The sequence below is a fragment of the Saccostrea echinata genome, unplaced genomic scaffold (assembly GCF_033153115.1).
Source record: "Saccostrea echinata isolate AGI-Se365-2 ecotype Australia unplaced genomic scaffold, CSIRO_AGI_Sech_v1 ptg000009l, whole genome shotgun sequence".
Classification (NCBI taxonomy): Eukaryota; Metazoa; Mollusca; class Bivalvia; order Ostreida; family Ostreidae; genus Saccostrea; species Saccostrea echinata.
In genome coordinates, this window is record NW_026889758.1 from 49,208,820 (window position 1) to 49,337,500 (window position 128,681).

The 128,681-nt window shown below is 33.9% G+C and overlaps 5 protein-coding genes across 10 annotated transcripts in view; 1 reads left to right on the forward strand and 4 right to left on the reverse strand.

Annotated features, from left to right (window-relative positions):
• Positions 1–1,380: 1,380 nt before the first annotated feature.
• LOC133182995 (DDB1- and CUL4-associated factor 15-like) lies at positions 1,381–15,840 on the reverse strand. Its single transcript, XM_061317903.1, has 13 exons — positions 15,725–15,840; positions 13,236–13,354; positions 11,183–11,333; positions 9,172–9,278; positions 8,847–8,947; positions 6,470–7,573; positions 6,121–6,218; positions 5,565–5,690; positions 5,013–5,104; positions 4,641–4,699; positions 2,839–2,914; positions 2,476–2,588; positions 1,381–1,595 (listed from the first exon to the last, which is right to left on the reverse strand). The coding sequence occupies exons 1-13, from the start codon at positions 15,764–15,766 to the stop codon at positions 1,540–1,542; spliced, it is 2,244 nt and encodes a 747-aa protein (XP_061173887.1). The 5' UTR covers positions 15,767–15,840; the 3' UTR covers positions 1,381–1,539.
• Positions 15,841–15,940: 100 nt separating this feature from the next.
• LOC133183880 (uncharacterized) lies at positions 15,941–21,559 on the forward strand. Its single transcript, XM_061318773.1, has 5 exons — positions 15,941–16,048; positions 18,458–18,647; positions 18,958–19,024; positions 20,177–20,277; positions 20,567–21,559. Exons 1-5 carry the CDS (start codon positions 15,993–15,995, stop codon positions 21,164–21,166), a joined length of 1,014 nt encoding a protein of 337 aa, XP_061174757.1. The 5' UTR covers positions 15,941–15,992; the 3' UTR covers positions 21,167–21,559.
• A 3,065-nt stretch (positions 21,560–24,624) lies between these two features.
• LOC133182999 (papilin-like) lies at positions 24,625–96,103 on the reverse strand. 5 transcript variants are annotated; one of them, XM_061317910.1, is made up of 35 exons: positions 95,893–96,103; positions 95,303–95,443; positions 92,852–94,055; positions 90,056–92,689; positions 62,753–62,926; positions 51,771–51,902; positions 50,248–50,445; positions 49,612–49,866; positions 48,360–48,530; positions 44,562–44,656; positions 43,964–44,168; positions 43,277–43,371; positions 42,863–42,908; positions 42,553–42,681; positions 42,214–42,414; positions 40,400–40,591; positions 39,506–39,691; positions 38,885–39,058; positions 38,456–38,680; positions 38,053–38,223; positions 36,562–36,729; positions 36,195–36,314; positions 35,260–35,376; positions 34,156–34,272; positions 33,613–33,723; positions 33,044–33,238; positions 32,142–32,498; positions 31,624–31,818; positions 31,148–31,270; positions 30,042–30,174; positions 29,273–29,427; positions 28,543–28,557; positions 27,038–27,310; positions 26,295–26,567; positions 24,625–25,687 (listed from the first exon to the last, which is right to left on the reverse strand). In XM_061317910.1, the coding sequence occupies exons 1-35, from the start codon at positions 95,905–95,907 to the stop codon at positions 25,524–25,526; spliced, it is 9,159 nt and encodes a 3,052-aa protein (XP_061173894.1). In that variant the 5' UTR covers positions 95,908–96,103; the 3' UTR covers positions 24,625–25,523. The 5 variants fall into 5 exon arrangements, with proteins under 5 accessions (XP_061173894.1, XP_061173890.1, XP_061173893.1 ...); XM_061317906.1 differs by lacking the exons at positions 92,852–94,055; positions 95,303–95,443; positions 95,893–96,103 and having other exon boundaries at positions 48,360–48,527; positions 90,056–92,129; XM_061317909.1 differs by lacking the exons at positions 48,360–48,530; positions 92,852–94,055; positions 95,303–95,443; positions 95,893–96,103 and having other exon boundaries at positions 90,056–92,129.
• Positions 96,104–96,410: 307 nt separating this feature from the next.
• On the reverse strand, positions 96,411–107,887 carry LOC133182826 (papilin-like). Its single transcript, XM_061317671.1, has 10 exons — positions 107,792–107,887; positions 106,280–106,383; positions 102,660–102,732; positions 102,175–102,277; positions 100,121–100,251; positions 99,089–99,212; positions 98,589–98,669; positions 98,289–98,461; positions 97,734–97,950; positions 96,411–96,559 (listed from the first exon to the last, which is right to left on the reverse strand). The coding sequence occupies exons 1-10, from the start codon at positions 107,885–107,887 to the stop codon at positions 96,411–96,413; spliced, it is 1,251 nt and encodes a 416-aa protein (XP_061173655.1).
• Positions 107,888–122,465: 14,578 nt separating this feature from the next.
• The window catches only part of LOC133183003 (cytochrome P450 4F4-like), a 15,786-nt gene continuing 9,570 nt past the window's right edge, over positions 122,466–128,681 (reverse strand). The window contains exons 7-12 of one of the 2 annotated variants that reach the window (XR_009720571.1): positions 125,628–125,760; positions 125,055–125,184; positions 124,505–124,783; positions 124,338–124,403; positions 124,004–124,183; positions 122,466–123,869 (exon numbers count right to left, since the gene is read on the reverse strand). Coding sequence is in view for 1 of the 2 variants with exons in the window: in XM_061317914.1 (XP_061173898.1) it covers positions 124,075–124,183; positions 124,338–124,403; positions 124,505–124,783; positions 125,055–125,184; positions 125,628–125,760 (717 nt within the window). In the remaining variant the exon portion in view is untranslated. Of the gene's footprint in view, positions 124,184–124,337; positions 124,404–124,504; positions 124,784–125,054; positions 125,185–125,627; positions 125,761–128,681 lie in introns of both variants that reach the window. The other variant, XM_061317914.1, reaches the window with a different exon arrangement.

Sequence of the window (128,681 nt, forward strand, 5' to 3'; positions counted from 1 at the left end):
GATCACCCTACCCCTGGAGTCATGATTTGAACAAACATGAATCTACATTACTTGAGGATGCTTCCACATAAGTTTCATTTTTCCTAGGCCAGTGGTTCTTGAGAAGAGTTTTTAAAAAGTCATAGTTTTTTGACTAATTTTAATTATCTCCCCTTGGAAGGTGTGGCCCTGCATTTGAACAAACTTCAATGCCATTTACCCAAAGATACTTTGTGGCGAGTTTAGTTGAAATTGGTTCAGTGATTCTTGAGAAGTTGAAAATGTGAAAGTATATAGACAGAAACCTAGACGGACAGACAGATTGACATCCGACAAAATGAGATCAGAAAAGCTTACTTAAGCCTTCAGTTCAGGTTAGCTAAAAAAGGTCTTAAACTTAATTGGCCTATGTGTGATATTTGAAATTATACTTTGAAAAGGTCATCCACAACAAGATTTTCTCAACTGCTGTGTAAAAATACTGACAGGGACATTAAAAATCAATTCCCAGTTACAGAAACAAGCAAGCTAAAAAGATTAATTCTTCCTGAACAAGTAGATTTGCTCACAGATGCTGTCCGTTTATAATATCATTTCGTAGACAGAAAGTTGCATCAGGTAAATTTTTCAAACAAAAAAATGTGTCTGGTAAATTACTTGGTTTAACTATACCGTACATAAATCTTTTTCTACCGGTACTTGAAAACTTGACTAAGATAAACATTAAACGATGCACATAATTGCTCAATTTTTATTATTTCTCATGTAACAATAACATGGTAGCTTCTAAATACATGAAAATGTAAAAACAATGCTTGCATTTTTATTAATGGACAAAACATATGCACATACAAAGGCTTGATTTTCTCTTGAAATTCAAACAATGATAAATACTCATCAAACTTTGACATTGAACATGCTAAAATGGATTTGAATATCAAATCTGATGTGTTGAACACTTCAACATGTAAGGTAAGTATGGCGCACTTACAAAGAGTTACAAGTAATATTATCACAATTTTATGATAAATACTTTTTATCAGCATGCATGTACACAGTTAGTTACTGTTTGAGTTCTTTAAGATGGAACTTGGTGACATGTCTTAATTTGGTCTAGAACAAGCAAAGGATAGCTATATAATCTTTTGTGTAGGATTTATATGATCAAGGTTGCTACATAAGCTTGCTTTACAAAGGATTTTGATTTAGGAGTGCTTTCTCTTCTTGCTTTATACAGAAAAGAAAAAGAATATCAACATAATCTTGCTGTACATAAGACTCAGTAGCCTTTTTCACAAAAAATCTTACGACTAAGATTAAAATTTTCCAATTCTTCTATATGTACCTAAACAGTAGTAAGTTACAAAAAATCTTATATTTCTATTACATTACAGTTGAATTATTCTTCTGAACTAATAATTTTCCTTATTAAACAAAGAAATTACAGAGTTGTCAAATTTTAATCTTACTCATAAGAATTTTTGTGAAAAAGGCTACTGATCAGCTTGCTCCACATAAAAATTCTATAAGATATCTTCCTAATTTTTCTCCATTAATTAGTTAGATCAGGAGGGCTACATAATGTTGAGGAGCTATGATGAACTTCAGAGATTCTCCTGTTAAAAAAAAGTGATTTGTATGAATTAAATGCATGTTCTACCTTGTCTGATAAATACTTCCAGTAAAACATTTTTACATGTAACCCTACAAAAAAGTTAAATTTTGTTATACATGTACTTGATCTATAGTAAGCAATTTATGTTTTTATCAATTTTAACAATTTGGTAATAAAAAGTGACTATATTCTATATTCCTGTATTTATTATCAGCATATTAATCCCAATAAAAATATTTTACAATAATAATAGTAAATTCAAATGTACTTTGTCTGCTTTGTGAATACTTTAAGGAAGCCCTGAACACTTATGAAAAATGTTTTTGGACTTGAAAATTGTATAATATAAAACAAGCTTAAAGCGTACAAGCTTGTAATGAATTGACACTTACAGCAAAGTGGTTTTAATTTCTTTTGACTTTAAATACATGTATATTTTAAACCTAACGGATATAACAAATTACACCTATAATGAAGCAAAATTGTCTATCCCTGGCACTTCCTTATAAGCGTTTAACTGTATTGAGTACTGGTATTCTACTTCATTTTCAACATAGAGTACCTGCCACATTTTCTTAAGAGAAAAGTTCAAAGACAATGTAGTTAAAGTAATGCATTAAAGTAATCACTTGTTTAAGTTTAATTACACTGGAAAAAGTACAAGCAATTAAGACATTTAATACTTAAACTGGGTCTAACATACAAGTATAGTTAAGAATATCTTTAATATACACGTATTTCATATTGTGTCATTCGTTTAATTCTCCATTTATTTTAATTTTACAACAAAAGGCAGATCACTCTATCTGCAAAAAAATTACCAAGGAATTAGGACTCTTCAATGTGCAGTATTTAGAGCTTCCTTAAGTCATATTACAAACCTTTGATGACAGATTCATTTGACAAAACATTGACGTAACGTTGTGTTGATTGGGGAATGTACATCTGTCGTCTCAGCATTGCACACTCTTTGAAGCCAGGTTTCCACTCTTTCCTGTAAATAAATTACCCCTTTATATCAATCTCTGAATTTGATTACTTAACCTGTGTATCTATAAAATTCATTCATAAAATTCATAACAAATTTAAATTGTGTAACACAAGCATCTTGGTAGGCAAATTTATCAATTCTACTTTTCCTTAAAACATAAATTGAGATTTTAAAAACTCTTGTCACAGGTATATTAACAGATATCAACACATTAAGGCTCATATAAAGAATTACTAATGATTTGACAGCATACCAAGTGCTTTCAATCCTTCTGATTTCCACTTCATCAACCTCTATCAAATCACCAATAAATTTTGTCTCATATCCTCCTTTCAAAAAAAAAAATCAGTAATAAATATAGAGATGAATATCTCCAAACATGCATAAGAAAGATACTTATTTACTGAAATTGATAGCATTTACAAATACAAACTTGAAAATTTGAAATCTTTACACCTGTCATGCAGGGACATAACCAACCCCATCCCTCCCCACCATGGGCCCACACTCAAAAATTGCAAATTTGAAAAATTGTCTTAGTCTTCATAGATGCACAAGATGAGCAAGTGTGGTTTTCATATCATTTGCAGGCAATATAAATATCCTCCATAAAAATTACAGAGATATACAATGTACACTTATTGTAGGTATGATCCAGTATCTGATTTTTGCATAAAACAAATACCCTCAGTTGCACAAAATCTTGATGGTTTTAACATTAATTTACTATTGGTGGAAGCTAGGGGAGGGTACTCTACAAAGACAATCTATAATGGAAGCCAGTGGCAGTGAATGTTTTCCAATAAATCCAAAAGAGAAATTCAAAAATATTAGTCATATATATATATAGTTATATTTTAGACAGGTATTGTTGTCCCACAAAGGTAATCTTTTTGTGCAATGATTTCTACATACTGTAAACGTTGACATTTTTTTACAGGAAAAATTTTGCGTTTTCTATGTCACAAAGCATTTGCATGGATTAATTTTGCAGAAGATAATGTGTTTACAAAATGCCCAGGTTTTTCTGTACAGTGTGGTACTTTATTTGAAGCAGTTTGCATGGTGAAAGATTTTGTGAAACTTAACTCAGGATCATTGCAAAATTCACAACAAGAGGCCCATGGGCCACAATGCTCACCTGAGTAACTTTGGCCCTGCTGTTCTTCACCTGATTTCCTACCTTGTAATACCAATTGTGGCCCCGCCCTACCCCCCTGTGGTCATGATATGAACAATTTAGAATCTACACTACTCCATGATGCTTCCACATAAGTTTCAGCTATTCTGGCCCAGTGGTTCTTGAGAAGAAGATTTTTCCTATATATTTCAATGTAAAACTTGGATTCCCTATTGTGGCCTCGCCCTACCCCCGGGGGTCATGATTTTAACAATTTAAAATCTACACTACCACAGGATGCTTCCACATAAGTTTCAGCTTTTCTGGCCCAGTGGTTCTTGAAAAGAAGATTTTTAAAGATATTTTCTACATATTTTTCGATGTAAAACTTGGATTCTCTATTGTGGCCCCACCCTAACCCCGGGGGTCATGATTTTAACAACTTAGAATCTACACTACCCCAGGATGCTTCCACATAAGTTTCAGCTTTTCTGGCCCAGTGGTTCTTGAGAAGAAGATTTTTTAAAGACCCCACCCGATTTTTATCTTTTCTTGATTATCTCCCCTTTGAAGGGGGCTTGGCCCTTCATTCAAAAATTTAAACTCCCCTTCACCCAAGGATGCTTTGTACCAAGTTTGGTTAAAATTGGCCCAGTGGTTCTTGAGAAGAAGTTGAAAATGTGAAAAGTTTACAGACGGACAGACACACGGATGGACGGACGAAGGACAACGGGTGATCAGAAAAGCTCACTTGAGCTTTCAGCTCAGGTGAGCTAAAAAAAAACTCCCCTATGCATTTACACATCTATGATATCTTTAAACAAACAAAGGAAACCCTTAACTGTGCTATTCAAGTGAACATGACTACACAAATGTATGTTTCTTAAACTCAGCACATTTAAAATTCCTTATTCATATTTAGAAAAACTTCTTACCTGTGGCAAGATTCCAGGCAAAACAAAAGCTTGTTTGATATCTTCTTATGGCATTTTTACTACAAAAAGTAAGAAAAGGATAAAATTTCCATGAAATGTAAAAACTATAAACTTTTTTTTTCTTTTGCAGGGTCATAATTTCACAGAATCACAGCATCTCTTCAGTCCATGGGTGGGATAGTACACAGATTTTTTGGATTACCAATCTTTGTCTTAAATGCACATTAAGTATACTGTGACAAATTCATGCAGAAAGTTACTGCATACATAGTGTAAATTTATCAAACATGGACAAAGAAATTTAGTTCTTCCTTCATGCAGAAGGGCAGCAAAACTCATTCAAAGAATATTATGTATTTTTATGATGCATACCTGCGTTTCATTTTTCTGCTTGCATCTAATTCCTCTTTGGCATGAATTAGTGCAAACACTTTACCTATCACTGTTGTACTCTCCGCACACACCTAAAATAAAACAACCTTGTAAGTAATACATGTACATTAAGAATATATTTGCTCTTCACTGGGATCCCTTTGTAATCTATCGCGTTTTCTTTTACATGGCTAATATGTAAAACAACTGATTTAATCAGGGATGGGGTAATTGAAATGAGTAATTGTAATTTACTGTATTTAAATACATTTTTTCTAAGTAATTGAATGTATTTGTAATTAAGTTTGCTTTCAATTACAAGTAATTGAATGTATTTAAATACATTAAATCATTTAATCATTTTTTTTTTCCATCTTTACAAAGAGGGCCCTTTGCAAACAGTTCTTCATTGAATTTACCAAGAATTTCAGATTCTATCAAATTTTTGTAAATTAATAGGGTTATTCTATCAAATTTTTGTAAAAATGTGTAAATCACAATTAAATCATACATATTACTTTCCTTAAAAATTCAGGAACCAAAATGACTCACATCTAAAATCTGCAGATCATAGTTGGTGAAAGCAATATATCTGTGACCCCAATCAGCAAAGTGACCTATGACCTCCTCTAAATAATGTTCCACATCAAATGTCATCTGAGTAACACGTACACATTCCTACAACACAAACATATCATTATTTATTTACCTTTCAGATCCATATATACATGTATGTAAGTTACCATCACTGTGGAATTTATCAATTGAAAAGCATTACTTCAGCATCAACATCAAAAACAAAACTTGGTTTAGATACTGTAGCGAGAGTAATCCATTTTTTTTTTTACAGCTTTGGTTTTGTCATTACTTTATAAAATTCCTTCTCACTTTAATTTGAGATAAATAAATAAAATAATATAAATAAATATATAAATAAATTAATTAATAAAATTAAATAAAACAAATAAATAAATGAAAAACACAAACACATTTTTTTTTTTTTACTTTCATCTTTCTACACCTAGTCTGAAATTGTAATACATGTATTGTTATTTTCAAACTGCTGTTCTATCTTATTATATACATGTGCTTTATAGATAGGAATAACCTGTAATGCCTCTCTGCAGTGGGCCGGAAAAAGTGGCTTATCTTTGTCACCATACACTTCCAGAGGTAGTATACTTCTATAAGCAAGATCAAAGTCCTCTGTAATAAAAAAAATCCACACATGATTGATAATCTAAATTTTACAGTCAAAGAGGTCTTATTGAGCTAATTTTTTTTAATCCAAAGAAGTAGACTGCAATAACCCATTTAAAGGATATTTAAATTGCAGAAGTTGTTGCATGATGAATTTATTTGTACTTTAAAAAAGCTCAATACATATAAAGCATTATCAAAGAGAGCATAAAATGATCCAAATGTATGGTTATGCTAGCTTCTACTTCCAATATTACCTTCCACGATGCCAGGAGACTGGTTTCCACTCTGTAAGGCATGTGAAAACTTGCGGACAGTGTAGGTAACCGTCCTTGTTTCATTGACTTGTAAATACACACTGTCTGCACTCTTACTAGTACTGGTGGTGCTGGTACCACTGTTGGAGGGAGAGAAGAAAGAGCGTTGAGAGGAAGCAGGGTTCTTGTTTCCAAAAAGACAGTTGTTGCAGCTGGGGTTGGGCTGAAGTGGACTACTAGCTGGGCTGTAAAGGGGCCCAGGAGACTTGGCTGGACCAGGGGAACGACAGTTGGTGGGTTGGCAGGGGGAAGGGCATCTTGCATTGTCGATGGGCTCGTTTGGTGATGTGGATTTTTGAGGCATACTTGTCAGAGGAGTGTTACATTTACTAAGTTCACTGTTATCACATTTTGAGGGTGACCTAAGGCACTTGATGGAATCCAGTGGGGAATTGTCTTTATCAATCGTATGGACCTGAGATCCACTTTCGTGAACCTCTTGCATCACAGAGTTATTTTGTGTAAGCACATCTCCAGTTTGTGAGGTATCTGTCATCAAATTAATATTATCCAACCAGTCTTGTGAGGAAGGCAATAGAGATCCCCCCTGCTTGCATAATTTTGGTCCCTCCATATGACTCGCCCTAGGAGAACGCTGACGAGCATATTCCCTCAACAAACCACCATCCATGTTCTCTTTCTGACTTTCATCCATCAAATCCACAGAATGTGGAGACGGACAAAGAGCAGGGTCTGTATGTTTAAGGCGACACTCGCACATGCTTGGTGAAACTGGTCCCCTAGAATACTGCTTAAGGCTTTCAAGCTTGGGATTTTCTAAAAGCTGATCTTTACTTTGATTGTCGATAAGAACAGAAACTTCTGTCAGTGCAATAGAGGTAGTTTCTTTTTCGTCGCAGCCATCCACATTGACTGACAATGCTACTATTGAATCCCCAGTATTTATAACAGCCACTCCATCTATTTTCAATTGAGTTCTTGGTCCAAATGGGGGAAATGGAGGTGTCAATTCAAACTTTGTATGAACAGAAAAGGCATGCTTCATACATGGAATTTTGATGGGCTTCTGCTTTTTGTCTTCATCTAAATTGCAAAAAAAAAATTCTTTTACTTTACATTGATATACATCAGTGTATAACTGTATCTTTAAAACATTTATTCCCCCTTTCCTTCCCTCTTGCCACCATTTCAAGTCCCAAAAGTATAACTTGATGTGTGAGTATATATGTTACCTAAAAGAAGTAAAATAAACCTGCTTAAAACATAAATAAGTGGTTTTATAATTCCCTTTTAATTTGGCAAATTCTAGAGAAAATAATACTGAATGAAACACACTTTTATAGCAAAGTTTAAAAACCTCACTGCAGAGGGATGCTTGCAAATTAATTTGATAATTTATATCTCAATTTTTCCTCTCTGTTGACAACCTGCCCCCATCTAATTCATTTGAAATATTGTACAATATATTTTAATCAATGGTTTGACCTCGGTATGGGTCCAAAAGGCCATGATATGAAGACAACCTGACATCCATATATTGAAGATGCCATAGATGCTGCTGTAAAATCTATTTCTGATCCAGTGATATAAAAGAAGAATATATATGTATGTAAATGGTGATATATATGTATGTAAATGGTGATAGCAAAAAAGAATATAAATGACCACTTCTTATTTCTTGATCAGCTTTTGTTCATAAAAGGGCATGCAGTTCCCTTTCCCTAAGGCTGAAATTATACGCCCCCTCCACGATACGGTATGTATCGCGATACTTGTGTCACAATTCAATTTTTTCAATATGATTCATTTTAAAAAAGAAACAAATCATAAGATTAAAGAAAACATGTATTCAGATTTCAAAAGGCAAGTAAAAGGTGGTGATACAATAAAAAGCACTACTTGTGCTTCTGTAGATTGAAAGAGCACTTTGTTCGTGTCAATACTAGCAGTGGCAGCCTGCTCTGAAACTTTCTCCGTCTCAATTTTTCTCCCTCATCTGTGTCAAACTATTAAAATGAAGTCGAACTGTATCTATTTCAAGGAGTAACCAAACCCGATTTTAAAAAAAATGTACCCAACTGAAAATCGAGATAGTGAATCTAACATTGAACCGAGCAGTAATATTGAACAATATCGATATTTCGGTGAATCGTTTCAGCCCTACCTTTCCCTATATATTGTTGAAACCAAACTGGGAAGAAACATCACACATGTACACAGACAAACTTTGAAAAGGTATCAGATCTAACAAGCCTTACACTGCTAGAATATTGGATCAGAATCAACTGTATAGTTAATGTAATAATTCTAGCTACAAAATTATTTGCCTGAAATACATTTTATTTTTAATTTATACCTGGGGAAATAATCTGACAGAATTTACAATGCTGGAGTGGAGGTACAGATGTAATGGTCATATAACATGAGGAACATCCATCTTGTGTTTGGCTCGGGAGACTGAAACAAAACAGAAATATTTAGTCACCTTTCTTTTTCAAAAACAAATAAAAGTGTAATTCACCATTCAATACATGTGCATTCATTTTCGTCTATTGTAGATTTACAAAGTTTAAAGATAATATGCATGTTTAAAAAAACCTGCCAACAAAATATTGTACATGTTAAATATAAGAAATTTGATAAAAATATACTACAAATCGTTCAAATTTGCTGATGCTAACCTGTGTCCAAATATCAGGACCTTACACTGGTCTGATGGCCACTCACAAAAAGAAATGTACAGGTCCACGGTTAATTCCTCTTCTCCAAACAACTTGATTTCTGACACCTACAAACGAAAATGGAAAATTTATGAAATGTATTTGATTATCTTCTGCTTGTACATGTAAATAATTTTGTTTGCTTGTCTCCAATTTGTATGTACAATAACCAATATTTATTCATAACATTTTTATGCCTTTTATTTACAAATTGCCGATAGAAACAAGTTCATGACTACTTATATTTATGGCAGAGTCTTCATGCTTGAGAAATGTCAATTACTTAAATAAGTCAGTTGTTGTTTTTTATTTAATTGTCTATTTCCTCTGTTCAATGGTTGGAATCACTTAAACAAGAGGCCCAAAGCCTTAACGGTCTTCATCCATAGAGTATAAAATAAACTGATAGATGAAGCTTTGTTGCTCAAAAGCAAGAGAAGTAAGAAGATCAGGATCAACAAAATAGTTAGTCTAATATACAGTAACAACTCATAAATTAAATTCTAATCTGTCCCCCACTTATCTCTAAATTCCCTATCACCATGCAGACTGTAAATTCCCTATCACCATGCAGACTGTAAACAAACTATCAGTGCTTCTGCACTACATGTATTTTAACCCCATATTGTAACCTCTCATATTGACCTCTCTTAATCTTTGAAGAACATTTAATAAGATGCATGTAAGTTATTTTTGTCCATTTTTTTAATTATCAAAGGTGAATGGAAAAGGGGAATAACTTCTCAGTAGAATACAAATTAAGAGCCCTGCCCAGGACCAAATGGTCCAGATGTTCAAAAATCTGATAAAAATACCCTAAGGGCTTGCTTATTAAAACTTTCACTCAATTTGCCTCTGATATACCCAGAAACAGGGAAGAATTTCACAGGTACAATGCATTTTCACTTCATATTCAACACAGCCCTACCCGAACACCAGAACCCATGAGCCAGGGTCAAGAAATTTACAAATTTGGAAGAGTTACCCTCATCATCATAACTATGCACTTCAAAGAATTAACACATTTCCACTATATTATCTGGTTCCAAAGACGAAGCTGAAAATGCTTAAAAGTTTATCGCCAACGAACGATGACAGATGAAAAGAGATAGCAATAGGTCACCTGAGTGACTCAGGTGACCTAAAAATTGATAGACAAACAGATGGACAAAGTGAATACTGTTGCATAGCTGCATTTGGAAGGTGCAGCTATTTGTATTTGCACACTTTTCACAGTATATTAATACAATTTATTACATTTCCAACAGTGAAATACTAAAATATATCCATTGAATAAAATTGAAGTTTTCACAATTGTGTTATTTGCACTGTTAAAATAACAAGTGCTATTTTCACAGTAAAATAACGAAGTTGCAGTAAACCTCTCCTTCCCTTCCAAAAAAGTGATAAAGAAAACATTTATTGGATATAAGAGTGAATAAACATTCTGATACTGTCTAAATCTGCCACACTATCTCTAAATTGTTTTTAAAATCACTGATAACAATTTTCAATCTTAAGATCACTAAGCTAAGTCATCTCATAACCCCTCAGGTATGACATCATAGCCTGCACAAATGCCTTGCGAAAAAGACAATGGGCGATAGGGGCAAAAAAAAAGGAAATCCAAAGAAACTGTTATAAACTAAAAATTCAATGTTTTGTATTTGGATATGAAATTTTTTTACCCATAACAACTTACTCACTTACTGCCCGTGACGCCTTTGGCATACAGGGCTACCCACAACAACAGCATTTGTTAAAATATATTTTCATTTGTGCTTTGCATTCGTGAAAATAAAAAAAAATCCTGTCCCACAGTCCACACATGAATTACATTTCAAGCCCAAATACAAAACACTGAATATCCTCTATTTTTATGCAATACATGTATATACCAATTATTTTTCCACAACATGAGTATAACACTACACAAATCTAAGAAGTTGTCCAAAGGCACATGAAATAATACCTTTTGTAATGGCTGATTGGGTACAAACCACCACCACTGCAGTCTGTATTCATATGTACACACTGGCAGCACAGATTGGTGATCAGCATCCATAGATGTTGTGTAGCTCACAACAAACTGTCCACATTTTGTGAATCCCAGAAACACATGCCTAAAAAGAAATTTGAATAAAAACTCAGTAGGACACATTTTTCCTGTATACTGTGTGTAGCATATTTTGCTGTGACTTGATCTTTCAAAGGTATGTTCAATCGATTCTGATTTTCTTGCATCAGATTAGTTTTATTATAGAATGCAATATTCAAACAGTATTATAACTAGAAACTCATTACTAGTAATGAGAAGGTCTTCCGTTATACTACTTCCTGTTTGCATAAACATGTCTTTTCCAACGTCGGTATAAGCCTAAAACTGATGTAGAAACAAAATAACTTAAAAAAATTACTTTTTTCTTCATTTCCTGTCACGACCGGAAGTAATGACGACAGACGATTTTTACATGATGCAAATGAACTGATGACTGACTATAAGTCCTGAAAGTTTTAGACTTCAGTCTTTTACTCTTACCGAGCAATTGTGAGAACACATTCTAATTTTGGGGACAGGAAAACACACGACCGGAAGTGAATTGAATAAAAATCTCTGAATTTTCTCATGACATTTGTAGTATCTACAGCATATGTATAAAAAAAACATTTCAAATACTTATCTTTAAGTGATATTTATGAGAAAGCTAAACATCGAAATAACGTAGTTTATCTCTTTGAACCGGAAGTTTACAGTTTTTGTTTCCGGTGGAATCTAACATATTTCAAAACACGAAAGAGATGCAACAAAGTGATGCAAGTTATAATTTTATAAAGAAAAGTTGAAATTTTCGATTTTTTGATCACTTCCTGTGACGACCGGAAGTGACGGCTGACGCGTCTAACCCTATGTGTTTTGCCTACTCCTCAAGGTCTATTACTCATTTAAGTTTGGTGTCTTAATCTCATGCCGTTTCCGAGATCTCGCTGAGATAACTTTTCATTTTGAGGACAGGAAAAACACGCGACCGGAAGTGAATTTTACTAAGATTTTTGACGTTACTCTAGACATTTGCAGTCTGAATAACATATCTAGAAATCTTTTCAAATACTTTATCTACAAAAGATATTTAAGGGAAAGTAAAATACTCAAATTATGTAGTTTTCCTCTTCTAACCGGAAGTTGTCGTTTTTGTTTCCGGTGGGACTGACATATTTCGAAACTACACATAAGATGCAATAATGTGATGCAAAAAAAAATTCAAAAAAGAAAAGTTGAAATTTTCGATTTCTTTGATCACTTCCTGTGACGACCGGAAGTGACGGCTGACACGCTTAACCCAAATGGGCTCGCCTACTCCTCATGATCTATTACTCGTATAAGTTTGGTGTCTTAATCTCTAACCGTTTCTGAGATCTCACTCGGAAAAAATATTTTTGAAAAAAACGGAAATCGGACATATCTGACGACCGGAAGTGAATTTTGAAAAAATGAAAAAAACGCCTCGGGGTATTTTCATTCTCTATCAACCCTGAAAATTTCAGGAAAATCCGTCCAGTCATCTCTGAGAAATCCTGCCGACAAAAAAAGGGGAAAAAAAAAAAATAATAATAATAAACAGTACAATCACTATAAGGTCTTCCGTCTGGAACGGAAGACCTTAATTATTGTTAATAGAGCATGACATCTTTGATAAAACCATATTAGATATATTTATATTAAAATTGCAATACTTTGTATTGTCTGACCCCTCATTAAATTTATCCTACCCATCTCAAAATGAATAAATGAATTATGACTGTTAATAAAGAAAAGGTTTCAGTATATACCATTACAATTTTTTTGAAAAATAAAATTTGTTCAAATGCTTCGAATACATTTTTAGTACTGTTAATACGTGTGTGCATGTTTTTATATACATTTATAAAACACTGAATCCAATCAAAAATAAATTTACTGCAAAATGTATATGAATGAAATTTTTAACTTAATGTCTTCTAGTGTACGATGATTTTTTTCCCCTTACCCCTCCTCCAGTGCCTCCTCTGACACCAAAGATGGAAGCCTAAAACACAATCTGTTTGGAATTTTATTGAAGAACTGGCACTGTCTCTGTCTCCTGTGCTGTTTTATTGTTCCCCTGGTCTGTTTTAAAAAAAATATAAAATTAACCTTTAGTATTTCAGCTGTACACAATAAATTGTGCAAATTTTTAATTTAAGAAAGCTTAATCTATGAGGTGTCGTTTTGTTATTTACTGCCATTAAGTGATATCACCTATTTAAATAGGTGATAACACCTAATCGAATAAGTGATATCACCTATTCAGATTCTGAATTGGTGATATCACTTATTCAAATAGTTGATATCGCTTATTCGAATAGGTGATATCACCTATTCTTTTTGAATTGGTGATATCACTTATTCAATTCAAATATGTGATATCACCTATTCAAATTATTTATGAAATAATAACTGCTCTGAAGACTATAGGGTTAGTCTTGTCCCATGATCCCTTGCACTTTGTTATTGACAACTACTGAACAAAAATAATTATAACAGAGAGAAACTATCAAGAAATATAGCAAAACTAGCACTGCAAGTAAAAATTTATAAAATTCATATAACTTTACAAGGATCGATAACATAAGGTATTTAAAATATCTCAGACTAAAACACAGGGTAAAACTGGGCAGCCCGAACTTGCTAGGGGCAAATGGAAATCTAGATAGCCTTGAAGAAGGGAGCATTCATTATTTAATGCTGTAAGAAATGCAAATAGGTGATATCAGCTATTCGAATTTGTGATATCACTCATTCAAATTGAATGAGTGATATTCGATATCAGCTCGAATAGGTGATATTACCTGTTCAATTTGAATGAGTGATATCACTTTTTCGAATAGGTTATATCACCTTTTCGAATAGGTGATATCACCTTTCGAATAGGTGATATTATATAAATAGTGCACGTTTTTGAGGGTAACAGTTGAAATTGACACCCCAAGGAAAACCATTGTCAACCGACGCGTCAGCGGAGGTTGACAATGGTTTTCCGAGGGGTGTCAATTTCAACTGTTACCCTCAAAAACGTGCACTATTTATTTTATTATACTGAATGTCTTATTGATTTCGGATGTCATAAAAAAAAAATCGGAGATCGTCGTTAAGTTCACGCTTAGAAAGCTTTCAAACTCCCCGCTTCTATTTTTCTCAATAAGAAAGCTTCGGAAAAGATTTACCAACCTCTCTATTGTTTGTTTGCTACTCAAAAAGTCCTTTATCATCTAAAGTTTGCACTCGCAAGGATGTTTTGTCTGTCGTTTGTTGTTTTCAAGTAAGCTACATCGGACGCAAGCTTTTATTGACGTCGTTTATTCGGCTTCTTTCAAACGCACAACCGACGTTTTGAGAATTCTACGGTGAACCGTACGCGCATGATTTGAACGCATGTGATATTTTCGTAATGTTACCCGTTGTCAAGTGTGTTGCTAACGCTGAGGGTAACATTACGGATTGTTAAATGCGTCTAAACCAATCAGATTTTAGTATTTAACATGAAAGTATAATAACACTAAATAGCAATAAACACCAAAACAGTGCCTCATATTAATCTATTTTCAACTTCCAGTCAACAAAGGACATAAGGGTCAGAATCCTGTCCAACTTAAACTTGATTTGCAACAAGGGTACCAGAAGTTAATGAATAGTATAATACATGCATGTATCTTTGTTAACTTCCAGTGCCCATGATCTGCAACTCTGTTACATGCAACCTTATGGGAGACCAATAATTTAGGATCAAAATGACTTAATATTTATGAAACAATTAATAGTGAAACAGAATTGGTTTTATCAATTAGTTTTTCTAAAAACATTGGACATACATTAATTTCTAATTCATATAACACTGGGGCTTATATAAACTGATCCAAACATTCTGTAGCTGAAATTGCAGCAACTTAAACCTTGACTGGTACAATGTAATGTACTAGAAGAATCATTCATTCATCTCTGATTAATATAGGGCATAGAAGTACTTGAAAAGAAATCTGCTCCAAAAACTTTAACCTGGGATGCCAATGCCGAAGGTTTTACCTAAATTCCCCCCAACTTCATTAAGGTGAGCAGTAGTAAACACAAGTGACAGACACTTGTACAAACAGAGACAATATCTTTAATCCCACAAATAGGAGGCAGATAATTTGGTATCTAAATGACTTATCTAATCAACCGCTGCATAGTGAGTAGTGCTTTCTCTTAATCTGTATGGAAATCCCCTTGATTTGGTATTTGAGCCGAGATGCATACATGATAATCAATTGTATCCACCAAATATTTGATTGTAGGAATATTTTACTCGTTCTTTTTCTAATTTTTTGAAAAATGATATACGATTGATTCTCTTAATGTCATGTGGCCACAATGATATTCTACAGTTATAGACTTTTATGCACCACCCACTAGATCTATTCAGAACATACACAAATTGAAAATAATTGTAAAGTAATCAACCTCTCTATTGTACAGCTTTTTTAGTATACTGCAAGACATCATTTAAGTTCTATAAATTCATTTTCAAAAAAAAATCTTTGTGTCGTCTGAGCGCTTTCGGATTGCTTCAATGTTAGTCAGACGCATCAAATAACATCAAGAAAATCATCCCTTAACTAAACGCATAACCAACACAGACTCTAAGGATTTAAATTGACGATTAGAAATCGGACCAGTTTCCGGAATCACACGTTAGTATGTCCACAAACTGAAAGGTCATTTATGAAACATGTCTCGTTCAAGGTTTGGTTTGCTATGCAGAAAAGTCCTCACAAATCACATGAGGTGGGTACATAATTTCAATATGATATGATAAAATCGAAGTTTGAGTTACACGAAGACTCATTACATAATGTAAAACAATTTTAAAAAAATCTTCCACATACTTCATTGTACTTTTAACTACTTTTAAATTTTAGTTATATAATTTCTTTTGGTAAATATTTACCAGACTCTTCTGCACCACTAGAAAAGCTACTGCTAGTTCACTAGCGAGGCAGTTTAAGCTTACAGTCTCCCACTTCGCACAGGTCCTCTCTGAGAAGGTAGTATGGAGCCTTTTCAGTAATGGCAACCTATGCCATCCATGGATGTTAAGTACGTTAATGGACACAAAGTCCTTGCCCAAGATTCTTTCTTGAAGCAGGTCTCCAAACATTAGTAGAGTCAGTAATGCTGCCACCAGTGTAATGTGAAGCGATCACCCATCCAAGGGACCAGGGCTTATTCAGGTTTGCTGCATGTAGCCTAACTGGAGAGTCTACAGTGCTGCATTACTGGAAGAGCTAGCTCACTGGCTAGGCAGTATACATTCCTATATATTGTCCGCTACACAATCATAGATATGTCCCAATTGTTCTAATGTTTAGTAATGTGGCTTGTAATGTAGACATGTCATAAGTTAATAGAATGCCACTGCTAAATCCAATCTTTGTATCGGGAAAGGGAGAAAGTGTGTAAGATCAGATCGGGATTCGAACCTGCATTCCCTGAACTCTAGACAATTGCTTTACCAACTGAGCTACTTGGCTATTCATGATCAAAACCTGCCTGAGTGACCACCACCATCCTCTCTCCCTAAATGTCTGTCCTTGAAGACACACACGCAGGGTCTTCCCCAGCAGGTCTTTTGCCTGTCACTTCCAGGGCATTGCATAGCACCAAATGTAACAGAGAAGGAGGAATAAATGAACACATAATGAAAAGTTATGGTTTTAACTAGAATTGAACCAGGGACCCCTGCATTACTATTCAGGTGCTATGCCACTTTACCATTAAGGCAAATATCCATGGTACCATAAATACTGTGGAATCATCAATGTTCATGGGGGATCAATGTTTGTGGATATCGTAGGTCACCCTTACGAATTTACATCCCCACAAATAACTATTTTGTCAATGGATATCGTGGGTCACCCTTATCCACAAATTTACATCCCCACAAATAACTATTTTGTCAATGTATTTATTCAGTGAACTTTTGTATACCGTATACAAGTTACCCATAAAATTATGTCCCCACGAACCAACAAAATTTTACTTACCCACAAACATTGACCCCCCACAAATTGAAATGATTCCACAGTATAGCCTAACTTACAACATCTGTTATACAGTACTTATAAAAGTTTAAAAATTTATATCCTTTAATTTTGTTAAAGGTGGGCTATAATGGTCAAAGCCAAAACTCGATCATTATTTATATTACAACACACCAAAGTTTATCTTCGTGTGTGTGAGGCAGGTGTGTGCAAGGCAGGTGTGTGCACTACTGGGCAAATAACACGGTTGGTAGAGCATTGTCTAGAGTTCAGTTAGCCCGGAGTTCAAATCCTGGTCTTGTTGATTGCATTTTCTCCAGTTACATGTGTGGCGGTCTTCGGGTTTAATCGGCAGTGGTCAAATAGCTTTGATATACCCGGTAGCACCTGACTGGAGATTCAGGGGGCCCGGTTTTGAATCCCGATCTGGTCTGTCACATTTTTCTCCTCTCGTGTGACATTTTATGTGCCATGCCCTGGAAGTGACAGATGAAAGACCTGTCAGTGAAGAGCCTGGGTTGGTGTCTTTGCGGTCAAAGACTTTTAAGGAGGGAGGAATTTGGTGGTCAGATGGGTTCAATCGCTGGTGGGCAGATAGCTCAGTTGGTAGAGCACCTGACTGGAGATTCAGGGGGCCCGGGATTGAATCCTGGACTGGTCCATCACATTTTTCTTCTCTCCTGTTACACATGTGGTGATGTGACCATGCCCAGGAAGTGACAGGTCTGTGAGGGATAAACCTAGATTGATATATTCAGTGAGCAAATATATGGGGGGGGGGGGGGGAATGCAGTAGGCAGGCAGGTTTGTCATTAGATGCTAAGATAGCACCTATCTAGATTTATGGTGCACATGATTAAAACGTTATGTATCTTATTTATCCATTAGTAGTCATTTAGTGGATCTTTAGGAATATGGAAATAGTAAAAGATACTTATCTATTGCATTTGATTGAAACAATTCTCATTTTATAAAGGTAACACAGTATAAATCAAATCCAAAATCTTATGCAACAATACAACAGTGTATATTGTTATATTAACTACATTGTCAAGGAATATTTTATTCTGATCAGTCTTTCAAGAGAAATATTAAGAAATCGAAGAAATTGTAACAAAATTTATTGAAGGTCTTTTTACATCTCTATTTGTAGGAGGTGTGCCCGATGGGATCAGTCAAGTGCAGCCAACGTGGCCAAAGTGACCCTGAATCAGTTAAGTGATCACCTGGAGGACCAGATCATGATTAAAACCATCAGTAAATCAAGCTTTGTTCTACACAATGACAATATCAGGATTATAGGACCCACAGTGTTCTTCCCAAGAGAGGTTCTACACTGGAATGTATGTTGCTAATTCTTGATTTTGATGTTTGATATGTAAATTTACAATGTTTATGTTAGAATTCAACAAAGAGGGTATTGTAAAGGGTGTGATCCAATCCAGCAACATGCCTGACTTTCAAAAATTCATATAAACACATATATTGATTTACTTTTCATTGTCTTTATTCTTAATTAAGATATTTTACCATTTCTGTATTGCATATATTATAAGGAAGCATTTACTAGTTTGTGGTAATCTTATATGACTGAATTAATTTTTTTTAAATATATTACAAATATAAAATATTTGTGATTTTTTTCTTTGACAGGTTAAAGGTATTGAGGATATAAATGAAGCATCCTTGTCCTTGTTTACACTTATTGATCCAAAAGTTGGTAAGTACTGATAAATAATTTATTTTTGTGGGGTCAGATTTTTGTAGTTTGAGGAAAAGATATTGATTCCTGAGGAATTGCTTTCGTGGTTGAAGAAGATACAATTTCAACATTTTATGTGGGACATGAATTCCTGGATCTCTTCATACCGTGAAAACAATGAAAATTAAACCCTCATGAAAATGAATGTTGTCATAGTACCGGTACAAGTAATTTATGTAAAAACCAGAAAATGCTATCATATTTATTAAACTTAAATCCCTTTTATTATCAGGATACATTTTTAAGTGTCAGAATTTGGGATGTGTTTGTTCATCATGTTACTTTCCGATGGATCCATGACTTAATTAACTTTAATTGTTCCTTTACATAAAAACTGTTTAATTGTTGGCCAGATTAACTATTTAAAAAAAAAAAAAAAAAAAACTCTAAGCTTTAACATATAGCATACTTGATTGTGATAGAATTCGGCCGAGCCGAACCAAGCCGGGTAAACCCTGGTACGCTCTTAGAATCAAGTGAACAGGCTCATGTAAAGTAATAGAAATATTGTATTTCTATCGTAAAACATTATCTAGCATAGAAAAGGACTACACTTTTTGAAAATATGTTCATTTCACAAGCGTACCTCGATCAAAAGCTTCACGTCTTAAAACAAACAACTTTCAACACTACTATCCCCAAGGATGCTATGTTGAAGCCGCCCGAGCCTATCAAATTTTTCCGGCTCAATCGGCTCACCCAGCTTGATGCGTGCGCAATACCGGCTCAGAATCAAGTGTGTTGCCGGTCATCGCCGGTTTACCCGGGTGCGCCGGATGGTCAGAATCAAGTATGCTAATAGGCTCTATTAATTTGTAATCATAGTTTGAATGTTGGCTGTCTGTCAATATTTTTTTTTTTTTTATTTTATTTTTCCTCTTTAGAATCATTGTCCAACTATTATTACACAGTTAACTTGGCAGCAAGCATTCCCCAGCTAGGAGGATTCAAATTTGTGTAACAAAACCCTCATAACGAGCCATACCTATTGAAATTTAGAAAAAAAAAGAACTCTTTCAAAAATCTTTATAAATTTTACAAGAAGTGTAGTAGAGATGCACCCACTTGATTAGTCGTGGACCTTTTACATATTCATTTAACCTTTTGCAGATGTCCTATTGATCGGAGTAGGAAATCGCATGGAGAGACTGAGTCAAGAAGCTTTGAAGTATCTGAGAGTCAACAAAATTAATTTTGATGTTCTACCTACAGTAAGTATTTTGAAATACATGTACCTATTTTTACTACCAGAGAGAACATAAATTTCTGTGAAATTTTAGTTCGTTGTCTAATATTAACAAAGGTCGTTAGGAAGTGGTCCAATTACATGTTTATGAAATGAATTTTTTTTTAAATGAAATAAATAGGTTGGATATTTGAAAGTTTTAATTCACTCATAACTACATGTATAGTATATAAAATTCTTTGAAGGTTTGCAATAAAGTAGACAATGATCCATACTCTATTTGTATTCATTCAATTTTTGTAAAATTTTTCCAGGAGAAAGCTTGTGCATTGTTCAATTTCCTAAATGGGGAACAGCGTCAAGTTGCTGCGGCAGTGATACCTCCCACTGTCATTGACGAGGACATGCGTATGCCAGTGGATGATGACCTGATCACCTTTGATCCCTGCGTAGATATGTTTGGTCAAGATCCCGATGTTATTATACCAGACAAAGACGAAGACTGGAGGACACCAGGAGAAAAACTCAGAGAAGCAGCCACAGGTGTGAGACTGATGATCAATAAACGAAGAAATGCTCAAAAGTTAATGGACATGCCAGCCCCAGATATTCCGGACATGCAGGATATTGTTGACCGAGTCATGGATGAAGTGGAGAAGGAGGCAGCCAAGGAACGTGCACAGAAAGAAAAAGAGAAGGCAGTACAAGAAAAGGGGACTAAGATAGAGGATGGAGAGAAGATGGGAGAAAGGGGGTTGGAGAAAGGTGATAGAGAGAAGAAGGAAGCAAAGGGGTCAGAGAGAGGTGAATGGACTGGACAGAGTAATACAAGTGAGGATAAATCTGGGGATAATTCAAAAAGTGCGAGAAACACTGACAATAGTGAAGCCAAAACAGATGACCCCAAATCCTGAGATTTACTCAGTAATTAATGTATATGAAACCTGATAATATTGGCCAAATAAACATTGCTGTGCTTGCAGAGATGTAATCTCTTTATTTTCATGTTCACAAAATGTTCCAGTAGAATAAAATTGGTTTATCTTTAAAGTGTACCTGTGGCATCTAGTACCTGCTTTTTAATAGGAATATGCATGTACATGTATGTGGAAACGAGAAAAAGGAACAGTTTGTGTTTCAACCAGTGATTTTTAGTCCACCAATACAATTTTCATGTACACTAATAATGAATTGAAACAATGAATATTTTCAAGTTATTTTATACAACAATATGTTCTTTAATACATACATATTACAAAATGCATGTATTTGCTTTATTACAGGTATTAAAGTTCTTTAAAACAATACTGCTAAGATATTCTGATTCCTATGTTGATGTTAACTTAGGGAGCAAACATATATTACAGACAGTGGAATTTTTTTTTTCTATTAGGTCACTTGAGTCACTCAGGGGTACTGTTGCTATCTGTTTTCCTCCATCGTTGTGCAGGCGGGCGTCGTGCATAAACTTTTCACATTTTCGACTTCTTCTCAAGAACCACCGGGCCAATTTCATCCAAACTTGCCACAAAGTATCCTTGGGGAAAGATGATTCAAGTTTTTTCAAATGAAGGGCTACACCTTCTTCCAAGGGGAGATAATTAAAAATGAGTGAAAAATTACTTGGCAATGCATCTTTTAAAAATCTTCTCAAGAACCACTGGACCAGGTGAGATGAAACGTATTTGGAAACATCCTCAGGTAGTGTAGACTCAAATTTATTAAAATCATAACCCCCAGGGGTAGGGTGGGGCCACAATGAACGATCAAAGTTTAACATAGGAATACATAGGAAAAAACTTTAAAAATCTTCTTCTCCAGAACCACTGGGCCAAGAAAGATGAAACTTATTTGGAAACATCTTTAGGTAATGTAGATTCAAATTTGTTATAATCATGATCCCCGGGGGTAGGATGGAGCCACAATGGACAATGAAAGTTTTATATTAGAATACATAGGAAAAATCTTGAAAAAATTCTTTTCTCAAGAACAGCAAAGTCATGATTGGTTATATATACATGGAAGCATCCTCAGGTAGTATAGATTCAAGTTTGTTCAAATCATGACCCCCTTGGGTAGGAAGGGGACACAACAGGTGATCAAAGTTAGGAATATGTAGGAACGATCATTTAAAAATCTTCTCAAGAACAACAAAGCCATGATTAGTCATTTTAATTCAGAAGCATCTTCAGGAACTGTAGATCACTAAATTTTCACTACACCTTATTTTCACAAGATAGATATTGACTCCTAATTAGCGAAATGGAATATTCACGAATTGTCACAGTGGTTATTGCTCTATATAATCTTTAGGAATACTAATACATGCATACGCAAGAATGAAATTTTTGCAAGCACACTGTCTTGCGTGATTATGCAAAAATAAAGTTCTTGCGAATAAAAAGTGATTTACAGTAGTGTAGATTCAAGATTGTTCAAATCATCACTCTGGGGGGTAGGGTGGGGCCATAATAGAAAATAAAACTTACAGGAAAAAAATCTAAATGGGGGACAGATTAGAACTTAATTTATGAGTTATTATTAAATACTAATTATTTCTTAATTTATGAGTTGTTACTGAATACTAGACTAATTATTTCTATGATCCTGATCATCCTATTTCTCTTGCTTTTGGGCAACAAAGCTGTTTCTATCAGTTTGTTTTATACTCTATGGATCCTCTATGGATTGTTGTTTTACTCAGGTGACCATTAAGGCCCTTGGGCCTCTTGTTCATTTAAAGAATGCAATGTCAAATGTTGAGATGTCTCAGCTCAATGAATATTCTTACTTGTGAATGGCTAGTTTAATTAGAAATGACAATAAACTAACAGAAGCATGCAGGTTGAAATCCATTTACCGGTATTTGGTGATGTTTGGAACAGTGCATTATGTCCTCTATAAATATCTATGAATATGACCATTTTAAAATGAGATTTGGTATCAAGTGACTGTAAATGCAAACATCTTAGAATTGCATTTCTAATCCCCCCTTTCCATATTTATTAATATTTATAAGCTCACCTAGCAGTGGTTTCCATGTTCCGGTTAAGGTTTAAGGAGCAGCTCTCATTCCCAAGTAACTGTAATCCCCATCTAGACTGAGATGTACATTACCTGTCTTGCTTTGGATGCAGGATCTGACGTACATTTCCCGGATGAGAGAGTAGGCTCTAGCTGGGACCCATAAAACTTAGAAGAGATCACTTTAGATTGTCTCACTTTAACATGAGTAATTAATGGTGGAAAGGTGAGACTTAGATAAAAAGTTAGCTCATCTAAGTTTTATGGCCCTGAAGCAGGTTAAAATTTTATGAGAAGATTTCATTCCTAAGTAACAATTAGCCTTGTGGTGACTTAACTTGCATGGATGATGGGTATAGGGATACACATTACTAGACTTGCTTCGGATGCTGGATCTGACTTATGTTTTCCAGATGAGTGAACAGGTTTAAGTTTTTGGAGCAGGTTCATTCTCAAGGAACTGTTAGCCCTTCCTCAACCAAATTTGAAAGGATGATGCATCTTGAAATTGATGAAAACATCCAGATTGGCCGTGGATGCTGGACCGGACCTACATTTTCTGGATGAGTGACCAGGTTAAATTTTTTGGAGCAGGGTCATCCCTAAGTAAATATAATAATCCCTATGTTGACCAAACTTGCATTGAAGCAGGTTCATTCCCAAACAACTGTTAGCCTTAACTAGACCAAAGTTGCATGGATGATGCATCTAGAGATGCATACCACTAGATTTGCTTTGGATGCTGCATCTGACCACATTTACTTGAAGCAGGTTCATTCCCAAGTAACTTTCTATCCTATGAAACTGCACTGATGGTGCATCTAGGGATGCACACTTGCTTTGGATGCTGAATCTGATCTATATTTTCCAGACAAATGAACAAGTTAATATTTTAGAGCAGGTCCATTCCCAAGTATCTATAATCCCAATGGTGACTGAACTTGCATTGATGATACATGTTACAAGGTATGCACAGTACCAGAACCTTTGTGACATGGCAAACATGGCTTTTGTCAACAGGCTTTTTATACCTGCACATCAAAGTTGCATGGGGATTATGTGCATAACGAATAATTTACTGGACATATTCATATGTGGAGAACTACTTGACCTTCATTCTCAATTTGCATTAAAACTAGTAGTGACCAAAGGTACAGCCAATTCATTTGAAGATTAAAAGATCTTTATTGTACACAAGTCATGTAAAACGATTAGAAGTATACGTATCCATTTATTGAGTTGAGTTTTCAGTTGTGAAGGTTACTTTGTCTTTAAAATGTTGCATACATATTTGAACTTTCAGTCTTACTTGCTTGTGTTTTCCAAGAAATGTGCCAAAGACAACATAGAAATTTTACAACATTTATTAAAAATCCAGATTTTTGTAAACAATATAAAATGACACTGCTTTTTTGTATAAGGTGTAGACTTAATAAGAAAAGCAATACTAAATGAGCACCATTGCATAGTAACACAGAAAGAGGTATCTAATGGTTTTTCTTGAACTGCGATCAAAAAATTTTAATAGCTAGCTAAAATACATCATTTAACACAAAAATTCCAAACATATTCATGTTTTCTGATGAATATTATCCCAGCATTACATGTCTCATTTTACTCTCCTTAATTACATTCCTATAATCTGGACATTAATTAATCACTTGACATATTTCACCTAAATAAAGGCAATATCAAAATACATGAATTATTCACTATATAAACATTCTCTATACAGTGTGATAATAAAAAGGTGGAAAATGGCTACATAATATTATTAAGCTTATTATAATTTACATACTTTGGTATCGATCTGATATTTTTTCTTGAGAGAATGATTACACGCATATAATTAAAATAATACTCAATATAGATCCAATAAATCACTTGGAATGTTAACTGGCCTCAGTGCCACAGTCAGCCCTGGCTAGCACATAATAGGACGAGGTGAATACACATTTATCCTGCATTAAAATGATTCTGTACAGGGAAAAGCAAGGATTTCTCATGTGATCTAGAATTAGTACAAAGCACTAACAGATCGGACACACAAATCAACAGCATACACAATCTTATTTTTTATAAAAATACAAAAAAGGTAACCTTAAACATTTATATCTAAATGCTTAATCTAAGAGTTTTAATGAATTATTATAAAGAAGAGCATGGGGGTACTAGTTTACATACAAGTGTTGTTACATTAGGGCGTGACACGGAGAGTGGCTGAGTATTTAAGGTGGCAGTGCCTTCTTATTTCCTGCGTTTTCCCGGCTGTCGCATTAATTTCTCTCGCGCCCTTTGGCAGCTCTCACAGCAAGGCTTTGAGTATCGGGTGTGGCCACAAAGGCGTGCACTAACAATCAGGGAACACTTGATTCTATTGGCTGTGTCTACACAACTTGATGGCACCAAATCTACAATGAAATTGATAGAAATCCTGATTTGATATATGTTTAGTTAAATCTTTGTATTTTGAACATAAATAGTTTATAAATATTTTAGATAGCTGAGATTTCAAAATATATAGGTTGAATAATATTCATATTAATACGGTATTCGGGAGGAGCACATTACCACTACATTGCAAGAAATTACAACTCATTATGGCTACTTTTCACCTAGATTTCAGGTGTGCATTTTGTGCATTACTGCTATATTTTATCAATAAGAAGATTGGCAATTTCAACTCATTACCAATATGCCTGTACATGCATAAGAATGGAAGAGGCATTGTAATGGTAATGTATTTATACCTATAAATGTAGCGGTAATGTATACTATTTTGTAGCGGTAATGACAATTATGAAAATATAGTGGTAATGTACTGCATCCAAATATTCATAGCTCACTAATATAAAATGTATTCTTTAAAAATTGGTAAACATCTTTTTCTTTTGTGAAGATATGATAAAATATGATGAAATAAATGTACATGAAGACAAGAGATAATTTTGAACCCTTCATCAATGCTGCATTAACTGACACAGGTCAATATCCTTGGGAGAAAAAAAAAACACTTACCAAAGGGAACAACTTGAATTGACACAGTGTCCTCAACTGTCTCCTCATCATTCCTCACCACACAGGTGTAAGTGCCTGTGTCCTCAAGGGCCAAGTTTATAATCCTCAAATTGCCCCCCTGGATTTTTATTCTCTGATCAGCTGTTAATGGTAAGCCATTTTTCCTCCAGGAAATGGAAGGAGTGGGGTACCCAAAACCAGAACAGGTTAAGTAAAGGGCCTCACCCTCTCGTTTTGTCTCCTCTGAACGGTCGATTCTTGCCCTCAAAGACTCTACAAAAAATAACTCATATCACTACAAAACTTGTATCACACAAAGGAATTTTATCAACGGAACCAAAGTGTGTATCTTTTAGTATATACACCAAGTTTTTTGAAATCATACTTAAACTATAGAAGGAGCATTCTGAAAGAAGTTTACAGAAATTCCAATTTTTTGTAACCATTCAAGACTAATTTAGACGTTCATTGAAATCAATTACCAACACAAAGAATTATGTATTTTGAAGTTATTCTACCAAGTTTTTCCGGAAACTGCATCAAAAATGAAGGAGGACTGGCATTTTGAAAAAAAATAAAAATTTACAAACAGAAAGATAAACTGGCAGATGAAGGGCACCCTGCCAATCTTTTGGTCTTTGACCAGATGTATACAAAACATGGTCAATCATCAAGTTGACTCCTGACCTAAGAGAAAGCAAATAATGGTAATTGAACAATATATCCCTATGAATACACTTTACCTCTAAGCTGTAGCTTGACAATCCTCTGCTCCGGTGTGGACACCCCATTGCTGGCCACACAGAGGTAACTGCCCATGTCTTGTTCCACAGTTCTCTGTATGATCAGGGTACCATTGCGGTACACAGTAAAGCGAGGGTCTCTGGACACGTCATATCCATCTCGAGACCAGGTGACCCGGGGGTGGGGGTTACCATAGGCCTGACAGTGGAGGAAGGCATCTGCTCCTGGCTGAACCACAATCATGGCTGGTGTTGGGAAAATTGTGATAGGAGCTATGTAAAAAGAATGAATGACCATAACTATCTGCTGTAAAGTCATTACATAAATTCATTGAAGAATTCATAAAGTATCCATTCAAATTCTATCTCAATGAAGTTATTAAATCAATTTATGACAAAGTAAGTCTTGTTTTTAAATTTCTAAGAACAATTATTTTGGTATGTTTCTGTAATTTATTCTAATCTGAATGATGTTTAAAGAAAAACAATTTGAATTCCTATATGCAATGTAAATGTAAAATGCATGCAGTCAGTATAAGTACATTTTGTTACATGTATACACAAAAAGTTTATCTTGTTATTGGCGAAATCTTGAAAATCATACTGTAAAATAAGCCTATATACATGTAGGGTTTCATTTTTTGAAAACAAAACCCCTTGTCTGCTTCAAAATATTTCCTTAAAATTATGTTCATGTCCCAGAATGAAGTTCTGTAAAAACTATACACTTGATATTCTTTTTTAACATTGACATTTCCTTGCTTTAATATAATGTATGGACATTTTTTTTTTTTACATGTTCTAAATTATGCAACTCATATTGGTAAATGAGTGTAACAGAATTTGTTTACAGAGTATTTTAAGTTTAAATGTGGAATAACCTTGAATTCAGTAATACAAGAAGGCTATATAGATAAAAACTGTTAAATTTTGTCCACTCTTGGACTATAGAGTAAATCAATGACATGCTGATGTTGAACTACAATGTACTGTAGTGTTGATACTGAAGAGAATAGAATGGATTGACCAGAGTCATCATCCACATAAAAATAAAATACACATAGATCACTATAATATGAAGAACGTCAGCGAAATTCTTTCAATGTAATTAATAAAAAATAAAAATAAAAAAAGTTAACACTGTTCATGCAAATGGACTACACTTAAAATATACATATTATTTTGGACAACATTCATAGTCTATGGTGTTAACTAAATAAAACAAGTTTGTGAAAATACTGTATACTGTCAATTTTCATCTTTTTTTAGTGCAGTATTTATAAAAGGTACATAGTAAGTTTAAAGGAAGAATGTAGGGAAAAAAATTTCTTTGCATTAATTAAGAGCAAAAAAAACAAAATCAACAAAAACAAAAAAGAAAACAAAATGCATAGGAGTGAAAATTTGTCAGTATACAGTATATACTAATATGATACTATTGAGTTACTTAGTTGGCAGTCAAATTTGGAAACCACAAATATAACAAATGATACTCCTGTAATTACCTGCTACTCCACGGGCTGAAACCAAACACAGTGTGAGGAATATTATAACACAAATGTTAAGACAAAGGTCAACAAAGATTATGACAATAACATAGGATGGATCCAGTTCTCAGTCAAAAAAAAAATATTGCTCTAAAACTTTACACGGTAGGGTGTGCCATGTAAAAATGGTGCTACATTGATAATACTTGTGTATATAGTTAGCATACCCTTATCCTTGACCCCCCCCTTGCCTTCCCAAAGTTTACCGTACTTTTTCAAAGTTTACGACTGGTAAAAACATCAATTAATTTTGAAAGACTTGCAAAAAATTTTTTTTTGATGGGTGCAAGTTTCAAACTATTTCTTTTTCAGACAAATTACGACAGTTTATTAGTATGGTGAAAATAAGCAAGGAAAAATCCACCACAAACTTCAATAAGTATTCAACAGGAAAAGACGAAAACACATGATACATGATCCCAAGTTAAGCTGTAGACAGAGACATGATTTTAAGGACAAATCAAATCTACCACTACTGTATAAATAAATCATTTACAATTGCAGAAAATCCGAATTAAATATATATCCCCATCCACTGCTAAACACACAAAGGCGTATATGTACAAGCAGTTATGGAATTGTTCTATTTCGAGAAAAGACCAAAACAGTACGGTATTCACAAATCAAACACACACTTCTACAAAAGGTTTTGATCTTAGTTATGAATTTATCATAAAGGGACTCTTACCTTCTACTTGCAGTCTAAACCTCTCTATTTCTGGGGTGGATCCCACTTCTGCCACACGACAGGCATACATGCCGCTATCATCCAATGTAGCCATATGAATCAATAGTGAACCGTCAAGATTTATAATCAGTCTGTCACTCTTTGTTATTTGGAATCTACAGACAACATTTTGAAATTATTTTCATAATCATTAAGCTTTGCAATTTCATATACTAGTACATAATTAAAATTTTAAACATATACGCAATATCTTCAAAGTGTTAATTGTAAATGAGACGCTTATAGATGTTTGAAAGTATGCCTCCCACAATTCCATTCAAAAATGGTTATTTTTCTGAAGGAAACCCTCAATTTCCTTTTGCTATGAATAAAGAATCAAAGATGATGATATAAAGAGAATGAAGACCAATTAAGTGTTGGTGTCAATCAGGTTCCTTTGAAGCTACCTTTTTGATCAAATATGTTATTCATACATGTACAGCAACATTTCTTTCCAGATTTCTCACTTACAATCTGCTTACACGTACCTTCATACAGAATGATTTATTTTTAAGGTTTTCCTGCATTGCAAAAATTGCAAAAGTCACTGGCAACAAGTGAAAGAGAAAGTGTATTATAATAATTTAGTCTAAATGTACATGTATGTACTCTGAACAATTTTTGTTATAAATTCTAAATATATACATGTATCATGTAATTAGAAACAATGTATACAAAAGAATATTCTTACACTAAGTTTGACAAGTACAGCATATTTAAATCTACCTACCCATCTTTGTACCATGAGATGCTACCATATCCAGATCTGTATTTATTACATGGTATAACGACATCGGAGTTTGGCACCTCTATCAATGATGTATAGTCTCCCTCAATCACATCAGTATCTGGCCCAGCTTCATCTAAAGAAGAAAATTAAATCTCAAGAATAAAGACAGCTGAATGGAACTTTTTCCATAAGTTTATTTCTGAAAGCATGATCTAGGTGACCCATATTTTAAATGATCAAACCATTCAACAATCTTGTCAGGGTAGCCATGAAAATTCCTACCGATATAAATGATTTAGCAAAGTATTTACAAAATCTCTTTCTCATGAGCTGCTTATTAAGATACAGTAAAACTCGCTTATAATGAAGCGCCAAGCATGGACAATTTTGTTTCGTTATAAATGTAATTCGTTATATCTGTTAAATTCACAATATGTTTTAAAGCCATGGGGAATGAAAAGCACTTCACTGTAATAATTTATAATAATTTAATTTTGTTTGTATTCTAGCCTCTGATTGGTTAATATCCAAAAAGGAACACAAATTATTTCTGTATAACCTGGTTTGGTATGGGACCCCCCCCCCCCCCCCCCCCCCCCCGACAACCATCTGTATCATCTGTATCCATACAATCCTCTCATTTCCAGTCCTCGGGATTCATGGAAAATTCCAGATTTCATAAATGTACCTTTAACTTCAAACGATAATTCAATCTTACCACATGTAAACAAACAACAAGGCTGCTAGGCCTATGTATCAGTTTTTACCTCCCCTCGCTTCCCATCACTTTCGTTACTTCCGTTACTACGGTTGTATTATTGAGCGGCAAATTTGAACTAATAAAAAGCAACAATATTTTAACCCATAGTTATTTAATGGTTTTAAAATTAAATTATAAGGAATGACTCTAATTCTTGGCCAAATTATTCGAGTATAACCTGGTTTGGGTCAGTTTACACTGTTTAATAATCCGCTTCGTGGATTATAAAGCGTAAACTGACCCAAACCAGGTTATACTTGAATAATTTGGCCAAGAATTAGAGTCATTCCTAAAATAAGGGTGTTCGCTATAAGCGTGTTTTACTGTACATAAATTTCTGACCTACCATTGCAATTACTGAAGTAGAAATCTCTTGCTGGGGTGATTCCGTCAGGACAGCAGCCAAATCGAGACCCACAATTCCTGTCATCTATTATATTATCTTTGTCATCAGGGGCTTTTGTGGTGGCTTTGAAGATTAAGATGTACTGTTAATACAACACCTCCAAACATGTTGTTAAAAGGGTACAACATATCTTTACACATTCAATAATACAATGTATTAATAAATTCATGATTGTCTTCCATGGCAACATACAACTAGTATCACTGTTTTTCTTCACTAGAAAAATAGAAATATGGCCATTACATATGACAAAGCTGGGACAAGAAATGTGAGGGCTAAGGTTATCAAGAAGAGAAATGCAGAAGAGGGTCCAGCTGGGAGGGGGGAAGGTGTCGGGGGGTCCAGCCAGTTTTGATGGATCTGTAAAGAAGCCCCTTCAAACAATTTGACTTTTTTGTACAGTACCACTGTCTTACCTGGTGCTGGTGTTGGACGCACTCTATTTATACAGACTTCTCGGCACTCCCTTTCATCGTCAAACCTATTGGCATTTCCGTCACATCCTCCATACCAGAACTGACGACATTCTCCCTCGGTTTTATTGAAGTACCACTTGACTTCCCATTGTGAACAGGTACCTCTATCAGATGTCTCATCACAGAGATCCACATCTGAATTTTAAACATGTCTTTCATGTTAATTAAAGAACAATCTTTTTAACTGCAGGGTATGAGTTACTGTTGCAATCTGACAATAGAAAGAGCACAAATTATGTGTTTTTTAAAGACGGCATTTCTATGTCAACTATCAAATATACAGTCTGCAAACTACACACAATTTTCCAAATATAGTCAGTAGATGTAATTTGAAGTATTAATCATAGATTTACAAAAACAAACTATTAGTTGTCCTGAAGGCTCAACATAGAGACTATAATTATTCCTAGATACAGAGAGAGAGAGAGAGACACTGAGAGAGAGAGAGATGGACATACTGAGAGTGTACTCTCTTGTGGTTGCAGGCCTTTGGGTGGTTACTCTGGGTCTCTCAGTGGGGTACACAGGTCTTCGTGTGGTAACTCTAGGTCTTTCAGTGGGATAAACAGGTCGTCGCGTGGTGACTCTGGGTCGCTCTGTGGGTATCACGTTGTACCTTTCCCAGCAGCTTTCTCTACACTCCTGTCCAGTACTAAATCTGTTGGCATTACCAGTGCAGCCATACCAGCGAAAGGGTCTACAATCACTGATAGATGGGTCATAGTAATACATAACAGTCATGTTGCTACAACTTCCTCTGTCAACTGGAAGCAGGCACTTGGGATCTTTGTTTCTTGGTGCAACTGTTGTCCTAGCTAAAAAAGAAAATGATCTAATGCTTAATTTCAATATGATGCAATGGTATATCTTAGGATCCGGGGAGAGAGAGAAAGCTATAACTCCTTAATGTAAAATTTGTTGCTGCATTGGAATATCTGATGCTGTAGCATGTGGGAACTTTGAAAGCAAAAGCTTGATCAAATTTTATTCACAATCAACAAATTTTGTTTGTGAATCAAGTACTGTCTGATGGTTAACCTTAACAATGACCTATACTTAAAGCTTTGATACTGACCTTAAACTTGGCAAAATATAGATTCTAAATCTTGTAAGTTTAAAATTCATATTTTAAGTAAAACTTGTTAAGAGATAAAACCAAAAACAGAATCCCCAAACTCTCCCAAGGGGCTCTTTGACCTTTGGGCAGAAAAGTCCACATTTTTTAAGAACAATGAAAATAATTTTTAAAAAAAATACATCATACTGTATTATTTTCGTGATTCAAAAACAATAAATTCGTGGAAATCTTTTTTCAAATTTCATTAAGCATTTGAATAGGACGTCTAAGCAAAACACTTACATGGTGCAACATAGATGACAGTTCTAGAATACGGTCCATAACCAATTCTGTTCCTGGCTTGTATCTTGAAATAATAGGTAGAGTCTGGCTGTAGTCCGGTTACATAGGTGTACTCTCTGCCTCCGTCAACCTGCTGTGTGTACCACTGACTATTGTCTGTATTAGGCTCCTTGTTTGTGTAGGAGATCAGGTAATCTGAGTAAGAGACGTACAACTCTACAAGTATTTTCTTTTAAATTAATACATGAAACAGAATTTAAGATATCATAATACACAAGAAAAGACTTTCAGACATTTTGATAAAACTGGTTGATGCTCAACACATTATACTACATGTAAAACAAATGTGTAGGCACCAATCCAGATATGATAGATGTAGCTGAAAAAGTGTTGTTCATTATAAATTTTAGGGTGAATCAAACCAAATCTTTCAAGTGGGATACTTACTGTAGGTCACTAATAGGAATTCCCATAAACACAGAGTTTACAAATCAAAGTAATTATGTACCAGTATATATGTTGTCAGAACTTTCTCAATATTATAACAATGACATCACACATGTACACACCAACAACTGGGTTAAGTCCAGTGGTAGCAGGTGCCCTCCATCTTAGTAAAACAGTAAAGCTATCTCCCCTGGATGGAGATACATCGACATCTGTAGGGTAAGCACTGAGACCTGAAGGAGACAGCATAATAACACATACATGTATTGGGGTGAAACAATATGCTTTCTTCACGATATGATACGTAGAGTATAATTTTATCATGATACAGTTATTTTTAATTAGATACATTTTGACTGAACGCAACATATTCCTAGTGGTTTTATGTTCTGTTTCTATTGTCATAATTTTTCCAGATGAACATATGTGCAGCATCTTTTTCTGAGAAAACTGAACAATTCCATCTAGTTGATTTTCTCTGTTGTTCATTATAAACTGTTGTCTTTATTCAAACATTTTCATCATTATTTAAGTTACATGCATCTTTTTTTGAGAAAGCCAAAGACTTTGAAAGATTCTATTGGTCGAAAGAGCAACCCACATAAAAGATTCATGTAACATGCATAATAAAGCATACAAAATGTATATCAATTAACTCAAATTACCACATTCATATTCATCAGAGTTATCTCGGCAATCTTGCCTGCCATCACAGCGTGCACCATCAACACAGGAACCATCGGAGCAACGGAAGTACCCTTCAGGGCATGATCTGGAGGGTTCTACAAATCACATAGAAAAAAAATGACAAGCAAATTCAGAGAAATGTGGTCCCTCACTTTTGGGGTCTTTTTGGTTGGGGTGCAGTGATCTATGAGATAGTCTGTCCTGTTTTGTCTGTCCATCATACTAAAAAAAGTTATACATTTTTGAAGTACACATACATGTATAAGTTATATTTTTTGTGAATTCTGAACACATTGCCCACATTGTATTACATACATGTTTACCTAGCTGCAACAATGTAACCTTGCCTGATTTTTATGATGTTGCAAACTGTGAAGTCTAGGTCATGAGGTCCAAAATCATAGTAAATCTGGATAGACCTTGTCACAGGTTATAATAAAAATATGAAAGCTCCGTCTTTTCAGGTGCAGAATTATGGCAAAGGTTGAATTTTTTTTAAAAAGTAGGTAAGTCTTCAAGGTTAAGGCCATGAGGTAAAAACCATAAAATATTCTGAAAATTCTTGTCACATGTAACGTACATATTAAATATAAAAAAGTTTTCTTTGCTCTCATTCAAAAATAATGACCAAAGTTAAAGTTTTTGTGACAGAGAGATTGACAAAGAAACAGAGCTTAGGGTCAGTAATCATAACACATGTGGAAAAGTTTTTTCATAGGTAATACACATGTAAAATATACAAGCCTGTCTCTTTAGGTGCCAGAGCTACTACCAAGATTAAAATAGGTCAAACTTCAGGGTCAATGTCATGAGGTCAAAAATTATAAGACATTCCAAAAGGTCTTTTAAACATGAAAATCCTATCTTCTCTTATGCAAAAGTTATGACCAAGGATAAAGATTTTGTGACAGATTCACAGTCAATTGACATTTAATATTCCCATACATTACGGAAAGTGGGGGGAAAAATTAACAGCAAAGTAACAATCTCAGTGATATCTGCAAAGCTTACAAAATATACATGTACATCTAATGAAACTTAAATAACCATATTCAATGTGTATCTAGTGAAACTTAAATTACCACATTCATATTCATCCGAGTTGTCTCGGCAATCTTGTCTGCCATCACAACGTGCACCATCAACACAGGAACCATCTGAGCAACGGAAGTAACCTTCAGGGCATGATCTGGAGGGTTCTACAAATACATAAAATATGAAAATACACAGCAATGGAAGGAACTGAGATATTTGCAAATTGGATCAAGATGTTTCATTTTACCGGTACACTTTCCACGCTTGTTAATTTTTGATCTTATTTTTATAACATCAGCTATTTATTTAATTAATTAATTTCAAGTTCAAAAGAGGAAAATCGTAGTCTATGAATACTTTGATGTTGCAATATCGCTTGCCCTGTTAAATATATACATAATTTTCAACATGATAAACTTAAACTAAAAATAAATATGACAACTGTTAAACTTGCAACAAAATCTCTGCTTTGTTGAAATAAAATTATTTCCTCAAAAAATACTTAGTATACGGCGACGCATAATTTCAATATTACCGTATGCTAAAAAAAATTAATAATAAACTCTGTTAATACTTTAATGCAACATTATCTCGTGCTTTGTTAAAATGAATAATTTCCTCCAGATTGCCGCTATATGGAAAGTCAAGATTAAGAAATAAAAACGCATTTGAATAAAATATCGTGTTCTGTAAATTTTCGGCACTTTATCTCCATTTTCATAGCAAATTACCGCGATTTTCAAAAGTTCAGAACACCGCTTGGTAAAATTTTCTGCTGCGTATAATACAACCGAACTGCGGTTTTTCCCCCAGTTTCAGGCTCAAAAAGGGGGGTGCGTATTTTACACCAATGCGTATTATATTCGGCCAAATACGGTAAATGCATAAAACTTTTAATCTGGCTTCATTAATCAGATGTTAATAAGTTCTGCATAAGCATACATAGGGTAGGATATCCATATTTTTTTTTATCCTCCCTTACCACAGAGTCTTGAATCCTCATCAGAGCGATCAGAGCAGTCTGGTACGCCATCACAACGCAGCCGTATAGATATACACTGACCACTGCCACACTGGAATTCCTCGTTAGAGCAGGACGACACTTAAAGGGAACATTACAGACTCCACAGACATGTCATATTTGATATTACATGATTAACTTGTTGATATGCAGATGGTAGTATTTTAATTAAATACAGTTTAATTTAATATTATCAAACTTTATGCCCAATTTTGATGCAAAATAATTGACTATAACATAAATCACTATCTTTTAAATCTTCCTTCATCAAAAACTCCAAAATTGACAATTTTAATAAATATGTATTATAACTTTATTTTATGTTTACCAGTTCGTCCACATTTTCTGTTGCAAGCCTCTAAAGAATCAAAATTGTTGGCATTTCCTCCACAACCCCCATAGGAGAAAGATTCACAGGTTCCAGTGACTTTGTTGTAGAAGTACCTTGGAATCAGTGCCAGGCAGTTGCCAACTTCACTCTCCAAATTACAAACATCTGCAAGATCAAATTTATATATGCTTGTATTTTTAAGCCTTGGATAAAATTTTATGGTCAACTATCCCCCCTTTCTTCTCAAAAATAAGAATAAAAGTCAATAATATTTATTTTGATAAAGTTCACAGACATATCAAACATTTAAATAAACAAATACATGAAGTCTGTGAGCCAATGCTCACTAGTACATGTAATACCCCCACTCTGATGTGAATATATACTCTGATGTCAATGTACCCAAGTTCAGATATGGACAGTTATGAACTGGAAGTTGATGTTAGATTCGTATAAAAATGAATCCCACCATATTGCATGCCCCAACAAAGAGTGTGCTAAAATTTCGAGCATCTGCAATGAATAATTGCTGAGAAAAATGTGACGAAAATTTTTTAATGTACGTTACGGACAGACGTGCAGATAAACAGGATGTTGACATCAGATTCATACAAAAATGGATCCCATCATATGGCATGCCTCAACAAAGTGTATTTTAAAATTTCAAGCATCTGCAATGAGTAGTTGCTGAGAAAACTGTGACAAAAATTTGTTATGTATGGTATGGACAGACACACGGATAAACAAGAAGTTGACATCTGATTCGTACAAAAATGAATCTACCATATGGTGTGTTAAAATTTCAAGCATCTGCATCCAGTAGTTGCTGAGAAAACTGCGACAAAATTTGTTATGTATGGTATGGACAGACGCACGGATAAACAGGAAGTTGACATCAGATTTGTACAAAAATGAATCCCATCATGCCTAAACAAAGTGTGCTAATATTTCAAGCATCTGCAATGAGTAGTTGCTGAGAAAACTGCAACAAAAATTTGTTATGTATGGTAGGGACAGACACACACAGACAGACACACAAGGGTAAAACAGTATACCCCCTTCTCCTTCGAGGGGGGGGGGGGTTATAATAATCTATAGATTTAAGCTCACAAGGACTAATTTCTGTGTTACAGAGGACTGTGGTAAGTATGGTATGACAGGTAATTTCAGCAATTATTCTATTTTGCAATATTTCAAAATTTGAACTACTAAAACTTGATTTTTAAAAATTGCAAACAATTTCCCAACTACTAAATTAAAAAAAAAAGAAGACTAATTGGAATCACACATTACAAAAGCAATATTCTGACTGCTAGATTTGGAGGATCAAATTGCAAAAATTTGAAGCAAAGGAAATTACTCATTATATGATTATTACAGCTAGGGTAATTAATTACGTTTCCATCATATTATTTCCTTCAGGAAATCTTTTGCATTTCTTAAGGCTAAATTTTCTCAACAGAGATTTTAAAATTAAAACTAACTTACTGTCACGACTACAAGAAGATTCACACACTTCACGACTCGTGAAGCGATTGTCATTTCCACCACATCCCCCATATTCGAATTCGTTACAAAGTCCAGTCAAGTGATCATAGTACCAGGCAGGAATCCTGGATTTACAATTACCTCGCTCCATAGGAAGGTGACAGTACTCTTCTGCAGAAAAGCGGTAAAAAAAATATCAAATAGAAACTTCAAAGCTTTATACCAATAGTTTTTGTTTATTTACAGTTAATTTACATGATTTTTATTTCAATTAGTTAATTATCACATTGATATTTTTGGCTACAGTAATTTTAAAAGACTTAGAAGGAAAAAAAAAACATTCTCAGAATTCGCAAATGTGTCAATGTAGAAAAGAAATTATGAAATATAAAGTTTAATGTACCTTCTAGATTTCCACTCCCCTCAATTGAGGATTCTGTAGTGGTCTGCACCAATGTATCAGGAGCACACTTCCTGCGACAAGCCTCTAGAGTTGCGAAATTGTTGGAGTTTCCACGACATCCTCCATAAATGAACTGAACACAATCGCGAGTACTGGGGTCATACTTGTAACGGCGTTGATAGGCAAGGCACTGAATTTGTCCAGTTTCAAAAGGTTTGCAAACATCTAAGAAAATATTGATACAAATTAAAGCACCTGTTACCTGGCAAGATGCAGTTTTCAAAAAACATAAATGTAAAAGCAGGGTTATTTATACTGAATAGGTTACTTTCTTAAATAATCCCTTTTATTATACGAAAAAGCAGTATACATTTGTATTTTCATGACATAAGAGTAAAAAATAAGAGCAAGGCAAGGACAAAGTCTTACGCTGTCTACTACATGTAGATTCACACTCTGCTCTAGTTTCGTAATTATTTTTATTTCCATTACAACCTCCATAAATGAATTCTTTACAGATTCCAAGATTATAGTCATAAAACCATCGAGGTATGCTTGACCTGCAAGGCCCAGAGTCAGAAGTCATTCGACACACATCCTGATCTATAAATAGAAAATATTCAACATACGACTCAAGCTTCTTAATAAAAAAATATTATAATATATACATTTTTTAATCAAAATAATCTCTCTTTAAAAGGTCACTTAAGTAAAATTGTCAAATTTTGTGATTCTTTTAATACATGCAGTAGTATTAAAATGGGTTTTAAAACTTCTGATAAAAACTTTCATCAAAAGTTACTACTATGAACTTATCATTTATCAATAAATGCAGGAACAGTTTTTCACTTGTTACTGATAATTCAAATTATGGAGATACTGGACTAAATATCCTCATTTACAGACATGTTTGTTCTTTCAATCATTTCTGCAGCATTTTTAAATAAAGACTCAAGAACTGCATTGAGGTATCTTGGTGCAAAGGTCCAAAAAATATGGAATATTTAAAGATATCAACAGGATTGTTCCACTGCACATGTAGAAATTTACCCTCTCCTTCCGGGCCACTATCAGAAGCACACGATTTCTGACATTCCTCTCGTGTCTCAAAGTTATTTGTGTTTCCTTGGCAACCCCCATAGTTGAATTCTAAGCACTGTTTGGATGGGGTGTCATAGTACCATCTTGGGATATTACCCCTGCAGGGCCCTGTATCCATGGGCTGCTGACAAGTTTCTAAAAGTACATATTTTATCATTTTCATATTCATCAGGTATAAAATTTGTTTCACAGATGTAACTAAAAGCTTTTATCAGGTAATCAAAGAGAGACTGAAATTCATTTCAAGTTAAAATTTTTAAGCAAGTTAAAAATGATCTAAAAAAAAAAAGTCATATCACAAGTTGGTTTTTTTCCTGTGCACTGAATAAAACAAAATATCAAAGACACCTTGCAAATACTGCAAAATTTATAGATATATTGGTGCACAAAGCTATTTGCTAAAGCAAAGATGATCTGGTTAAATATAAGCTTAAATGATGATCTCGCACAATGACACTGCTACACATAACATCTGATTCTTATAATTTTAAAAGTGGCTGCAAGGGATCAGACTAGCAAATTCAAAAATAAATAATAAATAAATGTGATGCACATGTCCATGGCTTTTTAATTAAACTGAAATATTAAACCAAAAAAAGTTATACATCTTTTTACAATTAAATTGAAATGAAAATTTTTCAAAAAAAATTTAAAATGATGCTATTAATAGTGAACTAAGGGGATTGGGATATGTAAGGTAAATGTGTGTATCTGTCATACCTCGATCTAGAGAAATATAAGAACACATAATGTCAATGTTCTATAATAATAAAAATCTTTTATTAATCAGTATAGATGCATTAATTATCATTGTCAATACTGTATACAAGGCTGTCTTCATACCCTCTCCTTTTGTGTTGTCAATGTCAATTTCACAGGTGGACTCGCACTGTTCCTGAGTTTCGAAATTGTTTTCGTTGCCTTGGCATCCTCCATAAACAAACTGTTCACACTCTCGTCCATTAAAATAATACCTCTTGAAATATGCCCTACATGGACCTGTGACTCTGGGTTGTTCACAGACAGGCTTTGACCCTGGAGGAAAAAAAAATGAAAAAAGGTATCCAAAAAATTGCTTCCACAGGTAAAATATGCATTGCTTTAGTGATTTTAAAGCAAACACCATAAAGCTTTACCATATTCATTTGAGCAAGCAACATGAATATCAATGAAAAAAATTGAATTAACATATAAAAATTATATATTAATATATGAATACTCAGGTGGTATCTTGTGCATATATATGCATTAAAGAATTGTCTGACAAGCTACATCTCATGGACCAAGTTAAAAAAGATGGCTTCAAAGTCCTACAGATTTGTATCACTAACTTCTTTTTAAGATTGAATTCTCTTGAATTCAGGATTGCTTAATGTTTATACATATATGTATGCCTAATTAACTGCAGCAGCAAGATTGTTGGCAATTTTTCAGGATTGATAAAATGTCAACCTCGAAACCTGAACAACCCTGTATTTTCTAGAGTATCATTTTGTAACGGGATGGCACTCAATCACTGGGGTGTATTAACTGATTAACGGTACTTTGAACACCCAGAAATTTACTAACTTTAAACCAATTTATTTTTAAATTAAATGATGGACTCCAGTAAATAATTAAAATAAGATTTAAATAGCTTGAGATGATGGTTTATTCTGGCTTAATCTCAATTAACAAATTAAATAAAATTTAATCAATGATAAAAATTCAATCAAGAAAAATACAATAAAAAAAAAATAATGGCTGCAGTCGTCTTAACCCCAAATTCCCAAAAATATTAAATTTCCCTAAGACATATTAATTAATATTGTGAAACGGCTCTAATAAATAAATAGGCCTAGCTAAATTTCTTCAAATTACTGAGTTACTAATAGAAATAAAGAAAAATTCCCCAAAAGTTCTTAAAATTTCACCTACATCTTATCCTAAAAGCCCAAAAATCTGAAGTCCCCGTTTTACAACGGGTGCTCACTTATATACCCTCGGGGAACGGTATCCGTTCCAAAACAACACGGAATCCGTTGGAAAGCAACGGAATCCGATAGAAAAATACAACGGAAAATAGTTCCCATCTATAAAAAATTACTTTAACAAGTTTAAAATACGAATAAAATATAACTCTAATTCATTAATATATTATGCAACATAATTAATTACCTTAAAGCTCATTTTTCTAATTAATAGAAAAATCTGTCAGCGCATAAATATCTGGGGTGCGCGGATCAAAGAAGTAAACGAAAATTCACCCATAATGCATTGCGCCGACATGTAAATAGAAAACTAAGACTGTCTGCAGCTTACAACACATGTTTGCACAATACAGGTAAAATACCAGTAAAAAACGTAATTTTCTTAAAACATTTAGTAGATCATGCTCTAGTTACAGCATTTATGCAATTATTTCAACAAGGACATCGTTAAATATGAAAGGATATGCATATATTACATGTGTTCGTTCTACTTTCACTTTACATACGATGACATGAAAAGTTGTGAATCCAAATTTAGAACATTAAGTAATAAACATACAATACATATGATCAAAATACTCAAATTATGAATCATTTATAGAGGTAGATTAATATGACAAGATTTGTATTTTAAATACAAATAAAATATGGAAACTTGAAATGATCAAACTTTACAATTTAATTCACCTGTATCTGGCCCAGTTTGTCTGCATCGACGTGAGCAAGATTCTTCATCATCAAAGCGGTTGTCATTACCACCACAGCCACCATACCAGAACCGATCACAGCGGCCAGCAGTAGAATTGTAAAACCATTTAACAACATAATCTGTACAGGTTCCATGGTCATTTTTCATTTGGCAAACTCCAATGGGAGTCACATCAGGCTCTAAAATGGGAAAATGAATCATTTAAGAACTTTTTTACAAAATTTTTAATCAATTTTACAAACATTCATTTTTATCTGGCAAATATTTTGAACACTTGAGACCCAATAATTGTGCCATTTTCCAAGATCCATACTAACCCTTGGGACAGCCGTAATGGTTAGCCCCCTGAGCTGGGGTTTCACCATCTGGACAACAGCCATACACAGTTTCATTGCAGAAATCTCCTGATGGTCTTCCATCTATGTCACAGCCCTCAAAGTTAGGCCCTAAACAATTCAGCAACATTGAAAAAAGAACGTTATTCCAATATTACCAATTCAACAAATTGTTTAAATTTCAAATATATTAATTTCTCCCTAAATTGATAGGGAAGATCCCTAGCCTGTTGCATTTTATCTGTTCAACAAATGTTTCAGGTTTTAAAGGAATTGTTACTTATCACTTTACCTGTGGCTTCACTGACACCATCTTCACAACAGCCAAACCTGGAGTTCTGAAAAAAAGGACAAAGAAAGTTTATTGTCAGGCCCTGATACTTCCTTTCATGATCAAATTATTGTAATCATAAATAATTTGATTTTTGAAGATATTTCCCAGAACTGTATATGATTTAAATCAGTTTTTTTTTTTTTTACATTAATATGCCGGTATACATCTGTTTTTAGTATAAAGTGACATAAAATTGTCATTGATTGTCAATTGAAATAACAATGGAGCAGTTATGAACCTGCTTTCATATCCAAGTTATTAAACAACCCAGGGATAAAATCAAAATTAATTTTTATTTCAAGGCTAAAGAAAGGGGTAAGTTTGGCAATGCAAAAACAGGGGACTTTACATAACCACACAAGACTTCTTTACCTTACAGGGATCAGTGTCACAACCCTCGTAGTTCTTCCCCGATGCTGCAGTAACACCATCAGGGCAGCAGCCATATATCGAATCATCACAGAGCACTTAAAGAGGTCAAATTGTATGTATCATTGTATCATACCAGTATCAATACACAAGTAAAACAGGCAGTAAAGCAAAGAACATAAGAAACTCTCCATAATTTACACAAATACAAAGCCGTAAACAGTTTTATTCCTTTATATACTTTAGACATATTTCTTGACCATGAATATTCTACCTAAAGGGATTAATCTAGCTTTTAATGGTAACTACACTGTATGAACTACAGAACCAATATTTAAGAAATTCACTTGGACCAGTATTTTTGCAGGTAACTTGGCATCTATTGGGCAGCATCTTACTTGGGACACAGGGGAATGAAATATAATAGATGACAGAGTCTGTTGGGTTGAAAAAAAAATAGCTAGGGTATCTTCTACTCTTCAATCAAAATTTTTTTCCTTTGAATATCTGTTTTTTTTTAACTATCACATGGGGGAACAGGTCTTACAACAAAGTAGAGCAATTCCCTCCTTGGGAAAAATATCAAATATTGCTAGATTTATAATCCCAAAAAGTTCACATATAGTTCAACTAAATAGTCATACATGTACTTGCATAACTTATATTTGTGCATTGTCCCTGTATATATACCTAATGTGCGTGTCTTGGCCATGATGCTAGTTTTCGGACCAGTGCCTCGGCCATTATTAAACTCTGGGTGCAGATTGATCATGTAATCAGCCCCATCCATTAAGTTATTCATTGTATAATTCACTGTATCAGGGGTCAGAATAACCTCCTTCATAGGGTCCTGTTTGGTTGTATCTCGATAGTACTTGGTTCCCATGTAAGCAAGCTACAAAACAGATCAAGCAATAAAAAGATTGGGGAAAATATTGCAATAAATTGTTCGATAAATAGAATTCTTAATCCTTTCCCTTCATCAGACTTCATTAAAAAATGTGTTATTAAAAAAGGATTTATTGTTTATTGATGATTTAAAAATTAGCACACTCTTATTTTTTTAATATTAATACTTCTTGAATGAATACATAAGGCAAATAAACAGTACATTTATACACCACACTCTTTAAAGAACATATCTGACTTGTTTTTAAATCTGGTCTTTGAGTCAACATCAATTCCAAAACTTCAAAAACAGATCTAACAGAACATAAATTTCTATAGGAAGCAAATCAAAGTTTCAGTTTGGTGGCAGAATCGGTGACAGGAAGTCTGGATTCCTTACCGTGTAGGACTGGACGTCATTGTTCTGTGGAGGTTCCCAAGCCACCATGATTTTGTCGGAGGTTGATTCTTCCACGTGGAGGTTTCTTATCATGTCTGAAAGATGTTCAAAATAAAGCAATGAAAGGCAATTAATTTCAGATTTATTTCCCTTGAATTAGCTGATGAAAGACTTGTTTATCACATGGGTGACTGAAAATTTGCATTTTTTGGGAGGAAAAAGCAATTAATGACTGAATTTAACAGGATTTCAAATGTTACTTAGAGATTTTTAACTGCTCTATTCTCATAACATGTTCTTCTAACATTGAGAAGTGCCACCTTTAAACAGATTATAAGGAGGCTTTAAGTCCTAAATGATTTAACATTAACTTTATGTCCAAAACGTATAATAGTAAAATTCACAAGGTTTGCACCTACTACACATTCTTCAACACAACAGGTATTGTATGAAAAGGAACTATCAGATGCTGTATTTTAGACTTCAAATAGACATTTTTGCCATTTCTGTTCATTTTTTTTTTACAGATATCACACAATGTCATGCTCATACATGAAGATCTTTTAAGATTTACTCAACATGCCAAAAATTAAAGATATAGATAATCTGTTTTATATATCATAATTTTATCCAACAGACAATATGTATACAATGTATGCCAATCACACAAGAAAAGTATTATATATTATATGAAATGTAGATAAATAAAATCTTGCCTTATTATATTTCATATGATAGTATATAGTATTGTTTTAATAAGACAACAGTGAAATGTAAATATGAAAAAAAGACATTAAAAAATCTTAAAAGAAATATGAAATATAAAATAGAAATGATATGTACATGTACATTTGTATGAAATTTTACACAAGTTTGGGAGTAACTTTTAAACTGAATCTGTACCAATAAAATCCACAAGCCAAAAAAAAAAAAAAAACCAACAAACAAACAAACAAACAAAAAAAAAAACAAGAGGCCCATGGGCCACATCGCTCACCTGAGTAACTTTGGCCATGCTGTTCATTACCAGACTTCCCCCCTTGTAATACCTATTGACCTATTGTGGCCCCGCCCTACCCCCAGGGGCCATGATTTGAACAATTTAGAATCTACACTACCCCAGGATGCTTCCACATAAGTTTCAGTTTTTCTGGTCCAGTGGTTCTTCAGAAGATTTTTAAAGATTTTTCCTATATATTTCAATGTAAAACTTGGGATTCCCTATTGTGCCCCCCCCCCCCCCCTTATCCCCGGGGTCATGATTTGAACAATTTAGAGTGTACACTACTTGAGGATGTTTCCACATACGTTTCAGCTTTTCTGGCTCAGTGGTTCTTGAAAAGAAGATTTTTAAAGATTTTTCCTATATATTTCAATGTAAAACTTGTATTCCCTATTGTGGCCCCGCCCTACCCCCGGGGGTCATGATTTTAACAATTTAGAATCTACACTACCCAAGGATGCTTCCACATAAGTTTAAGTTTTTCTGGCCCAGTGGTTCTTGAGAAGAAGATTTTTAAAGATTTCTCCTATATATTTCAATGTAAGACTTGGATTCCCTATTGTGGCCTCGCCCTACCCCCGGGGGTCATGATTTGAACAATTTAGAATCTACACTACCCCAGGATGCTTCCACATAAGTTTCAGCTTTTCTGGCCCAGTGGTTCTTGAGAAGAAGATTTTTAAAGATTTCTCCTATATATTTTAATGTAAAATTTGGATTCCCTATTGTGGCCCCGCCCTACCCCCGGTGGTCATGATTTTAACAATTTAGAATCTACATTACCCCAGGATGCTTCCACATAAGTTTCAGCTTTTCTGGCCCAGTGGTTCTTGAGAAGAAGATTTTTAAAGATTTCTCCTATATATTTTAATGTAAAATTTGGATTCCCTATTGTGGCCCCGCCCTACCCCCGGTGGTCATGATTTTAACAATTTAGAATCTACACTATCCCAGGATGCTTCCATATAAGTTTCAGCTTTTCTGGCCCAGTGGTTCTTGAGAAGAAGATTTTTTTATGACCCCACCCTATTTTTGTCTTTTCTTGATTATCTCCCCTTGTAAGGGGACTTGGCCCTTTATTTTAACAATTTAAACTCCCCTTCCCCCAAGGATACTTTGTACCAAGTTTGGTTAAAATTGGCCTAGTGGTTCTTGAGAAGAAGTTGAAAATGTGAAAAGTTTACAGACGGACGGACAGACGGACGGACGACGGACAACGGGTGATCAGAAAAGCTCACTTGAGCTTTCAGCTCAGGTGAGCTAAAAAAAATCTTAGCTTCCGTAAAATCAGAAAAGAGCACACAAAACAAGACAACATCAATTTCATATTACTGTCCTATTGTAGTTAATCCCCCTCCCCCTTCCTACCCCTGTCCTTGTAACTCTTGATTCCCTCCTTTGTATACTGATATACAGTGTATATATACAGTGCAGACAAATATACAGTAGATACCTGATTATAGTGAAGCCATATGTCCCACCAATTATATAATACAGGTATACAGTTTTATGAAATATTAATTGGATATAACAAATAACAGATATAGCCTAGTAATTTAGTCAAGCTTGGAAGTTTATTATAACCATATTTTACATGTATGCATGTTTCAAGTCTACCTTAAATAGATAGTTTTCCACTTAATGGGGGGGGGATACTGTAGACATACATTTTTACCCATGGGATAATTTACGCTATGTATGTGGACACAAAATTTCTGCGGAAATTTGTCACAGCGTACTTAGAGTGGTTTAATACGTACACAATGGCATTCCAAGAAATGCGCGTAATTTTCTAATCGCAAATAGAACAGAAATCGTAATTCTGGAAAAAAGTATGTTTACAGAAATCTTAATTCTGGAAAAAAGTACGTTTACAGTATACAAAATAAAAGTACATAGAGCCAAATAAACCTAGCATTTTTCAGGAAATCAATCTGTTTGTTTGTTTGGTTGTTTAATGTCCCTTTGAGAATTTTTAACTCATATAGAGACGCCACCACTTGCTCGTGGAGGGCTGCAAATTTAGACCTGTATTAGCCACTTATGGCCTTTCTTCAGCAGTGAAGGATCTTTCTTGTGCCAGCACCTACCATGACATGGGACCTCAATTTTTATGGTCTCATACAAAGGACAGGTCTCCACATCGCACAGTGGATTCAAAATCAGGATGTAAGGATCAACTCCTTAAGCCACGAATTTAGAGCAAATGCTCTAACCACTGCACTATGGGGGCGATCTGCATATTTTGGTATCTCAAACATTGATTTGATATCTTGAGTACCCTGGATATGTCAAAGTGAGTTAGAGGTCCCAATCACTTTCTTTTTATGTATTTACCCTTAATATCTTGAAAGTTTTTTTTCTTTGCCCCATGAGTTTGAGATAATTAGATTTGACTGTATATACAAACAGAAACACCACACAAATTTTCATGTAAAGTTATACTGAGTATACAATAGCTTACAAATAGGATCATACATATACACTGCATTATGTACCATTATACTCCTTCACTGTTTGAAATAAATATTAATTGAGCTATGAGATGCATATTCTGTCAAATGAATTGAATTCAGTTTAAGCAATCATGTTAGTAAAATACATGATCCTGTAAATAGTACGAAATAGATGCAAAATACTGGATACAATTTTGAAGACTTAACAGCTTTGTATGATAAAATCAAATCATACAAAATACATGCACACATAATAATATACATGTATTACCAATCTGAATGGATGTTTTTTTGTGAATTAAATCTCCATGCAGTTTTCATGCAGTTGACATGCAGTACCTGTTGGCATGCATCGGCTGAAACATTCCATCCGATTCCTGAAGTTATTGGCGTTGCCGCCACATCCACCATAGGTGAACAGCTGACATTCTTTGTTTTGTGCATTATAGTACCACCGCTGTAGGCGTGCCCTACACCGGCCAACCATAGGGGGTAACTGACAAGGGTCTGCTATGGAAGCCAATCAAAACATTGTTCTGACCATTGCATTACAATTCATTACGTTTCAATAAATTTACAATTTATATCCGAGCTGTGATGGTGTCAATAAATATATGATTATCCAAACAATGATGCAAATGGTATATTTTTCCTTGCAGCCAATTATTGAAAAAAAAAAAGACTATACAATTTTTTTTCATTTGCAATGCTTAATTCTCTTTAATTATGCACAACTGTTGCAATTTTTTCTGCTTAACAAGCTTCACATCACAGAACTGAAGCAGCTGTTTGAGGAACTCTTGTAAATTGTTTTCAATCTAGCATGATCTATAAGCCTTATAAAATGAATTCCTCCAAAAATTACATAAGCATTTGATATAATTTCGTGCATGAATTACTGGGTCTTGGCAAACAATACAAACCAAGCTCATAAGAAAAGGAGACAGTAACATGATGACAAAGCAATTCCGTAAAGCTTTTATATATATATATATATATATATATATATATATATATATATATATATATATATATATATATATATATATATATATATATATATATATATATATATATATATATATATAAAGCTTATATATATAAACAAATACATTTAAACAGAATTTTTTCCCATAGTTGATAAATATGGGATAGTGTTATCATTGCTGGTGCATGCTTTCACACCAAGGATTGATTAATTAAAACTTAAAAACTGCGAGGGGATTGACACTCTATGAACAAAAGGGACATGGACTGGTCATTAAATCCAAATGCACAGTGCAAGGGAAAGAGTAGAAATTATTCATTCTGTATAATTAATACATGTATGGAAAATGACAGGAAAGAAATATACATGCAGAGTTAAAGGAAGTGTCAACTTTGGATATGCAAGTTACAGAGATATAAAGGGATTGGCAGGTACACATCAAGAAATGTATATGGCAGAGAGCTAAATACATATCAAAGAAAAGGTATAGATACATTGCAGGAAACAAATGGATTGCAGCTGAATACATAGATATAAGACCAGGAGGTGTCAGTGCTTAGCCATGCTCTGGCTACATATAATGTGGCACTACACTCAGCTAACCTGCAGATGGGGATACTGGGGGTCGTTCAGTGGGGTAAGTGACTGGTCCCCTACGACAAGTTGTATCACATTCTCTCTCTGATTGAAAACGATTGCCATTTCCCTGGCATCCACCATACCAGAACCGAAGACAACGCCCTTCTGTTCTATTGTAATACCACCGAACTTCGTATTCCCTACAGGGTCCCGTGTCATGACCCAATTCACATATCGGACCTGACACCGGAGATCTTGTTGATGGTGCTCGAGTCAGCACTGTAACATGAAAACTCTTGGATCAACATCTTAGATCCATCTTAACAACCTACTGTTAAAGGCAGCAATTCAGCAATAGCTATTTACTAAACTATCATCATTCAAAATGCAATGCAAGTACACATACATTACACTGTTTATATAGAATCTAAATTCACACTATTTGAACATAAACAGCCACTGAAAGCATGATATATTCATGCAAAACAAAACAGATACAAAATTCTACCTGAACAGCTCATAGTTATGAGCTATTTCATTGACTTGGTCAAGTATTGATGTTAAAAAGCAGGATTAAATAGACACATTTTGCTTTAATGTTAATTTAACAAAAAATTTGAACATCAGCATCTTTCTAATTGATCCTTGTCCCTGCCATACCTGGTTGCCTAGTGACCGGCTGACTACCGCCTCTACATTTCCTTTGACATTCGTCTTCCGTTTTAAAATTGTTGCCATTTCCGCCACATCCTCGGTACCAGAAGCGATCGCAGCGTTGGGTGTCTCTGTTATAGTACCACTTGACGACTAAGTTCTCCTCCTCGCAGTCTCTACCAGAATCTGATGGCTGTTGACAGACTGCAGAAAAGACATGTTCCAATGTGACTTATCACTTTAGTGTAGTGGAAAATACTTGGTATTTGATTGCCTAATTCTAAAGCATGTTTCTATAGCTGCATAAATTGTATCACAGACTCAAAATCCTTTTAATTATAAATGTGACTCTTTATAGATATTTTTTTGTTTATTAAGCTTCCCTTTCTTTAAAATATGTAGTCTCTGATTGTTAATTCAATAATTCAATTGTTCTCCCAACAGTTTGACTTAAATTCTTTTATTGCAATGGTCTATGGTAAAATATAATTATAATGTAAAGTGTAAATTAACATTTGGGCTGAACTTCCAGACAGCAAAGAGCATTTCAACGAGAGTTCCAAGTTATAAACTTGTTGGTCTTATTATAACCAAATTGTAAAAGATACAATTGATTTACAAAAATCTAAGACTTCCAATACAACTTTTTTTTTCTAAAATGCTCCCCTTGTCCATAAGCAAAGATTTTGTGTTATATCATTGAAAAGCTTACATTGTGAATTCAGATATTCATTTGAAGATAAAGAAATACCATATACATGTATATTTATGGCCATGTGACAAACTGCCCTTTGATGTGTTCAGTTCAAATCATTAAAAAACCCAATCCTAATACCACAAAAATAGGACCACATTTGAAGTCAATGGTATTCTTTTTCAATACCATAGAAGTTAAAATTGAAATGAAACTTGATCCCATGTTAGCAGATTATCAAACAGACAAAGGACACAGAGAGAATTAGTTAATTATTAGGTGTCTGTAAAATGTTAATTAATGCAAGGTCAATGTCCGGATGTGTAAAACAAGGTAAAACTTCACCTGTGGTCACAACAATTAGTAATCAAATAAGTGGCCCTGAATTGTGAACGCTGTAAACAAATACCTTCAAAAATATTCTGCTATCTTGAAAAGAAACTGCTGACCCACTCCCCACAACCCCATCCATGACCCTTAAACCTTGATAGCATCACCTTCTTTCAAGATAATAACATTCCTTACATCATAAGCAAAAAAACTGAATTTGAATTCATCAAAAGTAAGTGTTGTAGAGTTACCAGGTACTGTACATTGCCAAATCACACTGACAATTGAGCTTGTGACCTTGAAACATGATATGAAAACACCAGAAAGTCAAGGGCAAAAAGAATAAGTCACACAAATCAGGGGTTGCAAATTTTGGACACAGATATTCTCACTACCACCTATGTGTTATGTTGGTGTAATACAGTGTTTTACATTATTTAATCAGTATGTCACCATCAATGTCATTCTTTTTGTAAGTGGAAATGCAATGGATTTTAAACATTACCTGAACTACCTGTCCCAGCCTCTGTTTGCTGACATCCTTCATAGTTTGGTCCTCTAGCAAATGTCACCCCATCAGGACAACATTTATAGTAACTGTTCTCACATGTCTGTCTCACTGTTACAGGGTTTCTCTCTAAAATGAAAAAAACCAGAAGTCTCTGATGAGACTGTAGCTCTACTGGTCTGTTTGTATTACAAAAGAAAAGTAGCACTTGGATTTGAAACATTGCAACATGCAACAATAAATAGAATTATGTATCTTAATGTAGTCTACTTCTGTGCCAAGTTATATTTAATCTAATGAAATCTGTAGGAGGAGTAGCATTTTGAAAGTATTTCAGGGAAATTTCTATTTTTAGTAACCATGACAACACCATTCACCCAAATAAAAAAAAACAGAAATACATATTATGTATCGTAGTGTATTCTAACTGTGTGCCAAATTAGATTGAAATCAGACCAAAATTGTAGGAGGAGTAACGTTTAATGGGAATTTCACAAAAATTTCTATTTTGAGTAACCATGGCAACACTGTTCATCGAATTCAAAAACCGATGCAATGAATTATGTATCTTAGTATAGTCTTCTTGTATGCCAAATTATATTAAAAGCAGACTAAAACTGTAGCAGGAGTAGTGTTTTAAAGGAATTTCACAGAAATTTCTATTTTTAGTAACCATGGCAACACCGTCCATCAAAATCAAAAACCGATGCAATAAATTATGTATCTTAGTGTAGTCTACTTGTGTGCCAAGTTATATTGAAATCAGACCAAAACTGTAGGAGGAGTAGCGTTTTAAAGGAATTTCACAGAAATTTCTATTTTTAGTAACCATGGCAACACCGTCCATCAAAATCAAAAACCGATGCACTAAATTATGTATCTTAGTGTAGTCTACTTGTGTGCCAAGTTATATTGAAATCGGACCAAAACTGTAGGAGAAGTAGCGTTTTAAAGGAATTTCACAGAAATTTCTATTTTTATTAACCATGGCAACACCGTCCATCGAAATCAAAAACCGATGCACTACATTATGTATTTTAGTGTTGTCTACTTGTAAGCCAAGTTATATTGAAATCGGACTAAAACTGTAGGAGGAGTAGCGTTTTAAAGGAATTTCACAGAAATTTCTATTTTTAGTAACCATGGCAACACCGTCCATCAAAATCAAAAACCGATGCACTAAATTATGTATCTTAGTGTAGTCTACTTGTGTGCCAAGTTATATTGAAATCGGACCAAAACTGTAGGAGAAGTAGCGTTTTAAAGGAATTTCACAGAAATTTCTATTTTTATTAACCATGGCAACACCGTCCATCGAAATCAAAAACCGATGCACTACATTATGTATTTTAGTGTTGTCTACTTGTAAGCCAAGTTATATTGAAATCGGACTAAAACTGTAGGAGAAGAAGCGTTTTAAAGGAATTTCACAGAAATTTCTATTTTTTGTAACCATGGCAACACTGTCCATCGAAATCAAAAACCGATGCACTAAATTATGTATCTTAGTGTAGTCTACTTGTGTGCCAAGTTATATTGAAATCGGACCAAAACTGTAGGAGGAGTAGCGTTTGAAAGGAATTTCACAGAAATTTCTATTTTTAGTAACCATGGCAACACTGTCCATCGAAATCAAAAACCGATGCACTAAATTATGTATCTTAGTGTAGTCTACTTGTTTGCCAAGTTATATTGAAATCGGACCAAAATTGTAGTAGGAGTAGCGTTTTAAAGGAATTTCACAGAAATTTCTATTTTTAGTAACCATGGCAACACCGTCCATCGAAATCAAAAACCGATGCACTAAATTATGTATCTTAGTGTAGTCTACTTGTGTGCCAAGTTATATTGAAATCGGACCAAAACTGTAGGAGGAGTAGCGTTTTAAAGGAATTTCACAGAAATTTCTATTTTTAGTAACCATGGCAACACCGTCCATCGAAATCAAAAACCGATGCACTAAATTATGTATCTTAGTGTAGTCTACTTGTGTGCCAAGTTATATTGAAATCGGACCAAAACTGTAGGAGGAGTAGCGTTTTGAAAAATTGTTTACAGACAGACGGACAGACAGACAGACAGACAGACGGACGGACGACGGACACCTTACTATCGCATAAGCTCTTCTGGTCTCTGACCAGTAGAGCTAAAAATTATTTTTAAAAAATATATATACAAGTACCATAATTAAATAAATTCATAAATTCTGAGTCTTGGTTTGTAAGTAATGCTTTCCTCTCAATATATAAAAGAACAACGTTCACTTAGGGCCTTTCTTGGCCCTGTGAATTTCTGAAAACTTTTAGTTGAAAATACATTAAACTTCACTATGACCCTTGGTGACTGCACATCTATTAAAAATAACTTAAAATTTTCTTGCTGGTCAATGTATTATGATGTCATGAATTGCATCGATCATTATTCTCAAATCCTGAAAATTTCTTCAAAAATGGCCAGAAGTTTAAGCTCTTTTTCAATAATTTATAAGGAGCCCTGCAACCTCTCATCCAAAATGTGCATTTATATAATGAAAGAACTGTTTCTGAAGATTATAATACATGCACATGTTTTATTTTTTGGATTGAGGTGGTGGGCTCATATTTTGATTCTTTGCTGAAGGTACTCAAATACACCCATTTTCAGGAAATTTCAAGAACAAAGCATTTTCCACAAAGCCTGTTTTTCAATACCTGGACTCTCAGTGTAAACTTTTTCTTACTATAAAATGAAAGCACTAAGTCTCTACTTTATATTGATGTTTGAAATGAGACATTTGATCTTGGTCAGCTAACTGGTATATGGACAAGGCCATTTATGGATAAAGTGAACCTAGCTCTTTGTTTTGGCATGACAATTTGGCAAATATCAACTGGATCTGTGAGAGGAATTGACATATTGCCAATGGTAAACTCTTACCAGTATATTCAATTCACAGTGGAACCACAATTTTGGCTCGAATCACAATGTAAAAAGCAAAAGTTTGCTTTTCCTCATAATGTAGTCTCAATTTTGACCAACTGGCAACACCACTTAAAACTTAGACCTTGGCCTGCAAGGCTTTTTCTTTATAATTGGGGTTTTGGGTCAAAGCTTTTTGAAGAGCTGTTGGCTACCAGTCACTAAATGAAATGAAGGTTTAAGGGTATTTTCATATAAAAGATGTTCCATAATAATCCCTCATATTTGTCATTATGGAAAAAAAGAAACATTTTGCTGACCATCTTTAACCATCTGTCTGAATGAATTTTTTTTTAAATACAGGCAGTAAATTCACTCATCACCAGGTATTCAAGTGTATGCATTGTTACTTCAAAAGAACTCAAACTGAGACAGTGATAAAAGCATTTACAAGTTTATACTCCTAGCATTAATAGATAAAGGACCCTAAAGTCCATAGCCCCATCCTTATCCCTGCAGATATGTTTGTATACTGTGATCATCAGAACAGCATTGTTCTTGCATGATCCTAAATTCCAACAATGCAAAGGTCAAGATAAGGTCAAAATGACTACCTTTAACCCCACCCCTTTGCATTGATGTTTTAAGATGTTAATGTTCCTGCTGGTACAAGTGCCAAGGGGCAAGATATTTAATGACGATGGACCACCCGATTTCACGAAACTCTATATTCATACATTTCACCACAATGTAAACTAGTCTCCATACTTCACACTCCATGAAAATCACTTCAGTTCATTCATCCATATATGACCAGGCCCCAAGATGTTCCCATTAATATAAAGTCATAAAATGTATAAGTATTTACTTATATTCACAGACAGGATCAGAAAATACTGAATAAGTGGTCTGAAAGTTTGAGTCTTTAACAAGGAGGAAGAAAACCCAAAAAATCCATTATGTCTGAGACAATTACTAATACCAACCAGGCTAGCTCTTTTATTATACGCTAAAACATCAAACACTGTCAGGGGATTTGCAAGCTCGGGACTAACACGAGCCAACATGAAGCTTGTAACGTTTCTGTGGGATTAGAACCTAATGAATATGCTTGGGAAATTGTCTGGCACCATGCTTGCTTATTCATTTAGATTTGAGATAAAATTTACGCAAAGAGCCCCTTGCATTCCTTAATATTTTAGTGTAATCCAATAATGCGTAAAAGCTATGCTCCTCTAATGTTGCACATATAAATCTATTTCTCCCTGGATTTTTGTCTTTGCCATCCTAATCTAGAAATATGAAACCTTTGGGAGCTTGTCTAGCAGACTTACACCACAAAAATCGAAATACTTTTCTCCTTTACAACCTACAAATCTTGTAATTTTCTACATAGTTGTCAATAAAATATCCACAGATCTTGGTATTTATTAACTAGATATTAATCTCCAGTGATCTGAACTTGTTGCCACTTTGCAATATAACTTCATATCACACCAAGTGAACTTTTTCAACTGAGTACTTGGATAAGAATCTGATGTACTAGAACCTTTTGGTGACACTTAATGAAACCTCTTTTCACAAATATTTATATAACGTCTCACATTTGAGTGCTTTCTTGCAATTTTTTTTTCATAAACTGCATATACAGTAAAACATGCTTACAGCGAACATGCTTATAATGAACTGATGCTTACAGGCAAGTGATTTTTATTCTCTGCGGCTTTAAAATATATTGGGAACTTAAAGGATATAATGAATTTTGTTTATAATTCTCCATTCCTCACACTTCGTTATAAGCATGTTTTACTATATTAATATATATTATTGTCAGCTAATAATAGATGATTTTACTACAGTTACAGCACCCTATTCGACACTGACACTGGACTTCACCTGAGTGTTTGACCAGGCCCCGAGATCATCAACTGAGAACAGACTTAAATCAAACAAGAGATGTTTGTGAAACACTTATGCCCCCCCCCCCCCCTCATGCATCCTTAGTTCAAGGTCTTGGGGTCTGATATTAAGACATTGAAAAATATGCTGTTATGGTCAAGGTTACAGTATTGGACAGATAGACAAATAAACACAATCCCAAGGGCATAAATGCTATTTTCTTCTGTAATAACTTTGTGAAAAAATTTTCCCATAGTAAATATCTAACATTATATTATGTATATGTATTTGACAATTGCCATGCTACTTATGAATGAAGATAACAAATTAGTCTAGACTAGTAAAGAAGTCATTTTATATGGATCAATTTCTTCTTTTCTACACTGGTATAAATATTTTATAAATGTCTCTTTTAACCAGTAGTTCTTTTCAGTCATTTTAGCAAATTAAACCTTTGTCTCCATTTCAATTAATGCAGTCAACAGACTGAAATCCTACTCTTAAAGTATAGTGAATGCAGGTACAAGGTCAAGCTGGGCTTCTTTGGACATCAGATTTTTTCAATGTCCTTGAGAGATCTATGAGCCATGATGCTCACCTGCCTTCTTGTTCATTGACACATGATTTTCTCAATATGATTCCATCTTTGCACTTGGAACAGTAATCAGAGAAAAACTTGAATCTACATTTCATGGGGATGAACAATCATACTTTGATAGTTCTAAATTTTAGCATGGCTTTGCCCTTGTCCTAGAGGGAAATATTTGAATAATATGGCTAAAAACTGTAAGTTTTACCATTTCTTATTGTCTCCAAAGAATATTACGAATAAAACCAGACTATTTTCACTCACTTTTTTCACCTTGAGAGATAGTAGTTTATCTAATTATCGATCTAAATTGAGGTTTTAATTTGTAGAAGAGAGCTACCCATGAAATCATCACTGAAAAAATTGAGTTCCCAAGAAAATAATAATAGTGATTCCACAGTAAATATTACACACTTGATTGTGGTGTGGTCCATTCATTTTAATAATCTTTCACCCCCTCTGTAAAGGAAACCAAGAACTGTACACTTTAAAGTTTGGATAAAATAGATTTTGTTAAAGATGACTACAGGCACACAACAGACAAATGAAAAAATTCCATTAAAAAGCTTACTTGCTCAAATATATAGCTCAGATTGGCTAGACAAATCAAATAGCATAAACCAATAATGAATACTTATTTATCAATTGCAGTTAAGGCAAAGAATTGATATGACCTTGCATACTGAATCTGAGTGCACCTAACCACTTGAGAATGTTAAAAATGTAAAAGACACACTGACTGGTTAAGGGCATCACTCTGACACCTTGACATGGGCATTTCAGGGTAGCAAATTATCATCTCTGCAAATCTCACCTGATTTACCTAAGCAGGTGATAACAAATGCACAATTCTTAATGCAGACTTTATGAATGAATCGAGAGCTTTCCACATATTAAATGGCTCAAGGTGTGAAATTTGTCAATGCAGTGTATATGTATAAAAGTGGCTGGCGTCGCCAAGTCATCAAAATTCAGAGAAGTAATTCTCTGTTACTCATTCCTACCTCAGGTGTCAATACACTTTAAAAGGATGAAGAATATTTTAATGTGAATATATTAACCCTCTGATTTCAGGCTAGTCACTTGACAGAAAATGAGAATTTTATTTTATGATTTACAATGTTGAACTTCTCCAAACTGATAGAAAATAAAATCAGACTGTGTGTGTACATATACTTGTACATGCATTACTGTCTAAAATATGACCGATTAATTTTTCAGCCAGCACTATAAATTTGAAATGAGTTGACATTTGATATGAATTAATGTAAAACAAATAATAGCAAAGTATTTTAATCAGAGTTCTGACCTTTTCATCATCAAAATTTCAAACATGTCGGTTCTTCATGCATGCCAGTACTGAAATTCTGAGCAAATTGCATATAAACAGGACAACTAGTTAGCTAGTTATAAAAAATGTACCATCAGTGCATAAACAATACAGAGATTATTTGTTAAGACATTTTATTGCAGGAAAAAGAAAGAAAAGTAAAATCTATTTAAATTATTCTTATTCATTCAGTTTAAGTCAACTCATAAATTATGAAACTGCTTTCAAAATATTCATAATGGATGAAAAATCATTATTAAAATTAATCATCTGTCTAAAAAGGTGACCAACATTTAGATACGAGCCTGAATGAAACAGGTTACCTGATACCCTTTGAAGGCATCACACAAAGAATAATTCAAGCAATAACTACCCCTTCACAATGTCAAATGTCAATCATGAGATCACGTCAATGACAAAGGGTATCTTTAACCAGTGAAAGTATGCTTCCTGAACCAGCAATATCTAGGACATCTTCATAAAGCATAAATAAAACTAAATTACAGAATACTGAGGTTACATTGTCATTCTTTGAAATTTATGGCTCAAGACATGTCTGTACTCTTAAAATTTTTCACAACCTTAAAAGACATTCAAAGTCATTCACAGCCGCTTTTTCAAATTTCAATGACTGGTCTGGTATTGCAGTCCTGATGAAAATTTCTCAGAAAACAGTCTCTTTATTGTGTGTTATATCTATAGAGGAATGATTATCTATTAATCCTCAACTAATCCTCAATAAAATAATTTGTATATTCTTTATAGCTATGACAAATATAGTGTTTAACTACTATCAATATACATTGCCAAAGAGGCTCTCCTTGACTTGACCCAGCAATAAATATCAATGTCGAGATACTTCTATCCATACAGACACTAAAGTATGCTTAGGATATTTAAAAAAAAACAAAAAACTGATATATGACTAGGAATCTAGACTAGGATTAAAATTTTCCTTAGATTTCTGCTTGTCAAATTATCAGTGTAGTAATTACTTTCCCAATTTTATGAATTTCTTCTATGTATTTCTTTGATAAAATTAACAAATTAAAAATAACAGAAATTAGCAAATTAAGATTTATACATTTACTTAAAAACAAAACACAACTCTTTTCTGGAAAAAGATTATGGGCTAAAAATTTAGATGCCAAGATTTTAGGAAAAAATCTTAAAAATAAAAAAAATACGTAGAATAAATAATACACATCAATAAAGGGTTACGAGAAAAATGAAAACATGTTTATTCTATCTGATTAACTGTGATCAAATTCTGAACATAAACATGGAACGACCAGCCATTAAAAGTCTATTTAGTGTTATTTTAAAGGCCATATCCAGAGCTTCCACAAGGATTAGGTTATGTAAGTATATAGGTCTCCCAGAGAAAGATCAAGTGATTTTTATCTACCCTCTTTCAATTGGATTTTTAGCTGAGAGAAAGTTATATTAAATATCGAAAGAAATCTAAGGCCAGGTAAAATTAATCTTTAGATTCTCATCCCCGCCCGCCCCTCTCAAAGTGCCCCGCCCCGTTGTTTTTTATTTTGCTTTTTCGGTGCCAAACGTATTATTTTCATGTATTTTTATTCAGCAAGAATCTGGGTCAAAATTTAAGAGTTATCTCCCGTCTGTATTAAAAGTCGCGTGGCGCTATTTATAGCAAAAAAAACTATGTGAAGAATGGAGAAATATCGGCAATAAAAGCAGTTTAAATATGTAAGGAAAAGATAATTTATCAGTAATGAGAAGGCAGAAAAGCAAAAATAACATATAAACACATCTAGATACCATCACTGGTATGGGCAAGTTTTTAAAGAGATTTTAACTGAGTAAAAACAGACGAAGAAAATGCACATGCATGGTCAAGTTTTAAATAACGATCTCCAGTTAGATGTGATTTTGCATTTAAAAAATAAAACATCGTCCAAAGACTTTAGAGAATAACAGTGCTAAGGAAATGTTAAATCTTAAAATTGTTCAGGCCTAGGCTTTTCAGTAGAATATTTTACAGATTTACACAATCCTGATTTGCAAATATGATATATTTAATGTCGAACATGTCGAGTCTCAAGAACGATTGAATGTATGAGGACAGTGGAAATCTGTGATATCTTTATATCACACAGAACAGAAGGTTGTTGGTAAAACTATAAGGTATTTGGGGAAAGGCCGATGAGAAAATATGCATATGCAATTTATTAGGATCAGCACCTCATTTTGTTTGGCTTGTGCCGTATAGATCTGTGTACTTGATTATTTGTTAATAAAACTATAAATATTTTAATTTTCTATAACAAGAATCTTCTGTAGATATTTAAAAGAATATGAAAACAATAAAATCTATTCATATTGGCATTAACATAATGTAAAAATTAAGTGTACACGAATGTGTTGTTGATACATGTACTTTCATTTATAAAAAAATAAAAAATAAAATCCGCCCACCCGCCCCAATTTTTCAGCAAATTAGGATGAGAATCTAAATTTTAAATTTATATGGCCTAATATATAAGAACAAACTTTGCTGTGCATGAAGCTAGTTTATTTCCCTTATCTTGCCTCAGAGAACAAAATATGTGTAATATTCTTTTAAAATCATAATTACATGTATTATAATAATTCTTTTTTTGGGGGGGGGGGGAGGGGGGGGGGTAAAATTTAAGTTTAACAATAAATCTATCGATTTCAAAGTGCCTGGATCCAACAAACAGCTTTGACTTTCTTTTAGCAATGTAAGATTGAGAGCCAAGAGATCATTGAACAGGCTCTTGAGTAAGCTACTGTAAATGTATGATTGTGTAAAGTTTAATGAATGATTATGTAAAGTAAATAAATGGAGACAGAAAAAACCCTGAGCTTACACAGAAAAGATAATTCACATTTTGAATGCATCTTTAATTTACTTTTTTGTTTTAGTAGAAAAATTTGAGTTTCACAGGACTTTCAGCAATATATCAGAAAATGCTATATATAAACCAAATTTCACTGGTATATTGTCATAGCAGCATGCAATCCATATTAAGAAAAGACAATTCCACACAGCTGACAGAGACAACTACTCCATGTAAGTCTAATAGATACAAGCTAGATTCTACACTGCATTATATGAAAATAAAGCTATAATGGCTCTGCACTTTGAAAACAAATTATCTTCAGAAATGTTACGAAAATACATCAAAAAGCTTAAAATAAAAAAAAAAATCAAGGAAACAGTATGATATATAGCAGATTAACTTTAAAATTTCTTTGAAAGAGTGATATGCATTTTAATCTCTCCTTCCTATCAATGAGCTTAATAACTGCTCAGGTCTGCTACCCAGTCAGTGGACAAATCTTTATGACTTTAATAGTTATTCTGGTAAAAGAGCATCCATATACAATCTAGTAAATGTGATAGATGTTTAAGAGAGTCAGGGAATCTACCACTGATAACACAGGACTTATGTAAATTTGTTCTAACCAAGGTCTTCTCGTGACAAATGTTTGTCACTTGTTTGCAGGATCATTATTTACATACCTTGCTTCAAAATGATGCATCAGTTGAAGTGCTCCCTTGTAAATTAAATCTCTGATTACCATTTCTGCATTTTTTTATAATAATGCTGCATACCTTTTCACTTAGATCATATTAACATGACATACTTTGGAGACAAAACAAAGCTATGAAATATGAAATATTTGCCGATTCAGTGGCGGGAGGTAAGAAAAGGAAGATTACACCATCCACCTGAGTCCTAATGTCAATAAAGTCTACAATTTCTAAATTGCAGCACATGAGACATAAATTTGATTCACCACATTTTTTAAATAATCTGCAGGAATCATCTTACTTTTCTTGGGGGATTCCTACACATTTAAACTGCATTTTCTGATGTTGAAAGATGTTTTATGAATTAAAGTTATAAAATTCAGCCCAAATATAAGCATATCACTTCCTTTTGATGATCTCTAAAAACACTCAGTTTCTAAAAATCATATTAACAATGCATACACTTTCTCTTTCAGTGTGATCCAACATGGCCATATCATATATCACAATTTTCAATTACAGTGAATGGTGCATTTAGGAGATTTTATGCTGCATTAGTTTCAGTCATTGAACAAATCTACAGCAATACTGCTTTGCTGCGATTATGCCCTTTTATGACATGCAAAGTTCCAGCAGCTATTCTCAATTTTGTTTGAATGTGATAGTTGATTTTCATGTTTCTAAATTTATGACATATATTGAAAAAAAATATATAGAGATTGAAGAAAACTTACCCTGAGTATTTCCAGAACATTTGGCCTCACAGTCTTCTTTGGTACTGAATCTGTTATCATTTCCTTCACACCCCCCATACCAAAATCTCTCACACCTTCTGGAGGTACTGTTGTAGAAATGGAGCACAGTATAGTTTCTGCATGGTCCTCTCTCTGGTTTCAAACTGCAGAAATCTGCCACAACAGGAGAAGAAATGAGAATAAAGATCACACTAATTCCAATGATCCCACATAGGACATTTTGAGGTAGTATCCACTTGTTCATCATCAGTTATTTTTGCTGATGCTTTCTTCCTTAACACTGTAGTAAATTAAGATGGGACTACTATTGCACACACACCAACATCCAAAATCTCCCTTATGGAGAGAGAGAGAGAAAAAAAATTCACAAAACTTAATCAATATAATAATCCCTCTGAATCCAACTATCAACAGGAACTCAGACAGTAATAATTCCAATGTAAATCAACTCTGTATAAAATTTCCGCTCATGCTACAACTAAACCTTTATTTCTGAACAGTTAAAAATTCCACATACTAAAAATACAACTCGAAAAAAAATCCAATGAACACTAGGCTACTGTACTTTAAAAAAAAATTCACCACTGTAATGAGAGTATTTAAAATAAGTTATAATATACGGAAAAGAAATATCCCCAGCTTGTCTCACGTTTTAAATCCCCATAACACAATATTGGTCAGCTCTTGTCATGGATTTCTACACCCGGTCACACACTATTATGATCCGCATTACATTAATGGGCCCCTAGACCAAAAAGAGGTGGGAAACACTATTTCCTTTACGAGTTGAAGCTCTTTGTATGTTTATTATCTAGAAACTCCTCCCACTCGACCTAGCTGGCATTATAAGCAAAGAGACAGACTTTTTAGGGTCTTTACCTGACCAAGATAAAATGCCATTCAGAGTGTGCTACTTTAATGAAAACCTGATTACCATGAATTCAGGTGGCTGTTAAAATTCTTGCTTTTTATATCATAGCATTTCCTAATATGAAACTGCAATTCAACACTTATTTCTATGTCAGGGCTAACTCTCAAGCTTTAAGGGTTTTAAACAAACAAGCTTAGGGATGATAAAATGAATACTATGTACAAAGTGTGCAAAGTTGGTAAACATTTCTTATATAACCCTCTCTTTGAGAACTAATCCCAGTCGTGTTTGGAGGAACCCTCTTATGTTGTCTCATCATTTGCTTGGTCTGGCATCTACCTGTAATCAGTTGTCTTATTCTCTGTCTGAAAGTCTCTCATAAATATATTGAAAAACCACAGAACCTTGAATAATTCAGAGAAACTGGTTTATACAGGTAAATCTTTATCATTGAGAAAATCTCTGGTACACACTATATTAGAGTGAAAAAAAATTCTTTGAAACTGAATGAATTCACAAATCATACCATGAAATTTTTCATGGCATGATCCTCTTTCTTACAGGTAAATGCAGGTGTAAGACATTATGACCAACACTGTAAAAACCCTACCGGGTATTTAAAAATAACAATAATTCCGTAACTCTGTTTAGTGGAAAACCTATCGTAAATGATATCTTGTAAGCAGATTATAATATCTTCCTCTTCCTTAAGTTACGTAAATTACCTGAGTATTCATTCATTACCTAATTGGTTGAGATATTTAAATCTCCTACTATCCTTAGTACAAAGAAAGATTTCATGCAGTTAAACTAAATTTCATAATACCACTCAAAAAAATATCTTGTGTATTGTCCATGTGTTTCATTATTGGTTTTAATCTTTCATCTTTCTCAGTCTGGGGCAACAGAGACCATATAAAACTTTTAACAGTGCTATCTAACAGAAGATTAAATCTCTCCCCAACAATACCGAGCTTGATGACTATCTTTTTTCGATCTACTTTTTACAATAAAGCCTGTTCATTCTGACCCCAAAAGTCTGATCCAATAAGATCAGGTCCCTACATAAGGATGAAGATTTTCAAATTAATTATTGAAGCCACAACTGATTCTTTTGATCAGAATGAAAGATTTTTTTCCCGGGTCCTTCCAGCTCACAATATCTGAAGTTTATTCTGAATTTTACAGTTATTAGCTACTTGATGTATTGAATACACACAATGATGATGTCTGTAAACATAAGGAATCGGAGACACACTAGTCCATAAGAGCCTGAGGGACATAGATTTACATTCTAGATATCATCAGTATTATGTAAGAATTCAAATGATTAGTAATGAACCAACAAATTAAGAGAGGAGTAATGTACATTTAAGGGTCTTTACTACACTCTATGGTGAAGTTAAAATGGTATATGTCTGATCATATATCTTTAAAATCTTCTATATCTTATGCAACTTTTGAATATACAGAATCTAGTTAGGTCATTTGAAACAACAATTAAAAAAATGTATGCAACTGCATCATACATACAGGTTTTTAACTGCATTTAAGGCATGTTCACTGTGGATTGAAAGTTGTTTTTAAAGTTTTTTTTTTCTTGGGTGGGGGTGGTGTGGGAGGGGGATGTCATAAATTGCCTCACAGCACTAGGTATATATTTATCTATTAGTATAGGATATATGTTAACACAAACAAAAAAAAAATCAACAATTTTCCTCTTTGAACATTACAATTTTAATGTGATAATTTCAGGGCATTACAGCATGAACACCTATGAATAGACACCAGGTGTTAGGAAGGCTGATATAAACTCTAAATTAGGACATAAAGCCATTACTTATAGCCAGGCCAGGGTAGACCACAAAGAACCGAGGAAGGCTTTTCTAATGGGAGAAGTAACATGTGGTGTCCTAGCAGCCATAACTATTTAGGGGGAATAAAAATGTCTGGACTGTGTCTGATTCTGTGTACAAAACACCTGTCTAAATTAATAAGTTCTTATGCAATTTTATGCATTATGTTTACATTGAATTGTTACCAAAATGCTCAGATTTTGGGGGACTTGGATATTCCTCATTTCTGTTTCATTGAAGATGATGACTGAAAGACAGTTTTTGAACAAAGCAAATCAATAGTAGAAGTTCATTGGTTGTCTTGTGTACCTAAAAAATTCACATATTGGATATGTTATTGAAATAACATAAAATGTGAAAAGTTCTCAAAGTCAGGTGTAAGATAGATGCCAAACATCCTTCAATCAGGAGAGCTCACTAGAACTAAAAAATTACTCACATATGCAGATTTCAACAAGAATTAATAAGATATAATAATTAAATATTAGTTAGAAAACCTTACTTAAAAATTAAATAAAATGAGAGATCTTGTGGACTTTCAACTTTGTATTCTCCAAATATGCACATTTTACTCATCAACATCAAAGAGAAAAATAGCTAGAATCTAAAAGTATATACTACTTCAATGAAAATAAAAGTATTTTTTTAAACACCTCCACAAATGTATGTACTCAGAAAAAGCTTACTATGATGTAGTATTTCCTTAGAAAAGAGGGTCAACAAACACCTGGGTACTTGTGCTTTAAGATTGCATTTCATTCATTTAATATTTGAATGAGACAATTTGGCTTCATAATAAAACATGAGAAAACTCGATTCGATTAATACGGGAACATGAAAAGGACTGTGCTGTTAATAATGAGATTAGTCGTCTTTTGTTCTTTGAGATGAGTCAAGTGACTACTTAATGCACTTGACATAAGTGGGCTAAATATGTACTAATGAGGTCATCTGGAGATTATATCCATCAGGTGGCACTTTAAGATATCATATCCCCTCCAAAACTGCGTCTCTGTTATTTTGAATGTCTATTTCCATGCAAGTGACTGAAATTGGAACCCAAGCACTACATATTGCCCCCCTCCCAAGTTAACAACTTGAGACATCCACAGAAATACTCCAGAAATTATTAAATAGAACAAAACAATCTATATACAGTATCCAGGTATCTGCTGCTGTTAAATTATATTTTTCAATAATCAAGTCACTATAGAGTATTTAACAGATATCATAAAAGTAGGAAACACATTCGATTTTATCTTTAAAAAAATAATTAAAAATTTGGCAAAACTTGGCCTTTGACATATTTTGCTAAAGAATCAGTAATTGTATGGTAAACCCATAGATCACTCAATGATAAATTCTTTTTTTTTTTTTGGGGGGGGGGGGGGGGGGAAGGCCAACTAAAAACTTGGTACACAATTTTACATTCCTTAATTCGCTAATGGGGAAAAAACATTTTTATATTCAACATCAATTTGGATTTGTAAATCTATATGGCGCCTGTATATGTAGATGTTCATCCTTTCTTAACCTTGAACTTCATTTCACTGTAAGTCCTGACAAGGTTTTCCCACAATTTGTTGAAAACTCAGATTATTTGTAAGGATTGAATTGAGAACTTACAGAACTGGAAAAAAAAATTTACTTTTCTGTTATTATGGACAACTTTCGTTTTATTGCCAAAACCATACACATACAAAGTTACTTCTTTCAAAAAAGGCACATTTTTTGTAATTAGTAATTTACAGCTTTATAAAACATCTTTTGACGCATGAAGCACAAAAATTTTTTTTTTAAAATTCCCCCTTCTTACAAAAAAATAAAGCATCTTTAAAAACTGGAGCAAGCCATTTGACCTTTTTGTCCAAAATAAATTGTCATTAAGGACTCTGGTGGTCACTTGACAAAGTTATTGGTGTCAACAGTATCCAATTAAAACCAAGTGGTCATGGCAGATCTGTTCATTCAAGTGACCTTAAACAATGTTTGACCATGTATATTATCTTAAATGAGATTGCTTTCCTTTACAAATTATGAAATTTGGCTTAAAAAAATCGAATGGCTTTAGACCTTTAATGTGCTGAATCAGCATTTTTTTCAGATTTATAATTAAGCATTAGCTGTTTTGAAGCAGTATATTCCAATTAATCTTCGTAAAAATGGACCTAATACATATACTTTGCTAATATATATATCAAAGCAAGTATTGTTGTACAAATAGCTTAGCAAATTTAGCCTTCTACATTGATTCAGCAATATTTGGGTTTTATTGGTCTCATTACATGTAATACTTGTAGCTCTTAGTCCTGGTACATAATGCAAAAAAAAGCAACCAAGACAACTTTGTTTTAAAGCATGAGCTTTCATCAAAGTAAAATCAAGATTCTCTGTCCTGATCTCATTCAAATCTGTAATATTAATACCAACTGTTTTTCCTGAAGCAGCTTTTTTCTGCAAATCAAGCAGACTTTAAAAAGTCTCCCCTTCTGCCAGTTAGTCTTAGACAGTCTCATAGTTTGTAATCCAAAATAATGTAGAACTTCAAACTTTTGGAGAAGGATCGTCAAATTATATCAAGATAAGTTGAATCATAAGATATGTTTAAAGTGCAATCAGTGCATGCTTCTCCAATACTTTCTTTCTCTGCAAGAGCACATACACTGTAGGAGGACTGTGGTTTTATGATGTGACATACCCCTACTTTAATATCAAGTGTTTATCTTAGTACAGACATATTTTAGAACCCTCCCCCATCCTTTTAAATGCACTATACATCTGAAGATTCTCTCATCATGTGTGTGGTTTAGATTGAAGATTGAGGTAATGGAATCTTGTCTGTAAGAGGTACCAAACTCTGGTGTATCCAGAACATATGGTGGATATTCATGGCAAATCATTGAAGTTTTGTTTTTCAACTTTAGCATAAAATGCCACATTTCATCTTCCCTGTGACTTTTTAATCTGGAAAGTGGTTCAGCATTTAATATGTCATCATACCAAATGCCAGAAATAAAGCAGTGAGAAGGTCTGCAAAACAGAGAATCTCCAGGAATTGCACTTTCAAAATTTTACCAGGAGGTGAACAAAAAAATGATTCAGAACCTCTGACATACCCTACTCTAACATCATATAAGATCATCTCGTTTATATAAACAACAACTGGATCAACTTTCTAGCTATTATTTTACTCAAGAAAAAGAAAAACATCTGATATCGCAAATAGATCATTAGAATGAATCACCGACTTAACTGTTCCACACGACCGCTAATAAAGTGACATGGGGTACCAAGTACTTATTATGCAAACAAGGTGGCAACTGTCAACACGGTCACTGGTCTACAGTCAATATTTGTCAAAAATGTTTCTCTTTCAACAGATCAGAATTCTGAAACATGCTTCAAAGTAATTCCTAAGTTAAACAATGTGGTTGAGTCTGCATTACTCAAAGGGTCAAGATGTCTATGGTGTTGAAAAGAACTTTTAACTGTACTTTCATGCTGAACAGCAATCAAATTTACTTAACATGGTATCGGTATCACATTGCAGGATCATTTAAATAGCATAAGGTAACATTCTCCGAGTGCCTTTATTTCCTGTTTTTGCTTTGGTTTAAAATTCTGTAACAATTAAGTATATAATGCCTCGTATACATAAGAAAGCACTACACAGCCTCACCTGGCCATAGTTATAGTAAAGCTCAATCTGAAGTAGCAATTCATACTATACTTGTATATTTAAGATATTTATGGGGCAAGACCTGGGTTCTGACCATTAAATTCAAATAAAATTGTTTAAAAGACGGCTCCTTTACATTTCCACAAAGATAAGTACATGTACCATCCTAGTCTATTTCTGATGCAGGACCACAGATGGTAAAAAATTTCTATGGTGCATACATTCTTAGACAGATCAGATATGCTGCCTTAAACTTATTGAATTTAAAAATATTTTTTTATCAAAGCTTTTGATGTGGTAGGTTCAATAGTAGAAGCCCTCCTGTCTCATACAAATTTAGTGCAAATCGACAGGTTTAACAATTTCCAGAGGGCAATCAACAGGGCTTATGAGAGTTTAGCCGAGTTTGTGGCCCATTAAATTCTGACCCATTTAACCCAGTAATGAAAGTGGCGGTGACCTTAAATAAACATAGACATATATAATCCATCTTATGACTTAAAAAATCTGTCAAAAAGTTTTTTCTCCATAAGATCCAATTAAAGAAAAATTGTTGCAAAAATAGTGTTAACATTGACACGAAAATGCATGCAGTCTTGATACAACTTGACTTCAGTGGTAGAAGCATACTCAGAATGACCAAATACCTACAACCTGTCAGTTTATTCTGTGTGACTATTGGTTTTCTTTTATAAATTAATGTTCTTTGATGCCTCTTTAATATTGCAGCAGAGGAATGCATTATCATACCTCTAAACAATTACTTACTACTTTATAAATTTTCACACTGTATAGTATGTCTTTTATCCACTATTATCAGCTCAAATATGCCATCAACTACTTCAATGATCATTATTAAGTAGCAATCTCAAGTCATTATTAGTCCTATTATTAGTTATAAGAATGTTGAAAAATCAAAGCATATTTTGCATATGCTAAACAAATAACATGCTCAGCATGGAAGTATGTATTTGTAGTCTAAGTGTATGAAGTAATTAGGACCAGATATTTTGACATTATTAGGAAAGAGTGATTTTCCTCTAAAATTCAGTTTTTGAATTATCAAATATTTTAGTACACATGCAATTAATTAGTCATTTAACTAAATCTCTTGCATGATGATTGTGATTTGAAGAAAAAAATCAAAATGTAAAAAGTTCCATTACAATCTGTACAATGTACTTCAAATATCAGTAACATTCTGAAATCTGGAAGATAATTAATCTATGTGAGAAATCAAGTTATACTGAGAAAGATTTTCAGGGATAACATTCATATAAGCCAAAGTTCCCAGATATTCTAAATAACATAATGATACCCCTCCTCCTCCAGAAAAGAAAAAAGTTCGACCTTCCTGGCTTTTTAGAAAAAAAAAAATTCAGCAGTAAATAAAGTGAAATGAGTGGTCAAAACATGTCCTGCAATGTTCTGTAAAATAACAACATCAAATTTACTGCAAAAATTGTCAAAATTTTATAACCTTGATTTGAGTTTATTTCAAGTATGCTACATAAGTAACACCATTAAAGATGGACAATCACTAAAGAAACCAAAGGTTGACATGATTGGATGCTCTGACTCTTACATTTTACAATTTGTGTCATCAAAATATTTCAAGAAAGCACCACAAATCTCATCACCCAAGGTGGAACTCCTCCTTTACACATCACTGGGTGAAAACAGTAAGAGTCCACACTGGCTATCTGACCATGTATATATAACTTATCAAAAGTTACCATCCACTTTGAATCTATCATAAAATATCAAACATTCATTGACTGGGTTTTGTCTGACCCAAGAACTATACTGTTGCTTGAGACCTGAAGGCTCACAGTTTGGTTTGAGAAGTGGGCAAAACCAATTTTGATGAGAACACAGTCAATAAATGTTTTGTTATACCTTTAGATTTTTTTGACATATTTTATGCTGGCTTCCATGATGTAAATTTCATTTACTTGCACTGCTGTCTAAACTCGGTCGAATCCACACTTTTCAAAAGTTATGTCCCTTGGCCGCCATCTTAGGGGAAAAACCCATAGAATTCTCACTGTAGCCTTTGTAATTTTCAGGGTTGTAACTTGGTTATTTGACTGGTAAAAAGCTTTGCATTTTGTGTACTGATTGCCCCAAGATGGGGCTACCCACACATTGAAAGATAAAAAATTAAACACAGTGGTTTCAACAGAGCACGCCCAAATGTTTGTTAGCATAAAGAGGAGAAATGTTGATTCTTTCCCTTTTGACCTTTTGATTGACCCCACAAAGGGACACAACTTTTGCAAAGTGTGAATTGGACTATTCCACAAAGTTCTATCGAACTCAAAACAAATGCCTTCAGCCTCAGGCAAATAGTTTGGTTCTTGAGCCTGACAAAATGCACGTTGTCCATGATAATTTGAGAATAACATGTTGAAGGTCAAAACAGTGGAGATAGTATGATGATTCCTCAAAAACAATAAACTTCAACACAAAGGGGCATATTATCTTAATTATCAAATAATTTTAATTGGTGACCATCAGTGTAAAATGCGAGATGCTACTGAAAGAAAGATAACTCTTTGTCTACAAAAGATTTCATTCTGAGCTTGCATATAAGAGAGTTGCCGCAAAAACCAATATGTTCTACTTTTGAAATCCTCTTCGGGCAATTAATTACCTTTATGCTTATTTCTTGTAGTCAACCATTCCTTAAAACATACTGATTTTCTAAGAATCTTCTCAGGGCTGTTAATGTGTGGAAACTGTGTTATATGAACCACCCAAAAAACAAGGAACAGACAAAGAAAATGTATTTTTAATCGGGTGCAGCTGCCTTTGTATCTAAAAGCTTCTTAATTAGTTGATAAATCAGGTAGGTTTTACATATATATATTCTATCTGAGTCATAGACCAATTGAATGGAGGAATGTATTAGATTGATTAGAAACTAGTTGTTACTCATTTCACAAAATTTGTATAACATGACAAAATAATGCATTTGCAATGATTGTGGTTGAAATCAGAGATGTTTGCACTGCTCTTGCTTAAAATATATGTACATTAGTGCATACAGATTCTCCTTTATAGCACTGAGACCAACCCAGGCATGTATTCCATAATATTGTGTTTTAAAGGGAAGTAAATCATGCTATAAACATTACATATATATAAACATTACAGAACAAATACATGCATATACACACCATTCTAATCATGTGTTTGCATATTAATCTAAAATTCCCCTGTATTAATCGACACACGGTTCTGGATAAATTCTTGGGAGAAAAGAACTACGAATTTTAAAGAAACACATAAAATATGTTAATAATAAATATTTATTCTTCACTGTACTAGAAGTCCCATCTTTCAGTTTTTAAAGCAATCATTTTCTTCTCAAATCAATTCATGAAATCTGACTTTAATTTTTTTTTTTATATCTTTCAATGACAAAACCTCTTATTCTGAAGCAGTAAAAAATAAAAAAAATATTTCTAAAGGTATGAATTTTTATGAATAATTATCAATGGGTTAACCTTATCTCCTGACATTAATTTTTTATGAGGGGAGTTTCTTGTGTCAGGTTCAGAACTTTTCCTCCTGTGCTCCAAGGAGCCACAGTGAAGAAAGCCTTTTGACCCGTTGACGATCAACTCTGATCCCACTCATTTTTCAAACACATCTAACTCATTATGAATGCATTTTTAACATTCATTTGTACACTCTTGGACCCAATGGGCATCATGTGTTTTTAAACACATAGTTCAGAATATGACCTTATAAAAATCCTGTAAAATTATCAAATACCAAAATGCTTCTTTATGACTTGACTCTCTATAATCCATTATATTAACTTCACTAATGTCTAGTGTATATTCTTGTTCATCTTTTAACTGCCATAAAATTACTACCAATATCATTCAATTCTTTATATCTTATTTTCTCCCCAAAATAAACATCTCAGACACAACTAATAATCTTGATGAAAAAGTAAAGTAGCTGCAATTACATGTATATGTATCCTCTCTAAAAAAAAAAAAAAACCCATCCATTCTCTCTCTAGTGATATGGAATGGAGAGTAATTCTACCAAGTCACTGCAACAGAGCTACAATATACTTTCAAATTGGTATTGCCTCATCATTTCTATGTCCCTTTACAAGTGGATCAATGTGGACTTGCATAGAGTCTTCCTTGTCCAAACTCTGTCCATCTTTTGGTCAGTTAGCCCTTGTGTCTGGGAGGAGTCAATAATTAACAAAATTGGTCACTTCCAGGCAGAATTTTTATTTCCATGGACATTATCATATATACATAATTTGTTACCAAGTTCTCCAAGAACAATTCAGAGAAACATTTCAAAAACAGTTCACTTTTTTCCCCTTGGGCCAATGGGGCCCAAAGTTTATTCATTATTTGTTATCATTTCACATATACAGTCAAACCTTGCTATCTCAAACCTGAAGGGACAAAGAAAAAAACTTCCAAGATATCCAATGATTTGAGATATTTAGGTTAAAATACATAAAAAGAGATTGGGACTTTCAACTCACTTTGACATATCCATGGTATTTGAGATATTGAAGTTTGAGATAATGAAGTTCAACTGCACAAATACATATGTCTACTAGATGTCCAAAGGCTAAGATGTTCAAAATTTACATTAAGAGGTTTTAAACCCCAACCCAAAAAGCCCTGAGAGTTGTGAGGACCACAAAATTTGTATTTTTTTTCTTTTGACTGAAGAATGCTAACACCAAAATTGGTTACAATTTTTATAAAAAAAAATCTATGTGCTGTGGGTTGTTGCATATATCATGCTTACTGTAAACTACAAAGGATAAAAGAAATTAATATGGCAATGGAAAGTGATGGGATACTGAAGGGGTGGAGTAGGGGTGTTCATCAAAACAGCATGGTTGAGTACAATAACACTTACTGAGAAATACGATAAATTCAGACATTCTATTGGTTCTTACATTTAAATGTTCTTTTATTGTCAGTATTAGTTAAAAGTTTTTAAATTGATTAATGCTATTATGAGTAAACCACCCCACCCCTCCAAACACACAAATTTTTATATTGTAACATATAATTTAAGATAAATTAACACAAATGAAGAATATAATGAAAATGTGCAAAAATAATCTGATTAAGGAATGTTATGCAATCATCTTCATATTCAAATAATCATTCTGTTATTGTACTGATTTCACCATAAATTATAGAAATAATTGCATGTTTACAAACAGTGTAAATAACTGAAATATAACTGCAGCAGTTTATATAAACAGGAACAACTGTGCAATGTATGGAAATTATAATCAATCCAAGTACAACAATGGTAAATTCAATTTCATATTCCTTGATTAAATCTGCAAGCATTCTACAATCCGTCACCAGAGATTAACTGATCAGCCTTGAAGACTACAGATGTGTAGACAGTGCCAGTAGTTAGTACGATTTTGATTTCAGGCCAAGACTACATTATGTAATAAAGGCTGGTACAATTGTACTAATTATTCCTGATTGTGTGGTCTACATTAATGTGTGTCTTTTTTGTTGAATGCAATGAGCACAAAAGCAGGAGTGAGTCTAGATGATGCGGTAGACAAGACAAGGATTTTGTACAACACAAGGAAACGTGTATGCTGCAAGTTTTTGGGTCTGAATGCTTGCAAATAAATCTCTTTTAAAACTAGAGATACTTTAGGTGATATAATATCCCCCCCTTCACTACATTTCATCTTTTTTCTCCAATAACCTTGTGTCACTGGTTCATAATAAATTCTTGAGAGACAAAAAATTTATGTTGGTATGAGGTACAAAGAAGACTTCATCTGCAACCATGCAAGTTCACATTTTCTATCAGTGACCTTATTGACCTTAGTATTAAATGATCTCAGTCCAAGGTCATGTCATAATCCCAGGTAAAGGTAATCTTTTGAAATAAACCTTTGATCTCCATTATACTGATATGGCCCAAACATAAATCTCCCTCGACTACCTCAGCAGACGATCAGTGCAGTCAGTCAAGGGGACTAGCGCACCGGCCGGCCAGCAGTCATATTTTTCTGACAGTGACCTTGAACTTGCTTAAGAACCTTATTCAAAATCAAAATAGATCAGACACAACTTTCCAATTATCCTTATGGTGACCATGACATTAAAATAACCTTGGATCAAGGTCAGGACACACCATCAAGACATTAGCAATCTTTCTGTCAAGAATGAGCTTTCAATGCATCTATGTGCAATTGATATGACATGGAGCAAATTGATAGTTTCAGCTGTCATTGACCTGGGACTTGTCTAGGTTACTTTGAATCAAGGTACTTTTACACCCTCAGGTCCTACTTTTTTCACTATGTGCTTCAAATGTTTCTCCATATCATAAATTATTAATATTATTTGAAAAGATGGACAGGCAAAGATACAGAAAAGGTAATTCCTATACAATTCACAAAACCTTGCTTGCTTGGGAATAATAACTTAATGCCCTCATTGCAAAATAAAGGAGTAATTTTTTCCAATCCAAATTACTATTAAATGGTTAGAATTCATAAAAATATTTTTTTTCCTTCTTTAATCATCAAATAAAATAAAATGTCAACTCAACCATCCCCATTGATATACGAGGGTTGTTAGAAAAGTTCGCGGACAAGTTCTATTGTGAGGGTGCTATTTGCATGAAATCAGTAAAACTCTGCAGGTTAACCCTTTGTGTGCTGACTTGTTTTAAGTGAATGGTAGCCTCAGTACTGAACTGTTTTGGAATATTGACAAAATTGTCACATTGGGTTACTTGAATGCAAATACATGTATCTTAAAATTTTGACAACCAATTTGCATGAAATTTGGCAAATAAGAAGCAAATATTGTGTTTTTTGAATTGATAAAGTTTTTTTTCTAAAATTCTTATATTTGATGTTGCCATGGTAACGAAATTTTCAAAAATATACAAAAACAATGATTCTTGAGTTTTTTTTAACTTATAATGTTCAGAAAAAAATGTTGCTTTGATAAAAAATAAATCATTTGCTTCAAAAACTGAATTTTAAATTTAATATTATATATATATATATATATATATATATATATATATATATATATATATATATAAAAATTAGTCAATAATTCAATGTCATAAATATGTTGTGGAAAGTCATATTGTATACTTATCTGAATAAGGAATATGTTTAAGTGATTACTGAATTACACATAATACAACATTTTCAGTTTATATCCAAAAAGAACATAATTATAAAACTCCAGTTAGCCTGTAAATCCAAATCCAGTGATCTTTTTAGCAGTATATTGGCAACCATATAAGAAAATTTGATCCCCAATTAAGGAATATGCAGACTTCCGGTCAGGAAATCTTGGTTCAAATTTGGTACACCGATAACAAAATTGTATCTTATAGCCCCAATTATACTCTATTATTCTTATACCTGTAAAAATCTTTCTTACTGTGCTTTTATAGAGGAGGATGCATTTGTCCAATATTGCTTGTATAGTATTAGTTAACATTCATCAACCCCCCCCCCCCCCTACTTAATACTCCCTACTCTTTAAGAAATGGGCATTTATTTTGGAAGTTTTATTCCTAGCTGGCAACAATCATTTTTAACAATTAACTACTTATTTATACGTTTTTTATTGACGTTTTATGTGACGAAGCGCTACATGCAAACTCAGACCCAATATATTGGGTTCCCGCACACAAGCGTTTGTAACGTCAGACCCAATATATTGGGTTCCCGCACACAAAGGGTTAAAAACTATATGTATTTTCCAATTAATATGCAAAAATTTGGTGTTTTCCGATGATCTTTAAACCAGAAGTCTCTGATGAGACTGTAGCTCTACTGGTCTGTTTGTATAACAAAAGAAAAGTAGCACTTGGATTTGAAACATTGCAACATGCAACAATAAATAGAATTATGTATCTTAATGTAGTCTACTTTTGTGACAAGTTATATTGAAATCAAATGAAAACTAGGAGTAGTAGCGTTTTGAAAGTATTTCATGGAAATTTCTATTTCTAGTAACCATGACAACACCATTCACCCAAATAAAAAAAAACAGAAATACATATTATGTATCGTAGTGTATTCTAACTGTGTGCCAAATTAGATTGAAATCAGACCAAAATTGTAGGAGGAGTAACATTTTAAAGGAATTTCACAGAAATTTCTATTTTAAGTAACCATGGCAACACTGTTCATCGAATTCAAAAACCAATGCAATAAATTATGTATCTTAGTATAGTCTTCTTGTATGCCTAATTATATTAGAAGCAGACTAAAACTGTAGCAGGAGTAGCGTTTTAAAGGAATTTCACAGAAATTTCTATTTTTAGTAACCATGGAAACACCGTCCATCGAAATCAAAAACCAATGCACTAAATTATGTATCTTAGTGTAGTCTACTTGTGTGCCAAGTTATATTGAAATCGGACCAAAACTGTAGCAGGAGTAGCGTTTTAAAGGAATTTCACAGAAATTTCTATTTTTAGTAACCAAGGAAACACCGTCCATCGAAATCAAAAACCGATGCACTAAATTATGTATCTTAGTGTAGTCTACTTGTGTGCCAAATTATATTGAAATCGGACCAAAACTGTAGGAGGAGTAGCGTTTTAAAGGAATTTCACAGAAATTTCTATTTTTAGTAACCATGGCAACACCGTCCATCGAAATCAAAAACCAATGCACTAAATTATGTATCTTAGTGTAGTCTACTTGTGTGCCAAGTTATATTGAAATCGGACCAAAACTGTAGCAGGAGTAGCGTTTTAAAGAAATTTCACAGAAATTTCTATTTTTAGTAACCATGGAAACACCATCCATCGAAATCAAAAACCGATGCACTAAATTATGTATCTTAGTGTAGTCTACTTGTGTGCCAAGTTATATTGAAATCGGACCAAAACTGTAGGAGGAGTAGCGTTTTAAAGAAATTTCACAGAAATTTCTATTTTTAGTAACCATGGCAACACCGTCCATCGAAATCAAAAACCAATGCACTAAATTATGTATCTTAGTGTAGTCTACTTGTGTGCCAAGTTATATTGAAATTGGACCAAAACTGTAGGAGGAGTAGCGTTTTAAAGGAATTTCACAGAAATTTCTATTTTTAGTAACCATGGCAACACCGTCCATAGAAATCAAAAACCAATGCACTAAATTATGTATCTTAGTGTAACCTACTTGTGTGCCAAGTTATATTGAAATTGGACCAAAACTGTAGGAGGAGTAGCGTTTTAAAGGAATTTCACAGAAATTTCTATTTTTAGTAACCATGGAAACACCGTCCATCGAAATCAAAAACCGATGCACTAAATTATGTATCTTAGTGTAGTCTACTTGTGTGCCAAGTTATATTGAAATCGGACCAAAACTGTAGGAGGAGTAGCGTTTTGAAAAATTGTTTACAGACAGACGGACAGACAGACAGACAGACAGACAGACAGACGGACGGACGACGGACACCTTACTATCGCATAAGCTCTTCTGGTCTCTGACCAGTAGAGCTAAAAATAAACAGCGAAATTATTTAGATAAAATATGCTTCACAGAGCATGTTACTTTTAGGCACTTTTACATTTCAGAGACATAATTTTGAAATTAAAAATTGCACTGTTGTAGCGCATAAAGATTTATGATATTTCACCTCTCGCTAAGATATTTATGAAACGTCATTTGGCGAAATTTTGAATTAAATTGGAGGAGTTATGACTATTTTATCACTAATTATGGATGATAAATGCGTAAAAACAAAGCCAAGAAATGGTAACGTCATTGAACGTCTTGGAGCACCAAGCTATTAAAAATATGTGTGCAGACAAGGAAATGCCCAAAAGAGACTTATTTAAAATGTTTTTAAATGCTGTTGGGGATGGCTTACACGTATCTAGTACCAAAGTGTTCAAGTGGTAGCAACTTTGTAAGAATTAATGGAAGGATGGGCATTTTTGATTATCAACTCCTGCGATACCCCAATATCCTGCTCATCGCATGGACGTTGCGCCAATGGATTTTGCATTGTTTCTCATATCTGATCGCTGAACTGCGTAGACATTGTTTTAAAGATCTCACTAATATCCGATACGCCACAAAAGACATTAAAAAATATATAACATGTCTTGATATACTTATTTAATTTTTAAGTCAGAAAAGGACAGGAAAAGTCTATAGATATGAAAGATATTTACAACTGTGAAAAATCTTCACAGGTCTGGAATCAGGTTGTCACGTCACCTACCGTCATAAAACGTCAAGTGATTGCTCCGTGAATCCGATGACCGCGCAGTAAAAATCGAAGTATATTTTCAAAATGTTAGTAAATGAACATGATCTTTTACATACTAATAAACAAAAGATAAGAATTCAATTAGACATACGTCATTCTTCAAAGTTTACAACATATTTTCCTTAAATCAAGGTGTCCGCGAACTTTTCTAACAACCCTCGTACATGTCTCTTGTTCAAAGTAAAGCACTAAGATCATTTCTGCTATGGTATTTTCAATTTTTAGACTTATATTGATGGCATACTTAATTTTTGGGCTCTGGTCCTGTCGTCTTATGGAGAAATTGCCCTTTGCTAAGACAGATAACTCTGAAATTGATTACTTGTAATACATGTAAAAATATTTTCTTTATGAAATTTTCATCCTCAACATTACGCTTTTTCTCAATCTTTGCCATGCAACTATACTGTACTATACTTAAATTTCATTTTTATTTCAATCTTCTTTCAGAATATTGTCCTAAATATCCAGTATCCAAAAATTACACTTTAGTGGACAGTCATTTTCCCCTTAAGTTGTGAGAGGTATATTCATAAATAGTTCCCTAACTAGAAAAACCTTCAAGACAAGGCCCACAAGTAGTTTCAAGTGCTTATCTACGAGTCAGAACAGGGGAACAGATATAATGCTATTTCTCCCACTGTGAGAAATAATAACTTTCTGTGTTGAGACATCAAACAATATGCTTCATATGTGAAAAGGTTAATTTGTAAAAAGGGAAATGTAATGAGGATTGCTTTAATGATTATCACTAATTAGTATCTCATATGAGAATAACTAAAGGATCTGTAAATTGGTGTATCTTCAACCTATCCTTGGTTATATGCCTTGACATAGATGTTATTTAAAGTAGCAGGGTTAGATAAAGCTATAACAATTTTCTGAGGATTCAATCCCAAGTGTTTTCCAATATAGGATGAGATAAGTGAAGTGAAAATATTGTTTGATGTACCATATTGGAAGTAAACACAGGCTCAAGTCATTATAAACCTACCGGGCCACCAGGATCAAAGTGTGAAATTAACCTTAAACCATTATCAAAAAAATTCTACAAAAATTTTAATAAAATGGGTGGTCTACATTTAAGATATATGAAATACGCAAATCGTATTTTTTTTTTAGTAATGGCTTAATTTAGAAATCTTTACATTCATGCAAACTTGAAAAAACAATCTACCTTCTATAATGTGAACTATAGAAATTCAGTTAAGGTGGGGGGTGCTTAATTAATCTTCATAAATTGAAAATAACTGGGGTGGGCTTTTAACTAGATTACAGGTAAATCGGAAGCCCAATAAGGTGGTTATCTCACATACAGTACATTAACAATTTTATGGTCTATTAATATAAATTTTTTGTGGTCGTAATCATTTTCTGGTTTCAATATCTTTAAATACTAAATTAAAGGGAATGTGAATGGGTATTCTCTGTTTTATGGTGTCTGGTAAAACATTGATTAAAGTATACAGAACTCATGTACAATCTACGTTCTTTACTGACATTACAATATCTATTTGCTTAAAATGTTAATTATAGATATTCATCAACCTAGTAATATATTATACTTTTGTGCTAAATCTGTTCAGTTTGACCTATCTTTATTAAAAAAAAAACAATTTGGTTTTATATCCTTATTTTTCAACACACAGCTGCTGATGCTATATATCAGCCTTGAAAAAAAAAAAAAGTTTATGATAAGAATTAGCCCGTGACTTTTCAATTTTTCCAATTCATTAAAAATAAAAACATAAAGATCAACTTCTAAGAAAAATTTTCTGCAAAGCACTACCTACTAATACCATTGCCTTTGAAGAAGAGATATCATTGATATCCTTTAATAAACAACACTGTTTCAGTGTCCTTGTGTAAATTGTATGCTTTACTTGACAAGTTTGCTTCTTCTTTTTTTTAGCACTTTAGAAACCCTCCCAGATATAACCAATTTTGACAAAAACTTAATACTGACATATGCAAATAGGGAGCTCTCAATGTTGGAAATTTTGTCATTTTAAATTCTTATACACCTACTTATTTAAACAGATATCGTATTTCTCATCAGTTTCGACATTAGTCATCTTATAAAAAGATGGTCTTCTCACATTATTGTTAACATCTAGACATAAATGCACTATTTATACATACTCAAAATTTAGAAAACTGCATGACAAGCTTTACCCTCAAAATAATGAAATGCTTTTTATTTTCTTTTTCATTCTTTGTACTCCAGGTATTTCTCCCCCAAACAATTCAAATGAATTTTGATCAAAATCAAGCATAATTTTACGGATGCAACTGTTGCTTATGAGTTTTTACAGGGCCTGGTATGAAAAAGCATGGGACTGTTCATAATTGTACATTTCCCTCTTTGATATCTGCTACTAGAAGTGGTGACCATTATTAACTCTGTGTATTTTAGTGAGCTGATTTTGACACAATTCATCAACCATTACAAATGTCAGAACTGAATTTTTAAAGTGCTAATACATAAACCGATATACACCGCTACTTGAAACACAATTGCTGCACTTGAATTTGCATTTACATGCAATTTAGATTATATATATCTCATCAAATTTGTAGTTTTGAATTCCACATCTATTAGGCCCAAAGTAATATGACTGCTCCCTGTTCTACAAACCTATGTCTGCACCTGTAAAGGTGTCAGGGATATAAAATTTACGTACAACTTTTTATCTTGCTGAACCTTAAGTGAAAGGATTATTGTGTCTGCTTTCTCAATCAAGAACAAGATGCCCAATGAGGCAAATTATTCTGCACCCTTCAAGACAATTGAATTGATACAAAATACTTTATTGGGATTCCAAAACTAAATCAAAGTCATGATTTTAAATAATATTTTTTTTTAATTTTTAGAATATAGTGATGCTTTCACATCCTCAGACTTGTTGCTATTTAGAAATAGCAGGAAGATATTTGGACCCCTATTGTGGTATCATTTTAATAGGTGAAGTGGATAATAATTTTACCTTAACAAAATGAAATCTTTCCCCTCTGTTTCTTGGAATTTAAGATTTCATTTGTACCTCCCCTTGCCCTGGTTTTGGATCAAAAGTAGCCCCTGGTGTTTTATGTAAGAAGTTGAAAATGTGAGAAGTTATCAAATGATGGACAGATGATGGACAAATCTAATCAATCTATGGTTGGTCAAGGGGGAAAAATTGAATAAACGTTAACCTTCTGGAACTTCAATTTGAGGTGAACTCATTCTGAGGTACACCTCCGGAAAGAGTTTGGACCAATCAGATAGCATCAAAATTCCTGATCATTTAATATATTACATGTATATACATATTGCTTTTAATATTCAAAAATTTCTCTTAATTTTAAGTATAAAATTTCAAATTTTGTGCTGAATAATCAAACTTTTTGATCTATAACAATTTTACCAAAAAGTTATCTTGAAAAAAAAAATGCCTATATGCATTAGAAATATCTATTACAGTTCATCTTACTACTTTATATTATCACATCTTCCACTCATAGTTTTTTTAAATGTTCCTCAAATAATTTCACAGCAAATATCTCATTATACACATATGCGTCTGATCAAGAATTTCCGAAACTGTGTCAAATTTAATTCACCCTGATTCCAGTATCCTGATTTTGAAAGATAAATCTATAAAAAAATGCTGATTTAAACCTTCATTTCATCACATACCATGAAGTAAATGTCAGAATTACAAATGATTGCAGTTAGACATGTGAACTATAGATCTACGTGATGCTATGTTTGCCAACCCTAGGACGACCCCACATAAAGCAGAAGTATTGTGATAGTTAGTGTATCATAATCCTTCAGTGATTTAACAGTTTTCTGGATGTTTGAAATTGAAAGCCAAAAAAACACATTGGCACCTTTGTTCTAATTATGATGTTGAAAATTATCCATTTCACACCAAAATACAAAAATATTTCGCCCCCATTTTTTGTCTGTTTGTAAGCTCATTAAATAGAAAGAAGTCTTTTTATTGTTAATGACAAGAATACATCATTTAGGAGTGTATTTTAACATCTATAGCCTCATTCCTTATCTCATTAACTCAGTTTTCCAACAAATAAAAGATCCCAAATAGAAATATCATAAAAACATTACCCAGATTTTAGAAGCATTAAAAAGATTTTTTTCATTCAACCAACATTATTCTTTTTCACAAAACGATTACATGCACGTGGCGTATGGTAGCAGTTTCCTGCATATCCCGCTTTCTTTATTATAAATCCCACTGTTTGCATGCTGTGCCCCTAATTGTTTTTTTCAACTTCTGCCTCAAAAATATCACTAAAATAAAATCAATACCCTCAAAATGTTCTGCCTTCTCCGTTCTGCCTAACAAGATGACATAATTATACATGCCATATTAAACCCTTGAATTGACTTGACTGATCAAAAACGACAAAAAATGCACCCAAAATATGTATGCAGCCAAACTGTCACACGAGAACTGGTTTTTCTGGAACATAACTTAAACATTTTGATAATAGACTCCAATAGAGTCTAGACTTCTGTGAACTCTTGAGACATTTAATACACAGAATGATGTACTTATTTACCTCTAGCCCTCCACCATTTATGGGTCCATCTATTCCACAGGTATCCCGCCCGGTAACCCTGAACACCTTCGCCATTGGCATCCTGGATCACAAGGTCATCATCGTTAATCTTTGTTCTTAATATTCGGATTCCTCTAAGTTCTAGAAATGGTGCCACAGTCGTTGCATACAATTTTCCTTTTGTCACAGATTTTTCGGATTTTGTCGATTGTGTTATTTGTGCTATTTTTGTCATTTTGGTTGTTGTGGATTCTATTGCTTTTGTTTTTTCTGTTACGATATTTATCTTCAGACTATGGTTTTTATCAGAAGACTTTGACACATTTTGCACCCTATCAACAGTAAAGCCAATTCTTTTCTCCTCATTTCTTGATTTCTCATCATTTAAAGTTGTTAAAACCTGCTCTTTCTCAGTTGCCTCCGTTGTCCTTGCAGTTGTTGATTTCTTGTCATCATCATTTATCTCAATAACAAAAGTTCTTACAGTTTCATTATCTTTGTCATGTCTATCATTTTCTATAATAGTTACATTACTTAATCTTTCTTTTGTCGCATCCTTGTTAAATTCATTATTATCATTTATTTCACTAGATACATTTAAGCTTTTTTCCGTTCCATTGTCTATGCCCGTCACATTTATTATCTTAGGTGTAATTTTACCCTCTGAAATTGTTGATGAACCATTCGTTTCATCTTCTGCTTTTGTAGCATGAACTGTAGTTGTCACTGGGAGAAAAGTTGGAGTAGTGTAAGAATTGGAGGAATTCTTTATAAATATCACAGATAACAAGGTAGAATTTGACAGAATGACACTGTCGGGAGACAACGTTGATTTGCTAACATCATTTGGTGACAAGGTCCTAATGTCTGGTAATACTGTGGTTGAGTTCAATATAACAGAGGAGTTTGACACAGCTGTGGGCTCTGTCGTTGAACTAAATGGAGCTGGGGTAGATTTCTTTCTTAACCTAAAGTCACCATTCTCAGAAAATAGAGAAAATAAGTATGGAACAAACACAGGTTTTTTGTGCCTATGACGTCTCCTTTTCCTTTGTATAGCTTCTGGACTTTCCAACACAAGGCACAAGCACATTAGTAAAGCACACAGTGATTTTTGGAACCTCATGATTATTCACAGGATATTCAAATGAAAGATTTTCCAACAGTCAAATAAAGTTTCCATGGCAAATGTATCAACATAAAAAATGCTCTTGTCTTAAACACAAACAAATAATTTATTAGGCATTATTTCCCACTCCATGCTTCTTAAATAAGAAACTTGTGCCACGTTCAATCCATTATAACCACTGACGTGAAATCAAAAGTAATTTCTCCGCAAAGACAAACGATCCCTCATTCTGTTTGTTTTTTGTCCCCTACTTACATTGTACAGCAACTGATGCATCAAAACACAGTGAAGAATTTTTCGTGGTAGTTGATTCCAAACACCATGTTAAAAACGTGGGTGATTGACAGTCTTCATAGGCATCCCAAACGAACACATCAAAACAACACAAAGGATAATATCACAGTGCTGATACCTGACACTGCAGTATTACACCATATCTTATAAGCATGAAAAAAAAAACCTTAACAGAACATGACATCACTAATACTTAATTAAAGTTGTCTGTACCACTCATGATCTACAACTTCTAGGGTGCTGAAGGGCTGAATGAAGCAATTTAAAATTCTGACAATATCATTTCATAGTTTACGAGTCTCTCTCTCTCCCTCTCTCTACAAAAATTATGCCTTTGTTCAACACTCAGCCCCCATAAAGATTTTGTTGCTGAATGTTTATCATGCATATTGTTTTCATACTTAGGTGAATCATTACTTTGAAGTTTGTAAAAATTGACAGGTAATTTTTAAACCTATTGGACCTTTTTTTATTCTTTATCACAAACAGAGACAACCCAGGTATTTTGTCTTCTTTCCAAATTTTACCTGTATTTCAAAGCATGGACTGCATGTTCAGGTGTGCACAAAATGTATTTTATGTGTAAATTTGAAATGTACTGACATTTTTATTTATCTACATATCTGATAATAATCACAATACACAATTTTTAAGTACTTAATTTATATGTGTTTCATTGTTGACCATTACATAATTTTCAAATCTATATAAACACACCTTCTAGAATTCCTCTCTTTTGTGTTTTATAAAAAGTATTTTCAATTTATGAACATACATAATGTTATCTTCCTATCATTTTTTTTTTTTATTCTTTTTTGACTTTCCAATAAATTTTCCTCAAGTTCTGCATCAACTCAATTCATATTAACACAAAGAATTTTGTTGTTATGCTAATATACAAATATAAATGTGCAGACAAATGCACTTTAAATTTTATTCTGACTTTTACATTTGTAATGTTTGTGCTTCACCAATTTGGGTGACGATTCTGTCTACTTTTCCTATCGCTGGCACGATTAATGTCACTCTTTCTTCTTTGGAGGATCTGCTTACAATATTTACAATAAAGTCTTTGAATTATCATATTTCTAATCTGCTCCAGTTTCTCTGTTCTTATCACCATTTCAGACAATATCTGATGAATGATCAACTTGTGTTGTATCTTAAGATGAAAATTTTCTTTTTCAACAATAATTTCATGCCTCTTTAAAAATTAACTTCAGGTCAGTAAGCATTGATTTTTAAAGGAGCAAGTTTATGGATGTTTCCTTTCAGCTAAAATTTTAATACAAGCACACACAGTAAATGAAAAGTCCTCTAATATTTCAAAAGCAACACCATGCAAAATGACCTCAACCAAAAAAAAAAAAAATCAAAACTCAGTTTTAGTCCCAAAAATTAAAACAATTCATACATCTGTATCTTTGAAGGACAATATGGTGTGTGAAACACTGATGCTCCCATTTGGCAGCTCATAGTGAAGGCCCAAATTTTTCAAATGCAAGTCAAACTCCAAAGTCAAAGAGATCAAAAATGTTGTTACCCAAAGAAAGGTCTTGTCACAAGGAATACACCTGTGAAATATGAAAGCCCTAGAACCAATTGTTCATAAGTTATGGCCAAGGTTAAAGGTTTTTCAAAGAAGGTCAATCTCCAAGGTCAAGGTCAAGCGGTCAAATATGTTGGTACTCAAAGTTGTCACAAGGAATTCACATGTGAAAATGAAAGCCATAGCTCCAACCAATCAAAAGTTTGGGCAAGGTTAAAGTTTTTTGTGGACAAACAAACAAACAGATAAACAGACAGACAGGCAGACAAACAGAGCAAAAACTACAGGCTCCTAAATCTTCAATTATGGGGGCATATAAAAACTAACATTCAAAGACAATGAAAATCAATCTTTAAATACCTTTTCCAAATCCTGACACTCTGAGAGCTGAAGTACTGGTTCAAAAGATTGGAAAGAAAGAAAGGCTTTTTTTGGCAACTTCACAATTTTTTTTCAATGATGCAAGAAACAACGACAACTAGACGATGCTGGGTGACAAATCTTGGCATTCTACATAGATGAAAAACAACCCATTATGATCATTCAGACAACCAGTAAACAAGAATACTAAAAATCACACACAATACAGGTGTGATTAAGCAGTTACATAGCTCATTTGAGACTGGGAACAAAACCATGCAAAAAGATGATGTATCAAGATCAAGGTCTCAAACGACGTGCCACATACTGTGAAATGTTAACCTGAAGATCCGTATAAAACTGAAATTCAAACACTTTTTTCTCTGTTGAAATATTGGGGTGTCACGAAATGGCATCTAGAGCAAATCAAATAAGACTAAGTTAAACCTCTGTTATCATGACATTGGGCTAGAATCTATATATACAGAAGCTGTATCATATAACACTGATACCTCATTAAGACTGCCTCCATGACACATATAAATATGAAATTGCAGTCATATTTTACCTACAAAAAAACCTTAAATGCTCTACAATTTGGCTCAGATTTTGTAGTGAGTAATATTCAAGCTAGATTAAATTCCATCACAGATTTATTATGTTAATGGACTATAAAAGAGATATGAACATCGACATAATACAAGTGTTTGAAAAAAAACCCACCGCAACTAAATACTCTGCTAATCAATGATAAAAAACTTAATTCTTTTCATGTCTATTTAGTTAATTAAGCAGCCCACTGAGATTCCTTTGAGCATTAATAGTCATCAATGTTTCAACATGTTGTTATTTTAATATCTTTCTTGCACATATTCATCTTGAAAAAGAGCCCCTTGCAGAAGCAATGAATGTCTAAACAATTAAATCACAGACAACAACAGAAGTATGGCCTTTGTCACACAGTAATCCCCTAAAAATCTTATTTTATAGGTCTGACAAATGTTTTGCAAACAAAATATGGTTAAAAACATTCCCCTTATTTACCAAGGCCAGAAAACAAAGTATACACAAAGAAGTTTCCTACTTTCTGCGAACTGCACACCAAAAGCACTTCTCCTTAAAGTTTCAATGAAGAATGAAGTCATTCTTCAAATTTATTATATTACCATGCAATTATGTTCTTAAAATCAACATATGTGCAGCATCAATGGATTTGATTGAATACTGAAAAAACTTCCACACTTATTCTGTCTCATTAAATTTTTATTTCCTAAAATCTATCCTTTTCATGTCAATTCAAAGCACTTAAATAAGAGCATTGCTTCCCTCTAAAACAACATCTTTGATTCCTGGTTCTGACATAATAATGTAACTTTGGTATAAAACTGTAATTTCTGATTATCTGCTTACTGTCTTTGAACAATTTATGACTTCATTTTATCTTTACTTATAGGGGGGTCCAAGAATTAGAACAATTTTCATTGCATTTTTATTTGATTCTATTTTCCTAAATTCATTCTCTGTTATATACAACACCCAAAAAGTATTCGACTGTCTTTATATGAAAATATTTGAACTTCTTCTGAACAATATTTACCAAATCAAATTTATGTCCTTTTGCTTCAAAAATAAAGATGTCAAAGAAAGACTAATTTGAAACTTGAATTCTTTTAGATCTTTGAAATTCAGGTGCCTTTCTGCAATGAACTAATTCTCATATTAGTACATCACTGTATCATAGCAGTCCTCCTGAAACAACCAAAATTACTGTGCTCTGTTATTTCTTGTGATCGTTTAATATTTAATCATTTAGTATTATACACGGGGAAAAAAGAATGCTGTTGTTTGTAGGTATTCACTTTAATCATATGCTTTCTATAACTTAATGTGCATACAAGTCCTTGGGCCAGATTGGTTATCTGGTATTGCTCTTACATAATTCTCTCCATTACACCCAACCAAGATGCATTTCACTATGGAAATCAAGATCTGAGTAATATATATGGACAATTGTGGTGGTACACATTCTAATTTTCATCTCTCTTTTCAAGATTGCAAGATACAAATAAGCTAAGAGGACCTCTACCACTGGTCCAAAGAAGGGACAGGAAGATTTTATTAATTAAAATTCAGCTACTGTAGTTTATGTCTTGTTCTTCCAAAGAGAGATTTAAAGGTTTGCTTTTTTTAAAAAAAATCAGAAATTTTGTATTCCTTTGTGGCCTCATTCTATTGGATGCCATGGTTAGAACTACTTTGATTCTGGAAAACATACACAAAAATGAAAATGGTTGTTCTTTTTGACAAGCTATTCCAGAATATTTCATGTCAAATCAATTCACCTTTAGATCCAACCCTGGCCACACTGCACAAGCTGTGCAAAACAACACTGTAGAGAAAAGGATAATTCAACAAATTATAGTCTTCTCCTGCGGTTTCTTAGGTCTGAGCTAGTAGTAACTTATGAAGAAATATGAACATCATTTATATATTTTCCAACTTTTTGACTGAAGGCACATCCTTCTGTCAAGTTAGGTTTTTGAATAACATATTATAAACTTGATTCTCTATCCAAAAGATGTGACCTGGACAAACTTTGTAATGAACATGCACTTAGAGATATGCTATTCCTTTCAAACCTTAAAAATAAAAAAAAAATAATGTAATCAATCACACCTACCAGAGTTTGTATTTGTTGTTGGACAACCTTCCTTCCTTGGTCCCTCAGCTGGTGTTCTGCCATCTTGACAACATCCAAAGGGATACTCATCACAAGGGCTAGGACAACCTTCTTTATCTGGACCCCTAGCTGCTGTGTAGTTGTCAGAACAACATCCATACAAACTGTTGTAGCATGTGTATGGACAACCAGAGTAATTGGGCCCTGTTGCTGAAATGTTACTGTTAGGACAGCAACCAAATCTAGACAACTTGCAAATTGTTGGACAACCCTCCTTATTAGGGCCTCTTGCAGCTGTATAGTTGTCAGAACAACATCCATACAAACTGTTGTAACATGTGTATGGACAACCTGAGTTATTGGGTCCTGTTGCTGAAATGTTACTATTAGGACAGCAACCAAATCTAGACAACTTGCAAATTGTTGGACAACCCTCCTTATTAGGGCCTCTTGCAGCTGTATAGTTGTCAGAACAACATCCATACAAACTGTTGTAACATGTGTATGGACAACCTGAGTTATTGGGTCCTGTTGCTGAAATGTTACTGTTCGGACAACATCCATACCTTGCTAATTCACAAACCCTAGGACAACCTTCCCCATTAGGGCCTCGTGCAGGAGTTTTGTTATCTGCACAACATCCATAAGTTCTTCTCTCACAGTCAGATACACACCCTTCACCATTTGGACCTTTAGCTTCTGTAAACCCATCAGAACAACATCCAAATATTGAATTTCTACATTTTGATGGACAACCCTCTTGTCTAGGGCCTCTGGCAGGAGTTTTTTGGTCAGAGCAACATCCATATTGAGTTCTTGCACATTCATAAGAACACCCTTCTCTATTTGGACCCCTTGCTGTAGTTCTGCCATCTTCACAACAACCAAACTCAGATCTAGAGCAATCAAACTGACAGCCCTCACCATTAGGACCCCTTGCTATAGTTACATTATCTGCACAACACCCAAACCTATATCTGGAACAGTGAATAGAACAACCCTCTCCATTGGGTCCTCTCGCAGGATTCTGACTCTTTGGACAACAACCAAATCTATATCTTGAGCAATCAAAAGCACAACCCTCTCCATTTGGACCTTGAGCTGTAGTTTGATTATCAGAACAACACCCATATTTTGTCCTTGAACATTCATTGAAGCATCCCTCACCATCTGGACCCCTAGCTACAGTTTTGCCATCCAGGCAACAACCATACTGAGTTGTTGAACAATTAGTTGGACATCCTTCTCTATTTGGACCTCTGGATTCTGTCTGACCATCTGCACAACATCCAAACCTTGAGGTAGTACAAGAACTTGGGCAGCCCTCACCATCTGGACCTCTAGCAGGAGTTATATTATCTGAACAACATCCAAATCTGTATCTGGAACAATCATCAGAGCACCCCTCTCCATTAGGACCTCTGGCTCTTGTTTTATTATCTTGACAGCATCCATATCTAGATTGCAAACACTCTGGTGGACATCCTTCATAATTATATCCCTGAGCCCCATTCACTTGATCTGGACAACATCCATATTTAGACAAAGTACAGTTACTTGGACATCCTTCATTATTTGGACCTCTTGCAGGAGTGACATTATCTGAACAACATCCATATCTGTATCTTGCACAATCTGTAAAACAACCCTCCCTATTTGGACCTTTTGCTTCAGTTCTTCCATCTGAGCAGCATCCATACTGAGACTCAGCACAGTTACTTAAACATCCTTCCCCATTTGGGCCTCTTGCAGGTGTAACTTTATCAAAACAACATCCATAAGGATATCTTGAACATTCAGTATAGCATCCTTCTCCACTGGGTCCTCTTGCTGGAGTCTGATTATCAGGACAACATCCAAATCTTGTTTCTTCACAGGACAAAGAACATCCTTCTGCATTTGGTCCCCTGGCTTCTCTTACTCCATCTGGACAGCATCCAAATCTGCTCCTTAGGCAAGCATTAGGGCAACCTTCCATGTTATATCCCTGTGCTTCAGTCATCTGATCTGGACAACAACCAAACTGAGATACTGTGCAGTTACTGGGACAGCCCTCTTTATTGGGGCCTCTTGCAGGAGTCATATTGTCTGGACAACAACCATACTGGTATCTAGAACAATCAAAATTACAACCCTCCCTATTTGGACCTCTTGCCTTTGTCCTCCCATCTGGACAACATCCATAAGTAGAATTACTACAAGAGTTAGGACAGCCCTCTCCATCTGGACCTCTAGCAGGAGTAATTTTGTCCGAACAACAACCAAATCTGTATCTGGAACAGTCAATAGAACAACCTTCTCCATTGGGTCCTCTAGCTTCAGTTTTACCATCCGGACAACATCCATATCTACCATTTACACATGAGCCAGGACAACCTTCACCATTTGAACCTCTTGCAGGGGTTGATTTATCAGGACAGCATCCATAAGGATACCGTGAGCAGTCAAAAGGACATCCCTCTCCATTAGATCCTCTGGCTTCTGTGCTACCATCTGGACAACATCCATATCTGCTGTTCTGACATTCACTGGGACAACCCTCAAAATTAAACCCTTGAGCTTCTGTGACCCTGTCTGGACAGCAACCATACTGAGATACTGTGCAGTTACTGGGACAACCCTCTTTATTGGGGCCTCTTGCAGGAGTTATATTGTCTGGACAACAACCATACTGGTATCTAGAACAATCGAAATTACAACCCTCCCTATATGGACCTCTTGCCTTTGTCCTCCCATCTGGACAACATCCGTAAGTAGAATTAATGCAAGAGTTAGGGCAGCCCTCTCCATCTGGACCTCTAGCAGGAGTAACTCTGTCCGAACAACAACCAAATCTGTATCTGGAACAGTCAATAGAACAACCTTCTCCACTGGGTCCTCTAGCTTCAGTTCTACCATCCGGACAACATCCATATCTGCTGTTCTGACATTCACTGGGACAACCCTCAAAATTAAACCCTTGAGCCTCTGTGACCCTGTCTGGACAGCAACCATACTGAGACAATGTACAATTACTTGGACAACCCTCAGCATTTGGACCTCTTGCTGGAGTAGCATTATCTGAACAGCATCCATATCTATAGCGAGAACAGTCAGCTAGACAACCTTCTCCATTAGGTCCTCTAGCTTCAGTTCTTTCATCTGGACAACAACCAAATTGAGAGGAAGAGCATTCACTTGGACAGCCCTCTTTGTTTGGACCTCTTGCAGAGGTGATATTGTCAGGACAACAACCAAATTTTCTTCTGGAGCAGTCTGGTATACATCCCTCCCCATTTGTACCTCCTGCCTCCGTCCTTCCATCTGGACAACATCCATATTTGGACTTACTGCATGGGCTAGGACAACCCTCTCCATCTGGACCTCTAGCAGGAGTAATTCTGTCAGGACAACAACCAAATCTGTATCTGGAACAGTCAATAGAACAACCTTCTCCACTGGGTCCTCTAGCTTCAGTTCTACCATCCGGACAACATCCATATACACTGTCTGTACATGAGCCAGGACATCCTTCTCCATTTGGACCTCTTGCTGGAGTTAAATTATCAGAACAGCATCCATATGGATATCTCAAACAATCAGTGGAACATCCTTCATCATTAGGTCCTCTTTTTTCAGTTTTTCCATCTGGACAACACCCATATTTACTGTCAGAACATGAAGTGGGGCATCCCTCACCATCAGGACCTCTAGCTACAGTTACATTATCTGGACAACACCCATATCTATATCTAGAACAGTGAGTAAAACAACCCTCTGCATTGGGTCCTCTAGCAGGATTCTGACTATTGGGACAACATCCATATCTGGATCTTGAACAGTCAAATACACACCCTTCTCCATTTGGACCTTTTGCTGTGGTTCTCTGGTCTGGACAGCAACCATATCTTGTACCCTTGCAAGTACCTTCACATCCCTCTAAATTCAGGCCTCTTGCAGGTGTCCTTCCATCCTGACAACATCCAAACAGCGAATTTCTGCAGTTTTCTAGGGGACCTTCCTAGGAGTAAAGGGAGTTTAAACAGAATGTTTCAGAAACTCTTTAAAATAAAAATAAATTATCAATGACACATTCACTTGGCTTTTAAATTTATTTCCTTTCTTCTATTTACTTAGACTATTTACAAACTTTAGTATAATATATATAGTTATAATATTCCCTCCTTGAACATGATTCTTTAAAGCAAAGTATACAGGGAAACTTTGGCGCCCTTTTTTACTCTCCCCTTTTACCCTCATTGTCAATGAGTGTACTGTAAAAGTGGTTATTTACACTGGTGGTTAAGTACGCGTTTGTGACCATCAAACATTACACGTGGGTGTAATATACGCGGTCGCACGAGTTACCGCGAAAAAATTACGCGGTCATCATTAAAAATATCGAGTTGTTCCCCTTTGAAAAGGTCAAGTAGTTTACAAGCATGGATAAAAAATATATAATTAGAAATAATTACAAACAAACAAAACAAAAAGAATTTATACTGTTGGATTGCTAAATATAACGGCGATCTGCACAGTCAAAAGCGGTGAAGTGTGAACAACTGGTGTACGCTGTATTGTAATTATTTACGCAAGCTCAAACTTCAAAGTGGGATCTACTTACCTGTATCTGCGTGGCTAGTGTTGACAATTAATTCAATAGGTATGTTTGTAGTGACTGTGGGTTTGTGTAACATTTTGGACTAATTATATGAAATTAAGAGGGACGTACATACAAAGGAAATGAAAATGAATATCGATGTTTTGAAGCTTTAATTGCGTGACGTTGCTTTAAAATATTTAATATGAAGATGCATTTTTTTATTGCACAAATAAAAGAAAGAACATTTACGTTTTCATCACTGTTTGTTATGTATTTATCTACTCACATGCGTTCAATACCACTTGTAATATACGACTGGTTCGACCGGTCTAAACAGTATAATTAATGGTTTAGAATGATTCCAGAAGTTTGAAATTTTGTGACCATACGCGAGGGGGTATTTTACACGGTTCTTAGCTTCCCGCGTAAGTAGTGTAAATTTTCCCCACATGTAAATAACCACTTTTACAGTATTCTGTATGGGGCAAATGCAATAAAACAGAGAAAAACAGAGCAAAATCATTTGCAAGTTTGAGGATATTCAGTACTTTTATAAGGTGTAATTCAAAACACCAATGAATGTTATGCTTACAGAGCACTAAAATAACCCGTCTTCAGTACTTTTATAAGGTGTAATTCAGAACATCAATGAATGTTATGCTTACAGGGCACTGCTTGACCATACATGGTCGGGTGGGAGTTGGCATTGTTGTAGGATCACAAGCACTCTCTGCTAGTCTCCTGTTGTCTATACTGATACACATCACCTTGCGAGTTTGTTCTCCCATACCACAAGCTTTGTTACACTGTAGAGAAACATCACACTTACAGATATCAACTTCATAGAAATATTTTCATTTCATTTTGTGATTTCCCTATTTCAAAAAATCTTTCCTTGCATATTTGACTACCATGATCAAAGAAGGCAAACAGGCCTATGAAAATATACTCACCTAAGTCTACTTAAACCACATGTAGGTGAAAACTTAACTAATTTAACTATAATATGCCTGTCTTTTAATTGGAGGAAATTCATTTAAACCAATAGTTCTCTTCTGTGACCAATACCTGACTTATTTTACTTATAAACAAACCATCACCCCATAAATTTCAGAGCATTGCTTCAAGCAACAAACAGTATGTCATATTTTTTATGAATTATAAAATTAATCTTAACTTCATGAGGTATGCTAAAAGTCTTTAAGACATGAAATAATGACTATTGAAAAAAAAACCCAGTCATGTTGTCACTTACAGAGGACCAGTCCATTGCAGTCCAGTATGGACAAGGAACATTTTCATTACAAGACCTTCTGTACTCTGGTTTCTGTCCATACAGCTGAATACACTGTTTATCATCTACAGGTACTGACTGACCCTGGGGATCCCTGGAGACACACTGAACAGACTGTATCTGGTCCCCAATATCACAGGAGGAAGAGCAAGGCCCCCAGGCACCTAGCTTCCATTCCCTACAATTACAGACTTCTGTAAATTAGATAACAATACAAGGGCTAAATGATATTACCATAATTAGTTTTGCACAAAATTTGATAAAGTACAAATAATTTTCCTCGTTACTATTATTCTAGTAATTTGTCATTATATAACAAATTATTCCAGGACCTAATATAAAGACATCAGGATCGCAAGATAACTATAGCCATATATTAATACATTTTTTCAAACCTTTTCTATCTAACCTAAAAAATTCATTCAATTTTACAAAGAGAAAATATGTAAACAAAGAGAGATAAGCAGCCATTTATTGACCTACACAGTTCTTTCATCCCGAGAAGTCGGATCACAGTTGTCACCCTTACATTCCTCTGTGTCAGCAGGGCGATCAGAGTCACAGTTCTCGGGGGCACTTCTCTCCCCTGTCTGTCTGTTAGTACACACCACCAGGCGTTTCCTGATTCCTAAAATATCAATTAAATGCATTTATAAAATTTTTGTTCTCTTTTTTTATAGTAAATGTTTTATCAAACAAAAATCTGTATATAATACTGTAAATCTGCATTGCTTACTTCAAGTGATTCAATAAAATTTGAATAATGGTTACCAATCTATAAATTTACAGGAACAGATCCTTTACAAATAAATGTACATTATGGAAGGTAATCGTAGCTTTTTAGTTGAAATAGAACATCTATATCCACATATGAAACATGTGAAAAGGGAATCTTTTGTAATTCATGTCTTTAATGTTAGGCCTAAATAATCAATTCTTTTCTCATTTATTCTATTCCATTTTGTTATAAATTTAATTGATGGGGGAGGGGGGGTCTATTGTTTCCAATTATCATAATGGGGAACTGAGTTTCTGTGAACTCTGTGCAAGGTCGACAGAGGCAATCCATGCCTTCTTGAATTTCAGGCACAGGTTGAATATAAGAGCTTGGAAGAGTTATCAGTCTGAGCTATTACATGAACTTCTTCTTTCCTCTCCATATCCCAATCCCAGTCATTGAAGGAGAAAAAGGATCAAATTATGTAAACCAATTATTATTCGCGACAACTTTTATTCATGATTCTTCAGTTCAGAAACCCTCCGCGACTACTTATTTTTGTGACCGAAGCAACATTCTACATAAATACACTGGTGAATAATTGGTTCGTGACGAGAAAAATAACTTGTGGATATTTCTCTCTCACCAATAAAAGTTATTTTACAGTAGCCGCTAGTTTTTCTTTGGAAAGTTCTACAATTATCTTGGACGTCATATCGCTTACAAGTACCAAAGAGAAATGGAGATTGAAAAAAATAATTCATGTAGTCAAGGTTTGATTATCTGTTCTCAATTATTTTTTGAAATATAATTACCAATCAATATTACAGTGATTTGATTTTTCTTGACCAGAGTGTATACAAAGTGACTATTCAGGTGGTACATAAAAGTGGTTGACGCTTGACCAGGTAATTGTTTTCAAAACATGCAAACTCATATTGTCAGGTTGCATTAAGGTAGCTGACCTGTCAATGAAATCAGTAGCTATTGTTTTTTCAAAGATTGACAGGCAGTACATTATTGATCTTAAATAGTTAGATTTGGAGGGCATTAATGTAAAATTGAGTGTTTGAGTATATCATACCATCTCCACATTTGGTGGAGCATTGTGTCCATCCACCAAAATTCCAAGAAAAACTGGACTCTCCGATACGGCCTGATCTTAGTTCAGCCTGTCCCTGCTGCAAGTTTTGTGCATTATTAATGGGCAAAATTCTGGGTTCAAATCGAGGCTCTCTTCCAGACAGAGGGATGTATAACTCATACCACACCCCTGGATTCCTTTCTTCTTTAGCCATCATCTAAAGCAAAAGGATCAACTTTAGAAAAAGAGAATTGTCGGCAATACTTTAAACCTGAATTTCTATATTTCTATAAAAAATCTGATAAACTACACACAGAAAACTAAGTTCTACCATCTTTAGCATTTTAGTGACATTTTCACTGTTTTAAATAAAAACATTTTCTTCTGTTTAGAATTTGCAATTTATTTATCAAATTTTCATTTATTGATCATTAAAGTTCCTTCCACTACAGGGCTTGTTTCCTATCAAAAAAAGGTGCAAAAATAAATCTGTATAATTATTCTTAATCAAGTAACCAAATCAATGAAGAGTTTGTCCAAGCTACACAATCTTACATAGATCTGTATGCTGCCTTTAGTCGGGCCTTGTCCTGTTAATTTCTTCAAGAGGTTCTGGCCTGATCCTTCCAGTGTATACAATAAACTGGTTCCTCCAATGTTGACGAGAACTGGTTTGCCATCATGATGTTGCCCATTTAATATAAATGTTTCATCACTACTTTTCAAAACTGAAATATTTTGATTCTTCATTCAAGAAAATCTGATTTGTATGGGTATAATATTGACAGAAATATGCTGTTAAGCTAACAATTTAAAATATTTATTCTAAATTCCGTCTGTATTTTTAAACCTCACCTAAATAATTTGGACTAAATTTCATCTCCTTTATCAAAATTGATGTTGATCCTTTTGGTAAAGTGATGACTTCATTGTAACCTACAAAATAAAACATTGTTTACAGCTATTAAACTGTGCTCTTTTAATAAATGATGTCAAGAAAATTCTAGACTGACTAAATTTCTCAATGGTTTCTTTCACACCTAATTAGATTTAAATAAAATATTTGATGTGAAACTTGTTTAATCTCACATGCACTGGGACACAAATTTAATGTCAAAATAGGCAGGTGTCAGATTGCACAGTGTAAAAAAAAACATCGAAAACAGCAAAATGGGAACGAAATTTTTCAGAATTCACAGTAAAATAGATGTACAGGTGTCAGATTAGAGAGATTTTACTGTACTACTTTTGATATTAAAACAGACATAAACTACACTTTACACACATGTAAAATACACACTTTTTATAAAAAATTTACTTGTATCATTGTGTAGAGTTAAACACAGTAGTTGTACCTGAGTAAAGCTGAGGAATAGTGAATGATCCTCGGATGAGTTTACATGAATTTCCATCACCTTTACACACACCACATACATCCCTTCTCGCTCGAGATCCCAGTACATTATCACAACCAGCTTGCTACAGACAGAGATACGCACAGAATTATACATAAACTGATCAACTAGCCCTTAATTATTTTGATTTTATTCTCAACTAGATTTAGCCTCAATACTGGACTTAACAGTGTACAATCTGCACTTGTTGTAATTGTATTAACATTTGACAAATTCTGCATTTATTGATTATATGACTGAATTCAGAAATTGAAACTCCATTTACACTCAATAATCATTTTAAAGAACAACAGGATCTATCCACACTTTCTGACAAACTCGATACACACTGGTTAGATATATTGTCATTCTAACAAGTCCACTTGGCTTATGTGTGCTTAACATACTTGATAACCTTGATCCACACTGGTTATGAGTGGATAACATACCTACTAAAGTATATACAATCCATACAGGTTATGAGTCACATCTGATAAGCATCAGTCTAATTGGTTCTGAGTGGTTACTTTACCCGACAAGCTTCTTTCTCATTGGTTCTGAGTGGTTACTTTACCCGACAAGCTTCTATCTCATTGGTTCTGAGTGGTTACTTTACCTGACAAGCTTCTTTCTCATTGGTTCTGAGTAGATACTTTACCCGACAAGCTTCTATCTCATTGGTTCTGAGTGGTTACTTTACCCGACAAGCTTCTATCTCATTGGTTCTGAGTGGTTACTTTACCCGACAAGCTTCTATCTCATTGGTTCTGAGTGGTTACTTTACCTGACAAGCTTCTATCTCATTGGTTCTGAGTGGTTACTTTATCTGACAAGTTTCTATCTCATTGGTTCTGAGTGGTTACTTTACCTGACAAGCTTCTATCTCATTGATTCTGAGTGGTTACTTTACCGGACAAGCTTCTATCTCATTGGTTCTGAGTGGATACTTATCTGACAAGCTTCCATCTCATTGGTTCTGAGTGGATAATTTACCTGACAAGCTCCATCTACACACTGATCATCTGACAGACTGTCACATCTAGTGCCATCTATCACTTTATCACTCCACTCATGGTACACACTGGTATTGACTGCTGAACAGAGTAAACTGCATCTCTTCTCTCCTACAATGAAAAAGTTTAAAGCAATACAACTAGAGAGCATTCAGAAATCACATTTTTCCATGTACTGTCTGCAAATCAGAAATGTAAATGCTTGTTCATAGTTTTCTTTTTAACTATGCTGTTGTGTGACCTTGATAAGTGCAACATTTGCAGAATTGAAATATTTTTGCACAGGTACACATACTTAATATGAAATTCATTCACAACTTGAGAGAGTTTGCAGACTGAAAAACAATCATTGCTTAAAGAAAAATCTGGCTTCTTCCAAATTTCTACAATTTTTTTTATAAATGTTTCACTTGTTATCATAAAAGACACCACAGAATTTGACACATTTGTTTCATATTTGAATATTTTACTAGAAAAAGACATTAATGGCAACCTAACAATAAAACTTTAAGATAAACGTGATGATTTCAACTTTTCTATCACCAATTTCCCTTATTTATGTAGCAACCATTATCACCTGCATATGGAGTTTATGTCTTCTAGCTGATTCCATACACAAGAGCATGCTCTATTTAGAACAATTTCTGAAATGAGGCAAGCTATTGACACATAAGATGATGATTCAAGGATTTCAACAGTCTTGCTTAAAGTCAACATTTCACAATTAATTAATTAATTAAGTTGAATGTTGACTGACATTTTTCATACAAATTTTAAGCCATTTTTTTTCACGTTGAATTGTCTACAGATATTTCTGTTTGTTTGATTAAGACAATGAGCACATGGCGGGTGTGACTGGTCAACAGGGGATGCTTACTCCTCCATGGCACCTGATCCCAGCTCTGTTGTTTCTAGAGGTTATTTGCTCTGCTTCCAATTTGTATTTTTCCAATGGACTTTTGAGCTTGATAGATATTCATTATCTTCATATTTCATTAAAATAATTTTTTACCAATAATATTTTTACAAGAAATTTTATAAATTGCAGCTTACTTTTTAATATTTCTTGTATGAAAATTGTCAAGTCACTAACTGAAAGGGTTATTATACAACTGCAGTCCAAATTAAGAATTATTTTCTTACAAGTCAACTGAAGAGCAGAATAGCTGACTTTAAGAAATCCTATTCATTCATCAGACCAACAACTCAATCATCAAAGTCCCAGGTGTTATCAGACAGAAATTCAGTATCTCTTCTTAGCGCTACAGGTCATAACCTTTGACCCTGTCACTCAAAAATTAATCTAAAGTCAGAACATCTCAGGTGCAAATATGGTCCAAGGTATTTAAAGTAATCCAAAAAGACATATCTAAGTGAAGGCCCCTTAAGATTATCAATCTTTGCAAAAATATTTATATTTGGAAGATTAAGTACTATGCATTCAAGTACCCTCTCAGCTGATTTCCATTCAATAAAATGAAATTGACAATATTTCTGAAGAGAAAAATACTCAAATCTCCTTCAAATCTCAGCAAGTTCTAATGAAATCAAACAGAAGGGGGAAAAATTTAAAAAGAAAAATAAAGTCATACTATTTTGACCTTGTTACTCGGTCCTGAATAAAACAAATGGATTAGATCAAATATCAACAAGTCTTTCAAGTCCTCTTGAAAACTTAAATAAGAGGATAACTTTTTAATATAAATGTCAAAGTTTAACAAAGTTTCATGAAATCTTTATACTCTAAATTGCTTGTGCAAGTGTTTTAACAGGACAGTGACTTCATCAGAGGCAGATAAGAAAGTTTGGTCTTTTGTTTGGCAAACATCATTTCATCTAAAAATCTTTTTCTGTTACTAGCAATTAGCATTATTTGTGCCCAGAATGCCAAAATTTTATTCATGTTTGTGTGTGTATGTGTGTTGTATGGAGGGTGTGTGTGTGGGGGGGGGGGGGGGAGCTAGGATACAGATTGGTATCAACTTTCTAGAAGTAAAGAAGTTCTTCAAACATAGTTTGAAACCTCTTTCTCACCATCATAGTAAGGTTTCCACTTGTACTCTTTGCCCAGAAAAGGTACATTATCAAAATCCTGACACTGTACTGCTCTGAAGTCCATACTGTCCTCATTGCAATCCTAATAAAATGAAATTCTTAACATATTAAATATCAAAGCTTTCAAAAAATTCTTATTTATGCTTCAAAATGCTTCATTGCTTATATGTTAAATGACTTAATCATAAGGTTCAGGGAATACAAATGAAAATGATTCCATCACAAATCTTGCTTTTATTGCATGAAGTGCATGCACATCTGTTTACAGGTTTACAGGACTACATTATAACAGGACTTTAGAGAATGTCCTTATAATGGATACCTGATCGTTATGAATTCATATACAAATTACAGTACATTATATCTTGATGTCCCTGAAGGTTTGTTATAATTGTGTTTTACTATATCTATTTTGTACATACAAAAAATGTTAAAATGCTGAGTAGGACCAGATGAAATCTTACCTGTGTATTACAGGATTTGTATTCAAATTCCTGTCTAGCACTACCACAACTTTGTTTTCTTCCTGATCTTGACCTATTTATTAAACAAAAACAAATTATGTAACAAGGCATTAATCAAAATATTAAGCGACAGCTTGAAAATCAGTTCATTGGTCTTGGGAAAAAATCACAATTTTACTTACCCTATAAAATTATTTTTTGTGCTTTATATTCATCTAGCTACTGTATAATTTTTTAACAGTTTTATAGAACTTGTTTTAAGCTCAGTTACTATATATTATGTAAATAACTTTTGATGCCCCCGTAATCGAAGATTCAAGTGTATATAGTTTTTGCCCTGTCTGTCCGTCTGTCTAGCTGTCTGTTTGTCCGCAAAAACTTTAACATTGCCCATAACTTTTGATTGTTTGGAGCTATGACTTTCATATTTCACATGTGTATACCTTGTGACAATGCCTTTCTTTGGGTACAATCATATTTGACCTTTGACCTTGACCTTGGAGTTTGACTCACTTAAACCAACTTCAACCTTGGCCGTAACTCTTGAACCATTTGATGCTACAGCTTTCAAATTTCACACGTGTAATCCTTGTGACAAGACCTTCCTTTGGATATCAAAAACTTTGACCTTTTGACCTTGGAGTTTGACCTACTTTTGAAAAAATTGGCCATAACTTTTAACCGGTTGGACCTAGGGCATTCATATTTCACATGCCTATTTCTTGTGACAAGACCTTCCTTTAGACACCAACAACTTTGACCCTTTTGACCTTGACCTAGGAGTTTGACCTACTTTTGGAAAACTTTAACCTTGACCATAACTTCTGAACAATTGGTGCTACGGCTTTCATACTTAACATATATAATCCATGTAACAAGGCCTTCATTAGGGTACCAACAACTTTGACCCTGACCTTGATGTTTGACTTACTTTTGAAAAACTTTAACCTTGGCCATAACTTTTGAACCATTTGATGCTACAGCTTTCAAATTTCACACGTGTAATCCTTGTGACAAGACCTTCCTTTGGATATCAAAAACTTTGACCTTTTGACCTTGGAGTTTAACCTACTTTTGAAAAACTTTAACCTTGGCCATAACTTTTGAATGGTTGGTGCTAGGGATTTCATATATCACATGTGTATTTCTTGTGAGGCCTTTCCTTGGGCACCATTAATTTTGACCATTTGACCTTGATGTTTGACTTACTTTTGAAAAACTTTAACCTTGGCCATAACTTTTGAACGGTTGGTGCTAGGGCTTTCATACTTCACATATGTAATCCTTGCGGCAGGACTTTTCTTTGGATACCAACAATTTTGACCTTGACCTTAGAGTTTGACCTACTTTTGAAAAACTTTAACCTTGGCCATAACTTTTGAATGGTTGGTGCTAGGGATTTCATATATCACATGTGTATTTCTTGTGAGGCCTTTCCTTGGGCACCATTAATTTTGACCATTTGACCTTGATGTTTGACTTACTTTTGAAAAACTTCAACCTTCTCCATATCTATTCAATGGTTGCTGCTGGGGCTTTCATATTTCACAGGTATATTCCTCAAGACAATACCTTACTTTGGGTACCAACATATTTGATATGCATTGGAAAGTTTAACCTTCACTATAAGTTGCCATACGGGAGCATCAGTGCTTCACAAACACATCTTGTTTTTTTAATGGCATTCACCTATTTAGTTATTAAAATAGGTTATAAAGATATCATTGTGTCTCAGTATATGGAGGGGTATGATATCTCAAGTTAAGTTGTAACTTCATTATCTCAAACACTGATATGTCGAATACCAAGGATATGTCAAAGTTAGATCCTGACACTTTACATACATATATGCATGATATTAAAAATTGTAACATTGTTTTTTTTTAGTGCTGACATTAAGAATCACCAAGTTGCAAATACAGTCAAACTCACAAGGAAAATTGTCTAATCCAGATGCTGTGTATTCTGAAATCTTGCCTAATACAATGTAAACTTCAAGTCCCTTTCAATTAATTCAATTGTTTAAAATGCTGTCTAATCCGAAATGTGGTCCAAATCTGTCCAAATTCTTTGGAACCCCATGTGTAAGGATTAGACAAGTTTCACTGTATAAAGAAGTCCCACAGACTTTGAATTTTTGCTTGCTTATTACCAAACTTCTTTATATTCGTAAAGGAACAGAGCGAAAAGTCTCCTAAGGGATTTAAAAAGTTTCACAATCTTTATAATTGAGATTTCCATATAAGTGATTTCTTTATAACCAAGCTATGAAAAGTTATGATGACAAAGCAAGAACCAGGCCTATATACTTCAGGATAAAATAAGCCACTTGTCAAGTTTTGCAATGCATCTTTGCACTTCAATACTACTTTTCTGAACTTGCGATTATGCCTTTCCACTTTAAAATATCCAATTTATTTTTAGTTTTCATTTTCTTTTATTTTCCCTAAAATATTGAAATCCAAAAATTTTCACTCTTCTTATGTCTTACACTCCCCAATTGTGGGTCATCAAATTTGTGTAAACTTAGATTGCATTTAATAATTTACTGAATTCAGTTGAACTTCGGTATCTCGAACACTGATATCTCGAATACCACGGATATGTCGAAGTGATCTGGAAGTCCCGACCACTTATTCTTTGAGTATTTTACCCTTGATATCTCAATTCATCGAATATCTCAAAGTTTTTTCTTGGTCCCATCAAGTTCAAGATAACGAGGTTTCACTGTAATGTTCTTTAAATTTTTTTGAAAATAATTGGTTACTTAGACCATCGAATATCTCAAAGTTTTTTCTTGGTCCCATCAAGTTCAAGATAACGAGGTTTCACTGTAATGTTCTTTAAATTTTTTTGAAAATAATTGGTTACTTAGACCATCGAATATCTCAAAGTTTTTTCTTGGTCCCATCAAGTTCAAGATAACGAGGTTTCACTGTAATGTTCTTTAAATTTTTTTGAAAATAATTGGTTACTTAGACCATAAACATAGCAAAGTTTAAAACTAAAGTTCTAATTCCCCTAAAGTGCATTTGGCCAGCAGTAAAGAAACTAAACAACACCTAAATATACCGGTAACAGTATTAATTCACACAGATAATAATTTTAATTTGTACAAGTCCAAATACAATATAAAGTTAGTTCGTGAGCATGAAATGATAAAATGTGAAAACAAATTGATATGTAATTGACTTATTTCATAAATTTTATAATAGCATAATGGTTGTGTAGGCAATTTAATTCATACATTCACACGCCTTCACTCCCTATATAAAATCAGCATATATAGGTATTTTGCAGTATTTTATACCATCAGTAAATTACTTTCCTATTTAATAAATGAATTTCATAGATATTCTACAACAGAATGTCATCTACAGGTGAAAGTTAACTAATTATATGCATGTATACTAAGGAGTACACCTGATTTTCACTTAGGCTTAATCTTTTCCATTCAGCTAGGGATCTAAGAGCTGTTTTCATCCCCCAAGTCTCATACCTGCATACAAATCATTTGCGGACTGACCATGCACCAGTATGTAATAAAATTACACACATAAATAATGCAAGTTGATGTATGGGGGAAAAAAAACTATCTTTCGCTATGGCTACTTAACTACCTTTGATATACACAGCTCCTTTGACGAGATTGTACCCCTCCACCACAGGTTCGAGAACAGGGGCCAAAACTCCCCCAGTCATCCCACACGTTTTCTGCATGTCCCTATTTAAAAGAAATGAAAATGATCAGTGTTTAAACTATACACATAGTCAATTTTGACCCCTCCATCCATCTTAAATTTCACAATTCATCTTCCTCCTTCATGCATGGGCAGATTTAAAATTGCACTATACAGTAAAACTTGTTTAGACCGAACATGGATATTGTGAAGTTTTTGCAGTCCTCTGCATTCCTAGTACATTGTAAAATTTTATGGATATAACGAACTCAGATATATAAACGAATTCATGGTTATGGCAAACTGATTTTATGTCCCCTAGAAGTTTGAAATAATGAAAATTAACATCTTTTCTTTTATAACGAATTTCAAAGATCTAAATTTTTAAATATTGAACTTACATTAATTTTTTAAGTATTTATATTTGAAACTCAATTCATCCAAAATTTTTTGAACCCCAAGGTAAATTCTGTATTTTATCCTTCCCTTCATACATTTGGTGGTCATACTTGAAGGAAAAAAATCTAAATTGTGAATTTGCTATGCATATCTTTACGAATTTTTTATACAGATATAACAAATTACAGATATAGCGAAGTAAATTATCAGGTCCCTAGAACTTCACTTTAACTGAGTTTTACTGTAATTTAATTCTTGAGCTCACAACTCTTTTGTAATAAACAAAGGTAGTCAAAGATTACAAAGCTCACCTCTATAGATAAGGAAAAGTCTCATACAAAATTAATGTTCAGAAAGACCCTAAATTACATGTTAGTTGATCATTAAAGACCTTTCATTAAACAACTAAAATTGCAATATCACATGCAACTTCTCAAGCAAGGGTATTAGCATGCATCTCTAGATGCATCATCCATGCAAGTTCAGTGAAGGCATGACATATACATGTAGTTACTTGGGAATGGACCCATTCCCCAAACTTTAATATGGCCACTTTTGAAGAAAATATACATGTAGATCAGTTGCAACATCTGAAACAAATCTAGAAGTGCAGCATCCCTAGATGTATCATTTATTCAAGTTTGGTCTAGGTAAGGATTTCAACTTTCAACTATTCAGTCTGGTCACCAGATTCTAGTGAATATATAGGACATAAATAAGTATCTGAAGCAAGTCTGTTGCTCTGCATCCATACTCCATAGATGCAACAAGATAGAAAAGTTTTTCATGACCAGACAATCACTCATCTAGAAAATGTAGGTCAGATGCAGCATCTGAAGCAGGTCTGACAGTGTACATCCCTAACTTCAGCATCCATGCAAGTTTGGACCAATTAAGACAAAAGTAACTTGGGAATTGACGTGCTCCAAATACATTAACCTGGCCACTTCTCCAAAAATAATAGGTCATATGCAGCATCCAAAGCAAGTCTTGAAGTGTGCATTCCTAAATACATCATCAAAGCATGTTTGGTCAGGACTGGGCTTATATTACTTGGGAATGGACTTGTTTCAACTTTTTAATGTAGTCTTTAATATCTGGAAGATATAAGTCAAGCCCATTATCCAAAGCATGGTTGGTGGTATCCATTCCTACATGCATCATCCATGCAAGGATGGTCCAATTAGAGCTTATAGTTACTATAGGCAATGAATCTGCTCCCAAAACTTAACACCTGGGACACCAATGACAGCCTAGGGTAGCTTTAACTCATCTCCACTTTGTAAAAGTAAGCTTAAAAGGCTTGAATAAATAATATGGTGGGAGTAAAATTACATGTACACAATATTTCAAAGACTTTGATCTGTTCTTATGACTAGTGCCTTGTGTAGGTGTTAATTGGGTTCTGATAAGTCAAATCATCTACGCTACATGGAATATTAATTTAATGAGATCAAATGCAGATATCCTTGAAAATCTGAATAATTATAATATAAAATTGAAGCTATTATCAACTTACGTCACACTTAAAATTAAACTTAATTTTGTGATGAAATGGAACAATGCATTAAACTATATAATGGCTTGCGTATGATTATTTGATGTCTTTATCAGATCATTTACCGGTAGTTTATGTGTCTGTAATTTCAACATAATTGTCAACAAATAATCTTAGATGCATTTGTTTATGATATGAGAATTGAGAAAAATCGAATTTTTTTTCATACTTCATGAGTAACGTATTTCATCAATAATGTAAGCCTACATGTAGGTGAATAAAATTTCATGGATTATTTTATATATTTCAAGTCAAAGGTAAAGGAATAGATACGGTTATTGCAGAAACACTAAGGCCAACAAAAAAGAATGATTTGATTGATGTACTCTAACCAACCCGTCAAAATTGCCCATACCCGATTTTTTTTTAAATACTTTCATTTTTTTTGGCAGAAAAATACAGATTGTCCTATCTTTCTTTTTTACCTACTCACCTTGAAAAATGTTAAACAAATTTTTTTTTTAAGATGGCCTGATTTTCCTTTCAACTTCTAGCTTACACTCTGACTACATTTACAAAGAAGGAGGAATTTCCAATACTAAGTACACTTGATCAAGAACTTAACACCCCCTCATAATCTATATATTTTATATTTATTCCACTATAGCTGACACTGGTGATGAATGTCAGACCACCTCAATCCTCAAGACAGATGTCTTTAACACTTCTGTCACACTACCACAGTTAATTACTATACAACAGAGGGTGTCTTATTGATTCCTTCACTCACTTATTGATAATACCATTAAAATCTCAAAGTTCATATACAAATATATCATTTTAAGAATTTAGAATTATCTATATTAAAACAAACTCCTCCCTTTTCATATTAATAATTCTTCATTATTTCATTACAAATTTTCTTAACTGCTAATATAAAGTGCCCCTTATTTTCCTTGGATAATGTAAGCCATTCTCATGAGTAATGTTTTCTCCACAACAATTCAATAACGTTTTGTTGCAGGTACAACAGAATTGTATATTCAACCCCCATGTACAATCAACAAATACCAGTGAGTATGTAATTTTTAAACAAGAAACAAGAGGCCCAAGGGCCTTAACAGTCAAATGAGTATAATACAACAATTTTGAGGATCCATAGAGTATAAAATGAAATGAAAGGTGAAGCTTTGTTGCCCAAAAGCAAGAAAAATAGGGTGATCAGGATCAACAAAATAATTAGTCTAGACTTCATTAACAGTTCATAAATTAGGTTCTAATCTGTTCCCCATTTATCACTATCACCATACAGTATACTAGCAAACTACCAGTGCTTCTCTATTATTTTAATTCCTTGTTGAATTCTCTTACATAGGCCTCTCTTGGTCTTTGATGAACATTTAGTAAGACAAGTTATTTTTGTCTCATTTTTATTTATTACTTACAAGTCCACCTGATCATTAAAACTACAAAAATACTTTTTGTATTATACAATAAAAATTCTTGCATAATTCTCTTATTCTATTAACCTTTCAAGTACATTATTTACAGTGATTAATTATCAAAAGTAAATGGCAAAGGGGAATAACCCCTCTCAGTAAAATACAAATTAATAGAGCCCTGGCCAGGACCACAACTCTTGACCAAATGGTCCAGATGTTCAAAAATCTGGTAAAAATACCCTTCCTTATCAAAACTTTTACTCTTTTTGCCTCTGATATGCCCAACTGCACAGAAAATTTTTAAAGAAATAATGCATTTTTACTATAGATTCACTATATTATCAATAGAGTTCCCCCTCCCCACCGAGAAACACCAGAGCCTCTCACCCAGGGACCAGAAGTTTGCTCATCATAAGTAATCACTTTGTTTATCTGCTTACTAAGGAGCAGACAGGATTATTTAATAGAATTACTGCATTTTCACTATATTATCAATACTATATTACACCAGCACATCTGACCCAGGGGTCATGCAATTCACTACTCTGGAAGAAGCATTCTTGCTCATCATAACTATATACTTAGCTTCTTTGCTTTTTAACCAGAAGCAGAAAAGAATATTTTCAAAGAAATTTTGCTTTTTCACTATATAATCAATAGACACCCCCCCCCCCCCCTTTTCACCAGAACCCTTTACCCTGGGACCATGAAATTCACAATTTTGGAAGAGGCATCCTTGCTTATCATAACAAGGTACTTAGTTTGTTTAAATAATACCCTGGAGCAGAGAAGAAGATTTTTAAAACATTAATGCATTTTCACTGTATAATAAATAGAGCCTCGCCCTAACATCAGAACCCCTGATCCAGGGGCCATGAAATTGACAATTTTGGTAGAGTCACTCTTGCTTATCATAACTATGTATTTAATTTGTTTAAATAATACCCAGGAGTAGAGAAGAAGATTTTCAAAGAAATAATGCTCTTTCACTATATGATCTATATAGCCCCTCCCTAGCACCAGAGCCCCAACCCTGGGGCTATGAATTTCACAATTTTGGTAGAGTCACTCTTGCTCATCATAACTATGTATTTAATTTGTTTCAATAATACCGAGGAGTAGAGAAGAAGATTTTCAAAGAAATAATGCACTTTCACTATATGATCTATATAGCCCCACCCTAGCACCAGAACTCCTGATCCTGGGGTCATGAATTTCACAATTTTGGTAGAGGGCTCAATACTTATTACAGTCATGTCAACAGTTTGACTGCTTGATGTCCCGGAGTAAAGAAGAAGATTTTTAAAGATTGCATTAATTTTGGTGGTTTTAGCCTCACTCCTCAGGCCCCAGGGGGGCAGGGAGCATGAAATTCACAAATTTTGTTCCCCTTCACACATAGATGCCATATGCTAAAATTGACTGAAATTGGTTCAGCGGTTTCAGAGAAGAAGCTGAAAATGTTCAAATGTTAACACACGACGCACGACGGATGACGACGGACGAAAACAGATAGCAATAGGTCACCTGAGTGACTCAGGTGACCTAAAAAAAACATATACATGTACATGTACTTGATAAATTACCTCTCCAAAAGTGAACACACCAGTATTAATTACCATTTTAGTTTAGGATTAGAAATCTATAACTGTACATTATTTAAAGAAACTGCATTAGTTTGAATCAATTCAACTTTTCAAATTTTTGCCAGTAAAACATAACTGAAACTTTCCTTTTTACACATAGATTTCTTAACACAGAAGTTATATTTATGCAGCTGTATAGGTGCTTTAAGGAAAGGGAATTTCATCAATGTCTCCTTTATAGTTTTTCCTAATCTGAAGATTGTCAGGATTCTTATGTACAAGAAGGAAGAAAATCTACCTGAAAATTTGTTCTAAGATGTTAAAAAAATGAACTTTCCTATAGAAATACATGTATAACCAAATAAAGCATTTGGGAAAAAAATTTAAATTCCTCTTCTCCTGTTAATTTAACATTTTTTGGTTGTCTCACTAAAAACATTAAATGTATAATTACTTTTGCTACACATGCCGGAGAACATAGTATGACTGAAGTTTGACAAATGATTTTATGTAATATTACGGATAAAAAGTCACAATCAAGTTGTCTTCCATATACTTATTTTTTAATAAGGGCAGATAGTTATTTGGTAATGGACTAACTCCTTATGGAAGTTGTCTTGATTTCCATAGATTATCTGAGTGTGACAAATAAATTGTGTACTACATCATCATGTTACTGATGGCAAACATTGGAAGTCATGAATAATTATGGATCCCTTAATTTCCGAAGTAGTGGTCATTTTCACAATGTTAAATCCCTGCAGACTTTGAATTTGCCTGCTGTGTCAATAAATTGGTTGAACAATAGGGTTCCTTTCAAAGCAGAAAGTTAAGGGGGAAAATGATGTATTGAAGGAATCTAGTTTGAAAGCCCAGTGGCCCTTTTCACAAAAAAAATCTTGCAACTAAGATAAAATTGGAAAACACTGTATTTTCTTCATTTATCAATATTTTTATTTTTCTCTGAAAGATTATTCATAATATACATGTATTCTAATGCTATAACCATAAGAAATCTGATTTTTTTTCACTCACCATAGTCTCTTGGAGATATTCTGTGAAAAGGTCCACATGCAGGTTTGATTTAAAATTAAATACAAGTTAAAATTCACAGTTTGCATTCAAGTATTCTTAACATTATATAAGACATTATATTAGACCAAGATAAAGTAACTGAATACTTTATTTGCATTTGTTTTCAATTTATTTTAATTTGCACAGACAGACAGATGGATGGACAAGGTGATTCCTATGTAACCCCCCCCAAACATCGTTTGCGGGGGGGGGGGGTATAATTAATGCATTATGTTTACCTCTTTATTTTTTTTTTGTATGCAATAAGTATAAACCATGCTGTTAATGACTATTTGGTTGTCACACGTGTGTGTCATGCGAGGTAAGGTAAATATTACCGAGAGTCGCGAAATATGCAGGGTGATTCGGAATACCCTAAATGACTGTAATTTCTTTTTTTTTTATTTTCATGCAATAAAATTTTCTCAAGTCCAAAAAATATTTCTCATAAGTATATAGCAGCTGTATAGAGGGTCCTGTTTCAAAAAAGTGTTAGCCCCCCCCCCCCCCCCCCCCCGTTACCATACAAGTACATGACTACATGAGCATACCGATTCAGTTACACGGGTTGCGTGAATGTCTCATTTTGACAAGGAACATTACATGATTTCTCACAGTACATTTTTTTTACCTCAGAACTCTGGGATTTCTCAAATTGCTCTATGCTCTATGATCTATCTCAATTTATTTCGCGGTTTATGTCAACTGGACACACTAGTTGAGAACTAATATTCGAAATTGGAAATGACCTAAAAAAAATTCCGGTGCGGTATATAGAATAAAAACCTAATAAAGAAGTCTTTTTTCTTCTACTTTTTCAGATATAAGCATTTCTAAGTGGTAATCACATAACATTTTAGGTAATTATTATGAACGTCCTAGAAAATTTGAAACTTATAGGTTTTTTTTTCCTTCGGTGGGGCGCGGAGGAGGGGCAAGTAGAAAAATCTTTAAAGTAACAAGCCAAAAATAGATAGGTCATTCAACAATCCAACACTGGAATCCTTTACTGAATACTACTATGCTAATTTTGCATTAATACATCGAACAAAACAGAAAAAAAATTTTAAAAAGGAAAATAACCACAAATGGGAAAAAATACAGTGTATTTCAAGTTCTTCGAAAATAGTTAGATTTTGGCGTAATGAAAATAAATTTTAAAAATACCTTAAAATCAAAAATAAATATATATATACTTTTTAAAATGGATAAGTTAATAAATAAATAAATAAATAAATAAATAAATTAGAAGCAAAGATTACTTACCAAACCGAAATGCAAACATATTGCTAACGCTAGACACTTTCGAAATAAACTGACTGTTGTCATGTTTTGTTGTGAATGTTCTTCTCTTTCTTTTTATAACAGAATCATTCTCTCCTCGGCTGGTGCGAACTCTTTTTCGTTCATTCAAAATTTCAAAATTGTCTGGGACTTTCCAAGAGCGCCACTGTTGTGGGACTTCACCTGAGTGAATTGAAAACAAAATAACCCAAATTTAACTGGACATTATCAAATTAGAGATCTGCTCTTACATCTTAATAGAAACATTGGACAATTGACGAGATCCTATCGGAGTACCGCGGATAATTGAGTTTAATTCTAATACAGGGGTTTTTATTTGGATAATTCATATTATTACAAGGTTTTGGGATTTGATTCAGCCAAACGGACATTTTTGCTCGAGAACAAAGCATCATATGCTAAAAATGTCTTTGGATTTCACTTTGACCGATAATGATATTACTGGTCAAGCGGAAGAAAATTTAATAATGAACACTGGAATATGGACAGCCTGCTCAATTAATTGATTATTCCTGTTCAAATTTTTGTGAGCGTAAATCAGATGAGAATGTAGAGAAGCGAGAGTTTTCGGAAGCTGCGGGAGAGTGTCTACGGCTAAGTCCGTACCTATTAAGGGGTCCTATTAACTGCGTTGTCATTTTTTTAATGATTAACTTATCCAGTTTAATTTGAGCGAACACCCAACGTACCCATCATTTTAAATGAATAGGTTTTCAGGTTCAGCACTTCTCTCTCTCTCTCTGGTTTAATTTAAGTTATAAAAAAGTTTATATTTTTTTGTTTCAAACGTTTAATTAAGCTAGTCTACTAGCTCTACCTAATGGTCATTCATTTCCCTTCCAATAACAAATCTCGGATCCGCTGATGAATCTGCATTTTCTTAACAGGAAACTAAATTCACTCTTCTTAGATATTTACATTTCCCTCATAAATAAATATTATACAACATGACACCACTTTGGCAATATCAACGATATTTAAAACAAACATTACGTGTATTTTGAAATAACTTGTATAGTGTTCAAACATAACCATATTTGACAGCGGAAAGCTCTTTGCAGTTAAATTGAATAATACCAAATCTTTTCAACACACTGCCTTTCCAATAAAAAAACTATTATTTGGAACTTTGTTTATATTATTATTATTTTTATAATCATCATTATTATTTACAATACCAAAGTTTTGACATCATCATTATTCACGATACCAAAGTTTTGACAGTACTGGTACACAAGGGTGTTGGTAGAAATGTACCTTGTCATAGGAAACCTATAACAGGTCTACGAACTCTGCCATGTATTCCATTCACAGATACATGTAGGTACATGACCCCGAAATATGCAAAAGGCATGTTCCTCTAGAGATCGATGGCATTTGGATGAATTAAAAATTTAAACAGTATGCGGATTAGCTTTTCTATATGAAATCGGCGCCTTATGGTAATTTGTATGTAAAGAGTGTCAACGAATGATATAGAAATTCAAATACACTCAAATGTGTATTTAAATACATGTAAATAAACAAACGGGAATCATTTTACTTCATCTCAGAAGACAATTTTCAAGATGGACTTTTTTGACGTATACATGTATTATTTTTGTCCTTTCCCCGTATGGCAGTCCTAGCTTTTGCTACTATAGAGATCTTTTGTTTCCCAAATTTAAATCCACTTGCTCCTGTAATAATAGTTCCAATTTACAGACTAGTTTAACAAAGATATAAGTATATTTGCAGAAGGGGGGGGGGTCAATACAAGAGAACAGGTACTTGGGTCAGGCACCCCTCCTCTTCTACACATTTAAATAATATATACCGATGGGTTTTTTTTTAATAGTTTTTCTATACGGAGTTTATTTGTTGTTACATTTTTTTCTGGTATAGTGAATATTGGTAAATTTGTAGAAGCATAAATCATAAAAAAAATAAGTTTAACATATCTAGATGTACTGGGCGCGGAGGGGTGGGGGTTGTCCATTGCCCAGGCACCTGTGTATGAGAATTTAAAGCGTCAATCAATTTTCGATAAAAAAGAAAGTGGAAATATAAAGCATACCTTGACATATTTGCGTTGATGTTTGATAAGGAAAAAGAGTTGAATTGACCCAAACCACTAGAGCACTATGTCCGACTTCCCAAAATGGCTTTATCACAATTAACCCCGTCTTAGAGTATAAGGATATTTCTCAGGTGGTCCAAAAACTAATATCAAGGTGCTCCCGTGTCTGCAGACCAACAAGATTAATTGGATTACGTTAATTAGCTTGATAAAGAAGTGGAAGGTTAACTTGGGTCATATGTCTGGTCAGCTATTCTCTACTGGGTCCAGGTGTTCGTATTTTTAAGGTCTGAGAATAATTCGTCAAGCTGGAGGCGCAGTCCCGTAAGAAAAATATAGATAGATAGATGGTCTACAGAGTAATCAAAATACGTACATCGCACTAACCACCTGCTGAAAATTAAAATTTACCTACCTAGGTGATTTTAATTTTACACCTCATTTACGAACTTCTAAGTAATCTAATGCCAGTTTTAATGACATAAGTGAAATTGTCGGAGATTTTATAGATTTCAGTAGGTATTCCATTACGAGAATGGGAACAATATCATTTTGGTCAAAGAATCTACAGTGTTATAACTTTTGATAAAATTAATTCCATTATCGCAGCTTTAATCATCCGCCCCTATATGTTGCAATAGTAAATTATTTTTACATCACATTTATAACTTTTTTGATAATTGTTTTAGTGTACATTGGAACCAGGTACCATTTGACCATGACACAGAAAATTTATAAAACAACAGGCTATAAGCATTCAAAAAGTTCAATATTGGGAGGAGTTATCTGCCGCCTGAATTGGACATGATATTTAATTCTTTGTATTGAAATCAATCAAAACATTTATTAAAAAAAAGATATCCGAATGTATGTATATGTACATGTATACCTGAAATATCATGGTGTAAAGACGTGTTAGATCTGAAAAAGGTAGAGGGCAGCAAAATTCAAGTAGGACTAAAAGACAAAAAACATATAGAAATTTATAAAGATTTTACTTGCAAGGAGACTGCTATTGTGTATGTCTAAGAGATTAAACAAGATGCAATGTTTTTAAATTTAAATGATTACCAAATACATGTTCATTAATGTCACCCATCTCTTTGATTTGAATTGATCGAGTAGGAAGGGGGGGGGCGCAAATTTCAAGGCTTTGGTATTTTTTTTATTTCATTTTTCTTTTTAGCTTCTATAGGAATAATTATATTAAGTGCCTTACTCCAATTATTATCCTCTTGAATCCAATTTAAAGAAGAAAAAAAGCTATTCTGTCAGAGAGAGAGAGGGGGGGGCACTTTTGTAACGAGAGGGGGGGGTGGTGATTTGACCTTCCATTTATTTTATTTCATAGTGCCTAGTAATTTTTCCCTACCCCCCCTTTAAACTTCTCTCTCTCTGTCTGCCATTATCAACACATGATTTGAAAATCAGGCACGAATGCACAATAATCATATACGCTACTGATTGTGTCATCAAAAACACAGCAATAATACATGTAGAATAAAAGATTTCAAGCGCCGAAAAAAAAAGAGTAAAAAATTATTAGAAACTTACCAAATTGACAACCTCGACCAAGAAAACAGTGGTTATATCCAAAAGGCTGTTACTGTCGGTCGTTGTCAAAATTGATTCCGACCTCAATACCTACTAAGCTCCAATTGATATATGTACAAACATATGTCACTAATTTTTGATGGGTAAAAATCTGTTGTACCTGTAAATTTGGTTTAGTCTTTGTCTTGGAATCGATTCGCTGGATGAGACAACTAGTCTATGAATGTATCCCTCAGCTTCGTTCAGCATTTATTCGTCGGCGAGGTAGATCGGGTATTGCGCTATTAATGAAAAGGATTTTCATTTTAAAGATCATCGGTGTTTCACAGCAACAGTTGTATAGGCTCTTTATAAGAGATATGGATATACCTGGGTTCAAAATTTAGAGTTTATTTAATATTAATTTAACCCCTGATAGAACGCTGACAAAAAGGCAAGTTTTTGACAAAATATCTTAGATACTTGAGCAGATTTGTCAATTAATACAACCTGTTGTTTGAAAGGTAATATTTACTCAACTTGAATGTATTAACTTAAGAGAGTTTGGCGTCTACGTCACATTAGGTGGATAATTTGTAGATTTTTATTATAAAACGTGGCCATCATTTCTATGTCACGTGACTAAGAGGAGTTCGAGAGAGATTTCTTGATTTACACTTTCCTTTGTTTAAGGTTGTTTAGAAAAGTAACGTCCTTCATTAATTCAGAAAGAATTAAATAAAGATCAGTAAAACCAGAGATGGCTAGGTTTTGGTGTTCTCATATTGACTTGCTTTCATTGTTAACGGCATATTTCATTAACTGCATGGAGGTATCAACATGATTAATTTGAAATTCTATCAAGACACAATTTAAAATGATTCACTCTTAGGTGAGATTACATAAAATATGCATTATGTTGTCTGAGTCAACACTTCTACTTCACATTTATTGATCCTGTCGGGACGTCTTAGCCTAGTTTTCTCATCTACCCTGATGAATCGAAAAGGTGTTTTTAATTCAATGATCGCCTGATGTTCTATGTGGTGCACAATATTACAAAACATGATATTACCGATTTAAATTAATAAAACCTCTGACAATCGACATGCCCTTCCCATTTTATCCAATATAAAAGCACGAGAGTTTGGAGGTAAACGACAGTATAATAAATATATAATCTATTCTACCCCCCGTCTCTGTTGACACAGCTCGAGTAATGTATTTGATCACATTAACAAGTGCAGTTGTAGTAAAATTCGAACATTAAAGGTGCACTGGCCACAATACTTTTGGTCAGATTTACCTATTAATTAAGTTTGATTTATCAACGAGGTCAAGTGGGCGTTGACATTGCTTGTCTTTTGATCTTTAAAAATCAAATGTAACGTACACTTATCTACTTTTAAGATATTATTAAAGATTCACACATAATCCTTTGTCAACTTACATGGGATATCTCCCTCGAGAGAGAGAGACGGGTTATGGAACAGGTAAATCACCCGTGACCTCTTTGAGAAAACTTAGATATGGGCGTATTACATTTCCGCAAATATTGAAAATGTCATTTTTACGTTTTGTTATATTTCTGCAAAATAATATATAGAGCTCTGTTATTGTACATAAACTAAGCACTACGTACTGTAAGAGTTATTTTCCCTCTTTGTTAATTTCGCCCTTTCACGCTTGCAAGCAATTTAGCCCCCATTTTAAATTCGCCCAAACACAACTGTTTTCTTTGAATTCGCCCACTTGCAACGAAGGCGAAAGGGCAAAGACAAATTTGACATTCTGTGTAACGAATATGCAAAATATATGAAACACAAAATTGCCAGGACTGATTTTTGAGGACTGTTGGGTATCCAAATTTGGTGCCCGAACAGACATGTGATCATGAAATGTTCTGGCACCATAATTATAGTAACTTTCAAACAAACATATTATAGAGAATATCTTCAAGGGCTTAAGCTACAGCTATCAAAATGTTAGAACTGATTTTTGATGAACTATAATAATATTATTATACACGATGTATTAACTTTCAAGCGCTCATTTTTATGCAGTGCTACAAAGTGCTAATTTACATGTATCACTATGCCATATTCAGGCACGTAGTATCGTTTAAAAATGGGGGGGGGGGGAGCAAAAATATCTAAATGAAAAAACTTTGAAAAAAAAAGAAAATTGTCCAAAGTCGATAATCCAATATCGGGAGGGGGAGGGGAGGATCCAACTTTTGTTACAACCAATTTACATTACTACATTAGCGTTATTTCACAATACTGTAACAAAAAGGGGGCAAACGGTCTTTCAATGAACATTTTCAACGGGGGGGGACCCCCTCCCCCATACTACGTGCCTGATATTTTACAAGTGCTATTTTACTAGTAATGATATGACTTTTTTCTTTAAATATAAAGTTTACAGCAAAATTAGGTAATACATGACACAAAAACTGAAGGTCATGGAATTGTCGTACCCTGAATGAAGGTTATTTGGACAAGGTCAAAATGCTGGATTGTTCATCCCCCCCCCCCCAATTATTATCATCTACACATAGGCGCAAGGGCTGCATTACAAACCAGTATCAATTGAACAGGGTCAAGGACATAAAAATTAGAAGTGGAAATTTCTTATGAGATAGGATCTAATATCTCATTTTTATACCCCCACTTCAAAAAGCGGGGGTGTATAGTGATGGGGGGGGGGGTCCGTCTGTTACGCCTTGGGGTACCCATTTCTTAACCGCAACTCCTCTAATATCACTAAATAAAATTTAACGAGAATTTCACAGAATCTTTATTACATAGTGCCATTGTGACCTCCTATTTTACTTTTTGTTATTTTTTCCCAAAGAAAAACATAGACACTGTCATTCTTTTTATAAAGTGGGGGGGGGGTTCACTAATCTGCAGCTCCTCCTATAACACCGATTAAAATTTACTGATGCTTTCACAGAATCTCTATTAAATAGTGCGATTGTGCACTTCCTTCTTCATGATTTGATCGGACAGGTATTTGGGCTTTCCCATAGCAAGAAATGGACTTTGTCGTTACAATAATATTGGAGTGGGGGTATCATTTTGTGAGCTCGGTGCTCAAAATATATCTAGTTTATATATGGTGTCGTTTATTTGGACATGTTCCAAAATTACGAAAGCCCATTGAGCTCATTTTCGTAGGTAACAAAAATATATTTTTCGCGTTATAACGCGAAACTTTCGCGAATAAACGCGTAACTTTCGCGTTATAACGCGTAACTTTCGCGTTATAACGCGTAACCTTCGCGAATAAACGCGTAACTTTCGCGTTATAACGCGTAACTTTCGCGAATAAACGGTAAACTTTCGCGTTATAACGCTAAACTTTCGCGAATAAACGCGTAACTTTCGCGTTATAACGCGTAACTTTCGCGAATAAACGCGAAACTTTCGCGTTATAACGCGAAATTATACATATATAGTCATGTTACTCAGGAACCTGTGATCTTGACTGACAGATAAAAAACATGAACGCAGAGGGGGACTTCTATGAATTTATAAATGACATATCTTCAGAATTGATGCGAGAAATGGATAGATTAGTGTTGATTTTCCATTTAATCTCAAAACCCTACTAATTAATTAAATGAATATTCCTTTAAAGATTTTCTTGTTTTTCACTTGTTGAATCCAAGAAATTCTGTAGACTAATTTTTTTTCTCAGGAAGATCTCCACTCGTTGCTTTCTTTGAATAAATTGTCAATGTTTTCGTAAGTAATGGTATGACCAAATGGTGCAACCTTAAAATACAACGTTGTATTTCTTCAGTGAGTCTATACGAGATGAAATATTTGATACGAATATTTGTCATCCAATTTTCACATTAGGTTACTCATGTGATGTGACACAATTGTTCCGTGAAATACAAATTCACCTCATTGTTGTCAATTTTCTGAGATCTTTTATTTCAAATTCTATAGAGAGTGTTCAATCTAATTAAAATTAGACTTGTATTTTCGCTCCTCTACTATACGCTTCAAATCTTGTATTGAACAGCATTGAGAAAGACAAAATGTGACGGCAAAAAAGATTTAGAAAGAGGAAAGACACATTCAATGGTGAGAAAACATAAAATTTCAGCTCGTGATAATCCAAGTTCAAAATAGTCTTTCGCTTTTCACTGTAATGAATAAACTAGATCATTAAAAAGTAAAACAAACTGTAGACTTATGCAAATGTCTCTGTTTTACAGGGAAAGTTTCGCGTTATAACGCGAAAGTTACGAGTTTATTCGCGAAAGTTTCGCGTTATAACGCGAAAGTTACGCGTTTATTCGCGAAAGTTTCGATTTATAACGCGAAAAATATATTTTTTTATCTACGAAAATGAGCTTTCGTACAAAATACCCTTTAGGAACATACAACAGCTCACTAATTTCATGACAATGCATATTAACTGCAAGAAAAACTAGAGGTACTGTGAGCACTGAGCTCACAAAATGATACCCCCGCTCCCACATGAGTATAATGGCAAATTGTATGTAAACGAGATTCTGTGAAAATTCCATTGAATTTCTTTCAGTGGTATAGGAGGAGTTATAAACAAAATGGGTACCCCTTTTATCAAGTATAATGGCAAAGTTAATGTTTTTCTATGGAAACCCTAAATATCTGTCCAATCAAAATGTAAAATAGGAGGTGCAAAATGGCAATAATGGTTCTGTGAAAATAAATTGCAAGAGGAATTGCGGACAAGTGATGGCAAATCCAATTGTACCAAGAATGGCAAAATCGATGTTTTGCAATGGGAAACCCCAAATATCTGTCCAACTGAACCCTAAAATAGGAGATGCACAATGGCACTATGTAATAAAGTTTCTGTGAAAGTAAGAATGGCAGTTTCCTTGTTTTGCTGTGGGAAACCCCAAATATGTGTCCAATTGAAACGTAAAACAGGAGATGCACAACGCCATTGTGTAATAAGATTTTGTGAAAGTTTCATTAAATTGAACCCAGTGGTGTAAGAGGAGCTGTAGATAAGGGATGGCTATCCCCAAGTGTAATGGATGGACATCCCCATCCATATCACTATGTATAACCCACTTTTCAAGGGGGGTGTTAGTGTTGTTTTTTTAAGTGGATAAAGATCGTGTTATTATTGAGATCTAAAGGAACTCTTTTTCTACCACCTTTTAATGGCTGAAAAATACTGATAGTTGCCCTTAACCTAAATAAGGAAAGCAAAGTGGTAAGTTCTCAAAATTCTTTATTCAATATTCTGCTATATATTAATCAGTTCACTACACTCTGAAAATATATTCCAGTACATACAGAAAACATGAGTAAAACATTTTTGAATTCTCTGTAAGCGGAATTATAGAGATTGATATCTTGAGTATTGCATTAAATAGTAACCAACAAAAATATAACATACATGTATCTATAGGAAACATTAAAATATATAACAAAGAACACTCAGGCAACACTAAAGAGGTTCCGTACATTGCAGAAATTATAATGAACACAACAGAGAAACTGAAATAAATATCACGTATACCAGGGAAAAAACTTGACTTAGGCCATCTTTAAAAAATTGTTTGATTGCCTCCCCCTCCCCCCCCCCCCCTTCTGCATTATGCATTCTGGAAAAAAAGAAAATTCAACTTTGAAATTAAAATTTTGTAGGGAAAAATTTCTCACCTACCTACCGACCCAATCTTTTCATCCTGAGTCAGGAGAGGACAACAAACTTCATTTTAAAGTTGACCTTAGTGACACAATTTTCACCAGAAAACATGCATCTCCCCTTTTAACAAAGAAAACAGAAGATAGCTACCATTCAGAATTCTACCATGAAAAATCTCCCTTATCTCCCTTATCTTTAGTCATAAAAAAAAAGTTCAAACAAAAATCATTATCAATCTCTTGCCTTCTTAAAATATATTCCCTTAAATGTAAAAAAAAAACAAACACTTAAGTAAGCAAATACATACATTCAGAGTAAGTTATAAATCTGCCAGGGTAAGGGTGGGGGGAATGTATACAGAATCTGTTGTCCTGCAAGTAGGTTTACTGATACATACAATGGCATGTTTATCAGTTATCTACAGAAAGAAATTTATTGTTATTATTACAAAAACAAATACATATATATATCTGATGTAATACACCATACTGTAATTAGTAATAACATGTCTCTGAGTATAATAATTACAATGCCTTTGTTTACAGTAAAATTTTCAATATCTTGATGAGTATTAAGAAAATGTATTAAAACACATCATACAATGTACATACTTACGGTAAATTGATGAACTTGATAACTGTTGGTTTCCTTTATTTTACCAACAAATTTGCATATTATCTGAGCAAGGAGTTTTAAAAATATAAATTGAAAACAACAATTTTTAAAACAAAAACAAAACAAAAAACAAACAATTGTATTATTATCATATACAGTAAGTGAAAACTTTAACAATCATCTAATTTTAGCATTATTGGCGATGATTTTAAATATCACACCTCTGCACGAGTTATCTTTCTTGGCACTTGAAGAATAGGTCAATTTGAAACAAATTAATAAATCTGAATTGCCAAATTAATTGCAATTGCACTCTGTTTTGGGGGAAATTTCATCCCATATTATTTCCCTCCTTTTACCCCTCCCCAGTGGGAAAATATAAAAGAGAGTTAATTTGCTTAACATGAAATAAAACTAAATAACAAAATTAGCTGCAGGTGAATTAAAATATGGTGAGTAAATTTCCGAGCTTTCAATATCAAAAACTTTCAATATCAAAAGTAGTGTACTTGTGTAACAGTCTGATGATAAAAAAATCTTCACTATCTGATGTTTAACTATCTGATGTTTCGCTTGGTGAGAAACACATGAATGCCATTCTCTGCCTTCAACACAGGGCCAATCTTCTTCTCTACAGTAAAGTTTGGGTCCAATGTCACAGTGAAACTGGAAACGAGAAAGAGAGAAGCAAAGTAAATAAGTCTTATTTCGAATAAACAAACAAAAGTCATTTGATATTGGAAATAACCCAGAAACATACAAAACAGTCCTGCACAATTGTTGAGTTTTTAAATTGTTGAATTAAGAAGAAATGACTTACTTCCTTAATATTCTTGACAAAATCACCTTTTCTTCATTTAATGCAAAGTGCTGCCCAATACAATTCCTAAATTAATATGAATATATAACATTTCAGATGGATTCTTCCTATATTAACAGAGAATAATAGAAAACATAAAATGGTAATTCATGGGTATAAAAATTTACCTTGGACCTGCAGAAAATGGTATGTAAGAAAAATTATCTATGTTGGAAATATTCTCCCTGGAGAAGCGTTCTGGAAGATATTCATCTGGATTATTCCAAACTTCAGGATTGTGATGGGCACTATTTATAGCTATAGTGAAGAGAGTGTTTGGTGGGAAATCTTTGCCATCAATGGTTATTTCCCTTGGCACTAGTCTCTGGATGATTGGCACCGTTGATGATGCCCTCAAAGATTCTTTCAGGCACATGGTCAGATACTCCAAATTAGGCAAATCCTCCCTTCAAGTGTTAGTTGGAAATAATCAGTACTTCAATTAGTTTTGTTGGATTACAGTCAAAGTTCATACAACAGTATTTTATGAATAACGGTATATATCAATATTGCTAAATTACATTTTTTTGATGGAAGTACATGTACCATACTGAAAGTTTTATTATTTAAAAGAATTTACTTCTTCAAGCAAAAACAACCAATATGAAATTTTATAATTTTTTTGTTTGTAACCTTATTAACTGTTACACCTTATATCTCAGCTCATTGTTTACCGACCATTGGACATATTCAGTTGATTTTGATATCCATATTGTGTCCAGCTCCTGTTGGACCTTCTGCTGATAGTTCTGATGCTGGGCCAACAGATAAAGTAACCAGCTGATAGAGGAGGCAGTAGTATCATGTCCTGGAACACATCAGAGATACAGTGTATAAATAAATCATGTAAGATTACATGTCCATTCAAATTAAGGTGACTGATAATAATTTTTTTTTAATTGTATCAAGAATTAGAAGAGCAGAACCATTCTATTTAACTTACAAAATCTACTGTAAAACCAACTTTTATTCGTGTGCAAGAAATATCCACGAGTTCCGCGACCTACGTTAGCTCACAAATAATAATCCCCTTGAACCATTTATTTTGCTTTGTATTTGTAGAGAATGTTTCCTCAGTTGTGAAAATTAATCCTTGCAGATTGATTTCAAACTGACAAATCGGGAATAAAAGATGACACGAATAATAGTTGGTTTACAGTATTTGATAGAAATTTGATTTTTTTTTTCAAATTTGAAAAAAATCATGAGCTTTGGCATTAAGCAAGTCTTAACAAAAATATTTTAGGATACCTTCGAACAGAAATGTATCAACTTCATTTCTGATCTCAGCATCAGTCAATTTATTTCCATCTTCATCTTTTGCTTGCAGTAAGAGATCCAGAAAATCTAAGTATGGTCGCTCACCCATTCCATCTAATTGATCCTAAGTATGTGAATCCATAAAAATTTGAGATTTTAAAATACTGTACACAAAATTCTTAAAATATTAAAAGCAATGTAGAAAAAGAAATATTATTAATGATCAAATCAACTTATTTTAATTATTTCTTTCTCATATTCCTTGGACCTTGCCCTTTCCTTGACCAAAATGAAATTACCTTTACCCTAGGAGGAGTAGTTTAAAGTTATGTTGAACATCTCGAATAAACCTCTCTCTGAGGTTATCAACTTATAATTTTTTAGAAAATAAAGGAAAGAATTTATTTTCGAGTCTTGTTTGATGTGAGTTACCATAAACATGCCTTGAACAAACTTCAATCTGTTTTATATGTGTTTGATTACATTTTAATATGACTAATTATGGACTAGCTTGCTCTCTTAAGAAAAATACTTTTGTGAATAAAATTTTGTATGAATAAAAACATATACTTTTAAAGATTTTTCTCCTACAGATTCCCATGTATATCTTTGATCCCATATTTATAATCCTATCTTGCCCGAAGGTGCAAGGATTTGATCAAAATCTGGAACAACAATATATGAAGATGATTTTATAGATAAAAAAATTACCCTATACTTCTTTACGTTTTTCTTTTAATTATCTTCTATATATTTTAACTACATTTTCCAAGTACAAGAGGCCCATGGGCCTTGAATCGCTCTTCTGATAAACTGTACAACCTATCACTTCTATTTGAAGCCTTGAAGTATCCTGTATATTTAGATAAACTCTTGAAATTCCAATTCACACTCTGAGAACCCAAGATGATTCTAAGCCAATTAGTACCTGAGAGTTGGTCATGGTGACCTACTTATCACTTGTCATTCTCTGAGGACCCATCAACTAAGTTTGATGATTCTAAGCCAATTAATAAATTTAATTAATTTTTTAAAATTATAATCATAAAATTTTATAAGTAGGTCAAAGTGACCTACTTTTCAATTGTTTTACTCCAAGGACCCAAGATGCATCAACTGACAAAGTTTGATGATTCTAAGCCAATTAGTACCTGTAATATTTAATTAAAGCCATAAATTTTCAAAAGTAGGTCACCGTGACCTACTTTTCAGTTGCTGTACTCCGAGGACCAAAGATACATCGACTGACAAAGTTTGATGATTCTAGCCAATAAGTACCCAAAATATTTAATTACAGCCATAAATTTTCAAAAGTAGGTCACATTGACCTACTTTTCAGTCAACCTACTCCGAGGACCAAAGATGCCTCAACTGACAAATTTTGACGATTCTAAGCCAAATAATTCCTGAAAATATTAAATACAGCCATAAAATTTCAAAAGTAGGTCACCGTGACTTACTTTTCAGTTGTTGTACTCCGAGGACCCAAGACCCATCAACTGACAAAGTTTAATGATTCCAAGCCAATTAGTACCCGAAATATTTTATTAAAGCCATAAATTTTCAAAAGTAGGTCACCGTGACCTACTTTTCAGTTGTTGTACTCCGAGGACCCATGACACATAAACTGACAAAGTTTGATGATTCTAAGCCAATTAGTACACGAAATATTTAATTAACGCCATAAATTTTCAAAAGTAGGTCACGGTGACCTACTTTTTAGTCGACCTACTCTGAAGACCCAAGATGCATCAACTGACAAAGTTTGATGATTCTAAGCCAATTAGTACCCGAAATATTTAATTAACGCCATAAATTTTCAAAAGTAGGTCACTGTGACCTACTTTTTAGTCGACCTACTCCGAAGACCCAAGATGCATCAACTGACAAAGTTTGATGATTCTAAGCCAATTAGTACCTGAAATATTTAATTATAGTCATATAAATTGAAAAGTAGGTCACGGTGACCTACTTTTCAGTTGACCTTTTTTGAGGACCCAAGATGCATCAACTTACAAAGTTTTATGATCATAGAACTTAAAATGTCCAAATTATGCCTCTAAAACGCTTTGAAATCGAATGCCTGCAAAGTTCAAAAAGTAGGTCACTGTGACCTACTTTTTAATAAATATGTTTTATGGCCCCAAGATGCATCATCTTACAAGAATTAATGATTCTAAGCCTCCCCGTAATCGAATTAATGACCTTAATTGTTTTAAAAAAGATTAGCCATAAAATTCAAAAAGTAGGTCAAGGTGACCTACTTTTTAGTTGACGTACTTTGAAGACCCAAGATGCATCAACTGACAAAGTTTGATGATCATAGGCCTTAAATTGTTCAAAATATGTCTCTAAATCATTTTGAAAAAGAATGGCCACAAAATTTAAAAAGTAGGTCATCGTGACCTACTTTTGAGTCAACATGATATGAGGTCCTTAGATGCACCAACTGACAAGATTTGATGATCCTAGTCCTTATAGTAAGCAAAATATCAACATTTTAATAAAATGTAATTTTTGGTCAACTTTGAAGTGACCTTGAGACCACGCCCTTTACCCCAGGGTAAATCCCCATGCAAATTTTAATCTACAACATATCCTCATCCTTTTGTGTAAGTTTGGTGATAATCTGCCCAGTGGTTCTTGAGGAGAAGATTTTTTAGCAACCAGTACCTTTGTTTCTATTTTCCTAATTATCTCCCCTTGTTAAAGGGTCACAACCCCAGTTTTAGTATAAAAGGGAGCCCTTGGGCCAAGGATACCCTGTGACAAATTTGACAATAATTGGCCGAGGGGTTCTTGAGTTATGGCCCATATTCTAAAAAGTTTACGCACACCGCACACCGCACAAATGGCCACAGCATTAGCTCTATGAGCCTTTGGCTCAGAAGAGCTAAAAACTGAGATCACTGATGGTGGGCCCATCCTGGCCCCAGAGGTCATATGATTTGAAAAAAAAATGATTCTTAATAAATTAAGATATTTGTTTATTAAACTAACTTATGGCCTTGCTGAAAGTACGACTTTACACAAGAGGCCCATGGG

Bases quoted from the DNA above. Each gene is read 5' to 3' on its own strand.
- LOC133182995 (XM_061317903.1), bottom strand. From the start codon at position 15,766: ATGATGTCTTGCAGTATACTAAAAAAGCTGTACAATAGAGAG. The intron at 11,334-13,235 runs GTAAGGGGAAAA...ATTTCTTTTTAG, and splicing joins GAGGAGGCACTGGAGGAGGG to GCATGTGTTTCTGGGATTCA. The intron at 2,589-2,838 runs GTATGCTGTCAA...ATTTATTTACAG, and splicing joins AGAAGGATTGAAAGCACTTG to GAAAGAGTGGAAACCTGGCT.
- LOC133183880 (XM_061318773.1), top strand. From the start codon at position 15,993: ATGTCTCGTTCAAGGTTTGGTTTGCTATGCAGAAAAGTCCTCACAAAT. The intron at 18,648-18,957 runs GTATGTTGCTAA...TTTCTTTGACAG, and splicing joins GAGAGGTTCTACACTGGAAT to GTTAAAGGTATTGAGGATAT. The intron at 20,278-20,566 runs GTAAGTATTTTG...AAATTTTTCCAG, and splicing joins ATTTTGATGTTCTACCTACA to GAGAAAGCTTGTGCATTGTT.
- LOC133182999 (XM_061317910.1), bottom strand. The intron at 31,819-32,141 runs GTATGTCCATCT...TTTAAAATTCAG, and splicing joins CACAAGAGAGTACACTCTCA to ATGTGGATCTCTGTGATGAG. The intron at 31,271-31,623 runs GTAAGACAGTGG...TAATCTTCAAAG, and splicing joins GCGTCCAACACCAGCACCAG to CCACCACAAAAGCCCCTGAT.
- LOC133182826 (XM_061317671.1), bottom strand. From the start codon at position 107,887: ATGGATACCACCAACCATGCTTTGGATAATGGGCTTGACTTATATCTT. The intron at 102,733-106,279 runs GTAGTTAAGTAG...TTTAATAAATAG, and splicing joins AGGAGCTGTGTATATCAAAG to GTCAAGATCAGGAAGAAAAC. The intron at 98,462-98,588 runs GTGAGGTTTAAA...AAAATATTTCAG, and splicing joins ATTTAGTCCAAATTATTTAG to TTTTGAAAAGTAGTGATGAA.